Source organism: Eptesicus fuscus, chromosome 4 (assembly GCF_027574615.1).
Source record: "Eptesicus fuscus isolate TK198812 chromosome 4, DD_ASM_mEF_20220401, whole genome shotgun sequence".
Taxonomy (NCBI): domain Eukaryota; kingdom Metazoa; phylum Chordata; class Mammalia; order Chiroptera; family Vespertilionidae; genus Eptesicus; species Eptesicus fuscus.
This window is the reverse complement of record NC_072476.1, coordinates 112465095-112586556: the sequence shown is the minus strand read 5'-3', so window position 1 is coordinate 112586556 and position 121462 is coordinate 112465095. Positions and strand designations below refer to the sequence as shown.

General features: G+C 54.4%; 3 protein-coding genes across 11 annotated transcripts; 1 reads left to right on the top strand and 2 right to left on the bottom strand.

Moving 5' to 3' along the window:
• Window positions 1-3129: 3129 nt before the first annotated feature.
• IL31RA (interleukin 31 receptor A) lies at window positions 3130-23840 on the bottom strand. The gene is made up of 15 exons (XM_008160143.3): window positions 23786-23840; window positions 23300-23417; window positions 20945-21114; window positions 18540-18691; window positions 16537-16705; window positions 14200-14279; window positions 12732-12945; window positions 10966-11148; window positions 10121-10222; window positions 9340-9486; window positions 7712-7852; window positions 6105-6198; window positions 5202-5280; window positions 3772-4005; window positions 3130-3366 (listed from the first exon to the last, which is right to left on the bottom strand). Exons 1-15 carry the CDS (start codon window positions 23838-23840, stop codon window positions 3130-3132), a joined length of 2175 nt encoding a protein of 724 aa, XP_008158365.2.
• An 11900-nt stretch (window positions 23841-35740) lies between these two features.
• DDX4 (DEAD-box helicase 4) lies at window positions 35741-75744 on the bottom strand. 5 transcript variants are annotated; one of them, XM_054715361.1, is made up of 22 exons: window positions 75095-75744; window positions 74084-74166; window positions 68607-68667; window positions 67274-67351; window positions 63996-64073; window positions 62143-62193; window positions 61278-61337; window positions 54729-54830; window positions 53790-53870; window positions 50675-50716; window positions 48688-48735; window positions 48545-48592; window positions 48181-48323; window positions 47442-47594; window positions 46936-47090; window positions 44723-44852; window positions 42503-42669; window positions 39053-39198; window positions 37970-38069; window positions 36907-37177; window positions 36652-36762; window positions 35741-36053 (listed from the first exon to the last, which is right to left on the bottom strand). In XM_054715361.1, the coding sequence occupies exons 2-22, from the start codon at window positions 74153-74155 to the stop codon at window positions 35967-35969; spliced, it is 2184 nt and encodes a 727-aa protein (XP_054571336.1). In that variant the 5' UTR covers window positions 74156-74166; window positions 75095-75744; the 3' UTR covers window positions 35741-35966. The 5 variants fall into 5 exon arrangements, with proteins under 5 accessions (XP_054571336.1, XP_054571337.1, XP_054571339.1 ...); XM_054715362.1 differs by lacking the exon at window positions 75095-75744 and adding an exon at window positions 74698-74713; XM_054715364.1 differs by lacking the exon at window positions 53790-53870.
• Window positions 75745-80767: 5023 nt separating this feature from the next.
• SLC38A9 (solute carrier family 38 member 9) lies at window positions 80768-119841 on the top strand. Of its 5 annotated transcripts, XM_054715358.1 has the most exons (16): window positions 80770-80935; window positions 81934-82141; window positions 83624-83769; window positions 95622-95754; window positions 97408-97529; window positions 97627-97690; window positions 97937-98030; window positions 99492-99662; window positions 101215-101274; window positions 102597-102798; window positions 104736-104843; window positions 108360-108466; window positions 112242-112355; window positions 113774-113922; window positions 117489-117578; window positions 119130-119841. In XM_054715358.1, exons 3-16 carry the CDS (start codon window positions 83657-83659, stop codon window positions 119328-119330), a joined length of 1728 nt encoding a protein of 575 aa, XP_054571333.1. In that variant the 5' UTR covers window positions 80770-80935; window positions 81934-82141; window positions 83624-83656; the 3' UTR covers window positions 119331-119841. The 5 variants fall into 5 exon arrangements, with proteins under 5 accessions (XP_054571335.1, XP_054571333.1, XP_027992938.2 ...); XM_028137137.2 differs by lacking the exon at window positions 81934-82141; XM_008160131.3 differs by lacking the exon at window positions 81934-82141 and having other exon boundaries at window positions 80771-80935; window positions 102597-102788.
• Window positions 119842-121462: the final 1621 nt, after the last annotated feature.

Below are 121462 nucleotides of genomic sequence, written 5' to 3'. Positions count from 1 at the left end.
CCCGGAGTCTCCTTTCCGGCGTCTGAGCAGGAACCCGCCCCTCGTTGTGGGGGTCACACCCAAGTGCCTTTCTGAGTGCGTCACAGGCCCCCTCCTGGCCCCGCACCTCACGCGAACGGCCGGGCCGGGTGGGGGCTGAGCCGGGCTCCTGCAATGCAGGCGGGGCAGCCTGCTTCTGAGGAACGCCCTCGGACCCGGGCCCAGCCCGAGTGGCGGGGAGCGAGGACCAGCGACCTTCGTCACCCGCGTCCTCCCCACCCCTCGCGGCACAGCCAACACACACACTCGGTTAGCACTAGCCCCGTCGCTATGGACGTTTCCACAGGACAGTTAACACGCATCGGGGACGCTGCCACTTCACAGGCCGCAAACCACCCTGTAAACGCCGGCCGAGCACGGCGCCCTGCGCCCGGCCCTCGGAGCCCTTCCCCCCGAAACCAGCTATCTCGTTTGAGACAAACTAGCGCACGTTTCTGAGTTTATTAGGGGGCACGGCGGTTCACAGGTGACCACAGGGGCTCCCAGCAAGGTGGGTGTGGGGAGTGGCTACCTGAGCAGGACCCCAGATACGGGGGGAGGCACGGACACGAGAAACCGCCAGCCACGAATGGAATATGCAGCTTCCCCCCCCCCCACCGCACCCGGCAGCAGCTCGGAGGCGGGGGCCAGGAAGGCCCCAGGCAGACATGCAGACCCCCCCTCGCCCCCGCCCTCACTGCCCGCAGCTGCTGCCTCTGAGAAACCCGAGGACGTCCCGTTCCACGCAGATGCCTCCTGCATCCTGACCGCTCCCGGGATTGGGCAAAGCCACCGCAGGGCCCCAGCTGTCTGCAGGCCCAGGCCCGGACGGTGGTCAGTGACCTGCGTCCCCAGTGTCTCCACAGAGGCCGCCTGAGCGCTGGGACGGGCCAGTCTGTGCCCCGTCCAGGACAGGAAGGTTACAGCGGCCTGTGTCCTGGGACTCGGCTCCCAACAGCTGGGCGCAGCCGGGGAGCGAGTTCCTGTGGTTCCTGGGAAAACCGCCCTCTGACCGGTGGTCACGCCGACCCTGACGCTGCCCGGCCAGCCTTCCCGAACCGGACGCCCGTGTCCCAGCCCCCAGGCAGCCAGTGCCTGGGGAAGCTCAGAGGGAGCTGATGGAAGAAGAGGAAGGGGGGAAAGAGACAAGAAGAAAAGGAGGCGTCACAAAGACAGAAGCCACGAGGGGGAGGGGGAGGGGGAGAGGGAGAGGGAGAGGGCCAGGAGGGCCAGGCGGAGGCTGCAGCAGAGATTGGGGAACAGCAGAGGTAACCCACTCACAGGCCCTGGAACCCCTCTCTCTGCCCAGCTGTCAACTTCTTAGATTTCAGCTCTGAGAGCCTCATGGGGTAGACGGACAAGCTGGGAGGACCCCTCCACGCACCCTCCCCCTTCCCTCCAGGCACGCCCTCCCAGCCCCGCACACCGAACGTGAGGCGTCCCCAGCTGGAGGTCCCCAGCAAAGATGCCCAGGAAAGAGAGAAGTGTGGGCACCAGGCTGGACCCCCCCCCCCGAGGTTACAATCGAAAGGCGGGGTGCAAAGGGCACCTGGAACTTGGGGGGGCAGGGGTTCGCAGAAGTGCCCTAGTCACACTGTGGGGGTGGGGGTCAGGGGAGAGCCCACCACAGCCCGGAGTCGGGGTACCCTCTGCTTGGTCCCTTTCTGGCCCCAGAACCGTGGGAGGGTCCCAGTGCCTGCCTGGCCCCTCCCTGCTGACCAGCGCTCTGTCCTGGGAGCCGGGAGGAGACTGCGGGGCGCTCAGACGCTAGCAGGAGTGAGGAGTGCGCTGGGACGGCAGCCCTCCGGCCTGTGCTGCGGGGAGTGGCCGGTGACTCCCAGGGCAGGCGGGGCCCAGCACGGCCGACACCAGCCCTGGGCAGACAGCACCTGGCACACACGCCAGCCTCTCCCTGACCCCTCAGAATCGGCCCAGAACACAGGCCTGCGTCACGGACCGAGTGCCGGGGAGCCCCCCGGCTGTGTCACTGCCAACACCGGGGCCTTGGGCCAGAACTGTCAGTGACAGGAACGTGACGAAGCGTCTGCACAGCCGAGCGGTAGCCGGGCGGTCCCGCCCTCGGCACTGACCCCCTCCTGGGAGGACATGCCGCCGGCCCCTCGGCCGCACCCACCAAGCTCACTGCGCCTCCGGCCACATGGCAGCCACATCTGCTGTCCGGTCGCAGTCCAGCCCAGCGCCAGCCCAGTCCCCGGTCAGGGAGCTGACCCCTGCCGCCCGCACAGAGGCTCAGGGCCCCTCACTGTCAGGGGTTCGAGCTCCGGGCTCCACTGGGCACGGGCCGCTGTGGAGGCAGCAGATGCTAGGCAGCAGCTGTCCTGGGCAGAGGCCCCGAGGGCGTGTCCGGCCGCGTGCCCGGCGCCGTTAGTGGAGGTTCAGGGCAAAGCCTCTGAAGTGTGGGTGTCTTTCTACCGTAGGCTTCGGGGCAAGACGGAGGGGCAGAGGGGTCCCGGAACCATGTCCGCTGGGCGGCGGCCTGGAGACGGGCAGACCTGCTGGCCCCGTCGGGAGCCCGTGCCCAGGAATCGCCGTGATCGGGCAGCCCCGGGCCTGTGGGCCACGGGAGAGGCTGTGGGGTGCTGCGGCCCTGGAGCTTCACGGTGACGGGGAGCCTGGCCACATCGGGGGGACATGCTGCGGGACCGACATCGGTGAGACTCAGGCCGAGGCAGAGGGGCGGCCGGGGCCCCGGGGAGGCTGGGGGATGGAGACCCTCCCTCCCATCCGCCTGCCCAGGTGCCACCGAGACCACTGCCCTGGCCACGGGAAATGTGTCTGGACGCTGAGGAGTGGCCCCCAGGCTGTGGCCCTGACCATTCCCAGGAAAGGCCAGACACGGGAATGCCCTCCAAGCCAGGCTGTCCCGGCCTCAGCAGGAGCTTCTTCTCGGAGCAAAAGGAACGACAGGGCTTCACCTGGGCAAAGTGCTGGGCTTCTGTCACCCCTTCTCCTTCTGGGGTCACCTCTGCGCCGCTCGCACTCAGAGGCAGGGGAAACGTCCTCTAACGCGAGCAGATGGGTGCAAAGACGCCCGGCTGGGATGCCGCCTCTGCAGGTCGCCGCCGACGCAGAGGGACCGGCAGGCGGCCTCTAGGTGGCTCTCTTGGTTTGGTCTGGAAGTTCCTCAGACACGAGAAACTCCCTGGTGGTCACCGAGTTTTTCAGATACGGGTTGGGCGCCCCCTCCTCCTCGCAGGCGCTGGCGGGCCCTGGACGCTGGGCAGAAGGGACAAGTTGCTCCTCAGCCTCTGGGCTGGTGCCCTCCTGGCTGCCAGAGCACAGGCTCTGGGGCTCTCTGGGCGGAGCCTCGGCCACAGTGGGCGGAGCCTTGGATGAAGTGGGAGGAGCCTCAGCTGCCATGGGCGGGACCTCGGCCACAGTGGGAGGAGCCTCAGCTGCCATGGGTGGAACCTCGGCTGCAGTGGGAGAAATCTTAGATGCAGTGGGAGGGGCCTCGGCTGCAGTGGGAGGGGCTTTGGATGAAGTGGGAGGAGCCTCAGCTGCCATGGGCGGGACCTCAGCTGCAGTGGGAGAAATCTTAGATGCAGTGGGAGGGGCCTCGACTGCAGTGGGAGGGGCCTCGGCTGCAGTGGGTGGGGCCTCGGCTACAGTGGGTGGGGCCTCGGCTGCAGTGGGTGGGGCCTCGGCTGCAGTGGGAGGGGCCTCGGCTGCAGTGGGAGGGGCCTCGGCTGCAGTGGATGGGGCCTCGGTTGCAGTGGGCAGAGCCTCAGCTTCAGTGAGTGGCTCCAGCAAACAGTAAGGCCTGAAGGGGGAGGTCACGTACTCATTCTTGTCCCCTCCCAGAATGTTTTCCTGGCCCTTTCCCGCTTCCTCTGCGGAAACCTCTTCCTGGAAATTCCCGAAGTTCACTGCCAACTTGTCAATGAGGTCACTGGGGGCAGCATGGGGCTTGAGAATGCCGTCCTCTGTGCTCACATCATCACCCTCCTTCAGGTTCGGCTTATCCTGGAAAAGAGAGGGGGCACCCCCAGGGGTCATTTGGGGGCTAAAGATGAGTCACCCAAAGCTCAATGGGCCTGGGACACCCCATGCCCATGTCTCCACGTTCCTCCCAGAGACCAGCGCGGAGCCCCTCACCTCCACGTGCCCGTCCATAACAGCCTGGCCCCTTTCCTGAGAAGAACACACTGCCTTCCAACAACTCCCCCTTCCAGACACTTCCAGGCTATTTCCCACAATCCTGTGCACACCCACAGCTTCAAGGAGAGCACCACCGAACGCTCTCACATGAAAAACCATGATTACAAACCAATGGCTGGTCCCACATCACCTGAAACGCAAGGTGGCCCCTGCAGGGACGAGGTCATCCGTCACCTGTGCATGGCCAGGGCCCAGCCCCCAGCCCCCGGCCTGGCACCTGCCATGCAGCCAAAGACAGGTGTTTGCCGTAGAGGCCGGACCTACAGATTCTTAGAGAAGCATTTAGGTACCAGGCAGCATTGCCTATGAACTCTCCTGGTAACTTTTAATAAGTAGGGAAATAAACAGGGTCATGCTAAAGGAGGGGAAGACAGAAATCAAAACAAGAACTAAAATAACTCAGTAAAAATAATGTGTCCAATGCCCACAGTAGATGCCCATGGTAAACGGACACGTCTGCGTTGGCCACAGAGGCTGATATTAAACTCCTGCACAACAACTGCTGGAGACAAGCGTTCGATGGTGAGGATGTGAAGGTTGTATCTGATTTGGCTTATTTTTACTGAAGAAATTCAGCCTTAACACTTTCAGAACCGTTTTCCAGTGAAAACGTACGAGAAAGGCGGTTTCTATGTGTGAGCCATTCACGGGGAAGCCCCTGCCAGTTCCAAAGCGATTACACCTTCCCCGCCCAGGAGGACGGCCTCCCGCGGGCCTCCGGGGCCCGCGCTGTCTCCCCCACGCCCCAACAGCGGCTCCTGCTCCCCACTTAGCGGCGGGCCCAGCACTCTGGGTCCCCGAGACCCCGCCGACGCCCTGTTCTTCATCCAAAGAATGATGTCAGAGGGTTCTGGGAAGGCTGGCTGCCACCCCAGCCGCCCTGGGAGCTCCTGGGAGTCCCTGCCCTTGGTCGCTGCGGGAACCCCATGAAGCTCGGCCAGCCCGGCTCCCCGCCTGCTGCTGGCTGCTCCGTGGCGGCTTCCGGACAGACACGCGCTCACCTTGAGGCCCCTGCCTCGCCATGCGGCCAAGCTGCTCTCGGCAGGGTTGGGGACTTCCGGCCAACACAGGTGCTTCAACCTGGGAGAAGGGATTTCCACATGGGCTGAGTTCGGGAAGCCTCAGGTGAGGCGCGGGGGTGGGGGGGGGTGGGGGATCCTGGGAGCTGCGTGGCTCCTGGGACAGAAGGGCAGCCCCGATCCGGCTCAGACTGGGGAAGCGAAGCCGCATGGGGGTGAAATGCAAGTCACGCGGGGACCTGGGGGAAGAGACCTGCCCCTCACAGCGCGTCGCCCCACCCCCACTCCCCCAGGGCCTTCTCTGAGGTGATGTCTGGGGAGAGCAGTGCTAAGGCCCAGGGAGTCTCAGGGCGGGTCCGAGGCCACAGCAGGGCCGGGACTTGTCAGACAGGAGTCTGCACTGGAGCCCTGGTTACGACCTGCCCCGGGGGAGGGGGGGGACGGGGGGGGAGGGGGGAAGGGGCTGCGGCTGACGTTGGTGGGACCGTGACTGCCAGCTGCTGGGAGATAGGAGGCTCTCTGGGGGCAGCAGCACCGCCCTGAAGACAGCTTCCTTCCCTGTTGGTGCCAGCCCTCAGCTCCACCCGCCAGCCAGGAGCCCTCTGTGCCCAGCACACGGCTGGCCAGCGCCCTAACTCTGGGGTGCAGGGGTTCCCCGCTCCTGGCTCTGCCTGGGAGAGCAGCTGTGCCTTGTCAGACGAGGCCTGTGGCTGCTCACACTGGGGGCCGGCCTCGGAAGGGCCTGGGCACGGGGCCGTGGGGGACGGTCCGCTTGTGGGCTCAGAGCCCTGCTGAGCCCGGGGCGGGGCGTGAGGGCGCAGCGGGCGTGTGCCAGGGGAACGCGTGGCGCCGCCTCGGGGCCGGCAGCCTGGCTCCCACACTCACTTGGGCTTCTGGAGGCCACAGGCCGCGGCCAGGACGCTGAGGATGAGCATCCCGCCCCCGCCCAGCGCGGCCACGAGGCAGATCTCCAGGACACCTGCGGGAGGACAGAGTCAGCCCGGCGCGCTCCCCCTTTCTCGGTAAAAATCAGAGTAACTCTCTCCCAGAAGCTCAGCGACACACTCCTTCCTGCTTCCTGTCCGTTCCCGCGATGGGAAAAGAAACCTTGACCGTTGCGGCTCCCCGTCGGCTCTCCCTGAGCAGTGTGGACGGCACTGCGGTCAGGGCCCCGCCTCCAGCTTCGTTCCGGTGGCTGCTGGTGGAGCAAACACTGCTCCGGGAAGAAAACCAAGGCAACGAGAACCCCACGCCCTGCCCGCGGGCACGTCCCGGGGCGAGTCCGACAGTCACAGGACTCCTGAGAGGTGAGGTGGGCTCCGGCTGGAGCAGCAGCGGGAAGCAGAGGGGGAGGCGGGGCAGGTGCGGACGACCGCCAGGGCAGGAGTCTGGATTTCACTGGAAACAACAGAAGCCGCGGGTGGGCAGCAGGCAGGGCCTGGGGTCTGCACTCTGGCGGCCACCTGGGACCCACCTGGGGCTCGGGGACAGAAGCCGGGCGCCCGTCCTCTGCAGACCAAGCCCCAGAAGCGCCCAGGCTGAGGCGGGCTCCTGCCCCCGTGAGACCCTGCAGACAACGCCATGAGCTAACACAGCCTGAGCTGAAAACACAACACGGTTTTAAAAGATGGCAAAGAGCAATTTGAGGACGAACTCCAAAAAGGCAACGCTGGTCCATAAAAGCAGAACATGTTTTCTCAGCAAAGACACATTCTACACCCACACCTTCCAGATGGGAGGCTGTTCCCAGCCTTTTGGAAGGGGCCGAGCAGGAGGCTTTCGGCCCCGTACAGCAGCCCCAGCAGCTGCGAGCAAACGGCCTTCCTTCCTTCCCTGTCCTAGACAAGCCGCTCGTTCCTTCACACCGTGTCACTGCATCCCTACATCCCACCTCTCGGCCGGGACTTGGCAACGTGAACGGATTTCCATTCTCCCACCCGCCTCTTCCCTCAGCTCCTCCTCGTCCCATCTTCTGTGTCTCGTGACCATTTCTCACAACCAGCTTAGGAAGCCACATTGCATTTGGTATCTTCGTTGTATCCATCAGGTTGTTCTTGCTTCCTCTTTCTAATGGGAAAGCTGATAAGTGGAACATGTGATGTACTTTTCTGCTTAAAAAGCTCCAAAATGATGAGGGCGAGTCCCTTCCTGCTCCACCAAGACCTCCCTGAGGCCCCGCCACGCAGTAACCTCTGACACGGAGGGGATGGCCTTGAGTGACAGCTGGTTCAGGGCTGAGAGTGAAATTGGCATGAACGTGAACCTCCTCCTCAAGGTGATTTGGGGCCACCCACGAGCAAGGAGCCAATGGCCAGTCTCTCTGAATTCAGCTCGGTTTGCCCTCCCTCCCTCCTCTCCTCGCTGCAGGCCCTCCAGGAGCCCCTGTGCCTGAGCAGGTGACTTTTCTCCCTGTGCCCGCCCTCCCAGGGACACCCTGCCTGGGCAAGGCCACCTCCCATGGCTGGGACGTGCGGGTCAGGAGGGCTACTCACTGATTGACAGCGTCTTGAAGTTGATCCTGGTGCCGTTGACCCCCCCGGCGCTGGTGCTGGCCATGACCCGGACGGAGTAAGAGGTCTTTCGCCTCAAGGACTCCAGGCCACACCGCAGGGCGCTGGCGCCGACCGTCTTGGCTGAAGGAAACACACAGCCGGGTCCGACTGAGTAAGAACATTGGAACCAGGCTGGCAGCTCACGCCCCACCCCGCTTCCCCTCAAGGCGAGCTTATCGAGGCGACCAAGGGCCCGATGACGGAACGCCTAGGAGGCCTGGGGAGGCGGTCTGACTCCACGCACACCGGCAGCAGGAGAAAGACTCTGCTGGACTTCACCAACAGTAAAAGCTTCTGTCCGAGCGAAAAGGCAGCCACAGAGCGGGAAGCATATTTGTAAGCAGGTGTGTGATAAGGAACGTGTACCCAGAATATAGTTAAAACCTTTCACAACTCAGTAACAGAAAGACAACGTAAAAATGGGCGAGGGGATTGCAGACTTTCTGCTGGGAAGATACGCAAAAGGCTAAGCACACGCCATGCTGCCCCACATCGTCAGTTCTGAGGACAATGCCGCTCGAAGCCACCTTCAGACGGCGCTTGTCCCGCTAAGGGCGGCCATGGCCTCTAAGCAGCCCACAGCCGGGGGTGAGGTGTGGGGGACGAGTCCTCGTTCGAGGCTGCGCTGTGAGGCCTCGGCGGGAAGCCTGGGGGTTCTGCGCTGAGCTCAGCTAGAGGCACCGCCGGCCCCGGAGCCTCTCCCGGGCTCTGTCCCGGAGTTCAAAGCAGGGGCTCTCACCGGTGTCTGCACACAGACGCCCCCAGCACCCCGTCAGGCCTGTTCACAGCGCACCGTCCCAGCCGCCAGGCCAAGAGGCGGACACAGCCCCGTGCATCCAGGAGGGGTGAGCAAGCGGGGGCTGTCACCCCGAGTGGCCCTCAGCGATAAGGGGACAGGACTAGCGCCTCCCCCAGGGGCCCACTCGGGAGACACGATGGTGAGTGGGAGCAGCGAGACCCAGCAGGCACGCAGTCTGTGACCACTTCCATGCGAGAGACGGAGCGGTGCTGCGGGTGCCGGGACGGGGAAGAGGCGGCAGGAAGGGACTGGTTGATGGACGCAGCTTTCTGCGTGGACGCAGACAGGTAGGACCTCGCCACGTGCCCGGTGCCGTGGTCGTGCACTTCCCAGCGGTGAGGCGGTGCGTTCATCACGACAATCCGCCTCCACAGGGACCCGGGCCGCGCCCGCAGGCAGGGTGTCGGCAGGCAGGTGGGCTCCAGAAGTGCGCCTCAGCGGGGACAGGCGGCGCCGCGTGAAGGATCCGCCTGGGAGCTGAGCACCAGCCCTGGGTCTGCCCGCGCCGCACCCGCAGCCGGCGGGAATGCGGCCTGGAGCTGCCAGGAGTGCCCCTCCGAGCCGGACCAGCAACCGGATTAACCCCGGTTCCCACAGACCTGCAGGGACTGACACCCCTCTCACCGATTCCAAACCCTCCACCGGGGGGGGGGGGGGCACCAGCCCCCGTTTGCAGAGGGCCCAGGGAGCTGAGGGACGTGGGGAGGTTGCAGCCCCCCACCCCAGGGGAGGGGTCCTGGGGTTTTCGACGTGGCTGGAGCCCCCTCACCGAATGCCTCCCCGCCCTCGGCTTGGTAGAAAATGGTGTAGCTGCGGATGAAACCGTTTCTCTGATGTTTGGGAATCTCTTCCCACGTGATGGTGACAGTCTTCACGCCGATGCCCTCCGCCTTGGTCACGGGACCTGCTGACGGGACTTGACGAGAAGGGAGAGACTGTGAGCACCCAGCCAGCCCCACAGCGCCCGCCCTGCGGGGCTCTGCCCAGCCTCAGACCCACGCGGGGGGGGGGGGGGGGGGCGGGTGATGAATCGGCCCCTCTGGGAGGATTGTTCTCTGGACTCATTGTCTGAAATGAGGGAAAGGGACTTTCTCATGGGCCTCACTCCAATCTGACACCCAGCCCTCCGTCTCCCATCGTCCTCGCCTGTACCAGACAGCGACGAGCCCGCTCCATGGCTACTGGGAGGGCCGGGGTAGATTCCCACGTGGGATCTGGGAGATGTTAACTTCCAGAAAGACAAAACAACATCTGAGAGGTTTGCCGGTAAGACCCTTGCTTATTGCTACACAATTAAAGATAATGTCAGCCCGCCCACATGGCTCAGTGGCTGAGCATCGACCTATGAACCAGGAGGTCACGGCTCGATTCCCCGTCAGGGCACAGGCCCAGGTTCAGACTCCATCCCCAGAGAGGGGTGTGCAGGAGGCAGCGGATCCATGATTCTCTCTCATCACTGATGTTTCTCTTTCCCTCTCCTTGCTGCTCTGAAACCGGCTGCGGCTGGACGGGCCCCAGTGCCCCCCCCCCCCAAGGCCCCCCCCACACACCGCCTTCCTTGGCATAGGCCTGGACAGAGTACGGCTTGCCCACACGGTCTTGCCACATTGGATACACGGAGATGTTATAGCACTGGAGGGGGGTTAATTCATCTGTAAAAGGAGAGGAAGAGAGCATTACATGCAGGGCGTGGCGTAGAGAAAGAATGCCAGCCTGGGAGTTACGGCCTAAGACTCACACAAGCTCTCCTAGTCCTCTCGTGTCCACATCTGGAAAATGGGGAAGTTAGGGCGGAGGGCCTAGCATCTATTCCTGTCCTAACATTTTAAAATTAATTCTTAGAACGAAAGCTGCACCCTCTGACGAAACGACGGCACCCCGGAAGGAGAAGTGAGACAGGCCCCCCCACGGCCCAGCTGTGGCTCAGGTGCTGACCCCGCGCCCTGCGCACGCCGACGCCCTGGGCCCGGTTCTCGGCCTGCGTCCCGGCAGGTGGAGGGCTCCCTGCGGGACGGTTAAGTATGAGAAGTTCGGGCTGATGGGATGGGCGGCTCCGGCCTCACTCATGTCCCACACGGCTCAGGGGCCGCCCTGAAGGGCAGGCCTTCCCGGCACCAATCCCCTGGGAAGGGGCCGCTGACAGGGGCCACACCGAAGGGGCCCGGTCGGACAGATGGACCAAGTCTGGGGCCACCACACGGTCGGGGGGTCTGGGAAGAGCTGTCTGATGTGCCCAGGCCTGGTCTGACCCCTGGCGCCCGAGCAGCGGTGCTGGGAAAGCCGAGAAGTGCGGCCCAGCCCGCCAAGTGCTGGCACCACGCTCCCGCCGAGCCTCCGCGAAGGACGCGGACAGTGAGCAGGAGGCCTCTCCGCGAAGGGCGTGCGGCCGGGCTACCTTGCCGGATCGTCCAGTTCCTGGCCCCGGTCACCGCCTCCCAGGACAGGGTGGGGGGCTCGGAGTCCAGATCCGGGAGCCACTCCACCATCCATGAGTCCGCGTGCGGAGCGGAGCTCTGCCACGCCACCACCAGCCGGTCCTGCGAGAGACGGGCCTGCACGGCGTCGATGCCCGGGAACGCTGTGGGCAGAGGGGCAGACCAGCCTCCGAATGCGTTCCCGTAGCCGCTGCCGCCACCCCGCCGCCGCCTCCACGCGCACCCGCTGCCTCAGCGCCGCTCGCACCCGGCCCGTGGGCAGCCGGGGCTCAGGGCCTCCACCGCAGACCCCGTGGTGGTGCCTCACCCCTCACTGTCCCTTTCCTCGCCCACCTCGATGGCCACGTGCCTCTGCTCTTCCCCTTTCTCCCAAACGCCTCTCGCTGCGGCGCTGAGACGAGGACTCGCCTTCACAGGTGCCCGGCCCCTCCAGGCACAGGGACGCCAGCCGCGGCCAGAGCGAGCCTCTGAGGGTGGGTGCCAGGCCCGCCTGGGCTCCAAGCTGGGGGTGGTGACCCGAAATCCCACCAGGGCTTCGGGTGCCCACTGCCCAGGCTGGCCTCACACACCCGCCTCGGACCCGCCTCCCGGGGAGACCTGCGTCTGCCCCAGAAAGACACGCATCCAAAGCACCTGGTGCCGCCCGGGAACTGGCCGCGCTTGCTGCCCGCCACGCGGGACACGCTGCCGGGAACAGGCCACGAGGACCCTCTCACAGAGAAGCTGAGCTCTGGCTTCCAGCCCAGGCCGGAGGGGTCAGAGTTCACTCCAGCCCAGGCCGGAGGGGTCAGAGTTCACTCTGTCTATTGAAAGTGCTGTGAGCACCAGAGGGAGACCGCCCGCAGGTGCGCCTGGCAACCCCGTCCCCGCCTCACCACCCACCACCCACCAGGGCCTTCAAAACCAGAGCCCAGTCCTGAAGGAGCAGGAGAGGGGTACTCCCCGTCACAAACCCCAAAGCTCTGGCGCTGCAGCTGGGGGGAGGGGAGGGGTTTGGTGGGGCCAGGGGTGTGGCTCCTGCTACTTCCCGGCCGCACCGGGGCTGTGAGCCCAGCAGCCTCTGCTCCACCCTCCCACGTGGCGCCGAGGACCCACCCAGCTGCTGGTGGGGGGCAGGGCCGGGTGCTGCCCACCCGACGGGTCCCTCTGAGGAAGAGCCAGTGGAATGAGAAGGACATGGAGCCTGGACGAGGCGGGCGGGGCAGGAGCGCTGAGCCAGAGTCCACCCCCCAATCCGGGGGCTCCCTCCCCTCTCCACCCGGCTCACAGCCCTCAGCCTCCACGGTGAGGCTCTGGCACCCACGCGGTCGTCAATGGAGGCGAAGGGAACACAGGAGCGAGCACAGCGAGGCGGGCGCGCACAAGGTCAGTGCCCAGGACGCGGAGGGTCTCGGGAGAGCACCGGTCACAGCACACACGTGGCGCTGTGCCCACATGCAGGGCTCGGCCAGCGTCCACGCTCGGACACAACAAGTTGCATGTGGAACGCGTGGCCTGGGCCTGTGTGTCACGTGATTGATGAGTCTGACTCTCACCACAGGCTGCGCCCCAAGGACGCGACCTCCAGGGGCTCAATGATCAGCAGACGCCGCTCCTCCCACCAGAACCTCGAGGCCTCTCCTCCGCTGTCATCCTGACGGAGAGGCAGCCTCCAGCGGCAGGCGGCCCCCTGGCCCCCTGGCCCCCTGGCCGGCGGCATCTCGTCAGGAGGTGACGCTGGACTCACCCTCCTCGGCGGCGGCCGGGATCCGCAGGGTGGCGGCCGGACTCTGGCCCAGCGAGTTATAGGCCACCACCGACACCCGATAGGCCTCGGCGCCCAGCGTCAGCTCCAGCTGCGGGTGGGTGGTCACGGTCTCCGTGAGGTTGGTGGTGTTTTCCGGAAAGAACCAGACCCGGTAGCTGAGTGCTCTCTCCAAGGCCTTCTGAGCACGGGAAACCTAGTTTATTGCCAAAAACAACAAAGGAAAGGCCCTGAGCCGGTGACAGATGGTGAGGGGAGCGGGGTGACGTCAGCTCTTGTGTAAACAACACGCAGGCAGGTACCCTCCTGGGGCGAGCAGCACCCACACCGCGACCTCCCACCTTCCGGGGCCAGAGAGGGAGGTGCTGGGCCCTTGGCGTCAGCGTTAACGGGGCCTCGTGCCCAGAGGCTGGAGGGTGCGGAGGCCGAGCAAGCAGCGGCCGTTTCCTGTCGCTGTGTCTCCCGCCATCCCACACGGACAGAACATGCGCTAAACCCAGAGCCACCAGGGCTGTCCTGGCCGTGGGTCACCCCTTGCCTGGAAGGCCCTGCCTCTCTCCACCCCCGGCACCCAGGCACCCAGCTCGAGGGGCTGCCCTCTCAGTCCTGAGTCCTGGGTGACAGGCCCAGCTTCCTTCCAGCCTTAACCTGCTCTGCCTCTGCCTGCAGGTGGCCCACAAGGCCCCACCAGAGACCTGCCTCTGCGCTTGCCCTCTGCACCGTCCCGACGTCCATGTTCCACACGAAGGACAGAGGGCCAGGGCCTGGATGCACACCCAGGACCTGCAAGGTGACGCTAACCCTAGCCCTACCTGTAACACTATCCCTAACCCTAACCCTAGCCCTAGCCCTAGCCCTACCTGTAACACTATCCCTAACCCTAACCCTAACCCTAGCCCTACCTGTAACACTATCCCTATCCCTAACCCTAACCCTAACCCTAGCCCTAGCCCTACCTGTAACACTATCCCTAACCCTAACCCTAGCCCTACCTGTAACACTATCCCTAACCCTAACCCTAACCCTAGCCCTACCTGTAACACTATCCCTAACCCTAACCCTAACCCTAGCCCTACCTGTAACACTATCCCTATCCCTAACCCTAACCCTAACCCTAGCCCTAGCCCTACCTGTAACACTATCCCTAACCCTAACCCTAGCCCTACCTGTAACACTATCCCTAACCCTAACCCTAGCCCTAGCCCTACCTGCAACACTATCCCTAACCCTAACCCTAGCCCTAGCCCTACCTGCAACACTATCCCTAACCCTAACCCTAACCCTATAAGGTGACCTACAGGCTCTGAGCTGGGAAACCACTGGGAGATCTGGGGCATCATAAAGCCTCTTGGGCAGGAAATTCAGGAGGTCAAAGTTCAAGAATCACCGCTTCTGGTGGAAGAGACCCAGGTGATAAACAAACGGAGACTGAAGACCCCAGAGCACTCACCTTCCACAGCAGCCTCACGGGGCGGCTCCCGTTCTCCCGAGCGGGTCCCAGCACTCTCCACAGATCCAGGCCCAGGGGAGCTGCAGGGAACAGACAGGCTCAGCACAGGGGAAGGGAGGGGAGGGGAGGGGAGTAAAGGGGGAGGGGCGGGAAGGGGAGGGTTAGGTTTCGGGGCCATGGAAGCCAGTGCTTGGGGAGACAGCAGGATCAGTGCTGCCAGGACCAGTGAGGTGGGAACGGCGTGGCTGCAGGACTGGAATCAGCCCAAGGAAAACAGGACACGGCGCTCGTTCTGATGACTTCCTGTGAGCTCAGAGAGAAGGTGCAACCAACCCCCTTGGAACAGAACACACGGCTCAGCTCAGTTCAGATGATGTGCCTCACGTCTCAGTGTCTGCTGCCGCCCGCCGGGATGCCTGACTCCACACGGGAACGGAGAGGCTGCCAGTGGGCGACGGAGCCCAGTGCTCCCAGCCGGGGGGGGGGGGGGGGGGGGGCCGGGGGGTCCCGCCCTCACAGCCTGCACAGGGCTGACTCTGGAGGCGCTCGGTCTCCGCGCCTGCAGACCGGCTGGAACCAGCCCACCGCCCTCGCCTGCCAAGACCCGGCCTGGCTGCTCTGTCTTCAGTTCCATCACGACCTCGGGCGTCGGGGATCACCCGGCAGGGCTGGTAGACGCATCGCAGTGGAATGCAGATGAGGTCACACGTGAAGCCGAACAGTTCTAGCTCCTTCCACGGGATCACGGCCCAGCTCCTGGGAGACCGGCCCAGCCGCTGGCTGTGCCCACTCTGTCTCTGTGAGGACAGTGGGAGGAGGAGCACCGCCTGGGCCATGAGCTCATAGCAGTGAAGCCGAGTGGAATATGTCACGTGTCACGCAGGAGATATGCACCTGCTTACACGCGGGTAAATGCCTGAGCACGCATGTTGAAATCCACAAGGAAACAGGTAGTGCTTCCACTTAGATATCCCAAACAATTACAAGAGGTTTGAAATGCACATGGCTTGTGGAGGAGAAGTGGGAGAGTGGGGTTTCGGGGTGGAGGTGCGCGGGAAAACAAAGGCACGGGCTCCCCGTGGCCACGTGGCGGGTGCGTGCCGACTGCATGAGCCAGGGCCAGACCAGGAGCGCCAGCTGGCGGTCCTCACCCACAGCGATGGCTGCAGCCCGACCGGCGGCCAGGCTGAGTCTGGATCCTGGCCGTCAGCCCGCGGCTGAAGCGGACACCAGAGACAGGCCAGACGCGATGCGCTAACGGGAGGCCGAGCCACACAGGCCAGGAGGTCACGGGAGCATGACAGCTATGGGAGGAGGCAGGCTGTGCAGACAAGACCCCGAGGGAACCTGGTCTCCGGACTGCCGGCCCCACAGTGCGGCAAGCGGGGACAAGGAAACCACCCCAAGGACACCCGGACTTCCGTCCTGTCTCCATGGAAACCACCCTGAGGACACCTCCAATCAGTCCTGTCTCCAGGGAAACTGCCCTGACCTGGCTGGGACTCCAGCCCCGTGAAACTCGGGGACTTGTCAGAGCCGCCCCAGGAAACGCCTTCATTCATCACACGCTTGCTGGCTGCTGGCTGGGGTCAGGCCCGCAGGCTCCTGATTTACAGAGAACAGCACACCTCAGGGCCTCTGAGCAGCCTGTCAGCCTCTCTGCAGCTCAGCCCCTCACCTCCAAACGGGGGTCTGCACATTTCCTAGGGCCTCCAGGAGGATCACATGATAACCGGAAGTCTGGCATTGCTGGATGGCATTGTGGGCTAAACACATGATTTCACGTACTCGCTGAACTATCACAGAAAAGTACCTGCCTCGACCAACTCCATCTCACAGTGGCATTCCATGCGGAAAGGGGCGGTCAGGCACTGAGGCTCCGGGACAGGTGTCCTGCCCAGGCCCCTCGAGCCAGGCTGGGGCTCACGGTGAGCCCACGCCTCCAGCGGGTCCCAGGGATCGCACCTCAGCCAGCGGGCCTTTCTCCTCCCTCCTGTCCCGAAGGGCGCCTTTCCCCGCCTTCGTCAGCCCTGCCTTTCCATTGTGAGCAGGAGCTCCGGGGTCCACAGTGTGGCCTTTAAGTTGTCACAGGAGGCTGTGAAGTATTACACCGCTCTCTACGGGGGACCTCCCCAGAGAACCCACTGTGCTGGGTTCCTGCCTTCGGGACAGAAAGCTGCTGCGGTGGCTGACGCCCTGGGGCCCAGCTTAGCCTGTGACGGGGAGACCCTGCAGAGAGGAAAGGCCCAGACACCCTGGCTCCAGGACTGGGGCTCCCTGGTTCCCGACCACCCACCCCGAGCAGGTAGAGGGGGCCGAGGGGGTCGGGGCACTTGCCTTCCTCCTCGGTGGCCCCGCTGCGCACTGGGCTCCAGCCACTCCAGAAGGCGGACTCCCGGGCCGCACAGCGCAGCGCCACCTCGTACTCCGTGAAGGCCTGCAGCCCCGTGAGGTTGTAGGTGTGGTTTCTCTCGATCCCTTTTTCTTTTTCGAAGCTGACTTCCATCTACAAGGCAGAGACGACCTTGAGCTGGTGGAGACCAGTTATCTTTCCATTTCTCTCTTCACTCCGACCCTCTCTTAGCTTACAGAACTAGTGGCGTTAGATCTCGAATCCTACCCTTTACCACATGCGATGTCCACAAATGAACCTCCCCGCAGGCCGGGACCATTCGCGCCCAAACAGGAGGCGCCGTCAGGGTTTGAGCTGAGGCCCGAAAGGAGGCCCAGGTGCCTGGCTCCCAGACTCCACCTGCTGCCCCCGAACGGGGCTGCTCCCCGCCTGCTTAGCCACCGGAACCTCCTCACAAGCTTAGCGATGGCCGTGGGCCAGGGCCAGGAGCCCCCGCCGCCCTGTGATGGGGCCCAGCTGGAGCCAGACTGGCCTTCAGCAGGAGGCCATCTACAAGTAAACCAAACTAAAACAGTAATCTTCCATAAGCTCATGCAGGGAAGTCTAATAAGTTCTGTTTTGCTTTTTAAGCTTTTAAAATCTATAATATTTGTTTTTTAAATCTTTGGAATGTCTCCTCCTGCGCTGCAGGCCCCTGGCCGCGCTCGGCCTGCCTGCGGGTTCCCGGGCGACGTGCTGAGGGCTCTGCCGAAGGCACCCCGGGCACCTGCCCTTCTGAGCCGGGACCGAGGGAAAGGCTGTCGGTGCCGTGTGGTCCGTGCCTCTGCCCTGGTCGGGATCAATCAGCCCCCACATAGGCTTACACCCCAAACTCCCGCAGCTCCACCAGGCAGGACTCCAGCCCAAACATCAGCTTCACCAGGTTTGTTTCCAACAACCTATCCGGCTCCCAGCGGGAGGAAGAGAACGCGTTATAAGGCAGCACAGGCGTCTTAGCAGATCTTGTGGGGGAAAAGTTTTACAGATTTAACTGGTTTAATCGACTGGCAGCTGAGAGCTAATAAAGTAAGGTATTCACAAAGCAGTTGCTCTAATTCCAGACTGCCGGACGGAGATGCGAGGGTATCTCCGGACGCCGAGGCACTGGTCGGAAGGAGAGGCTGCGGGGATCTGGCCTCCCAGAGTCAACAGTTCTGCTCCCAGTCACTGCCCAGAGGGGACAGTCAGGCCGCGCAGCAAGAGATGTTTGTGAAACAGAAATACAAGCCATACGCAGAACACACGCGGTTCAGACAATCAGGCCTCCCAAGAGAAGAAGGTGGCCAAAGGCTTAAAAAATCAATTCGAAGAGAAGGGCTCCACACGGCAATAATCACACGAAAGGCTAAGCAACCTCAGTAAGGTGGGTGTACGAATCCCAGCCCTCAGGCTACTGTGCCCAGAGAGGTGAAAAGTAGGAGCGCCAGCATCACATGACACCGTGAGTCTTAAAGGCACAGTAACGAGAGAGACAAACCAAGTACTAAATGAATGGACTCGTTCAGGAATACAGACTGAAACCATACTGAAAAGCAGAGAAGTTCTGACCACGAACATCATGAGCAGCTCTCGGGAGCTAACGACCATTAAGGAGCTCACGGTGTTAAGCTGACAACGACAGTCTGTTAAATGCTTATGATGTTCCGTTCGCTTTGCGAAATGTGTATTTTATATCAGAGCTTCGTAACATGGAAAAGGAACGAGCCACGCCCAGCCTCTCCGGCAGCCGACACAGCGAGACGCCCCAGGTGGATGCAAAAGGAAGGTCCTCCTCGCGCCCGTGTGCTCAGGACGCAGGCGCCTGCGGTGAAACGCTCCCCCCGGAAAGGCGGGCGGAGGGCGCGCTGCGCTGTCTCCACGTCCAGTGCAGAGGAGAGCACGTCCAGCTTGACGCCAGCGTCAGGCAGCCCCGCTCCGGCCCGGTCGGAACACCCCGCACATGACTCACCCAGGGGGTGCTGTTCGCTGTCCTGAACCGAAGCCGGCATTTTAACTCGGAAGAGGCGGGGGCCAGCTCGGGCTTGGCCCATTGTATCTGAAGCATCCGTTTGATGCCCAAAACTGGTGTCACACTGTAAATCACCGGTGGTTCCATTTTTACTGAAAATAAAAATCACATATTTGCAGATCAGAACGTGCTCATAACATCTACCCCAAACTGAAGAAACTACACCCAGAGGGAAATGCTGGTGCGTATTCTGTGCTGGGCTGGGTGCAGGTGCAATGGGAAATGGGGAGGAAGAAGTGTCCGAGGAGGGAGCACACACCCCTGTGGTCTGTCTGTAAATCAGCCTTTCCTGAGGGGTCAGGCCTGAGGAGCAGAACGGAGAGAAGAGGCCCTGGGGCTGGACAGTGGGCGGGCCCGCCACGGCCACGCCCCTGCCCGCCTCTCCCCAGCGCCAGGATGGAGGAGTGCCTGTAGGAAGCTCCTCCCCTCCCCTCGCCTCTGAGCACCACAAACATTCTCGCCCCAAGTCTTTCTCTTTGAAAATGTGTTATTTTTTTCTGGTTATTAAGTAACATATGCTCATTCAAAAAAATCTAAGTATAGAAACACACAAAGAAAAACATTAAATGATCCATAATGCCATCAACCAGAGATAACCATTATTAACACACAGGTATCTTTTCAGGCTTTTTTCTACACTGAGTGGCCAGATTATGATGATCTCTGAACGCATAATAATCTGGCCACTCAGTGTATATATACAAGGCCTGGTGCATGAATTCGTGCATGGGTGGGGTCCGGCCAGCCTGGCCAGGGGAGGGGACATGGGCGGTTGGCCGGCCTGTCTGCTGGTCGAACTCCTGGTCAAGGGGACAATTTGCATATTAGCCTTTTATTATATAGGATTATATAGGATATACACTGAGTGGCCAGATTATTATGCGTACAGAGATCATAATAATCTGGCCACTCAGTGTATGTAACTCTTTGCATATTTTTCAAACAAAATTAATATTGTGCTAAATAAAGCCTTTCTCTTTCATTTTTAAATCCTCACCTGAGGAGTGAGGATATCTTTTCCACTGATTTTGAGAGAGAGAGGAAGGGTGGGAAGGGGGAAGAGAGAGAGAGAGAAAGACACATTGATTGGTTGCCTCCTGCTTGGGCCTCAACAGGGTCAGGGACTGAATCTGCAAACCAGGTACATGCCCTTGACCAGGAATCGAGCCCGCCGCCTCCTAGTCCGCCGTCCTAACCACTGAGCAACCAGCTAGAGCGAGGCTTCCTCTTTTTAAATAAAATTATGCAATCAGCATATGCGCCCTCTCTCATTACAAAGTCTTCAAAACACCATTATTTCCAAGCTTCAGGATGTTCCCTCTCATGGGTGAGCAGAACTTGTCTGCCCTTGTCTCAATCACTGCATTCAGTGTTCCCGAAGGCTCCCCAGAGCGGAGCTGGGCGGGCACAAAGCCGCATTAACACCTGGCCCAGGAGGCGCGGGTTTTGTTAAGTGAGTGAATGAGGGGGGCCGCTGCATCTCTGTCTGGTCTCGTGGTTTCCTGAGGCCCCTCAGGGCAGAGGGACCAGTAAAAGGTGTGAACATTTGTCCGTGGCTTCCACACCTGCCACTTGCTTTCCAAAAAGCTCCACTAGTTGCAGCTCCATCATCATGGCGTCAACTCCTCTAACCACCTCACACGTGCTAGACTCACTGTTAAGGAGGTAAAACTGGGGTTTGGAAGGTTAACGTTCTCCTGGGAAGCCAAGCTGAAATTCACTTGCACCCACTCCAAAGTCCCCACCCTTCCCATGAAACCAGGCTCCTCCCGTCGGCCTAGACACAACCCTATTGTGCACAATTGTGTCACCCAGGAACCATGTCATTCGTGTCATTAATCTTCACCCTCAGAACTGCTCAGAGAGAACCATGTATATTGAGAGATGTCAGCAAAATGATGGCGAGGAAATTCCCCAAGGTTTTGTTCCCCCATAGAAACCCGAAAAACAAACACACCCCCCACAGAAAGCGCTTCAACTGATCTGGTTGGAGCTCTGGAAACAGCCAGAGGTTTGGTTTGCATTAGCCAAATGCATACCCATCAAGGAAAAGTCCCCTTCGCCCTGGCTGGCTTGGCTCAGTGGATAGAGCGTCAGCCCATGGACCGAAGGGTCCCGGGTACAATTCTGGGTCAAGGGCATGTACCTCAGTTGCAGGCTCTATCCCCAGCCCCATGCGGGAGGCAACCAATAGATGGGTCTCTCCCATATCGATGTTTCTGTGTCTCCCCTTCCCTTCCACTCTCTCTAAAAGTCAGTGGTAAAAAATAGCCCAGGTGAGGACAAACAAAAAAGGGGGAAGTGTATCTGAGAAGAGAGCAGAGAACATATCCAATAACACGTACCTATGGTAACTAAGGGCCAATGTGTCACGTCAGACTCCACGGTCCCGTCCGCATTCTGAGCCTCCACTTGAATGGTGTAACTGTCCGGGATGGTTATTGGAGGAAAGAAGGAGCAGGAAGTGGGAGTCTCGCTTGTAGGATTACAAGTGTCATTTTTATGTCCGGAAGAGCTTTGAAGGAAAAAGCGGTTCAATGTGAGTTTGGTTCAGCAGTGTGGAAACCTAGCCAGACTTAATGTGTTAAGGGCGTATTTCTTAGGTTCAGTCTGGGTTTCTCTTGAGAACTTAGACCAGAGGGTGTTACTCCCTCTCCCCAGTCCTCCCTCCCCTCCACGGAGAGATGCAGCTCTCTGCGCCCTGCTGCCGAGGTGCTGAGGCCACGGAGACCTCTCTGGGCCCGACGAGCCTTTCCTGTGGGTCACAGTGATGAATGGGGCCCCTAGGATCCCAGGTTCCAACCTGGAGAACTGCTTCATAACCGAAAAGACTCAGAGGGTTTGTTAAATAAATGATGGTAGACACATAACTAGAATGTAAAATGATAGCTTTTAATACGCCTACATTTATTCACACGGAAAGCTGCCCATACTCTATTACTGGCGAGAAAGAGCAGGATTCGTATTATCTACCAAATAATCACATTTAGATCAACGTGTGCATTTGCATAACTATTCTCAGAGGTATCTGGAAAGGTCTTCATCAAAATGCTAACATTGTTACCTTTGGTGATGGAATTTGGGGTGATTTTTAAATATTCTTTATGTTTTTAAGATCAATTTTTTACCACAGGTATATATACTGTTTTCAGAAAACTCATTGAAACATTTTCCGAGACAGATCACTGAAATCCTGCCCAGCTATAACCTGACAAGCCCGCACACACATCGGCAGGACCCCCGCCCCGGGGGTGCAGCTCTAGCCACGTGGCTCCGGGGTTCGGCAGGAGACCGAGGAGGCTGAGGCCAGGAGAGGAGGGCCTGGACCGGCGCGCACGGGAGGCGGCACGTCACGGGGACCCTGGTCACCGGGCCTTTCCTGGGGTCGGCGAACCACAGCCAGGAGGTCAGAGGCAGCCCACCCCGGTCCTGCGTGGCCCTCAGGCTAAGCACCGGCTTCCCGTGGTTCAACGGCCAGGGAGAGAGCGCAAGACGACGATTCTGCGGCCTGTGAAGGTGTACGTGGCGTGCACATGCCAGTGTCCAGTGAGCTTTTGTTGGAAACTCGTCCTGGGTTACCACTGTGTGCGAGGCTCTCCTGCTGGGAAGGCGGCTGGTCTGAGGGAGGCGCCTCCCTCGGAGCCTAAGACCTGCTCTCGCCTGTCAGGCCCTGCTGGGCCCGGTGACGCTGCCACCGCCGCCGACACAGGGCCGCCAGGCACTGGCCCCTCTTCTGCACAACACAGTGGGCTCCCCTCGCCGCACGGTGACCAGTTACAAGGAGTGAAGAAAAGGAGGGTACATGAGCTCTTGCATTTAAACACCAAACAGAATAAAGCTGGGACCTCTAGGCTCGCTTTGAAGCGGAAAAAACAGACAGACCACCCGTGACAGGTCCCGCGGGGCCTCCTGGCTCCCGGCAGCATGGAGGACGCACTGGGTCTCATGCGCTATTTTCACAGAAACCCTGTCCACATTCACTAAGCCAGCTGGCTTTGGGCGGGAATTATAACAACACTAGAGGCCCAGTGCAAGAAATTCGTGCATGGGGGTGAAGGGTGGTTCCCTCAGCCTGGCCTGTACCCTCTCGCGATCCGGGACCTCTGGCTCCTAACTGCTCACCTGCCTGTCTGATTGCCCCTAAGTGCTCGCCTGCCTGCCTGCCTGATTGCCCTTAACCACCTCTGCCTCGGCCTCCACTATGGCAGCCTCATCAGGAAGGACGTCTGGAAGGTCGTTCGGCTATCTGGTCTAATTAGCATGTTACGCTTTTCTTATTATATATTTTATAATTTTTTCTAATAGAATTTGAACAAGGGAAGTGTGAGGCAGTGAAAAGCCTGACTTCATCCTGGTGGTTGCTGATGACAGGGTCACACAGCGAGTTGGTGGTGGAAAAGGCGCCCTCCCTCCATCCCTGGGCCGAAGAATGAAAGCTTTATCACACGTTCTAGAAGGAGGAGGAATGCAGCTGAATACAGGAAATAGACAGATCTGTCCTCCGTGTGTGTGAAGGGGACAGCTGTCAGCCAGACCACAGCCCCCCCACCTCTGCCGTGTCTGATCCTGTCAGCTGGGCTCAAGCAGCCACACCGGCACCCTGCGGCTGGATGCCCCAGGGGTCACCCAGAAGCTGTCCCCGAGAACACAGACGTCCCGAGCCCGCTTCCTCCCCTCCCGGCACACAACCGTGCACGTACTAAGTCCTCCTGACCCTGTACCACGTGTCACCGGCTTCCGTGTCTGGGCTCCAGGTGCAGGTGAAATTCTCCCTGTAGTAGTAGATGCAAGAAATGTTCTCGGGCTTGGCCGGCAGAGCTGAAACACACACAGACACACACACCCAGTGCGTCAGTGGGTGGGAAACAGGCCAGCATCGGGCGTTCGGAGGAAAACAGCGGACGCTGGGTTGGGTGGTGAGTGCGTGGTATGGCATTTTCTCCCCACCGGGGCCATGGGAGAATCTCACTCCGTCCCTTGGAAAATATGACAGGCCATCTTACCAGGTCGGCACATGCGTCCACATACATCCACATGCACACGGCCCAGCCCCCCCACGCAGGGCCCACGAACCCCCTGGTGCCCCTCCTGTGCCCGGGCCCAGGGCCCCTCTGCTCTCAATGGGCAGTTCCTGTCCAGAGAAGGAATGAGACCCACGCCCCCAGCACAGCGCACAGCCCACCTACCTGCCCGGCCGCCGGGGCAGAGCAGAGGGAGCGCCCACAGCGCCCAGGCCCACATGGTCCCGCGTCTGCGGCGAGAGCGAGTGTCCTCGGTCAGTCAGCTGGCTCCGTGTCGGTTCAGCAAGCCTCGTTCTAGGCACAAACGCGTCCTGAGCCCTTTGTTTTTTCAATCTTATTTCATTTTACGCTTTGACTGTCATCACACAGGCCCCTTGATACTCACTCCATCCACCCCGTCCACATCTATTCTGTCCACAGTTCATTCCACCTGTGACATGGAGAATACACTCCCGGGAGAAATGGGTGAGCTCTGTGGCGCTGAGCCCATCCCTGCCTCGGCCTCGGTTCCCAGCCAAACGCACGGCTCACCGCTTCCCCAACGCACCAGGGTGTCTCCCACCCCACGTTCCGCCCGGGGGCTCCTTCTGCCTAAATGTCCTTCGCCGAGTCTTGGCAGGTGACCCATCCTCCAGAGCCACCTCAGCTGACCTCCTCTGGACACCTGCCTCCTCCAGCGCCACAGGGAGGTGGCCGCGGCCCCGGGCCCGCCCTGCCTGCCACCCCAGGGCGTGGGGCCGTGTACCTGTCCTCCCGGCGGCTCCTGCAGCATCTCCCACTCCCCTAGGAGCCTGTGTTCAGGGCGGTGCCTGGTCTGTGGGATCCACCAGTACCAAGCCCGCCCTCCGGCCCCAGCTGCGCCGTGAGGAAGCAGTACTAGAAAATGGAACCGCACCTCAGCTGCCAGGCCCTTGGAGGGAACATGTTCTCCACCCAGGCGGCCGCTGGAGGGACCTCCCACCACGTGCCGTTTCTGGAGAAAACCACAGAGGCAGCCGCCTCCGATACAAACTAATGGAGAGCGCCCGGGCAGCGTGCGGAGCGCGATGGGAACAGTGGCAACGCCCGGGAGCAGGGGGCCGGGGCCTCGCCTGCCTCAGACACAGGCTGTTCTGGCAACAGCCACCTTGCTGATTGAAATGCGTTTGAAACCGACAGGGAACAACGTCCCATTGTCAGTGAGGAAGAAACGCGTCTTTAACGTTCTCTGTGGGAGGACCGGCGTCTCCACTGCCTCATCGCTGTCTCCAGCTTCTCATCTCATCCAGAGACGTGCCCTCACAAGCCGAGGACGGAGCCGGGAGGGAGCCGGGAGGAGGACGGAGCCGGGAGGAGGATGAAGCCAGGATGGAGCCGGGAGGAGGACAGAGCTGGGAGGATGAGGGAAGGAGGACGGAGCCAGGACGGAGCCGGGAGGAGGACGGAGCTGGGAAGAGGATGGAGCCGGGAGGAGGACGGAGCTGGGAGGACGACGGAACGAGGACGGAGCCAGGAGGAGGACGGAGCTGGGAGGACGGAGTTGGGCAGAGGATGGAGCCAGGAGGAGGACGGAGACAGGAGGAGGATGGAGCCAGGAAGAGGACGGAGCCGGGAGGAGGATGGAGCTGGGAGGAGGACAGAGCCGGGAGGAGGACGGAGCTGGGAGGAGGATGAAGCCAGGAGGGAGCTGGGAGGAGGACGGAGCCAGGAGGAGGACGGAGCTGGGAGGACGGAGCTGGGAGGAGGATGAAACCAGGAGGGAGCTGGGAGCGGGATGGAGCCAGGAGGAGGACGGAGCTGGGAGGGAGCCGGGAGGAGGACAGAGCGGGGAGGAGGACGGAGCCGGAGGCCACGGCTATGATTGATGAATGAAAGCTTCCACACTCCAGAGCTACATGGTGATCCTGAGGCAGGTTTTGCATCTTTAAAACTTTATCAATATTATGTGTTAAATAAAATGTTGGTACCTAAAGTATTCTTAATGGGCTGTGATTATTGCTTGCCTCCTTGTCAGTGAGGCTATGCACCTATTATTTATGAAGTTTGAAAAGCTCAGTTTCCCCAAGGGAGGAAGTGGCAACGTGGTGGTGGTTGAGGATGGGCATGCCTGAGGCTGGCACTGCCGCGTGTGGGCCGGACCTCTCCCCACTTAGCCATGGCCTCGGCGTTCTCGTCCCGAAGCCATGGCCTCGGCGTTCAGCGCTGTCGAGCCGCATACCAGTGCGTGGGGTAAAGAAGAGCCCGTCCTGCCCTGGCTGGTTGCTCAGTGGTCAGCGCATAGGCCCTGGCACCGAAGGGTTGCAGGTCCCATTCTGGTCAAGGGCACGGACCTGGGTTGTAGGTTCAATCCCAGCCCTGGTTGGGGTGCATGTGGGAGGCGCCCGATCGATGTGTCTCTCTCTCATCCCTGTTTCTCTCCCCCCTCCTTTCCACTCTCTCTGAAAATCAAGGAAAACAAATACCCTCAGGTGAGGATTAACCGGAGAAAGGGGCCTGTCCTTCATTCTGGTCCAGTTTGTTTTGTGTTGTTTTCAACTGTATTTTTATTGACTTCAGAGAGGAAGGGAGAGGGAGAGAGGAATCAACGTGACCTCATGGTTCCTAGGTCCGCGCTCAGCCCGAGCCACCGGCTGGTCCGTGGTTTCTAACAAAGAGAAGGGTCGGAGGGTGGAGGGGATGGCAGCTGCACAGTGAGTCCCTGTGCTGGTGGCTGTGCTCCCCCCGGAGAGGGCTGAGGGGAAGGAGGGGGAGGAGGCGGGCGGCACCACAACGTCACCTGGTGAGCGCTGAGCCTGTGAGCCAAGCACAGGCATGCGGGGGGGGGGGGGGGGTACGGGGAAGCCAGCAGCACTGCGGCAATGCCCTTCACTGACGCTCCTGTGGCCCCCGACCCTCACATGCCCCGACCCTCACACGCCCCCTGACCCTCACATGCCCCCTGACCCTCACATGCCCGCTGACCCTCTCATGCCCCCTGACCCTCTCATGCCCCCTGACCCTCACATGCCCGCTGACCCTCACTCGCCAGAGGCAGCGCTGCCTGGAGGTGTAAATGCGGACCAGTGGGGTCCCCCAGGAACTCGCCAGAAGCTGCGCGTCCAGCAGAGCCGTGCACAGGCGATCGAGGCATCTGTGGGCTGAGCCTGCGCGTTACGCGCAGCACGGATGCTGGGAAGCGCGGCGGTCACTGTGAGGACAGAGCCATCTGCGGAGAGGCAGGCTCGGGAAGTGCCGCCGGGAGTGTCGGAGCAGCGAGAGGAGCTGCATTGAACCCTCAGACTCCCCCAGCCTTGATGACCAAGTCTCCTGACCCCTGGTCTGCGAGGCCTCCTCTGAACCCTAATTTAGCAGCAGGAGGAGCCTGGGGGCCAGGAGCCGTCTCTGTGGCAGACAGAGGCCCTTTGTCTAAGCACATCCGTGTCTCCACGTGCAGAGGTGACTCAGCCCCCCCCTCCGCCCCCCACGTCTGGCCGCTCCGGGCAGCACGCAGGCGGGGAATTCACGAGAGTGGGCGGTACCAGCAGTCATCGCTGAGACATCCCCGCTTTCAGCACGGGCTCTGAGTAACTCCTCCTCAGGGAGAGGCCTTTCCTAGAAGCACGCCCTTTCCCTCCGAGGGGCCTCCTGGCCGTGCCACCTCCGGGGAGCTGGGTCTGGGCCAGGAGCGGCCGGCTGGACGGGGACCCTCCGAGCCCACGGCGCCCCAAGATGGTGACCATCCTTCCAGGTGCAAGCCCAGCAGCGGCCACACGAGGAGGAGGAGGACTGGAAAGAGACCCAGCGATCCCGCCAGCTGTGGCGGCGGTGGGACAGGACAGGGAGGAAGCGGCAGGTTAGAGCCGGTCTCAGGCGCCCACAGCAACAGAGCAGAATGGCTGTGGTCCCTCCAGCCGGCCTCCCTCCCTCGCCCTCCACACTATCCCTGCGCGGCTCCAGGGCTCCCGCCCAGGCCGTGCCCTGGGCGCTGGCTCGCTGATGTCACCGGCAGGAAACGCACTCGGGGCGGCCACCTGCACGCAACGGCCTCGCTGACGGCGGCGGCAAGGCTGGCGCAAACGCAACCACGAGGCTACGAAATGCTAATCACAACACAGATCACACCTCGAGGGCTGAATCCCGAGGAGGTGGTGTCCATGCCACGCTACAGGCATGGAACAGGCCCGTGGCTCAGGTGTGCCCAGCCCAGAGGTCATCGAGTGTGTAAGCAGCAGAGCTGGGATTCCAACCACAACGCTCTCACTCTGAAACCACGGGTGACTTCCTGCCCTCGGCCGCCCGACGCCAGGCACGGACACAGCGCTCCTCCCGCACCTCCTGGATCTCGTCTTCTCCAGCCCTGCATGCCAGCAGGTGAATGCATCGTCTATATTTCCCCAGCCCTGACCTCTGACCCCGTGGTCCCCCGACTCCACCCCAGCATTTTAAAATATTAGCGGCCCAAGGATTAGGTGCCCTGTACCTACCACCAACCAGTCTCTCCCACGAATCCTTCAGGAGTCTGGGTGTGACCTCATTTCACTGAAAGATGCAGAAGACCCATAACACAGAAAGAGGCCTAACGTGCACGGGTTCGAGTCATCAGACGCGTGTAGATGAGCGTGGCACCCACCTGCCTGTGCCGGCGGTGGCCCGGCGTCCTGCAGGTCAAAGGATCAGCATCGAAGGAGCCCTGGGTCCTCCAGCGCCGCCGGACCTGGAGTCACCACGGGGAGAGACGCTGCCTCTCCGTGGGCTGGTCGGCCGGCCGGGACGTCCTCTGCTTTTAAGCCCAGCCCAGTCCCGCGAGGGTGCGCTCAGCGCTGCTGCTGGGAAGAGAAGCGCATTATCATCAGCGCAGACCCATCTGCTGGGAGAGGCCCACGCACGGGAAGCGCCGCTGGGAGTGGCAGAGCCACGAGGGGGACGGCTGCCTGGTCCCTCCTCGGGAGCCCTGGCGAGGGGGTCCTGAGAGCAGGCCTCAGCTGGAAGCAATATGTGGTCACGTCATCAGCTTCCAGCCGCGGCGAGGAGGGGAGACACAGGCGCTCACGCAGAGCCCGGCTGTCATGCTGACTGTGCCTACGGGCGCTCACGGAAAGGGGGGCGTCACGCAGAGCCCGGCTGTCATGCTGACTGTGCCTACGGGCGCTCACGGAAAGGGGGGCGTCACGCAGAGCCCGGCTGTCATGCTGACTGTGCCTACGGGCGCTCACGGAAAGGGGGGTGTCACGCAGAGCCCGGCTGTCATGCTGACTGTGCCTACGGGCGCTCACGGAAAGGGGGGCGTCACGCAGAGCCCGGCTGTCATGCTGACTGTGCCTACGGGCGCTCACGGAAAGGGGGGCGTCACGCAGAGCCTGGCTGTCATGCTGACTGTGCCTACGGGCGCTCACGGAAAGGGGGGCGTCACGCAGAGCCTGGCTGTCATGCTGACTGTGCCTACGGGCGCTCACGGAAAGGGGGGCGTCACGCAGAGCCCGGCTGTCATGCTGACTGTGCCTACGGGCGCTCACGGAAAGGGGGGCGTCACGCAGAGCCCGGCTGTCATGCTGACTGTGCCTACGGGCGCTCACGGAAAGGGGGGCGCTGAGCCACGCCTCAGGCCTGGGATGGCCATTTCCCATCACTGACATGTGGCGGCCTTCCAGGTGCAGGCGGGGCAATTAATGACCTTTCCATTAACGATCTCGTTCCCGCTCCACCACAGTCCCCCGGCACAGGTGATGGTTTTACTCCCACTTTGCAGATGAGGAAACTGAGGCCAAACCATGGAGGAACTTGTCCAAAGCAAGCAGTGGAGCCGGGAGTAGAACCAAGGCAGCCTGACCTTGTGCCCGTTTCCTGTAAGCGAACGGGTGAAAGGGGATTTCTGGGACCCCTCTGAGCACTCCCAGTTCACATCCTTCTGTTACTGACAAAATCAGAGGGAAAAGCAGGTTAAGGAAGGGCTTCGGATGGAACAGGAAGCCCAACCTCACTGAGACAAGGTATGCGTCCAGCCTCAGCACGTGTGCCTGAGCAGGGGACGGAGGCGGGGAGGGCAGAGACGGACGACGTCAGACACGGAGAGACGCCAAGCCCCTGGGTGGCAGGCGCGGCACAGCAGCAGCTCCTCAGCAGCAGGCCGGTCACGGCCAGAGCGACAGTGTGCGCTGTTGAAGGACACGGCCGGACCGATGATGGTGTTGACGCATTGCTGGCTCCGGGTGATGGAAACGTTGTTCATCCCGTAGCGTGAAGCGCGTGGGGAGCCTGCGCGTGCTGATGTGGCCGCTGAGGAATGTTGGAGATTCCCGCCTGGCTGCTGTGGAGGGCGAGCAGCTGCCAGAGCAAATATCCAGCCAGGGTGACCCGCCCCCGGGAGACAGAAGTCTGGAAGGACGTGCGTCCGCAGGGAGGCCCCGCCGGTGCCAGGGGTCAGGGGGGTAAGGACGGGATGGCAGACTATCTTGGGGCCACACCGCAGGTTGCACATGGAACCCCTGTGACCTGGCGCGGGGAGCGCCCGGGCCCTCGGGGCTGTCAGCATGCACTCCAGTGACCCCAGGAGCAGCGAGAGGTCACGGTGACCCCCAGCGCCTCATCCAAGAGGCCCCTGAGCTGAGCTGCTGCGTCAGCAAATCGGAGCAGCACTGTCTGGAGAAACAGAGCTTCCAGAGTTCGCTTCATGCTGGCAATGCCCCAGTGTCCTCTGTGGGCATCGTTATGGTGTGGCCCTGGCCGGGGCTCCATGGTGAGAGAGCTGGCCTGCAGGCCAAAGGGTCACGGTTTTGATTCCCGATCAAGGGCACGTACCTCGGCTGCAGGTTCGATCCCCGGCCCCGGTCGGGGCGGGAGGCAACCAATTGATGTGTCTCTCATCAATGTCTCTCTCTCTCCCCCTCCTCTCTCCCTCTCACTCTCTCTAGAATCAATGGAAAAAACACCCTCCCTCTTCGGGTGAGGGTTTTGAAAAGCGGTGTTTCTCCCCTCACACACTCCGTCTTTGGGTCAGCCAGGGGGCCGGGGTTACAGCAGCTTCAGAGGCCCGCTTCCCACCTAAGGGGGACCCTGCCCAGGCTGCCGCTGCCCCTGGCCAGACGCGGGCGCAGCTCTGAGAGGACCTCGGCGCCTGGGACTGCACTGGCACCTGAGCGAGCTGGGCAATGCCACCAAGCCGTGTATGAATGACCCCTGGGAAAAGGCATCAGAGGGCCGTCCGTGACCTCAAAGGCTTTGCCAAGGATGAGGAGGGGCAAGACACGGATGAGGCTGCGGCTGAGGGGACGCAGGGAGCCCGGGGGTGGTCCCTGAGGAAGGAGGTGATGTGTCTCTCAGATGGATGTCTCTCCCTCTCCCTCCCACTCTCCCTAAAAATCAAGGGTACATACCCTCGGGTGAGGATTAACAAAAACAACACAAGAATAGTTCACAAAGTAAAAGGTGCGAGAAAGCTAAGGTTAACTTATCGTTGAAGAAAGAAAACTGTTTTTTTAAGTTTCGTGTTGTCTAAGGGGACAACGTGCCTCACGTCCTGGCTTCCCTCACACGCCCGACCCCAGGACTGCTCAGCCCGCGGCCCCGCCCCCACCACACGCCCCGCCCCTTCTCTGTGCTCGGGCACAACTACCTTCCGCTGTGGTACCCTTGCCCGCGGCGCTCAGCGCAGTGACGAGCTGTCAGGGCTGCAGCCCCGGTGGCAGCGGCTCGCCGTCCGGCGTGAGGGCCTCTGGGATGTTCGCTCAGCGGCCACGCTGTCCAGCGCCCGTTTCTCAGATGGCAGCCCCGCTGGTCAGCCACACACGACTGCAGCCTGAACAAGGCACCACAGGCTGGAGGGGAGGCTCAACCCACACACCCGCTCAGCGCCCGGCCCTGTGCTCGGCTCGGGGGGCAGAGGGGAGGCGGAGGCCCCCAGGGGCGTCCACCAGGTGCCACAGCCCTGCCGGCCAGGGCTCACGCAGGTGTGTGCCCCGAGCTTCGGGAAAGCAGGGAGCCAGGGACTCCGCCCAGGGAACGGCGGCCCCAGGGAGCAGCTGAGAGGCAGGGACATCCCAGCGGAACCTGGCGCTGGAAACAAATGCACGAGACAGTGTGAGGGGACAGCGTTCCTGGAAGAGGTGTGAGAGCCACACGGTTACGGGCACTGGGCCGGGCCTGGCCGCACCCTGACCACCTCCTGTTGGAGTCTAGAGGCGGGTCCCTGAATGGTCACCTCCGCCCAGAACCTCAGAACACGGCTCGTTTGGAGAAGCGGTTCTCAGATGTGGCGGCGGGAGGGCCCTAGGGTGCTCCTCGGGTTGGGCTGGGCCCTAAAGCCAGTGGCTGGGTCCTGGTAAGAGAAAAGGAGACACAGACGCCTGAGGTCGGAGGGTGGCAAGGGCAAGCCCGCCTGCCCCAGGCCTCTCACCTGGATGCCGCCAGCGGAGCTCCGGTGGGCAGAGTCCCAGTCCGTCCCAGCGGCCAACCTCCCGCCGGGTCCTGGCAGCGGTCACTGGGTGCCCGGAGCCGCTCCCCAGCTCTGGCAGCTTCCCGGGCCTGCTCGGCTCTCCCCAGGCCGATGCAGGAAGACGGGCGCCCGCTCACCATCAGGGCCTCAGACAGAGGGAGGCGGTCCCAGCTGAGGACGGGGCGCTGGGTGGGGCCGTAGGCCCAGAGCGGACACCGCGGCTGCCCAGGGCAGCATCACACACGGCCGGGCTGGCCCTTCCCGGGGCCGCAGGAAGATGCTTTAACACATGGGCTACCATGCGCAGCACACACACCCTCCCAAGTGCAAAGCTGTCTTCTCCCACGTTAGGGGCGACGACACGGGCACTGCCAACCTGTGTGAGCTGGGGCGCAGGGAAGCCTCTTCCTCCGCTGCTGCCAGGCGGCCACCCCTCCGCCCCAGACCCTGGCGACAGCGGGAGGTCGTGTGCCCCGTGACGTCAGGTCGCGTCCCACTCTGACCTCCACACCAGGAGCCTCCCTCCAGCTCCACCTCGGCCTCATGCACACGCGAGGACTCACAGGAAGTGAGGCTGCGCTGCCTCAGTCCCGTCCCAGCCTGCAGCCTCCGGAGCCCAGGCCTTGAACTCAGAGGGAGGAGAGCAACTGGGGGAAGGGGCCACAGGGGGCGGAGGGCTGAATTTGACGAATGCTGGCATATCCGGTCTATGTAAACCTCTCCACAAAACCTGAATGCAAGGGAGGCTTAAGGTTTCTGAGGCTAAACAGCAGAAAAACACATGCTGGATATAAAAAACTTCTTATTAAATCCCAGGGTGAAAGGTTAGTGGAACTGAAGTGCACTACGAAGCAACATTTGGAAAAACAAGAGGAAGTAAGGGAGCTCTTGGAAATAAAAAATAACTAAAAATAATAAGAGGGTTGGAAGATAGTAAAAGTTCTACCAGAACATAAGCAAACAGATGAAAAACCATAAAACACGAGATACAGAAGACTAATTGTACAATCTACCATAAGAGAGAGCAAACTCCGGGGGAAATTAGCCAAGAAATAACACAACACCCCCCTCCAGAAAAGGGGGTGCGATGAGGCGCAGCAGGCACTCGCTGGAGTAAGGCGCCTCAGGGTGAAGCCCAGCACACCCGCCCTCGCCATCAGCCTCCAGAGGACACGGGCGGGACTGGACCCCAGAAGGCACCCTGGGGAAGGGGCACGTTCCTCCTCCCGCAAGGAGAGGACGGCAAGCCACAGGGTAGACAAACGGTCCAGGTGTAAAGCAAGTGGGTGTGTGAAGGGTTTTGATCACTTTTCACTTGATCTTGACCTAATAATTCCCCCTGGAAACGCAGAGAGGCCCCAAGGTTGGAAACACCATGGAGGCAAGGGTATCAGACTGTGATGCTGGCCCAGCGGAGAGCCATCATTACCAACGTGACCCTGCCTGTGGGCTCCCGTGCCAGGACAACGGCTGTGGCACGGGCCAGCCTCCTGGGTACGGAGCAGGAGGCGGATGCTAACTCTGGAAAGGTAAGCGGCCAGGCTGCACGTCCCAGGGAGGAAAGAGAACCGGGGGGGGGGGGGGGGGGGGGAGGCGGCTATCCTCCTCTCACCACGGACCCTCCTAACCACAGTCTTTACAGCGACCGTGTTCTCTCTTTTGCCTTTGCTTTTTCTTTTTACTCCTCACCAGAGGGTATGTTTTCCTTTATTTTTAGAGAGGAAGGAAGGGTGAGAGAGGGAAACACCTATCAGCTGCCTTCCTGAATGCGCCCTACCGGCTCCACCTGCAACCAGGTATGTGCCCTGACTGGGAATGGAACCTGCTGCCTTCTGGTGTGTGGGAACGCTCCCACCCACCGAGCTGCCGGCCAGGGCTGTTACCTTTTGTGTGTCTGTAGGAGGAGGATGAATGCTACCTAAACTTCAGTAATCATTTCCAACGTTTATGCTACATGCCTTAAATTTACACTGTGCTGCATGTCAATTACATCTCAATACAGCTGGAGAAAATAGGAAATGACTAAGGAGAGGCGCGTTAAATATTTACATCTCATACAGGAAGTCAACACAAGTCTAAGCTTGGTGAGGCCGAGTAAAACATGATGGTGACCAGACACGGTGAAGGCAGGTGAAGGGGACGGGGGCCAATTTAGAAAAGGCGGGGGGGGGGGGGGGGGCAGGAGCCCACGGCTTCCTTTAAACCCATCACATTTCACTTTCTAATTGTATGTGTGTCTGCTACTCTGATATTCTTTTAAAGATAGCAAACCATTACTTAGAAATGAGGCATGAGACCCGGGGCCATTTGCCATCGGGCTGCAATGATGATGGATCGCTCGTGCCTTTCTTCCCATGTTTACCTGTGGCTCAGTAATGCAGTTACGTGTGGTAATTTGACACATCGAGGTAGTCAAAAGCCTTTTAAAGCAATCAGACCAAGAAGCTCTCTGAGGAAATGGAAAAGACAGAAATGGCTTGTAAATAACCTCTTTGAACCAAACAAACTGAGAAAATTAAGAGACATTACAATAACAACGCAAACATCCCCTCCTTCCGCCTTTTCCAGAAGTGAGATCACGAAGTGTATTTCCCGTATTTTTATGGTGGAACCTCCCTCGGAGCCATTCGTGTCTGTGCATCTGTCTCCCGGTTCCTACCAGCCACCGAGACTCACACTGACAACCCGCTGGAGGCGCGGTATTATTTTTACTTGCCCGTTTACTCTTTTTATATAAGTAAATAATCCTTTTGTTATCAAATCTGTTGTTTCCTTCATTTCTGTCCTTTGAGCTTACAATCAACTCTCACCTTCAATTCAAAGGTTTAATATTTAACTGTATTTTTGTAGGTTTTTTGTAATTCACATGAAATTTATTTTGAATATGGCATGTGGCAGGCATCTAGGAATCCTAACATCTTGTTGAACATCCCTCTTTTCATATGTGATCTCATTTATTAACCAAATTCCTACAAGAAGATGTATGTTGAGGACATGTTGCTTTGGATTTAGGTGAACAATACGATACATTCAAAACAGATCATTTCTGTCTCCCTACTATTTACACCTCACTGCTTTATGTCTTGATGTTTTGGTTCATTCACTCAATGATCTGAGAACTTCTTACATTCTAGACACAGTAAGTTTAAGATATATAATGGCAAGTGAAAAGGGGGCTGTTTTAAAATATCAGAAGGTTAATTCTGGCAGGAAGGAACAACATTGTTTTTTGTTGATCTAGTCTGTATTCAAAGAATGATTTTCATCATTACATCAGTGTATTCGTGTATATTATGTATTAATATTTAATTTATGTAAGATGACTGTATTCACTTCATTGGTTTCATAACACCAAATTTCAAAAGAGAGGAGTCGAAACTATGCTATGCAACAAAGGAAAAGCGCAGTGGCAAGGCTTAGAGGACAGTCTGCACAGGACAGAAACCACATTTGGCCACCGCGTACAGAGCTCATGTGCACACGGTGCATTCAGGGCCTCTGACCACTAGACGCTGCCGGCAGAGGCTCCTGCTGTCCCCTCTGCCTCACGTTCCAGGGACACACCTTGGTGTCAAAGCCTCTTTGCAAGGAAAACTGAGCCCAATCATTTCTAACCAAGCGCACCACCCACACTGCTGCTTATCATAGGGTCATAAACCCTAGCCTAAGACTCAGCTAGCATTTGGACAGGAAGCATGTCTACGATCCCTGAAGAATACACTAGAAGGAAGCAAGATGTTTAGAATGCTTTAATCTTTCCAGGCAACACCGTCTGTATCAGCAGCTGCAAAGCTGTAACGTCAGCCTCTCACGTAACTGGTTGGTGAGGGGTTTCAAGGGCAGGAGTAAGAACAGAATGACAGGAGGTACGAGTATTGGGTTTCACACTTCCATTAAAAACTCAAAATCAAAACTGCTTCTCTGCATCAAAACGATCAGAGCTTGAAGGCTGCCGTGGCTTTAATCCCACGACTCGTCGTCTGCTGGGTTAGGGACTGGTGACGAGGAAAAGCCTGCTGCGCTGAGAGTGCTCTTGCCACGGTAGTTCTTTAAGAGAAAGAGAAAGAGAGTTAGTGTGTTGACCGCTCAGGCTCCACAGCCCAGACTGAGAGCGGGCAGCACGAGTCTCAGGACCAGCTCTCTGGGGACAAGGCCCAGCTCCACCTGGGAAGTCAAGGAAAACACTTCAAGCCACTAGTTCTGGCAAATGGAGAAACCAAAAGCTCTGACACCAATGAGTACGCGCAACTACTTCATGATTCCTATGCTCACTGTTTCTGTTGCCTAGAAACTGACACAACAGAAAAGATGTACAACTCATGTCTCTAGGACTGTATCTTAGTAATCATGTGGCAAGAATTCCAAAAATAAAGAATTCCTACAGGAAGTTCAAAAGATACCAAATTAGAATTTAAAATGACAGCACACTTGGGAGAGGGGGACTTATGAGTATAAACCTTGATGTTAGTTCCTCACCTTTAACACCAAAAACACCTATATATATGGAATTTAGAGAAATATTACAGGAAGCTTCAGGTATAAAAATAATGGCTCAGGCATATGCTGGCAGTTCTCAGCAAGTCACAGTAGCAGACATACTTCCACGGAGCGACTAGAAGCCCCGTCTGAACCGCGCCCCACCAACCTTCCTGGTGTCCACCGATGTGAACACGTTCTCTCTGCTGCTCCCGCTGAAGCCGGGCACGTAGGTACTGAAGGCGACCTCTTCCAGCCACGCGGGAACGTCCTGCTGGGCCTTTAAAACAATTGAACTTCATGAACCACATGCGCAGATGCAGCTTCAAAGACCGCCATCCACCTTCCTGAATGCCCTGCGTGCAGTGCCGACCTCCCCGCTGAGGTGAGGACACTCCGTGCAGCTCGACGATGGGACACTTACATCCGACAGCACCTTCACGAGCGGCTGCGCTAAGTGCCGGTCTGACTCGGGATCAAAGAAGGAGACGGCTCTGCCCGTGTTCCCACAGCGGCCGGTGCGCCCGATGCGGTGCACGTACTCGTCGATGGTGGAGGGAAGGTCAAAATTGATCACATGCTGGACGTTTTCAATGTCCAGCCCCCGGGCGGCTACTGAAGTGGCCACCAGCACTGGGCACTTCCCGCAGCGGAAGTCTCCCAGGGCCTGCTCCCGCTCTCTCTGCTCCCGGTCACTTGAAAGAAAGGAAAGCACGTATTTTAGGACAGCTCTGAAGGAAATTATAAGGAGAGCCTTTAAAGTTTGACGTATGAATTTATTTTTAATACCAGTAAAAGCATTTGACATTAAATTTCTTTTTAATACTAGCAACATATGACATTAATGTTATCTCTCACATACCAGGTATTACACAGTTCCTGCAATACTCTGAGGTTGGAACACCATCCCCAGCAGCAGATGGGATAACAGCTAATAACATACAGCCAAACCGTAAACTCCAGGATGACAAATGTCAAGTCTCACCTATTAATAATCTCTACTAATAATCTTTCTAGTCTCGGAAGAAACACTATTTGATTAGAATACGTTCTTAAAAAATACAGGTTTTTGACAAAGTATAACCTCAGCACTCAGTGACTACGTACAGTCACTGATTGATTACTTTACATGTGCCGGTGAAGAACCAACACTGCCGGGTTAACACGTTGTAAGCACGCAGTGTGCCAAGAAGGTTCGATTCGGCAGAGGAAGCCCTGGGCTCCGAGGACCGGGCCCTGCAGGGGCACCTTAGAGGAGTCCCCACTTCTCGGGAGGAGGAGCCCTAAGACAGGCCTTCACCTCCCTCGTCCCTGACACTTAGTTCTAACAAAACCTTGAAATGAAGATGAAGAATAATAGTTTCGGTTTTGAGAATTCTGAACACGAATCCTAGGTTTCTATCATATTCGTTACATACACTCACGTTTCTGAACAAACGGCAAGTAGATACCACCTCCCTCCTAGGAAGTGGTATTAATCTACTCACCCATGAATGCTTGTTGTTGATATTTTTTCTTGACAAAGGAAAGTGGCAATAAAATCTGCTTTTTTCTTAGTTTCAACAAAGACCATCGTTCTTTCATCACCTACAATGAAGACAATGAAACTAACATGCAAACTAAAAACTCAGGAGAAGGAAAGGGAGGTGAGGAGGAAACCTCATCCACCACTGCCCTCTCAGCTCCTCCACCAACTGCCCGGTTAGATCTGGATCGGGATGCAAATATCCCCTCAAGGGTTGGGCTCGGGGGAGAGAGAGAAATCCAGTTTGAATCAGCTGTTCAAGTGTGTACTATATGTATTTCTGAGGGACACCCTGTATATGAATACCAGACACCTTTTAAAAATGCTTTCTTTCTTTTGCTCATTTTTGGAAATCAGATGGTTTCTTGCCTTCTTCTGCCTCTTTCCCTTCAAACTGAGAGAGAGCAGCTACGGGGAGGAGGGAGGGCGGGATGTGCAGCCTGTAACGCACTCCAATTCCTCCCCCTGCAAGGCGGAGGCCTTAGAGGGCCCTCCTGGAAGTTGTGTTTCCAGTACAGCCTCCAGCTATTCACTCACAGACACAGGGGATGGCTTTCCCTAAGAATGCTTGGGGGAAGGGGAACTGGATTTCTCCTCGGTATTTTGAAGAAGGAGAGTTGGGTCTTTTAGAGCCCCTTCCAGCACTAAAACGCTTCCAATCCGTGAACACAGAGGCCTTCGGAAGCAAACACGGGAAGCCAGAAATACAGCACAGCTCACTTTTGGTGGAGAAGAGCTGGATGTAAAAATACACTACTAAGCCTTTCTATTTTCTAAAACAAACAAAAAAACCCTATTTTTCTGCTGGAATAGTTTTTAGTCAAATACTGTTAAGCAAAGTCTCAAATCCTTCCTACTTTTAACCTTTATGGAGGAGAAAGGACTACACTACTATATAATTTACACAAAAAACTGAATCATAAAAACAGCTTTAGAAAAAGAAGCAATAATGAAAGTAAACTTACTAAAACTCATACCAAACAACACTTAAGAGCAGCTTTTAAAAAGCAGACTCATGTCCCGAGGCACCGCACGGATGCCGCACCTGTGTTCCGCAGGGTCTCGACCAGCTTCTCGCGCTTGGAGTACTGGCCCACCTGGAGGACCGTCTGCTGGACATCTGTGCATGCTCCACCCACTTGTCCAACAGCAACAAACAAGTAGTTCGGCTTTAAAAACTCCCCAGCCATCCTTGAAAGACAAAAGGTTAGTCCTCCACTTTACCTCTTCCATCAATACACAAAACATCTGCTGAAATCCTGAAAGACAGATCATAACAGCTACAACATAAGGTGAATACTTATGTCATCCAAATACTCCTCTCAAAGATCAATACAAAATACGAATCTCTGCAAAATACATAACTGCTAGTGGAAAAGTTTGTGTCAAATAATGGACATAGTAATTACAACTGCATGTGCTGACCACGCAAAACTACAAAATGTGTGTATAACAATGAAAAGTATGCTCCACTGAAATGTAAGTTTATGCAAAAATTCTGTTCTTTGCTCATTGCTTTTACCATGTAAAATACTGTTTATCAAATCACTAAACTTCAAATGAACTGTTATGAGCAAACCAGACCTCAGGTCAGTGCTTTTCACGTCGTGACGCACATAGAAAATCTTGTTGAACAAACTGGGCAAAAAAATGAGATAAGGGCCCAGAGGCCAGGCCAGGCCAGGCTGTGGATGCTCGCCCAAAGCTGGCACCAGCATCTTGACAGGCACAAGGTCACCCAGAGACCTGGGAGATGGAGACGGGGAACTGGCAGTCGCACAGCTGAGTCTGGGGATAAAAATACAGGTTTTTGACAAAGTATCCAAATCTATCTTCAGTCTCCGCTCTCCCTTGTTTCCTAGCTGCCTCCTAGAACGTCGTGAAAACAGTTCGAACTCAGTGCATCCAGAATCTTCATCCATCACTGTTGCTTCTTCCTCCTCACGTGCTCCCGCCGCCCCACAAAGAGGGAAGAGCTTCCTTCTGATCTGCCTCCCAGCAAGCACCCGCTCGTCCATCAACCTTGACAGCATCTGCAGGTCCTTCCTGGCCTCCCTCCTCCTCACTCCCTACCTCTGTGCAAGCGCCTGCGCCCGGCACGCCGGGGCCTGCGACTGGGAGCACCAAGATGAGGAGGACGGTCTCTGCCGCTGAAGTGCTCACACCCATTTAGATAAAAATAATTACTATACTTTTAAGACGTGCAGTTTAATGTTTACACATTTTAATGTATTTATTGTAACAATCTAGTGTTACAAAAGCACCTACTGAACACTTCTTACATTCCAATAAATGTGCAATGTGTTGTGAACAGTTTAAAATGATGTCTACTTAGAAGAGTCTTCGAGTTTGAAGCCTGACTGAGGACGCGGCAGGAAGAGTGTGGCAGAGGAACGGGCGGGCGAGGCATTCCACGCCCAAGGAGAGGAGAGATGAGAAGGAAGGAGAGGAGGAGAGAGCGCGGCCCGCCCAGCCACAGGACACTTTCACAGACCAGAAAGGACCATTCCAGGAAGCAAGTGGCAGGTGAGGCCGACGGTCACGCGGGAGCGTTTGAAAGCTGTTAGTCTGTGGGGATGGGAGACATGCAAGGGTTTATTCTGAATCAATGTCCAAGAGGGTCAGACTTCATTTTAGAGTTATTTCTAACCCTTTGCACTCGCTTGCTTTTTTCTCAATTCCTTTATTCTACTCGGGATTTAATTTTTTAAATACCCCAGATTTTACAAAGCGCGGCAGTAGAATAAAAAACTGGAGTTTCTTTTCATACAAACTTATTTATTTGGATTTTTTTATATTTCAAATTATTGATACATTCAAAGAGTATAAAAAGAGCTGCTACCCGATGCTAACCGTGTCGAGTCACACTCGACATCTGAGTGCAAAAGGCTAATGCAAAAGTGGGGCTGAGGGAGGGAGGCGGGTTAGAAAGCTACTGCCCACAAGCAGAGGGAAACTGAAAAGGCTCTAAATTACGGCCAGAAACAGAGAAGAAACTAAAAGATTCGAAACATTTTAGGGATAACTGCCAAGTTGAATATTTTTCAAGGGCAGAGACGTAAAGGGATGTGAGGGAGGATTCAACATAATTCAAAGGACTTGGGCTTAAAACGACCGTGATCCCAATAAGGAAAACTGGGAAGAGGGAGCGGAAGAGGCTCAGCTGTGGACGTGAGGAGCAGGAGTTGCTGGTAATCCATCCCAGAGGAAAATGCCACCAAGAGGTTAGAGCTGAGCGCCTGGAGCTCAGGAGAGACCAGGGGTACGCGCAATAGGCGGGGCACTGCCGGCAGGTGCCAGCCAGCGAAACGGAATCTGCAAGGCCTCAGTGAGCTGGAGGGAGCACGGACTCAGGCAGAAGACAGGGACGCGACCGAGGAGTCAGGGACCGAATGGTACACCGGACCCACAAGCAGGGACTCCACCCGACTCCCTGTATGTCCCAGGCTCAGAATCCAACACGGCTCCTGAAGGGCCGCAGCAGACACTGCTGCCCGATGGGGCACACATGGTCATCTGGCCTGGCTGACACCCAAGGACTTTCCTATTTCAGGGTAGACACGCAGACACTGGCTGAAGGAACTGCCAGCCAGCCCCGCCTGAGGGCCCTGGGCGTGTGGCCCCATGAGACTTCTACCAGACCAGGGCCCTCTGTGGAGCACAGGCGGCCCACAGGCCACATCACACTGGACCTCTGGAGCTGCCACCGGACAGGAGCTGGCACCGCCCTCCCTGTCCCTGGAAAGACAGCCAGCGCCCGGCCTGAAGAGCCCTCGCTGAGGCGGGCATCACGCCACAGGCACAGGGACTCGGAACCAGGGTCTTTCTGTGGGGCAGGGGCCTGGGCACCAAGGGGCGCGAGCAAGAGAGGCCCCCATCCCATCACTCCAGAGACCCGCCAAGGAACCGGTGCTTCCTGGCCCTACGAGAGGCCTGCAGGTCTGGAGGTCTTGGTTCCCAAAAGAGAACAGTCCCGCCTCTGAGAACAGCCGAACTGGGAGCTAACGCTGCTGTCTGGGCACTGCAGGCTCGCATGGCTAAGGGACCGCAGCCCAAAGAAGTCAGCACCCCCCCAGGGGTTCTCCCGGCCTCTCACTCCCCAGACCACATCTGTCAGCAGCTGCTGTGCCCATCTCCTCCCAAGACCACTCCCCCAGCTCTGTGACTGATGGAAAGAAAAGGGACAATTACATAGACAACTTCACTGAGTAAGAACTGATTAAATCCTAGCTACGTGCTGTGCTATAACACACATACACACACACACACACACACACACACATTTTAATAAAATGTGATGTTAATGCAAAGCCAAGAACAAAGATAAGAAACAATGAAAACTATGGTCAACTTTTTAGGAATACATCTACTTTTTAAACTATTTTAAAATCTTAAAAAAATCAAATGTTTCTCAAAAATAGGATGTGCATATTGTTCTGTTTCTATAAAAGCATTTATGTACGTTACAGTTATCTTTAAGAAGAAAAAAACTAACCTTTGAATTTCTTCTGGGAAAGTTGCACTAAACATAAGTGTCTGGCGCTGTTCCTTTGAAGGCATTCCTGGGCAGGAAATTAATTTCTTCATTTCTGGTCCGAAACCCATATCCAGCATGCGGTCAGCTTCGTCCAGAACGAGGTATCTGACTTGTCTAAGACCAATCTTTACGGGTATTTTCCAAGGTTAGAGCAGAGAATGAACACTAGTTAATGCATTACACTAACATAGTCTCCACATTCCAACTATTAGTATTTTCTTACAGATGAAGATTAGAAATCAATGCAATGAGAATGGTTACGCTTATATAATACTTTACTGATTATTTCAGTTCTCAATGATCTCTAATGTTTTAAACATTTTATAAGTTATGACTAGAACATCTATATCAATACTGCACAGCAGACCTTACGGTACTCACGTGACCATTCTGCATCTTCGCTGCCTGACACACCAGCCGCGGCCACTGCAGCTATATACGCACTTGACCTGTGGCTAGTGTGCCTGAGAAACTGGATTTTAAATTTTGTATCATCTTTGAAGTTAAATAGCCACATGAATGATGAATTGGACAGCACAGATCTAGACTGCATTATCTGATAAAGTCAGATTCCTTGAGAAATAAACATTTCTAACAGGATGACAAATACAAATGTCTTTTAAATGGCAAATTTTTTCTAACTCCTTCAAACCCCGAATAAATTCTCCGTTCTCTAATCACTCAAGAACAACTGGGAAACGCCTCTGACCTTGAACCTTTATTGCTATAAAGAGCAGCACACATTTGTAAACAGGAAACAAATGACTTTGGTACCAACATGGGACATGTTTAGTGACAGATCAAGATGGACCTCTCTGGATACTCTCTTTTTAACTTTATTTTTATTGTTGACACTACTGCAGATGTCCCCATTTCCAACCCCCCCTTGGCCCACCTTCCCCGGCCCCTCTCCCCTTCCCGCTGGCCGCCATCACACAGCTGTGTGTGTCCACGGGCTGTGCAGACAGCATGTTCTCTGGCTAATCCTCTCATCTTCTTTCATCCGTCCCCCTTCCTTCCTCCCCTCTCTGGGTACTCTTAGTAAGTATTCTAAGAGAAGTGCCTTGATGCAAAAAAAGCATGTTTTGAGTAACCTCTTTAGAGAAGAGCTAAAAAAATAGCAAATCATGTTCATGAAAGTGAACTTAAAGTACTGTTCAGGGATGTAACCGTGTGGGATGTGAAACCTAAAATAACTACATGGCCCTAAAATCTCCTTAAAGTCTTAGAAAATTAACAAGTCTGGTTACTATCGCTCCCACACTTAAATGGCAGACAAAATTATTGTTGTCAAAGGCTTCCTCTAGGGCCGTGGTCGGCAAACTGTGGCTCGCGAGCCATATGCGGCTCTTGGGCCCCTTGAGTGTGGCTCTTCCACAAAATACCACGGCCTGGGCGAGTCTATTTTGAAGAAGTGGCGTTAGAAGAAGTTTAAGTTTAAAAAATTTGGCTCTCCAAAGAAATTTCAATCGTTGTGCTGTTGATATTTGGCTCTGTTGACTAATGAGTTTGCCAACCACTGTCCTAGGGGGAAAAAAGATTTCATCAAGACACACACTGAGTGGCCAGATTATTATGATCTCTGAATACATAATAATTTGGCCACTCAAGTGTGTGTGTGTGTGTGTGTGTGTGTGTATTAGAGGCCCAGTGCATGAATTCGTGCATGGGTGGGGTCTGGCCAGCCTGGCCAGGGGGAGGGGACATGGGCGGTTGGCCAGCCTGCCTGCTGGTCGAGCTCCTGGTCAAGGGGACAATTTGCATATTAGCCTTTTATTATAGAGGAAACACTGAGTGGCCAGATTATTATGCATTCAGAGATAATAATCTGGCCACTCAGTGTATATGAAACTAGAGAAAAGCGTTTATCACATTTTTCTCCTAGTGTGGCTGGATATAGGATACGGATTCTGAAATCAGATCCAAACTTTCTAGAGCTAACTAGGGGGTTTTAAATAAATAACATGATCACGCTGAGTTTGTTTTCCCAAGTATGAAATGAAAAATACTATTTATCTCCTGCTGAAATTATTTCAATAACACATTCAAAAAATGTGATGGGGGCCTAACATACAAGTGGTTATAAATGGTGCTCTAATAAATACCTCCATCTTTATAGCACTGTCTCCATTTCCCATACCCAAACTTAATTCATCCGCACAGCCCCCCCGGGCGTACCTTTTCTTTACTGATGACATCCATCAGTCTCCCAGGAGTAGCACATAACACGTTACAGCCTTGGGCTATCTGTCGAACTGAATGCCCAAACTGGGTGCCCCCATATATGACCACAGCTCTTACACAAGTTCTAGTGACAAGAAAAAAAGTGTTATTTTCTAGTTACTTGAAAATTAGACACTTACATCTAACAAAATGTAAAGCAAAACCCATAAAGACAAAACCTAATACATTCAATAACCTTTAAAAAATTAAATTCTTCCCAGGAAGAAGTTGATAAATGAAAAACCATGAAAAAATATTTTATTACGTATCTGATAAAGAGCTCTTCAAAAACAAGGATAAACACCACCACCGCCCACACAAAAATAGAAAAACATGAAAAAATGATTCATTAAAAGCACAAATGACCTTTAAACCTTTTTTTAAGTTACACGTTATTTTAAAAAGGAAAACAAATGAAGATTAATACAACATTTCTCCTCCAATGTGATAACACCAGTCAGGCAGACGGTAAGGAAACTGGCACTCGAGGGGGTAAACTGATGCCACCCATTTCACAACTGTAGTCACTATTAAAATTTAAAAACATATGTTTATTCCAATAAGTTCACACATACGAATTTATCCTTCAGATATGTCCCCATAATGGGCAAAGATGACTGTATAATAATAAGATTCAGTGCCAACATTATTTTTAGTATTGAAAGATTGAAAACTACCTAAGCATCTAACAATAGAAAACTCAAAATTACAGTCTATCCATCCAAAGGAATACTATGCTTTCATAAAGAGAAAGGGTCAGTTCTAGAATAAGCAATACCACAGCAACACCATTTACAATCACAGGCGACACAGCTGAATAGGCTACCATTCGTCACGAGGACTGAAATGCACGTGTGGAGGAAGGTGCAAGACGCAGAGCAGGTGGACACTCACTTCCTCCCATGACCACATCCACCTTACAACTGAACTACAAACCCACCCACCTGAGCATCAAGCTGCGGACAGCTGAGGAAGCTCAACAGAAGCCTGACAACCCAGGGTACAGAAGATGCCACCCGAGACTGGTAGTGAGGGGGGTGGTGCGAGAAGGGCTGGGCCCCTCCCACGAGCGGCTGGAACCAGGAAGGATGTCTCATGGCAAAGGCTCCCCTTAGGAGCAAGGGTCCCAACCCCACACCGGGCTCCCCAGCCAAGAGTGCCAGCGCCAGGAAGAGGGGCCATATAACATCTGGCCGTGAAAATCAGCAGGGATTCGACCTGTCCAGGTGAGACAGAGGACCCAGGGGTCCTCTTAAAGGGACAACGCACAAATGCTCCTTTGTGGGCACTCACTCTGGGCTCCAGTGAAGGGGTGGAGGCTGGAAGGCTGCCAGAGACACAGGGGGACAGACCACATCGTGTGGCTCTGGATGAGGGCTGGAGGAACAGCCGCCCATGCCCGAGTCGAGTCCTCTTACTGCACACCCACAGGCACCGTATTTCCATCAAGGCTCAACTCCCACAGGAGGCCCACAGAGCCTACACCAGACTCCTGGAGAGCTGGCCCAGGGGGTCAAGGAGACTGTGTCACTGGGCCCCATAGGACCTACCACTAAGGCCATCCTACCAAGACTGAGAAACTCACCAGTTCTACCCAGTGCACAGAAACAAACACAGAGAGAAGCCAAAAATAAGGAGACAAAGAAATATGCCCCAAATGAAAGAACTGCAGAAATCTAGAAAAAGAACTAAATGAAATGGAGGCAAGTAATGTACCAGATACAGTTCAAAACAATGGTTATAAGAACGCTTTATTCACAGTAGCCCCAAATTAGAAACAACTCCAATACCCCCAAATAGGGAAATAAAATATATACACATAATTTTAAAGTCTTTAAGAATTAGGTCTAATTATGAAATAAGCAGTTTTCCATATTTATGTGTAAAAGGACAGAAAATTAGGAACACCTGAAGTTCATTTTTTAAATTAAAAACTACCAGAACATACACCAATATGTTCACTACTTCCTTATCGTTCTATTATCATCTAATTTTTCATGAGCATGTTTCTTTTTACAGATAAGAACAAGCAGGGATTCCATAAACAAGATTAGGAGAAAGAACACTTCAGTTACGTTACGTGACTGTGTTGTGACTGAGCTCTCCCCAAGCAGAGCAGAAAGCCTTCTTACAAAACGCTTGCTATGAGTGGCCTCGGCCGCACTCACCCGAACGAAAACTTCCTGGCTTCCAGGTAGATCTGGTTGATGAGCTCCCGCGTGGGGGCCACGATGATGCACTCGGGCTCCTGCAGCTCTCGGAAACGGCTGGCGGTGATGCCGTCACGCATCATGTACGCCAAGATCGGCAAGAGAAAAGCTGCCTGCAAGTTAAATGGCATAATTTACAAATTACCAAGCATCCTCTTTCACCCTCCATCATTTTGGTTTAGATACTACCATGTTCCAGAAGGAGCTGAACACACTTAGAAAAATTAAACATGTTAACTGCAAAACTAGTCTAAGATCACTTCAAAATTCTTTCTTCAGAACTACGCACACCCCAATAAAAGCAGGAACCAGAAGCAAACACTTCAGTACAGTATTTACGACAGCTCACTGACATCATCTTCAGACTTCAATCCAACAAGAGATTCAAGCTCTTTGGGCAAGAACCCAAGTTCAAAAAACGTGACCGTGAGTGCGGGCAGAACACACGCGGGAAAGGGGCTCACCGTTTTTCCCGATCCCGTCTGAGCACAAGCCATCAGGTCTCGCCCTGCGAGTATAATAGGGATGCTGTACTTCTGCACAGGAGTGAGCTTCGTATAACCAGCCTTAGCAATGTTGTTATTCAGCGTCTGACAGAGATTAGCTTCTTCAAACGTCTACAAGCAAAGGGGAGTGATTCATTTCCATTTATCAACTGCTGATCATTCCATAAACATATTCCATTTGAACTAGTTTTCAGTTTTTTTAATTCCACTCTACAGACTAAAGTTACTTTACTAATACGGCCCACTCCACGTACTATCCAACCCGAACCACTGCTCAATCGCGTAAGGAACAGTTCCAGGAGATAGTGGTTCTAAAGCAGCTTCTCTGCCCCCCTGAAGCCTGTGAGACACAAATAACTGGTCAGTAACAAGAGCTCGTTGTCAACAAGGCCCCCCCACCTTAGGAAGTCACTCCCTAACCCACTTTCTCACATACTGAGGAAGCACAACTCCTGCCTCTACAAGAAGTGTCCTTCTTAGTAAATGTAAGTAAAATGTGCATCCTGGTTTAGAGCAGCCTGTCCTTCAGCGTAGGCATGAACGCTATGTAGATGTTAGACATGGTTTTAAATTTCCTAACATTTATTTACTAAGATGAAATTCCTGTATTCTTTAGGATCAACTTAAAGGGATGTACCATATATTTTGAAACCACAGTTTGAGACACAGTCAATACAGGGATAGTGATTACACTGACCAAAATCGCTGGTGGAACATCGTGTCCAGACACTTCCACGAGAATGCTGTCGTACTTGTCAAAGTTGATGCCTGTCTGATAGTGTGCAAAGATGGCGTCCTCATCCTCGGGCGGGGCAGGTGGGACGTATGTCACTTTGGGTCCTTGGAATTCAATAATAGACAGAATCTACATTACAGGACTAAAGAAAAGTAAAAGGGAAACAGACAAAACTGGCAAAATCAAACTTTAAATACTATAGAATTCCTCAATATTTAGCATTAAAGTTTTCATTTCTAAGTTTAAAAAGTTAACTTCACTTTTAAATATTCTACGTTTTTATTAAAAGCAATACACATTCTGTGAATCACACAAACTAATGTACCTTGAGTGTCATCACTTTCTGCTCCTTCAGTTCCTGACTTCCAAGAATCTTAAAGGGAACAAACCCAAAGAGATCAATGTGTTTAGAGCTGGGGGAAGAGCTCTCCCTCCAAGAATCAGACCCTCATCCACAGGAGCACTTACTCTTCCCAGAGCCTGTGCTGACTTCTTCATTTAGCCCTTTGTAACCACCTGGCAAGGAAACCCAAGTGACAATCAGTCAAGACCACGGCTGTGCCCAGCTTTATCCCAGTACTTGTCTTCAAAGAGAACACGTCTCAAACCGACAGGCGTCTCGGAAGTCCTTTCGCACAAACAATACTTGAGACAATTAAGATACGTAGAATCCTGAGCATTTTAACCTTTTGCACTCAGATGTCGAGATTAAAATTACTCTTTGAATGTATCAATAATTTGAAATATAAAAAAACCCAAATAAATAAGTTTGTATGAAAAGAAACTCCAGTTTTTTATTCTACCGCCGCGCTTCATAAAATCTGGGGTATTTAAAAAATTAAATCCCGAGTAGAATAAAGGAATCGAGAAAAAAGCAAGCGAGTGCAAAGGGTTAAGTTTCCTTAGTATTCAAAATGCTGGTTTTATGCAGATGACCCTGTTAAATATTACTATTTTTTTTTTGTTTAAGCTGTTATGTCTCCTAATTCCTATATCCCTCAAGCAAAGGGATTTTCTAAAAGGAACTAAGCATTCACCTGTGTTGGGGTGTCCCCCCAGCACCTCCAGGTCCCACCATTTCCTTATTACAGGGAAAGGCCAGAGAGCAGAACCGCCAAGGGGCAGTCAGACACCCAGGCCAAGTGCCATGTCCTCTCCCCTGCTGACACCCAGGACGCGCTTCACTCCCCAGCAAGGAGCTGGGACTGCTGCCCGCAGGGAAAGCTCAGAAGACTCGAGACCCAGGCTTTTTCGAGGGGCCGACAATGCCGCCACCTCCGGCCTGGAAGTGCAGGCCCCAGAAGAAACGCAGGTGTCAGCAGGAACCACGCTGTTGCACAAACAGGTGAAGCACAGGGAGCCACTCTGAGCATCCCAAACCCAACTTCCAGACCCCACGGTGCGGGCAGGACTGAGGAGCAGCGGGCCTGCTATGCTAACTCCTCCCTGTGCACCTGTGACCTTCCTCCTTCAGGCACCGCTCCCCTCTGGGCCGCTGGGGGACCATCACAACCCAGAAGAGACTGCACTCCATGTGGAAAGCTAACAAGATGGAGCCTTTTCCTGGGAGCCCTGTGCTTTCCTTGTCCACAGAAAGGTCTTGAAATGTTTCTTTTCAAACCGCATGGGAGCATCTGGAGAAGAATCTTTCTAGAATCGGGACTCCAGGACCTGGGCGGGAGTGCTGCTCTGAATGCTCTCAGACTCATCATGTCACTGAGGGGTTTCCAGACGGCCCACCAGCTTCACTGGCTTAGCAGCCGGGAAAGCGTGACCCCTCTTACAGGACAGGAAGGACGTGTAACTGGAAACACCCCTCGGAGCACCCCGTCAGATGTACTGAACTTTACCCGCCCCCCCCACCAAATCAAACATGTACACAGATGTTCCTCAATCTTCAATATTTACCTGATATTTCACTTCATGGTTATATTATTTATTGAAGTTACTTGCTGATAAATATTAGGCGACTTTCAGTCTTTACTTACTGTAAATGAAGCTTCAGTAAACAACCCTATACACATATTAAGCAAATACATCTACAGCATTAAGTAACTCTACAACAGACGGTACAAATGTATGATCCTCCAAGTGTATAAATGCAGTAAAGCTACATTTAACTTCAAAAAATTAAACTTGTATTACAATCACTTTAACACCTTATAGGTAAACAAACAAAAACTCACCTTGACCCTCACCAGTGTGCTCAGTGGTTAGAGCAATGGTCTGCCCACCAAAGGGCCACGGGTTTAATTCCTGGGCAAGGGCATTGGGTTGGGGTTTTGATCCCCAGCCCTGGTCAGGCGTGTGTGGGAGGCAACCAATCGATGTATATCTCTCACTTCCTCCCCCCAATCCCTTCTCCCTCTATTCACTCTAAAAATCAATGGAAAAATTATCCTTGGGTGAAGATTAAAAATAAATTAATTAATTATTAATAAAAACAAACACTCACCTCGCCCACTCCCGCTTCTGCTTTGGTAAATGTCACCATTGCCTGGAAGACATGGTTTTGCAGACTCTTGAGAGAAAGCACTCCCCCTCCAGCACACACACCACAGAGCTGTTTCTGATCAGACCCTGAGCGCGTGCTCAGGACTCCTAGTCCCTCGACATCCATCTCTGCAGTGTACATTTCATCTAAACCTTTTTCTCATCTGAATGTTTTCTTTGAAAACTTCCAATTTTTAGATCCCACTTCTAGGAATATATCCTGGGCAAGGGCATCTAGAAACACCCATCAGAAAGAATGTATGCACTCCTATGTTCATAGCAGCACAATTTACCATAGCTAAGTGCCCATCACCAGATGAGTGGATTAAAACCTATGGTACATCTATGTAATGGCATATTATTCAGCTGTAAAAAAGAAAGAACTCTTACCATTTGCAGCAGCATGGATGGACCTAGAGAGCATTATATGCTAAGCGAAATAAGCCAGTCGGAGAAAGATAAATATCACATGATCTCACTCATTTGTGGAATCTAATGACCAACATAAACTGATGAACAAAAATACACCCAGAGACAGAGAAGCATCAAACAGACTGTCAAACCTCAGAGGGAAGGTAGGGGAGGGTGGGGGTAAGGGGGAGAGATCAACCAATGAACTCATATGCGTAGATGCATAACCCAAGGACACAGCCAGTGGGTGGTGAAGGCTTGGGAAAAGGCAATGGGGCGGGGGACAAATGTACTACTTTCAACAATAAAGACTTATTAACAAACAAACCTTCAATTTTTAAAGCAGTTTTAGATTCACAACAAAATTGAAGGAAGATACAGGGATTTCCCATTTCCTCCTGTCTCCACACATGCACGGCTGCCCCCCAACTATCAACACCCCCCACCCCTGGGGTGCACCTGTCACAACTGAGACTCTTCCCTGACACGTCCTCACCCCCAGAGGCCAGGGCGGACATCAAGCTCACTCCGTGCTGACCATTCTGTGGGTTTGACAAACATGGAAGGATGCGTATCCACCACTACAGCGTCCCACAGAGCAAGCAGTCCCACTGCCCTGAGCACCTCCATGCCCTGCCTGCTCAACCCTCCCACTGCCCTGAGCACCTCCATGCCCTGCTCAACCCTCCCACTGCCCTGAGCACCTCCATGCCCTGCTCAACCCTCCCCACTGCCCTGAGCACCTCCATGCCCTGCTCAACCCTCCCACTGCCCTGAGCACCTCCATGCCCTGCTCAACCCTCCCACTGCCCTGAGCACCTCCATGCCCTGCTCAACCCTCCCACTGCCCTGAGCACCCTCCATGCCCTGCTCAACCCTCCCACTGCGCTGAGCACCTCCATGCCCTGCTCAACCCTCCCACTGCCCTGAGCACCTCCATGCCCTGCCTGCTCAACCCTCCCACTGCCCTGAGCACCTCCAAGCCTGCTCAACCCTCCCACTGCCCTGAGCACCTCCATGCCCTGCCTGCTCAACCCTCCCACTGCCCTGAGCACCGCCATGCCCTGCTCAACCCTCCCACTGCCCTGAGCACCTCCATGCCCTGCTCAACCCTCCCACTGCCCTGAGCACCTCCATGCCCTGCCTGCTCAACCCTCCCACTGCCCTGAGCACCTCCATGCCCTGCCTGCTCAACCCTCCCACTGCCCTGAGCACCCTTCATGCCTGCTCAACCCTCCCACTGCCCTGAGCACCCTTCATGCCTGCTCAACCCTCCCACTGCCCTGAGCACCTCCATGCCCTGCTCAACCCTCCCACTGCCCTGAGCACCCTTCATGCCTGCTCAACCCTCCCACTTCCCTGAGCACCCTCCATGCCCTGCTCAACCCTCCCACTGCCCTGAGCACCTCCATGCCCTGCCTGCTCAACCCTCCCACTGCCCTGAGCACCTCCATGCCCTGCCTGCTCAACCCTCCCACTGCCCTGAGCACCTCCATGCCCTGCCTGCTCAACCCTCCCACTGCCCTGAGCACCTCCATGCCCTGCCTGCTCAACCCTCCCACTGTCCTGAGCACCCTCCATGCCCTGCCTGCTCAACCCTCCCACTGCCCTGAGCACCCTTCATGCCTGCTCAACCCTCCCACTTCCCTGAGCACCCTCCATGCCCTGCCTGCTCAATCCTCCCCACTGCCCTGAGCACCCTCCATGCCCTGCCTGCTCAATCCTCCCCACTGCCCTGAGCACCCTCCATGCCCTGCCTGCTCAATCCTCCCCACTGCCCTGAGCACCCTCCATGCCCTGCCTGCTCAATCCTCCCCACTGCCCTGAGCACCCTCCATGCCCTGCCTGCTCAATCCTCCCCACTGCCCTGAGCACCCTCCATGCCCTGCCTGCTCAACCCTCCCACTGCCCTGAGCACCCTCCATGCCCTGCCTGCTCAACCCTCCCACTGCCCTGAGCACCCTCCATGCCCTGCCTGCTCAACCCTCCCCACTGCCCTGAGCACCCTCCATGCCTGCTCAACCCTCCCACTGCCCTGAGCACCCTCCATGCCCTGCCTGCTCAACCCTCCCACTGCCCTGAGCACCCTCCATGCCCTGCCTGCTCAACCGTCCCCACTGCCCCTGAAACGCCACTGTGCTCCTTCTCCAGGAGGCCATGGAGTTGGGATCAGAGGCACGCAGCCTTTCCAGGTGACTTCTGTCACTTAGCGATAGACATTCAAGGTCCCTCCACATTTCCTCATAGCCTGGTAGCTCATTTCTTTTGAGTGCTGAGTAATAGTCCATTGTCTGGATGTACCACAGTTTATGTACTCACATTTGAACGTTATTCATCAACAATTGTATTCTTATTTCATTTTCTCCTACAATCTCGGAACTCAGAATCACTTCTTTGAAACTAATGCAAAATTTATTTTCCTTTCTCTAATTAAAAGCACAATTTATAACTCAAATTAACTGGTAGATAAGAGAGAAGAAGTAATTCACAGTGTATAAGTTTTATGAGAGGCAAAACTGTCCATGTATTTTTGCCCACAGATCTAGAAAGCAGAAAAAAATCATGAGCCAACCTAGCATACTTGAACATATATGCTAGGTTTACTAATCCTAGAACTGAAAGCGTATGTAAATGATTACTATTCAATAGTGAATTCTATTTCTCACCCGGGCCACTAAACGCTGGTCTCCTAGATCCAAAGAGGCCGCCAGTGCGTGGCGTCCCCTCGTCTTGCTCGCACTCGCTGTCTAGATTTATAGATGATAAAGTTAGATTACTTGTTACTTCTAAGACGTTTTAAAATCATGGGTAAAAAGAAAAAATGAAGTTATAGTGCCAAGAGTTAAAAGATGTGGGTAAAATAGTTTACATTTAATGGGAATCACCTGAGTGTTAAGTACTGCACACAGGATTGCTCCACAAATTACTTTGTTCAGGTACAAATTACTTCCTCAAAATTTTTATTTTCATACAATTATTTTATAAAAGCATTTAGGGTCAATGATTTGTCAAAATATGATACTGGCAAATGTTAAATCACCGGCACAGAGCAGCGCTGTGTCTGCCTGAGCCCCCTTTTCTCCAGAATGGCCCCTGGGCTCCCTCCAGGCCCCACTTTAGAAAGTGCCGAGTCACTGATGTGTCGCACATCTAGTGCATCATCACAAACTCCGCTCTTGGCTTCCAAAGCACTCGTCTGTCCTCCTCCCTAGGAGAGACACACGCAAGCCAACAGAGCTTCTGAAGGCCATACCTCAGCTCCCAGGAATGACTGGAGGAGAGGCAGGAGCCACGCTGTGAAAGGCACACTGGGAGAGGCCATAAGAAGGCCACCTACTGATAAGGTCGGCCACGTTAGCACGGCTCTGAAACAATAACAGGCGTAACACTGAAGAGCTGAGTCACACAAACGCCTAAAAAGATGCATGCTCTCCGACGTAAGCAGGATGCGTTCCTGTGTCTAAATAACACATGTGCAATGTAGGTGGCTGTGCCCCCGCCCCTGTGCGGGGCTATCCTAGCATCCTCCCAGCAACCTCATGGGACAGGCCTTGTCTGTACTGTGTCCTCTTCGCTGAACTGCACCATTTGCACCCACTACTCACTTGGACTTCCCAGGCCAAACCCTCCACGGCAACCTCGGAAGCCACCTCGTCCACCTCTTCTGGGCGACGCTGAAGCTTCTGAGTCATTTCCATCCTGAAAGCCTAAAACAGCAACACGCACATGAACAGCACAGAACAAAGACACTGGGAGACACAGTTTAACGTGAGCCTCGCATCATTCAATGACTTTAAATATTTTAAGGCATGAACAAGTAGTCACTGAGAAGAAACACCATATCCTATATAATAAAAGCCTAATATGCTAAGTGTCCAGTCATCCATTCAACCAATCAAAGAGTAATATGCTAATGATATGCTAAGGCCGCTCAACCGCTCACTATGATGTGCACTGACTACCAGGGGGCAGAGAGTTGACCAGTCGCTATGACGTGCACTGACCACCAGGGGGCAGATGCTCCAACCAATAGGTTAGCTTGCTGCTGGGGTGTGGCTGATCGGGACTGAGCAAGATGGGCTGGACATGCCCTGGAGCCCTCCCACGGTTCCTCCCTGGCTGGCTAACCTCTGGCGTCCCTACCCGACCCCGAATGTGCACCGGTGGGGTCCCTTGGCCTGGCCTGCACCCTCTCTTGCAATCCAGGCTGAGGTCCCCCTCCCCCCGAGTGCATGAATTTTGTGCACTGGGCCTCTAGTTTGACTATAAATGTTTAACCCTCTTACTATGAATAGATCTGGCTACAATTTTTTTAAAGCCCCCAGTAGGCTTTGGGAATCAAAACTAAAGGTGACCATAAGGAAACAGGGTTGCCCTTAAAATCCTGAAAGTTGCCACAATTGCATCACTAACAGGATGTATACAGTCCGCAGAGATTAAATAAATCTGTGTCTCTATTTGCTCCTATAGGAAATAGCAAACATGATACTCAAAGCACAGACATGTAGGCACACACACAGTGTGACTTCCGGTTATAAACAACACGTATTTAACTCAACTGAATAAAAAAAAAATCAGTACAAACAGTTCAAGTAAAATGAGATCCCACCTATGACAGATCAAGAGCAATTCAAAACCAAGATGCCAACTGGGTATGAATGTTTAAATTATGTAGTTTATAAACTTGGAACTATTTATAGTTAAGGAAACTAATCAATAAGAATTCTACAGGTACTATTTCTTGATACTGGGTGCTATGTATGCTTAGAGCCTATTTATAAAATGGGCAGACAGCTCTGCATCTATCACCTCCCTCCCCTCACAGAGACTCCTCAATCCAGCCACACGTTATTGATCAATAATGACACCCACCTTATTCTTGTAAGTGCTTATTTGTACCTCTTTTGTCTTTTAAGAAACCCTGTCAGAATTTCTCTTCAAGAAAGTCCTTCTGATCTGCTTTTCTACTTTTAGGCATAACTTATTTCCTTGCTTGTGTGTATAAATGAAAGGACATATAAAATATATGCACGTTTAAAATAAATAAAATAAAATGAAAACCCATGCACCCATCACCCAGTTTAAGACTAAACAGTCCCAGGTACCTTTGCCCTATAATGCATCACTTCTTCCTGGAAACCTCTCCCCGCCCCCCAATACTAAGTGGGTTTTCATTTCCTTGCTCTTGTTTTAATTTTACCAATTATGTACTTCTCTTTACTCAAGACATGGTTTAGTTTTGTTTTTGAGCTTTATATAATGGGAACATACTTAAACACATTCGTCATGCCTCTTTTATTCACCTGTTTTGGCTGCTGTGTGGAACTGCACTTTACTGCTGAACAGCACTCCATTTTATGTTCCTATTTCATTCGTGTCTAATCTTTACTTCCTCGGCTGAACTTTCCTCCTCCTTTTCTTAAGTTGAACACCCATCTAATTTCTTTTCTAATGGATTCATTTAAGATTACATTTCCTCTAAAAAGCCAGCTGTGTTAGCTATATCCCGTAAGTTCTGACATGTTGTTTTTACTGTCACTCTGTTCTAAATACTTCATTATTTCCATATGAATTGTTATGCATAAACTGAGAAATTCAATTCCCAAACCACAAGGGTTAGGCTTTTTGTTCTACTTTTATTGTTCTTTAACTTTCTACTTTTATTGTTCTTTAACAAGAAGACATGGCCTTGATATAAATCCTATGCTACACTTTCAAACTTCCCTTTGGCCTTAATAGTCAAATTCTACATATTTTTCCATATACTGGAAAAGAGTATGTAATTTGTCCTTTGGGGGTATATTATTCCACACAGAAATATTAAATCAAGCCTAGTAACTGGTGCTCAAATCTTCTATTGTCTTATTCCTTCCCATTCTGCTCAGTCTACCAGTTTCTGAAGAAAAAACGGTTTAAATCTAGAATTAAGGGTTTAACTAGGATTTTCAAAATTTTCTAATAGTTACTTGTATTTTTGCTTTATATACAGAATGTTGTTAGATTCAAACCATGCTCAGAACTGTAATGTCTTCAGAGTGAGCATGCCTTGTATCATTAATTATTTGTCACTAATATGCAAGTCTTTTATCTCCTGCTAGAGGCCCGGTGCACGAAATTCGTGCACAGGGGGATAGGGGAGGGGGGTGTTCCTTAGCCCAGCCTGTACCCTCTCCAATCTGGGACCCCTCGGGGGATGTCCGACTGCCCGTTTATCTGCCGGCAGTCAGATATCCCTCTTGCAATCCAGGACCACTGGCTCCTAACCACTCACCTGCCTGCCTAATGCCCCCAACTGCCCTCCCCTGCCAGCCTGGTCACCCCCAACTGCCCTCCTCTGCTGACCTGATCTCACCCCCAACTGCCCGCCCCTACTGGCCTGGTCACCCCTAATTCCCTGCCAGCCTGATCTTGCCCTAACTGCTCTCCCCTGCCAGCCTGATCTCGCCTCTAACTGCCTCTGCCTCGACCCCCACCACCATGGCTTTGTCCGAAAGGAAGTCAGGCGTCCGGAAGATGGCTGGTTGACCCAGTCTAATTATCATATTACCCTTTTATTAGTATAGATTTCTATATCAGCTTCTTTTAATACTGACACTTTTTCTCTTTATTTTTGGTTCTGCAATAAAATATATTCATGTAATATTGTGATTATCGACATACGGATTTTTATTTCTACATCTTACTTTGTGTTTTTAACTGAGTTTCAATGCTTCTTGTGCTCCTTTTTGTCCTATTAGATTTCCCCAGTTGCTGTATTTTATGCTTTTACTGATATCCTTTCATTTCACCACTAATACTTAAATATTTAAGTATTATAAACCTAGACTCCTTCCTCCAAAGCTCTGTCCTTCTATTGGATTTCCTCCACCAGGAAGTTGTATGTTTTATTTATCCTTTTTCTGATCACAATTTATAACTCAAATTAACTGGTAGATAAGAGAGAAGAAGAAATATTTAAATTATTTTCAATCAATTCTCCTTCCTACCGAGCGGGCAAAAAAAACCCCACACCCACATACACAAAAAAACAAGTCTTTGCTAGTATTTTGGTTTTCTTGTTTCTAAAACTGCCTAACTTAATCTCAGCAGCAGCAGCTTATATTAGGTTTACCCATTTTAAAATGTTTATTTACTTACTAAAGGCCTGGTACATGAAATTCATGCCCTGGTGGGGGGAGGGGGCGGTTGTTCTCCCTCAGCCCGGCCTGCGCCCTCTTGCAATATGAGACCGCTCAGGCGATGTCCAACTGCCAGCTTAGGCCTGCTCCCCATGGGCTGCTCCTTTAGGCTCATGGGAAGAAGGCCTAAGCTGGCAGTTGGACATCCTTAGTGCTGCTGCAGAGGCGGGAGAGGCTTCCACCACTGCCACTGCACTCCCCAGCCGTGAGCCCAGCTTCTGGCTGAGCGGTGCTCCCCCTGTGGGAGCGCACTGACCACCAGGGGGCAGCTCCTGTGTTGAGCGTCTGGCCCCTGGTGGTCAGTGTGTGTCATAGGGACTGGTCATTCCATATGTTTGGTCTATTTGCATATTAGGATTTTATTATATAGGATGTTGGCTCATCATTGCTTTCTACTCCTTTCTTCCTGCTCAGTCCCTTCTTACTTGGACAACTTAGTACTTCTTTCCTCAATGGCCTGAGTACTAAACGCAGTCTTTGTCTGCATAGTACTGTTTCTCTCCGGCACCTGAACTGCATGAGCTCACCCACCTGGGCTCGGAGCTCCTCTCCTGCGGCACTCCTCTCCTGCGGCACCTACTATCCTCTCACCTGCCTTCACCATGAAAACACTTCTGCTCCAACCTACTGATCTTCTTCAGGTGCATCTTTTCACCCTGATAGTTCTAGTTATTTTTTTAATCTTTGTAATATTGTAATTTCAACACATGTGTAGGGTGTGAGTTTGTTTTTATTTAATTTGCTCGGGACTCAACGTGCCTCATTAATCTGGAAAAGTCTCATCTGTTCTCTCCCTCCCTCCCCGCCTCCCACCTTTTGTGCTCTCTCCTCAGCTGTGCAGGCACATGTTGGAATAAGAGGACTTCTCAGTCTATCTTCCAAAGCTGCTAACGGCTTTCAGGTTTTTCAAATTTAGAGAATTTCCTCCTCCGATCTACCTTTGGGTTCATTGGTTCTATCATCTGTGTTTAATATGATTAATCCAGCCATCATTTCCCCCACTCTGTTCTTTTCTATAAATTTAATTTGGTGCCTTTTCAAATACACCTCTCTGTGGAGCCCGAGACCCTATGATGCCCCAGCATCTCTGGTGTCCACAGCTTAATGCCCATCCAGCAGAGGCTCCTACTCGTAAGTGAATATGCATGAATAATGCCAGTTCCAGGTTATATACGGAGCCTAGGAACTCGAGGTGAAAAGCGCACAGGTGTTCTGCAGAATTAAACATCTGCACAATCTTCTTTTTTCAAAGGCAGGGGCAGAAACACCACATATCCTACATGGTCTTAAAATTATCATCTTTGCCTGGCTGGTGTGGCTCAGTGGTTGAATGTAGACCTAATGAACCAGGAGATCATGGTTCAATTCCAGGTCAGGGCACATGCTCGGGTTTGCAGGCTTGATTCCCAGTGTGGGGTGTGGAGGAGGCAGCCGATCAATGATTCTCTCTCATCACTGATGTTTCTCTCTCTCTCTCTCTCTCCTCCCTCCCTCTCTGAAATCAATAAAAATATATTTTTTAAAATAATCATCTTTGTTAAAATAAATGTTAAAAGGCAAGAGTGAAATATTATGGAAGTCAAATATATATAAACTTAGAGCTATACTTTCAATACATAAATCTTTAAAAATGTTGAAGAAAAAAGTCATTAAAAGGTATGTTGGCCAAAACCGGTTTGGCTCAGTGGATAGAGCGTCGGCCTGCGGACTCAAGGGTCCCAGGTTCGATTCCGGTCAAGGGCATGTACCTTGGTTGCGGGCACATCCCCAGTGGGGGGTGTGCAAGAGGCAGCTGATTGATGTTTCTCTCACATCGATGTTTCTAACTCTCTCTTCCTCTCTGTAAAAAATCAATAAAATATATTTTTTTAAAAAAAAGGTATGTTAATCCTTTCTAAAAATACAGATAGTATGCATACCAATCTATCTATATAAAAGCCAAAGCGACTGTTTGACCAGTAGTTATGACGTGCACTGACCACCACGGGGCAGACGCTCAACACACAGGCATGGAAATATGGAACAGACTGATGAATCTCAGAGGGAAGGAGGGAGGGGGGAGGGCGGGAAGAGATTAATCAAAGATCTTATATGCATACTAGAAGCCTGGTGCACAGATTCGTGCCCTGATGGAGTCCCTCAGCCTGGCCTGTGGGGATCGGGCTGAAACTGGCAGTCCAACATTCCCTGAGAGGTCCCAGATTGTGAGAGGGCACAGGCCAGGCCGAGGGACCCCACCAGTGCATGAATCCGTGCACTGGGCCTCTAATGTCAAAGTAAGTCCCCACATCCCATCCCTAATAAGGCTACACTGAAACACAGCCAGTCGTAGGCTGCCATGCACCCAGCTGACCACCTAGTGACCAGGGAAAGAATGTCCCTGAGCTGCAGCGAGAGCACCGGCACACGGGGGCCCCATGGAGTTCCTTCCACATTGGAAACTCTGATCCTAAGGAGCTTTGCACACCTGGAACAATTTTGTACGTTCACGAGTCTTTCTGTGGCTTTGTTGTAGCTGTTTTAACATGTCTGCCTACAGATCATCAAGAATTAAGCATCACAACTGGTATGCCATCTCACGTCTGCTTCGTTAAAGGCAGGATTAGTGGAGTCTGGTGCAGCCCCATTAGACCAGAACAAAAGTAATTTACATGTCTTCCGCCCCCACGTCTCCGGTGATTCTATGCAGGACAAAGACCTCCCAGCTCATCTGCACCGTGACTGACCAGGATCCCCTCAGCCCGCCTGCTCTGCACTTCACAGCACGTCCCGGGGAACTGGGGGAACCCAGCGACAGAAGCGGAAAGAGGAGCCCCTTCTCAAGATTCACCCACGTATTCACAGCACAGGCCATTTCAACGTAGTGTTCTTCAAAGGTTTGCACCACCAGAACTTCCCTTTCTTTCATCTCTTCCAAAGTCAGTCTGTCAGCTGAGTACCGGTCACCAGACAAACTGTTCCAAACCTGGTCCTTACCTCCTCTCCTGGAGAACCCCCTGCTCCGCGCCGGAGTGTCTTCCCCGAAGTTATTAGACTCTTGAATAAAAGTTTAACATGTAAATAGCATCTCAATAATTAACTTCAAAGATGGAATATCAAAATTTAACACTGTCATCACCTGAAATTACTATAAAACTGTATGTCAATTATGACTAAAAAATAAATTATTTTAAAATTGTTTTAAATAAAAATAGCACCATCACAAGCTAAATTAGTAAGGAAAATATTTTCTTAAGTTAAATTACAAACAATTCTTAAAATATTTTAACAACAGAAATATAAAGACATTATTCAATCAATCCCCATACAAATCACCTTCCCAGCCAAATACTGGATGGGAAGTGTGTAAGTGAGCACCCTGTGCCAAGCGCAGGGCACCAGCCAGACATAAGCATTTCATGGTTGTCCACTTGACTAAAATGGTTTCAGAAACATCTCAACCATTATCGTCTCAAACGTGGTCGGCAGACACTAGCAGCACAGGACTGTTCTTTCATGTGTCATCCTTATGCCTGCAATCTGCCTGGTTAACAAACCTGAGACATCAGTGTTTTTTAAAAGACATGCACGTTTCCCCATTCTTGCTAATGAAAAAACGAGGGGCTATCCTGGCTTTTCTGGGTTTAATGACATTAACCAGCGTTTCTAAATGCTTAAGAATTATCTGGAAAGTTTATTAAAAATAAGTTCCCAGGGCCCACCTCCAGAGATGTTGACTTTGAAAGTATAAAGTGACAGTGCTCCAGAACTGGAACAGACTAAAATGCTTAATCTTCCTTTCTCTTTAGCATGTACTCCAGACACTAAATCTTAACAGTCACTACAAAAACGCCTAACTCACCTCTCCAGAAGCCAGAGCTATCGCCTTCTTCAAGCTTGTTACTGGGAAAACCTGTAAAAATTTAAACTTGCAAATTTCTGAAAACAGTCATTACCTGTACCTGTGATAAAATACAAAACACCTTCCAGGGACTACTTGTTATGATGTCCCTTTAGAGCAGGACAAACCACAGACAACTGATATAAATACTGAAGAACTTACAGACATTGTATTACAATTTCTCCCTTGCGTCAATTTATTTTTTAATATATTTTTAAGTCCTCACCCGAGGAAATATTTTTATTGATTTTAGAGAGAGACAGGGGGAAAAGGGAGAGGGAGGGTGGGAGGGAGACACTGATGTGAGAAAGCCTCCCAGGCATGCCTGACCGGGACTCGAACCCACAACCTCCTGGTGTGCTGGGCGACACTGCAGGGAACCACGCGGCCCGGACAGGCTGCCTGTGTCAGTTTGTGAGGTGAAAATGTCAGCCAGTGTTCCATGCCTCAGATGTCACAGACCCTCTAGATGTACATGGGCCATACAGGGGTGGATGTCAGTATTACTATTATATACTTTCAAGTCCAAGTACCAAAATTTTAAAAATTTTATAAATTAACTCATAATTTATGTGTCAGAGGACAGTACAACTAAATTGTAATCCAATATTCAGTAATTTTTCCCTTCTCAGTAACAAGAAAATTCTGCCAAACTCTTGTTTATAAAAAATATTTTTAACCTTTCACCACCAACCTCTGCTTTCAATTTTCTCATTCAATAAAAACCTATGTCTAGACTTATGCATCTCTGGAGCATATAGACATGTCTCTAAAATCAATTCTAAATATTTTACAGCATTTTTAAATGTTGAGTCTTAATAGACTAATCTTTAGGGGAAAAATATTCAAGAAATGATATACACTTTAAAATTAGTTGTAAAATAGGATGTCTGTCAATTAGTATTTAACTAATTGACAGACATCCTATTAAATTATAGTTTATGTAATTCAGAGACTAACCAATTACTGTTTGACAGATGTTAAATTTATATGAAAAATGTATACATATCAAGTCACTTAACATCTCAGGTTCAACCTAACCTCACATCGCTTCCAGCATAAAACTCCCTGCAGCTTTAATACACCATTACAGCACTACAGTGCCCTAGAGCCTCGATATTTGATCAGGGGACAAAGATGGTTTTCTTTGAGCAGATGTCGTTTCAAAATAAAGATAACCCTACATAAAGCATGGACCGTCACAGATCTAAGTCTTCAGTTCCTTTATTCATTGAAATGTTGGCAATCTTTGAAGCTGACTCAGGAAAGGACTGGGCCCCACTGCCCTCTGCAATGGCCCCGTTCCCGCTGTCCTCGCCTCCCCAAAAGCCAAGTGCTGGTTTCCAAACGTGCAGGAGAGTCTCCCAGTTACACCTACTGGCCTTCAAGTTAAACTCTACTCTTGATCTAGTTTTTAAAGGTTTTTAGGAAGAAAGTTTAATTTTCAAAGCTCCCTTTGCTCAACTGAAAATGGAGGCTCCAAATCACCATGGAAGTATGGCCTGGCCTCTTGTCTGGGAGGGGCGGGGGAGTCTTGAAGAAGCAGAGAACTGGGGTTCACCTGTGGTGTGAATCAGCATGAAGAGATGCTGCAGCAAGGAGCTTGGCCAGTAAAAAAGCTACACGGAAGAGCAGACACCCCAAAGCAGCACAGACTGCTGCTCTAACCAGAAAGTGGTGGCACCCCCACGAGCCGCAGAGATTCCTGGGAAAGGCACACACTTCCCGTGTGCATCACAGGGAGATACGAACTCAAAGACGGAAAGACTCGTGGTCCCTCGAATTTTGACTGCAAGACATCACAAGCAGGTTACCTCTGTTTCCAAAACCCTTTCCGACTCCAAAGCCACCCATCGTGGACGCGCTCTCCCTTTTATTAGACTCGCCGGCATCTGAAAGAGTTCAGGGGACAAGGCTTTAGCAGGGGACTGTGAGCATGTCATCAGAGTAGAGGCCGGAAGAACCTGGGAGACTCTCAGGGATAGGGAGAGAGAAGTACAGAAACTCATGAGATGTAATTAACATACTCCAACTTCTCTTAAGAACTCTTAAATTGTGATACCAAGGTAGAAACATAAACATACCATGAAATACAGCGTTAGACTAGTTATTTTACTAGTAACCTTTGTTCAGAAAATTCAACTCTTCCTTTCTTAAAAAAAATATTTTTACTGATTTCAGAGAGGAAGGGAGCGGGAGAGACAGACAGAAGCATCCATGATGGGAAAGAATCATGGATCAGCTGCCTCCTGCATGCCCCCTACTGGGGACCGAGCTCGCAATCCAGGCATGTGCCCTTGACCGGAATCAAACTTCAGTCTGCAGGCTGACGCTCTATCCACTGAGCCAAATCGGCTAGGGCAACTCTGACTTTCTGTATAGAAACCTCACCTGAGAGAGAGCTACTGACACTCTGCCCCAGGGGGAAGTCACTGCTACTGAAACTGTTACACTTGGTCCTGTTTCTAAACTGATCGACTGGAAATGCATTTTCTCCTGTGAGTCCCTCTCACCCCTCTACCCTAACTGAACTTAGGAGGGGGCCACAGATACAGAAAACAAGCCGAGTGCCACTGCCCTTTGCGTCCCCTCCCTGCCACAGATGTCCCTGTATTAGCCTCCTGTCAATCGCCACCACCACAGCAGTGCACGCAAGCCACTCCCCACATGAACCCCCCCCCCCCCCCCCCCCCGTAAGCTTCTGCGTGCTGCTCCTGCAGTGCAGTGGGCCTGCTTCTGCTTCTCTACTCTCCCTATCAAAACTCTCTTCACTCGCCGAAACCGGTTTGGCTCAGTGGATAGAGCATCGGCCTGCGGACTCAAGGGTCCCAGGTTCGATTCCGGTCAAGGGCATGTACCTTGGTTGCGGGCACATCCCCAGTGGGGGGTGTGCAAGAGGCAGCTGATGGATGTTTCTCTCTCATCGATGTTTCTAACTCTCTATCCCTCTCTCTTCCTCTCTGTAAAAAAAAATCAATAAAATATAATTTAAAAAAAAACCTCTTCACTCTACAAAATCCTCTTCCAAAGGCCACCTCTTGGTGAAGTCTCCCTTTAGCGCTCCAGTCAGAACCAACCCCTCCCCCGCATCCCCAGCAACACTTCATTCCGTGTGTTTCTCTCTCATTGTATTAAGAATATCAAGGGCAGAGTTGCTATGGCAAGTAGCAGGGTTATTTAAAACAAAACATTGTAACAGACACCCAAGGCAGCTAAACCGCCCTGCACTCCATCCCTGGGGAAGCTGATCACTGGGGGAAGCGGAAGCACCGTCTCCTGATCCTCGTCCACGGCCTAGCCATCTCTGTAACATCCAACACAGGGGAGTCGGGGGTCAATGAAACTCCTAAAGCCACATGCAAAACTGTGTCTGAGCCACCGTCACACTTTCACCAGACTCTCAAGGTGTGTGTGATTCGAGAAGTTGAGGCTCTTTAGGCCCTACTTCACAGAACAGGAAAAGCTAACCAGTGTTATATTTTAAGTGGTTAAGAGTCATTTTCAAAAACACATTACCAGCTATACAAGTTCTGAGGGGAAATAACACGGACACTGAAACTAGCTAAAAAGTCAGATGAATCATAAGGGAAAGAAGTTATACTCATGGGTCTGTGTATTTTCAGGATTATATGGAGTATAAAGTTAACTTTCTAAAGTATTAACACTCAACAAAGAGTTTTGGTCAGAAATTTAATGTGTATTTCAACCTAAAACATATGGAATTAAAAATCTGTTTTAGCCCGGCTGGCGTAGCTCGCTGGTTAGGCATTGACCTATGAACTAGGAGGTCACAGTTTGATTTCCCGTCAGGGCACATGCCCAGGTTGCTGGATTCCCAGTAGGAGGCATGCAGGAGGCAGCCGATCAACGATTCTCTCTCATCATTGATATTTCTCTCTCATCACTGATATTTCTCTCTCTCCCTCTCCTTTCTTCTCTGAAATCAGTAAAAATATAATTTAAAAAATTGTAGTAAAATGTCTGTTATGATTTTTTCATTAAAATGGCTTTATTCAACAGTGTTTACGAGTCTGCATGAAAAATATCACATAACCTATTCTAAAATAGGGCTGTAAACTAGATCTAAGTATTAAACATTCCTTTGAGTATAATATGAAGACATTTATTACTTCTATTGTTAGTAACAGCAAACAAAACCCACACTTGAACCTCTTGGCAGAATTACATGGTCCAAATCATCAGTGCCTCTTACTTAACACACAGGCTTAAAAAACAGAATATATATGCATCTTTAAAGAATAAATTATATCCATTAGTAGCAGGAACATGTCAAAATATAAAATTCACATTTGTGTTAACTGTATCTAAACAAGAAATTAAGTTTTCCAAATATCAAATGAAATACCACACACATCAATCTCTAGTTTCCAATGAATAAAAATATCTAGAAATATCCATAGTTTTTCAAAGAATATCTAATAAATTCAATAAGTGTTATGTGTATTTAAAACTACTAATTAGCCCTAGCTTATGACAGTTCATAAAAAAATAGTCACGTGTATTTTTAAATATATTTGAGATCCTAATATTTTATTTCACTATAAAAAACCAAAGTGCAGAATATTTTCAGCATTTTATTATTAATCTAAAGATGGACTGTGGGAAGGTTGTGTCATTATCTGTCAGATCAAGTTCTAAAAGTAAAAAAATAAAAAATAATTCAAACTTTGAAAAATAGCCTCTTACTACTGAGATGATAGAAATGCTCCCCATGCTGCCTTCCATGAGAAACATCAATGAAGAAGGAGGTCCTTCTCGCCCTGCCTCTGAAGCCTTCCTCTCCACGCCATTGGTGGGAATCAATCATCATAAACGCATTAAGTGGCCGCTGTGAAGCAACTATCTTTAACCCATCTGTCTAAGCAATTAATCTATTTCCTACTAAGCCAAAAAAGTAAAAACAGGAAAAGGAACAATGGCATTTGAGAAAATGGTGACTGCATTATCCACGAGAATCCACTGTCCACCAAGGCATAACAGACTTGGCTTTGCACTCAGCAGCCACACGAGCCTCGAGTCAGCCCACTGCTCACCGCTGACGGGTGGGTTAAGGGGAGACAAAGCCACTTACCTCTGCTTCCCAAGCTCCTCCCAGAGGCAAACCCACTTCTCATGAAAGGATCTCTTCGAGAGGGTCCATCATCCATTTCTAAAGCAAGTACCATCATGAAGCGCGTCAAAATAACAAGTACCTTGGTGGTATGCAAACTTCACACCTTTCCAATTACCCACTCACATGGCGGAGGAGGAGTTTTCATTAGGAATGAAAAAGATGGATGGCCTAGTGCAGTTGTCAGCAAACTCCTGAGTCAACAGAGCCAAATATCTACAGTACAACCATTGACATTTCTTTTGAGAGCCAATTTTTTTTAACTTAAACTATATAGGTAGGTACGTTGTTATTAACTTAATTAGGGTCCTCCTAAGCTGGCCTTTGCTAAAAACTCAAGGGGCCAAAGAGCTGCATGTGCTCTCGAGCCGCAGTTTGCCGACCACTGGCCTAGTGGAAAAGGGGCTATGAATAAGAACAGGCAGGTCTCCAAAACAGAAATCAGTGGTGACCACCATTGCAACCGGCTCTACCTCCACCGTCCCAAGTCTGCTCCCTCGTGGCAGGGACCCTGGCAAGCCCCCAGCAGCCTGAAAGCCAAACATGCAGCATCCGGTGGGGCAAAGGCTTCAGTGGGCTCCCCTTTATTGGGGAGAGTATGGGAGACGTCCTCCTTCCCCCATTGCTCCCCCATTCAGTTCCTGCCCCACCCCAGGCCTTCACCGCCCACTGTCTGTGTCCATGGGCTATGCATGTATGATATAAATTCTTCCCTCTGAGATTCCTCAGTCTGTTCCATGCCTCTATGCCTCTGGTTCTATTTTAATCACCAGTTTATTGTGTTCATTAGGTTCCACATATAAGTGAGATGGTGTGATATTTGTCTTTCTCTGACTGGCTTATTTTGCTTAGCAAAACACTCTCCAGGTCCCTCCCTGCTGTCTCAAAGGGTAATAAATCCTTCTTTTTACAGCTGCATGGTATTTCATAGCGTAGATGTACCACAGATTTTTTGTCCACTCGTCTACTGATGAGCACTTGGGCTGTTTCCAGACCTCAGCTGTGGCAAAAGGCACGGTTACGAACACAGGGGTGCACATGTTCTTTCGGGCTGGTGTTTTGAGATTCTTAGGCTATTCCTAGAAGTGGGCAGCAAACCTCTCTATCAAATAAAGCTGTCATAGCACCATACTCTGTCCTCTCCCTTCTCTAACGGGAAGCGGCCCCATCCCAATAAGACAGTTCTCACTGGGAACCTTTAAAGCGTCCCCAGGAGCTGTCTACCAGGCAGCTCCTCATTCCCGAGATGAAGCCCTTCACCGGACAGGACTCCTCCTTTCGGCCTAACTCATACCTGACGATGGAACTGGAGTCCTGCTGAAAGTGTCTCCATTTGCTCCAGAAGAATACCTATCCTGTAAGAACAAAGAAAAGACTAGTTTTCTACCTTGAATAATAAGAATGTGTAATCTATTTCACAAATCCTAGAACATTTTAATAACTGGCTTTGTTCAGAACCAAAGAATGCAGACTGTTAAAATTTCCTGGGTCACTGATGCTCCTTTGTCAATTATTCCAAAGTCTTCACAGTAACATTGTATGCATAGCACATTAACCAATCACGTAGGCCCTAGCCAGGCAGCTTAGTTGGTTAGACCAGTGGTCGGCAAACTCATTAGTCCACAGAGCCAAATACCAACAGCACAACGACTGAAATTTCTTTTGAGAGCCAAATTGTTTAAACTTAAACTTCTTCTAACGCCACTTCTTCAAAATAGACTCACCCAGGCCGTGGTATTTTGTGGAAGAGCCACACTCAAGGGGCCAAAGAGCCGCATGTGGCTCGTGAGCCGTAGTTTGCCAACCACGGGGTTAGACCATCATCCCCATACGTTGGGGTTGTGGGTTCCATCCATGGTCAGGACACATACAAGAGTCAACTACTGAATGCATAGAAGAGTGGAACAATAAACGGATGTGTCCCTCTCTAGCAGCCAAAGTATTACTAGGTGACTAGAGCACCAAAAAAGGGCTGGTTTTAGCTGGTAAAAAAATAATGAACACTCTGGCACTAGAGAACTGAAAAGCTATTACTAGATGATCTTCAGACTGTGGATGTAATGTCCTATATACATTGAACTTATAAATTTCGAGGAAAATTTTGAAACAAGACATCAAAAAATTTTTTCAGCGTAATCATTTCATCATAAAATTCTTAACCTTTTTCATTACCTTCAAAAGAGCCAACTTCCTTCCTCTCCCCCTCCAGCCATTGCACCTCTTCTCCGACCCTCCTAAACACTGCCGCCTGCACCTTCTCGTTCTTCCTTTCTTTTTCAGATTCATATTTTATCTTTTTACTTATTAGTTGTATTTTGTTTTGGTTTTATTTTTCATTCTTTCTTTAAGCCCCAAGCCTAGCCTCCAGCTTAACTCCGCAGGGACGATGCCTCCAATGAGGAAGCCGTGCAGTGCGATTGGCACACTGTGCGTCCTCCAGAGGGCGCCCTCGGCAGCACCTGAAATGATAGTGTCTTCCTCCCGGCTGGAGGGGCACACAGGCCCTGGTTACTGCCTGCCCTCCGGCCAGCTCCTCCCCTCTCAGCTTCTCAAGTTGGAGCTCAGAGCTCACAGCAGATCCCTCTCAGTTTTACTCTATTGAACTCTACCCAATCCCATACCTTTAAATCCCATTAACGTGCAGATAACTCCCAATTTTATATCTGTAGTCTGATCCCTCTCGTAAGCAACAAATTCATATAGTGACTGGCATCCTTACTAAAGTGTTTCACAGGCATCTCAAGTTGAACACAACAAATAGAGAGTTCTTAAAACATTTTTCCTCCCAAACTTGTCCATCTTCCATAGATTGCTTCTCAGTAAATGACATCACCCATCTGGTGGCTTAAGTCAAAAAACCAAGCCAGCACCTTGGATTCCTTTCACTCCCGTGTCCACAGCTACGGCCAGGCCCCTCCCCCTCCTCCGTTCTCCTGTCCTTCTCTCACTTCATTTCCTACCCCTCCTGTCTGATCTCGCTGTGTTTTAACCAGACTACGAGGCTGAATAATGCCTACCCAAAGATATCAATTCCTAATCCCGGAAACTTGTCAATGTTACCTTACTTGGAAAAAGTTCTTGCAAGTATGATTCAAGATTGAGAAATGAGGAGGTGAGTGTGGGTTTCCTGGGGGGGCCTCAATGTCATCACACGTGTACTTACAGGGGAAAGGCAAAGGGCGCTAACAGGACACAGAGGAGACCCCACGAAGACGGAGCAGACAGAGATGCGGCCACCAGAGCTGGAGGGGCCGTGGGTTCTCTCCTGCAGCTTCCCGAGCACACCCTGCTGACCCGCCTGCTCACGTCCAGCCTCAGGGCTGGAGAGAACCCATGTCTGCTGCCTGAAGCACCCAGCTGGGCCCTTGGCTTCAGCAGCCCTAGAACTAAGACACTGTACTGCCTCTGTGGCCCCGATGGCCAGCCCTGCTCCCCCTCAGGACCTCTGCACAGGGCGTGCTGTGGGGCTCCTCGGGGCCCAGGCTGAGTCACTGTCGCAGGGACGCTTGTCCTCTCCACTTGATCTTAATCCGTCCGTCTGTCTGTCTGTCTGTCTCTCTCACACACACCCCCCGCTCTCTATCCACCACACACTTTCCTCGGAACTTCTCAGAGCACTTCTCACTATTGATAATTAGGTTCTCGTGTGCTTATTCTGTCCCCCTGTAAAATGTAACATCCATGACAGCAAGTACCTTACACGTTCACCACTACCTCCAGCACCTAGTAGGGCTCCATAAAACTTACTGGATGAATCACAGGTCTTGTCTTAAGCTTGCTTAGAAGACTTCACTGTAAACCATTTATAACCTTTAAACCATCCACATGAACCGATTTAGAAATTTCAAAATGTTTCCCATAAGAGCATATGCAACTACAAATACCCCTCAAGTGCAGCTGCAAATAACGTTTGCGTGTTGATAAACACATTTCTTTCCCCTTGTTAGTGCTCTTATTTTCAATCTGGAATACCATAGCTTTTTAAAGTCTTGTATCTTTTCCAAGCAAATGAGTATTTCCCTCACATGGTAAGTAGTTTTTCTTCTTAAACATGGTAAGGTTTGGACCTCAAATGCTTGTCAGGTGTGCTACTCAAATAAGCGTGTAGCTGGACAACGTATGAACCGTGAAGATGCTGCCTCCCAGCCCAGGTTAGTGTCCATCAGGCAGCTCCACGTTTTCCTCGCCAGCCCCTCGAGGGCCTTGGCAAACATCGCTTTCATCTGATGCCCAGAATTCCCTGAAATGCATCAGAGCATCACATGGACTTGTCCCGAACACCAGGATCTCATCTCCTAGTCTAGGTTCCACGTCAGACTGACCAGGCCAGTTACACAGGTCGTTTGCCACATAAATTTAAATTCTGAACAAAATACATCTCCTCCTCCTTTGGTCTCACACAAATTAGCGTCCCAACATACAGACAATGCCATCCTCCACCCCTTCTTCTGAGTCAGCAGTCCCGGCCAGATCAGCCCCACCCAGGCACCAGGGGAAGCCTGGCACCCCCGTCAGCACCTTCGCAGCTGCTGTGGGGAAGGGATGCCTCCCTCAGCCCCTTCTGAGCTGCAGACGCCTGCCTGCCTGCGTCCCGTGTCCCACACAGACCCACAGTGCAGCGGGCTCCCAGGGCTCCCAAGAAAGAGCAAAGCACCTCAAATTTAGAAACCACCACCAAAGCCCGGAAACAAATGGGACTGCTGCGGAGCTTATAATGTGGACCCTAGTTTCTGTGTGAAACCCTTTTTCAAGTAAAAGTAATTTCCCCAAACGCATTTAACAATCCAAATTCAGAGTGAGGTGCAACGACAGGCTGCAGCAGAACCACCGTAGATGAGGACAGAAGAACGGACAGAAGACTCTGGGCGCAGCTCCTCCCAGGTCAGCCCGGCCCCCAGCTGACTGGATCCCACTGTCTAAACTGCGGGCCCTCCTCCAAGAGGACGCTTTTCTCCATCTGGACCAGCTCAGCCGTCGCGGCCAGCTCTTTAGCCTTCTCCCTGCCTGCTCACACCCGTCACTCTGCCCTGCACTCCAGCCTGTAGGGTGTGAGGAGGAGACACTGTCCATCTCCCACAATGTGCCCTATTCGGCATAAATGGGCTTCCATGCTCTCGGTTAAGAAACACTCTTTCCTCCCACATCTCCCTGATGACTAGACGCAGAACTCTCCCTCGGCCTCCAGCACGCCAGCTTCCTTAGGTCTGCCAACTACACGATGTCCAAGGACCACATTTGTTTCTGCTACTTCAGAGCCTCAGCATGGGAGTGAACAGAGAAGATGCGGACTTTATTTTCTTACCTAAGTCATTTTACAAACTTTGCTGCTCCAGCTTTATAACATTATATTTGTGGATGGACTATTTCAAGCTGTTTCCATTTTAATCGTAGGAGTATTTGCTTTCTGAAATGTCCCAACCAGCTCGCACGCAGGACCATGCCCGAGCACTGAGATTTCTGCCTACATGTGTACTTGTTAGTGATCGACTCTTCACCTCCCATCTCTCACTGTTCCATCCTGAGGCGGTACACTCACTTCAAAATCTAGAATCTCGAAATTCTAAGAGCTGCCAGAACAGTGGCCAATTATTCAAATTTATATAAGCATGTGTCAACACTAAATCTCCAAATAGAATCCTGAGAAGCATTCAGAAAGGGCTGAGCACAGACATTAAGATGACACCAATTCAAGACGGTCTCAGAGCCACTATCAACTCAACAAAAGGGAAACCAGCTGTCTCTGCCAATGGAAACTGGGTCTGAAAAACCAATCAAAACGGTGCCTTTAAGAGGAACTGGGCTGAATAAGACCTCAAGAGTCCTCCTACATTAAAAAATGTTATTTAAAAAGTCCCATGTTCATCCTTAGTTTCTGCACTTTTTATTCAACCAAGGCAGGCAAAAAAGCTGTTAACGACACCACGTCCCTTCAAGTCAAATAAGCCATTGAACTACCGCAAAAGCCAGCACCAGGTGTTAAGTTTGCAGAGAAACGCAAAAATTTGACTACAAATTGGACCCACACAAATATGTATAAAGAATCATAAGGTAGATTTGTTAGCAAAAATTATATTCAAGTTAGTATTCCCAAATCACGAAACAAGGTATGTTACTGAATAGCACGAAAATTCTAAAAGGGTACATTGGCAAGACACAAGTCAGCCATACTTAACGTCAAACATGTATGCCATAAACACTCATGCCATAAACACGCACAGGACGCTACAGGGCCCTGTACTGTCTGAAGAAACTTAATAAGGGCAAAATCTTAGATGAAGGGAAAATAAAAATTAGACAGGTGACTTAAAGTCCAATGGAGAAAGTGTATCTGTGAATAAAACTTTATATTCTAACAACTCTATTGAGAACTTGGGGTAGGGGAGAAAAAAAAACCATAAAATATCCTTTGACCAAGTAATTCCATTTTTGAAAAAAAACAACAAAAAAACCAAAACCTCCCAAATTAAAACAAAGAATAAGCTTGTAGATATTCGTGACACAATTACAGGGAAAAGCTCACAGCACCGTAACTTCACGCCAACAGGAAGTCAATAAGATTAGGGCTGATCCTTTCCAGGAAGTGACAGGCAACCAAGAGACGTTCCTTCTAGGGAATCAGGAACGCGGTTTACTGTCCTCAGTCTCGTCCAGGACCCGCGGGGGGACGGAGAAGAGGCGCTGGAAGCTGGACCGGAGCTCCCGGCCGCCCGCCCCCGCCCCCGCGGCAGCGCCCCCCGGGCCGCCCCGCAGCGAGAGCCGGCGCAGGGCTACCTTCTCGAACACCGGCACGTAGGAGGACAGGTGCGGGGTGATGATTTCCGCTTCCCAGTCTTCATCGCCCATGGTGGTCCAGCCTGTCTTGGTAAAAACACACACACGTTTGGCCTCCAGGAGCCCAGGGGCATCCACCACGGCCTCGCGCCGGCCCTGCACCTTCTCCGCGGGCGCCCACCTCCCCGCTAACGTGGCGTCCAAGGGGCCCAAGCCCTGTTTCTCAGGCGGCGGCATTCACATCCCTCCTTTCCGTCGTCAGACTCGGGTGGGACACTTCCGTGGGGACTTGAAAGCCCACGCGGTCCCCCCAGGCCTGACCCCCGCCAAGGGGCGCCGGGCTTTGGGGGTGCTGACTGGTTTCCCCGGGGAGCGGGCCAGAGACCGACGCCCTGGAGGCGGCGGGCAAGGGGACGAGGGTCCCGAAGGAAGGCCGAGGCCCCCACAGAGGTCAACGGGCTCCCGAGGGGCGTCCGTGCACGACCCCCCGCTGCCCTCAGACCGGACTCGCCCCGCGACGACGGGACCCGGGGCGGGAGGCGAGGCCCGCGGCAGCCACCCCGTCCCCCCGCCGGGGTCCACCCGGCCCAGCCGCCCGCGTCCCCGCCGCTCACCCCTTGCCGCCCGCCTGCCGCCCAGAGCCCAGAGCCCAGGTCCTCGCGGGCGCCGCCGCCGCCTAAACGGCCGCACGTGCCCACGCCCCGCCCACGCTGGGTGCGTGCGGCTGCGGCAAAAGGCACCCTGCGGCGCGCGCCGCCAGCCAATCAGCGCCGGGAGCGCGCGCGGCCCCGCCCCGGCCCCGCCCCCCGCGGCCGGTCCGCCGCCTGCCGCTCACCCTCGACGCCCGGCCCGTTGGGCCTAAGGGGGCTCGGCCGGCCGCGGCCCCTCGTCCCCGCCTCCCGTCTTGGGGCGTCCTCCGCGTGCGGAGGCCCCGGCCCCCCTGTGCTAGCGCGCCCGACAGCCATGCCCGCCTTTTCCTAACACGGAACACGGGGCTGCGCTCGCGCCTACCCTGCCCCGCCCCTGCGCTGCCCCGAAGCCCGCAGCCCGGCAGTTGGCCCCTCGGGTGGTGTCTGCGGTTCCCGCTTCACATCCGGGGACTCCGCTCAGCCCTGGGGTGGCGGTGGCGCTGCCCACGCGTGTCCCAGGAGGCCGAGTGGTCCGGAGGTGGGGTCCACGCCTTTGCAGAAGAGCCGCCCTCTGACCCTAAGGAAGAGGAAGCTGTGCTTGGACCTGTGACCCCCTCGACCCCAGGGGCACAGGTCAAACTGGAGTGACGGGGTCACAGCGGAACTTGGTGCCCCCATCAGTCACGTGGTCTGTAGGCGCAGCCTCTCGGCATTTCCCGTCCCTCCGAAAAGGATGCCCGCCGCTCACGAACCGTCTTCGTTATTTTGGGTTTTATTTCCATCATCGTCCGCGCTCTGGATCTGTGAGCACACTCCTCGGCATCTCATGCGGGAATGTGAAGCCCAGCGTGGTCCGGTCCGGCGCCTTCCATCTCCGGAGCCACCTGTGGGCTCGGTCCCTTCCACCAGGAGTATGTCAGGGTGTATCCAGTGAGCAGGAAACTTGAAGATTATTTTCAAGGTGAATTGTTTCTGAAAGGTCATATTTAAGAAAGGTCAAACCAGAATGTATGTTAACATGACCGTCATTTTTAATAACTTCTGGGTCGTTGTTTTTTTATATATTTTCATTGAGCCCGGCCGGCGTGGCGCAGGGGTTGAACGTCCATCTGTGAGCCAGAGGTCACGGTTCGATTCCCGGTCCGATACCCGGTCAGGGCACTTGCCCGGGTTGTGGGTCAGATCCCTGGGGTGGGGCGTCCAAGAGGCAGCTGATCAATGATTCTCTCTCATCCTTGATGTTACTATCTCTATCTCTCTCCCTCTCTGAAATCAATAAAAATATTTTTTGTTTTTATTTTTCAATATATTTTTATTGATTTCAGAGTGGGAGAGATAGAAACATCAATGATAAGAGAATTATCAATCAGATGCCGCCTGCACACCCCACACTGGGGATCCAGCCTGAAACGCTGGCATGTGCCCTGACCGGGAATCGAACCACGACCTCCTGGTTCATAGGTGGAGGCTCGACCACTGAGCCACGCAGGTCAGGCTTAATAACTTTTTACACCAAATTTTCACATCACGTCCTCAAGGTGGCTCTGTGTGGGCACAGCCACGGGCACCCCTGGTGCTCTGGATTCCTATGCAGGCTCCCCCGAAGTGTCTTAACCAACTTTGCATTGAATGTGGTTCTTTCAAAATGTCTCATGTTAAATGAAAATAGTAAGATATGAAATTGTGTAGATAGAATGATAACCAACTAGATTTTTTTTAAAGTATGGACAACTTGGAGACACTTTCTGACATGAACATATTTTTTTAAACACTTAACAAACATTCTCTGCTATTCACCTCTTGTAAAGAATAGATTTTTGTTGCCTTCAGATATTACAATAAAATGGTTCTTTATGGAACATGCAATTTATATAACTTTTGAGAGCTAGCTCTGGTTAAAAAAGTGAATTCTGATGAGAACTGAAGTTCAATATTGAGGAAAGGAAGTGGTTGGAAATGACATAACTAAAAAATGTGAACATCAAGTGAAGAGGACAAACACAGACCAGTCAGCACGTGCTCCTTGCTGTGTGTCCCAAGGAGCTGAAGCCAGTACCTGCTATTGTCTGGTTCTCCCTGGTGGGAGGTCTTAACTTGGTGGTAATACGTGGCAACATAGGAAAAGACAGAAGAAACTCATTGAGCTGTTAAATAGGCTTTAAGTGAGCACCTACTGTATGCCAGGTGCTATGCCAAGTGCTACAAGTGAAATTAGCCCGTCTCTCAAGGAGCCGTCTAGTGAAAAGCGTGGCCGTGGCTAAAACCTTAGGATTCCTGTCTCAAAAGACTCGCTGGAAAGCTTACATACAGTTTCTCCAAATCCCATGTAATAAGGAAGAACAAAAGTTTCCTCAAAAGTGTCTCACAGTTTGGAAGCAAACTTTACAGGTCAGACCCTTCCCACTTTAGAAAGAGGTGCTAAAGCCTCCAAAGTAATGCAGATTAAGAGAACGGATATATTAGACGTTTCCAGCAGTATCTCCACATTATCCCAATAGTGGGTCACCTTTGCAAGATGCTAGCCAACCACCTCATTTTGAAAACTGGTGAAAAGAAAAACAAGTTTGATAACGTGTTCGGGGGTGATGAAACTGTTGAGGAACAATTCTCCCCCTTAGACGAATTCCAGCTGGTAAACAAAAACCTCCCCTTTGTGTCCTCTAGGCCAAGACTCAGGAAACTAGGGTCCAGGGACAAACCCAGCCCAGCCCGCTGCTGTTGCTACGAATTGGAAGGCAGCCATGCATTTGTTTACATGTGCTCTGTAGCGTGCATTCGCACCGTATGTTCAGTGTTAATTGTTCACAGACGCTATATGGCCACAAGGCCTAAAATATTTGCTACTGCGCCTTTTACAGACAACGCTTGCCAATTTTTGCTGTAGGCCAGGAAAATCATGGCTAGTGACCCGCCTCTCCCAAACTGTGAGCGCACCATGGAAACTCGCAGGAACACCGGAGCATTTTAAATTTTTGAGAAAAACACAGCAACCTCTGCCAGACACCTTGTGAACTCCCAGCCTGAGGTAACGCCCAGTTTCAACATTAGATCACGTTCATTCGTTTGGAGAACATCCTACTTTGCAAAGCTGTTTTTTCAGCAAATTCACTGTGGGCCAGGAAATGGGAGAGTGGTGTCCCATCTGATTTGAGGAAGTTGTGCAGGGCCCACATGTGTATGCAATTGTGGATAAGAAGAAAATGTTTTTCTTTCCATTTATATATGTTTTTAAACGGCTACTAAGTTGTTAGGACCGAAGCACATACTAATTTGTTTGGACTTAACTACTTAAGAGAAACTAAGGACACTGAGAAAAAGTTACTCAGACACTGAGGTGGCAGGAACCTGGCTAGCAGGTGATCATCAATGACTGGTGAAAAGCTGGCGAGAGGAAGTTAGGAAGAAGCAGTATCTGAGCCCACCGAACAGCCTTGGTATCACCAGCGGGCCCTCCTGTGCTTCCTGGTGTGGTGGGAAGTACACCACCTGTGAAGGCTTGATGTGAAACACCAAGTGTGCCCAGCCAGCGTGGCTCAGTGGTTGAGTGTAGACCTGTGAACCAGGAGATCACAAATCGATTCCCGATCAGGGCACATGCCCGGGGTTGTGGGCTCAATCCCCATTGTAGGGCGTGCAGGAGGAAGCCAATCAATGATTCTCTCATCATTAATGTTTCTATCTCTCTCTCCCTTTTCCTTCCTCTCTGAAATCAATAAAAATATATTTTAAAAAAACAACAAAACACCACGTTTGAGTACGATCCAGGTTTTAAAGTTGACTACCCGTCTACTCATTTACAAAGTCTGCATTCTTTGTGGTGTGGCACTGAAGTCTCTGCCCCAGGAGCTTAGTGGTCAGCTGGTGATTTAACAGGGATGTCTTTATTAAATCCTGGAAGCAAAACATTAAAAATTTTAAAAAGAAGCCAAAACGCAAACAAATTCTCCCAGTCTTTGCCAATTAGCCATGTATTGGGGCACTCCTTCAGCGCTTAGTCAGTGTGCAACTTGCCTTGGCCTTCACTTCCTGCTTGCAGAGCCTGAAGGTCAGCCAGAGGTGAGAGCTTAGGGTCTTCTCAGGTGTGTTCCAAGCAGGTGTCCAGAACAATGCATGCGTGAGGCCTTGATTTCCCAGGATCAGAGGGAGCATTTCCAAACCCTCTTCCTCCAAGTGCCTGCTTCCCCAGTCTCTCCCTTCCTAGGTGTCCTGGTCTGTGTCTTGCTTTCCGGCTGTTAAACGTGGCCCCAGTGGCAGTGCTGACACATTTTCTGTAGTACTTTCCACAAACGCTGCCTGGGAAGCTACGCCGGGCGGCGCTGAGGCCGGCCAAGCAAAGGCAGGCCCTTCAGCCACACCTTCAGATAGGTCAACGCACGGAATTACAGTTTCTTGAGAATTAGGCCCATATTGCTCCCTTTAGTATCAGCAACCCACACCAAGAATATGGGTTGCTGTCTTCAAGGCCATTTCCAAGATGGGAATGTAGATGATCACAGATCTCTCATAAAGCTTCACCAGTCTTTCCTAGATTCCAGTGTTTTTTTAAAAAAAAATTGACTCCAGCAGTTTCTCCAGTTCATTTGCTGCTTTTACAGAGGAACAGTTCTCAAGTTCCTTACTCTGCCATTTTTGCTGATGTCATTCCATACCACTTACTTGGTGCTTCTCAGCCTTGCCTAAGATTATTATCCCAGCATGGAATGCAGAGAAAGAGGAAAATTTTGCTATCGCTGAAGTCATCCAAAAAAATGTACTGCTGATTTGAAGGCAGGTCAAAGAGCTGTTGCAAGAGTTTTTGAGCAAGGATATCGTCAGCAGAATAACTTTTATCTGTCTTAAAGTAATTACAGGTGCTCAACTTACAGTGGGGCTCCGCCCCAATAAACCCAGGGTTTAAGTTGAAACGTCATGTTCATGAAAAATGCATTTAACACACCTGCCGAACATCATAGTTAAGCCTGGCCCTCCTCCTTCGGAGTGCTCAGGTCGCTGACATTAACCTGCAGCTGGGCAAAGCCACCTCACAGGATGAGTTCGCTGTGGAGCATTGGTGACTTACCCACTGACCACACTGCTGCCCGGACCTGCAGCGGGAGAGGGTATGATCACAATTCAAAAGACAGTTTGTACGGAATGCGCAGCACTTCCACACCGTCCTGAAGTCCAAAATCGTATCTCAGTCCTTGTAAGTAGAGACGGTCAATATCCACCATATCAGGTCCCTTGCAGTTCCCACGCCTGCAATGGTGGGGCAACGTCAGCTGTTTGAGCACACGCTCTGGAATGAGGCCTCGGTTTGAATTCCAGCTTATCTGCCACTTCAGTTTCTGGCCTCGGGTAAGTCAGATTCTCCAGGCTGTTTCCTTATCTGTAACCCGGGGACAGTAGACCTTTCTGGAGCCCAGCTCACATTAGCTGTTGTTACCCGTGGGCTCATCCATTTGGGGTATCACATGACAGTGCAGTGCTGCCACGCGCTCTTCCAGGACTCGCCCGGAGCGGACTTTCCTAACAGGCGCGCTAACTCACTCGGGGTGCACGTGGATGCGGGGCGGCTTTGGAGAAACGGTAGGGGTGGGAGGAGGGCGCTACAACCCTCCCAAAGCTCCTCTGTTCGCCGAGACCAAGCTGTCCACACACTTAAAAGAGGGGGGAAGAAAGCTCAGTGTCTAGACACGGGAGGAAGAGTGCCAACCCGACAATTCTCTCCCAGCCAGCTTCCCGGGGCGCCCAGGGTTCAAGCCCTGCCCAGCGCAGGGCACACCGCCAGGAAAGCCCGAGGGACAGCGCACGGGGGTCACCCCTCGACGAAGATGCCACAGCAGCCCTTTCCCCCGAGGCCTCCGGGCTGTGAGGACTGCCGGCGACGTGCCCCTCCTTCTGGCCGCCTTGGAGCCGAGGCAGGCGTGGGGCCCTGGCGGGAAGGCCCCAGGCAGAAGCCGGCCAGCAGCCGCGCGCTCCCGCGCACCCCGCGCTCCGCAAGACCAGGGCGGGGCTCTGCGGCCAGGGGCGAGTGGCTGTCGCACGGGCTTCTGGGAGTTGTAGTCCACAGCTTCGGCCCAGCGCTCTCGGAACTCCATTCCCCGCCGGCCTCCGCGGTCAGGCTGTGGCCCCTTCCTGCTCCGGCTACGGGAAACCGGGCTGCCCCGAGTTCCGAGGCCTTGGGAAGGTTCCCCCCTTCCCTCCCCCCTGAGCTCTGGAGGCTGAGGACTGGCCTGCTCAGGTAGAGCATCTTCCCTCATCTTGCAACTCGCCTGTCGGGAGGGAGCGGAGGGGAAGCGGCGGCACGGCCGAGCTGGCGGCGGCGGCACAGCTGTCAGTCGGGGAAGTTCTGGGTCTCTCGGCGGGACAGTGGCTTCTGGGGGGAGCGGTGAGGCCGAGCCCGGCCGGAGATCGCTCCGGAGGGGGGCGCGCGCGGCTCGCGGAAAGTGGGTGCGAGCAAGTCGGGGAGAGGCTGAGTGGGTGCCCGCTGGAGCCGTGGGGACGGCGGGGTCACCGGAGGTGCCCACGGGCCGAGCCGAGGGGCTGCAGGGGACCCGGCTGCGGGCCTCGGAGCGTCCTCTCTGCCCCGGCGGCGAAGAGCCCGGCGGGACCGGAGGACGCTCCGGGGCCCTGCGCTCGGACCACAGGTGGGGCCGGGCCGGGCAGGTACGGCCCACCAGCTTTGCCGGGCTCCGTGGGGAGGTGCGTGTCCTGGCAGGGAGGTGGCGTGGCCTCTTCCGCCCAGAATCCAGGCGGACCCTGGAGCCCCCGCGGGTCAGATGGAGCCCCCGCGGGAAGGCAAGTGGCACGAAGTTGTTTGGTTTCCCAGCGCCGGTGAGAGCCATGTTTACTCTCCACTGCAGCCTATCCATGGGCCACAGCGTGTGTCCAAGAAACGTACACAGCGCAATAGAAGCGCTTTATCGCTGAACACTGCCGACCGCCCGCTGGGCCGCCCACCGGGCTTAGGCTTTTTGCCTCCGCGGTGAGGGCCGCCGACTGAGAGGCGGAGGTTGCTCAGGGCCCGGCGGCTGGGACAGTTGGTTAACACAGCGAATGGGCCACACTGATCAGCTGTTCCCAGTGATGTCTCTGCCCACGGGATGCGTCCCTTTAGCATTTTGCCCACAATAGAACTCTGAACATTGAAGCCAGCCCTCTCACACCCTGCCACTGCTTTACCAGCTCAGTTTGTGGACTCTTCTAAACCCTGAGTTGTCGTTTCAACCATCTTCACAGCATCCTCCCCAGGAGTGGACTTCTCCAAATCTGAGATGCTGATTCATCGCAAGAAGCCACTTTCCCTGCTCATCCATAGTCCCCAAGCGGCACTCCTCCTCTGTCAGAGTTCTGTGCGAGATTGCAGCGCTCAGGCCCCTGGTCAGGCTCCACTCCGGTTCTCCTTCTCTTGGGGTTTCCACCACATCTGCAGTCACTTCCTCATCAGGTCTTGAACCCCTCGTCCTGCGTGGGGGTTAAATTAACTTCTTCCAAACGCCTGTTGGTGTTGGCATTTTGCCCTCTTCCCGTGAGTGTTCTTAATGGCATCTAGAAAGGTGAACCCTTTCCGGAGGTTTTTCATTTACTTTGCCCGATCCATCAGAGGAATCGCTCTCTATGGCAGCTAGAGCCTTGCGAAACGTTATTTCTTAAGTAATAAGACTTGAAAGTCAAGGTTACTCCTTGATCCATGGGCTGCAGAATGTATGCAGTGTTTGCAGGCACGAAAACTACGTTCATCTTATCGTCCATCTCCATCTGAGCTTTTGGGTGACCAGGTGCATTGTCAGTGAGCAGGAATATTTTAAAAGGAATCTCTTTCTGAGCAGTAGGTCTCAACCCTGTAATATATTGTTTATTCTGCTTGGATTCATTAAGCTTCTTGAGTCTGCAGATTATCTTTTATGAACTCTAGAAATTTTCCAGCCATTATCTCTTCCAATAGTGCCTCTGCTATCTCCTCTCTGATTCTCCAGTTACATGCATGTTAGACCTTCTCACTCTATCCCCCGTGTCTCTTAATCTGTTCAACATTTTCTGTCTTTCCCCGCACCCCTCTGTCACTTCTGGATAGTTTCTTCTGATTTAATCTTTTTTTTTTTAATATATTTTATTGATTTTTTACAGAGAGGAAGAGAGAGGGATAGAGAGTTAGAAACATTGATGAGAGAGAAACATCGATCAGCTGCCTCTTGCACGCCCCCTACTGGGGATGTGCCCGCAACCAAGGTACATGCCCTTGACCGGAATCAAACCTGGGACCCTTGAGTCCGCAGGCCGATGCTCTATCCACTGAGCCAAACCGGTTTGGGCTGATTTAATCTTTGACTTTATTCATTTTCTCATCAACTTTTAAACCTATTCATTGAGTTTTCAATTTTGGTTATTGTATGGGCCCTTTCTTTTTTTAATGTATCCTCAAGAATATGTTTATTGATTTTTAGGGAGAGAGAAACATGGTTCTGTTGCTTCCCTTAGGTATGTGCCCTGACCAGGAATCAAACCCACAACTTTTGGTGCCTGGGACCACACTCCATCCAGCTGAGCCACCCAGCCCAGCTGGCCTTGCAAACTTCAGCCCAGTACCCCTGGCACAGCAAACACCCTCAGGGCAGGAACAACTCCCTTAACTTTACCCACACTAGGCCTGATTTTTAGTTGTTTTTCTGCAGAAAAATGGGTCCAAATAGCCGAATCTATTTTATTCCTGGAAAGGAATCGGTCCACTTATTTTTTAGCAAGCTGAAAAAGAAGCAGTAACTTCAAGTTTCTGATAAAATAAATGTCTTTTAGGCATAGACTGCATTAAGATATCTGCAGCAGATTCCTGTATTTTTCCAGTTTCTTATGCATGCAAACGTATTATTTCTCAATAGTGGAATAAATTTTAATTAAACTTTAAATGATCCATCTTTTCTGACTTATCTAGGACTGACCGCTGCATTGCTCGGAGCCGGAGGAAATGGCGGATCTGGACAGTGATTCCAGGCAGCTTCTCATCCCTGAGGCGGACCATGAAGTTCATCCTGGGCCCATGAATATCCAGTTTGAGTCATCAGATCTAAGATCCAACAGGTGAGTGTTCAAAGTAAAACACTTGTTTCATAATTAGGTTTTTTTTAGTTATTAAAATAGAATTAATTATAACCAAACATGTAGAGCTTTAGTTATAAAATGCCCAGTTTCTGACGGGATCTGTAAGATCCTGAATACTGTTTCCTCATTTGTATTTGACTTTTTCAGCTAAACTCCACATCTCTGTGGGGAGGGGTTAGTTTGATGAAGAAGCATTGATATACTTTAGTAATATGCTAGGTGCTGAGCATAGAACACTGAAAGTAACACACAATCCTGACCTTCATGGGGCTTAAATTCCAGCACATTAGTTTAAGATTTCAGTTTAAACTTATTTCATTGCATTCTTGGGAAACCCAAAAGAATGCCCTGAAAATTTGTTATAAATAGTAAGAGAATTCAGTCAGGTGGCTATTTATTAAATAGGAAAAAATAAATAGCATTCTGATGAAAAAATGTAATGGAAGAAGAGATAACGTACATAGGAATAGCCTTAAGAACATGCAAAATCAATACGAGAGAAACTTTGAAATACTACTGAGGGACCTAAAGATTTGAGGATTTCTTCAAATCTGAGATGCTGATTCTAAGTTGCACTGTGTGTGTGTATACATATATATACACTGTGTGTGTGTATATGTGATAGCATGATGGCTACGATGCTATACACACACACAGTGCAACTTAGAATCTGTGATAAGCTGTGGCCAGTACTTTTGATGCAATATTCTCTTAGGCTTAGTTTTGTGTTGTTTTGTTTTTTATTTACTGAAGGAACTCTTGGACTTATTTGGCACTTTATCCTGTTCATATCTTTTGTGTAACTATAAAAAGGAAAATCTAAAGAGTATATCAGCTAAGATATTACTATTCTGATTCTCCTCATTTGGAACGATTCTTCCAAATCACTTTTTGGAGTCATCGAAATCGGTGTCCTCCCCACCCCACCCGCTCCATACAAAATGGTTCTTTGTACCATTAAGAGCGTTGATAATGTAGCATTTCTTGCAAGAATTTTCTCCCAAATCACTGACACCTGTGGTTTTGAAGCTTGCACTTTCCTGATCTTCCCAGGAGGTGTCACCAAAGGTTATCTAACAACACCAGGGCTCATACTTCTTCCTTAAATGGTCCTCACGTATATTGGTGACTGACGTGACCGGGGTTGACACTTGTCTGTCATGCCACCAGCAGTAATTACTGGCTCCCAGAGGCCGACAGAAGTCCTGGATCGTGCGCTGCAGCCATGGCTGAGAAATGTTTACGTGTGTGCGAGAGTGAGGAAACTGTGACGTGGAACGGAAGGCCTTTTCGGCTGTCAGTGGGAAGACTGAAATGGGACGTCCCGCTCTTCACGTTTAACCCGTAACTTTAATGTGATTCCCCCCAAATGGCCAGCAGCCAATTCGAACGTTTAAAGTGCTCGGCCCGGTAACGTGCTGGTCAGGCTTCGTCCAGGAGCCGCAGGCTGCCCCCGACGGCCGGGGGTGCGGCTGTCACTGCGCTGGGTGCCAGGCAGTTTCCTTCCCAGCACTCGTGCTCAGTGCCAACTCACGCATGCGCACGGCTGTTCAGCGGGTATTGGTATAAGAGCCAAAGACTGAAAACGACCAGAAGGGCCTTGTGTGTCGGGCTGACACAGTGGAATCCTGTTACCCACTAGAAAGAAGGAAGTGGCTTTATTACGTATCAAAGTAGAACGAGTCCTCAACTTCTTCTGTTAGGTGACCGAAGGGGAGTGCAGGGCGGTGTGTGCAGACCACCGCCGTTTGGTGAGAAGGAAGTGGATAAAGTACACGTAGCCCCGTGTGTACGGGACTCTGCAGGGTCAGGCGGGAGCGGAAGCGTGGCGGCCTAGAGAGGCTGAGAGCCGAGGGGGGGTCGGCAGACGCATCAGATGAGCTCAGCAAGCTCACCTGGTCCCTGCCCGCAGAGCCTGATTTTGTTAAGGGTCGCAGTCGTTACAGTCCCGGAGGGGGGGAGGGGGTGAGCCAGTCTCCATATCCCCTTCCTGTGTTCCAGAGACAGGCACGCGTCGCTTAACGACCGGGATGGCTCCTGAGAAGTGCGTCGTGCACACGTCACAGAGGCCCTTGCGCACGCCTGGACGGTCCAGCCCCGGCATGCCCAGGCTGTCTGGTGCAGCCTGGCCAGCGTGTCCCGGGCCGAGCACTGCGGGCGATGCTAACGTGTTGTGCTATGATCACATGCTGGCTACGATGCCACTAGGCGAGCGGAACCTTTCAGCTCCGTCATAACCTTTGGGGACCATCGTCACCTACGCCATCCGTCGCTGTCCACAGCGTCGTTATATGGCACGTGATGGTGCTTAAGTGTTTGTCTTCCTTGCAGCTAGAGATGGCAGTGTGCAGGTTATCGCATGAGGCATTTACCAGCGGCATGTAAGGCGGCCGTGATGGGAGATCGCGGATCTTGTCACTGTCATTGGTATATTCCCACGGCAGGGAGGACAATAAGGAGGGACGCTGAGGCGATGCTGGGGATTTCTCTGAAGCCTCTAAACCAGTGGTTCTCAACCTTCCTAATGCCTCGACCCTCATGTTGGGTAACCCCCAACCATAAAACTATTTTCGTTGCTACTTCAACGCGGTCACCCTGAGTCGCAACCCACAGGTTGAGAACCACTAGCAGGGTCGCCTAAGACCATCGGGAAACACAGATATTTACATAACGATTCATAACAGTAGCAAAACTACAGTTATGAAGTAGCAACGACAATGATGTTATGGCCGGGGGTCACCACAGCATGAGGAGCTGTGTTAAGGGCCGCGGTGTGAGGAAGGCGGAGAACCCGGCTCTGAGTTCCATGGTGAGTGATGGACTCTGTGACACTAGAATGCAGGGCGTCACCCCACATTCCACGGCAGGGCGTGGCGGGAGGCGAGAGGATGGGTTGGACCCTGGAGATGACACGGAAATCTGTTTTCTGTAATGAACCTTGACAGAAGGAGAGGGCGGCGGCTGACCATCACGGCATAGCCACCTGGGTAAGCGTGGGTTCAGGAAGGCAAATATCCGTACGGACGTAGCAGCATTGAATGCTAATTTGCCTATGAAACGATTTATGTTGAAAACGCTGTCTGACGAAAAAAATGCGCGAGTACCTTAAAACGTCGTTATTTCTATGGAAACATGAGCGACTTCACTTTACGTACGTAAATAAGTCAGACACCCCAGGGGATGTATCTCCCGTTAGAAGAACCAGCTCAGGCAGCTGTTTCGAGAACTCGCGTCATTTCTGAGTGACCCTCTGCCTGGGGCCCTCCCACGGCCGCCCGGACCATAGTAGAATTTCTTGTATTTGTTAGTTACTGACCTTTAAAAGTTAGGGTCACTTTAGCCTCATCTTCACGTATCTGTGAAATGATGAATTTGAAGTAGCGCGTTGCCATCGTACCAAACAGTTAAAACAACACGCCCTCCCCCTCCCCTGCCCTCCTGCTCCTGGAATCGCCTGACCAGCACTGCATTTGGGAAGCTGTCGAGCTGCTAAAGGACAGCGTCCCGCCGAGTGGAATGCGGCGCTAACTGACTGGCTTTACCAGAGCCCCGTGGCCGCAGCCTCCGGCGCCCCTGGAAGGGCCTCGAGGAGCTGTGCCCAACGGGAGGGTTTGTCCTCAGGAGGGACACGTGAGGGGGTCGTTGTCAGGACCCAAATGACTGCAGCCAGGAGGGCGCCCTCAGGGAAGGCCGGGCTCTGGCAGGCGGGGGCCTCCCCGGGGCCGGCGATTCCAGGCTGACGGGCAGGGCGGCCTCCTGGGCGGGGAAACGCCGCCACAGGCCGTCCTGTGGGGCCTGCTTGTTGTTTTAACCGAAGAATGTCGAATGTCGGGAACAGCACCTGCTGCTGAGCTGGTGGCTGGTGGCCACCCCCTCCCTCCCTTTGTGGCGGAGCGGGTCCTGCCGCCCTGCCGCCCGCCACGCACATCACTGAGGCGCTTGCACACCTGGGCGGGAGCCCGCCACACACCTCTGAGGGGCCGGTCCCTGCGGGAGGCGCCGCAGCATCGCCTGGGCCCTGGGGGCGTCTGCAAACCCAGTCCCTCTCGCTCTGCGGGCGCCGCCTGCCCAGCGCCTCCCTGGTTTGGGCGAGTGAGGAGTGGGGCGGGGAGGCTCGCAGGAAGGTCAGACAGCGCTGCCGGGTGGCGGAGCCCCGGGAGAGGGCTCAGGCTGTCCGGTCTCCAGGCCTTTGGTGGCCGCCGAGCTGGTGTTGGGACCGCCTCGTGCCTTCCCGGCTCTGGGCGGCCCTGCTGCGGGCAACACCGCTGGGACGGGCCTGCTGGGTGGTTTGCGAGCTTCCCTTTTCCGTTTTCTCCAACTCCTTCTCCCATTCCCCAGGCCCCCACCCCCCACCCCCGGAGCCTCGGCTTTGGGGCTCCTGCCCTGCCCTGTGGACGCCTCTCTGCAGCTGCTCCTCCCACTCTCGTCTCCCCGTTTCCCGTTACCTTCCCGTGTCACTCCTTTTGCTAAAGGCTCCAGGGGACAGCCTGGCCCGGGTTCGAGAGGCTTTAATACGGAGATGTGACAACCGAGTGGGATCTGAGCTCTGCTCCGAAGAACCTGTCCTCTCGGATCCTCCCATACCTCCCTCCTCTCCCCAGATGTCTGCTCCCTGCCCCTCGCACCCCATCTGCCCGCCGGCTGCCTGTGTTGTCTGATTCTGTTTGTTTCTGTTTTGCCCACAAAGCAGCTGTGGTTTATTTTCTTCCCCCTCCGCTTCCTCATTCGCAGTATTTGGAGAAGCCTGAGTTCGGAGGGATCCTGGCCGCGCTGGCCTGGTGCTCGTCGGCCCGGGAGCAGTGTGTGTGGTTGGGAGGAAGAGGGTGGAGAGCTGGCTGTGGGGAGGGAGACCCTCCCTCTCCCCTCTGGTGTCTGCCTGCTGGCCCGGTAATTAGATCTTCCTGAGAGATGAACACGAGAAAGTGACCCCATTTCATGACAGACGCATGTGTGGGAGCCTCACCCACATGAGAGGCAGACCCCACATCCAGGAGAGGCCGGAGACAGGAAGTCACCTTGAGGCACAGCTGACCGGAGCTGGGGACAGGTCCCGCGCCTGGGGCCTGGGAGGGGGGCCTGGGAGGGGAGCCAGGTGCTCCCTGATGAGATACCTGCTCTGCCAGGAAAGTCATCCCTGGGGCTGACCCGGTGGGAGCGAGGCCCCTCCCTCAGAGCCCTCCGGGCGCCGGGGGCTCGGATGCCTTTAGCGCCTTTAGCTCAGAACAGTCGCCTGCTCACCTGGCCGGGCCTGTTCTGAGCCGGCTCAGAGCCACGGGGCTGGTAAGACCGAGAGGGACAGTGAGCCCGGGGTCGGAGAGGGGCCCGCACTTCCGCAGGGACCTGCAGCCCCTTTACGCCTTTACCCCGCGAGGCTGGGAACCTGAGCTCCGACAGCCTGCAGGCCAGCGGGAGACAGGCCCCAGACAAGCCCTGTGAGCTCAGGACGCGCGAACTGGCAGTGGAATGGCCGGGACCCAGCTCAGCGTTACTCGCCTCGTCCCCAAAACCGGGCGAAGGGAATCTAGACTCGCCCAGTACCTCAGGTTGGCTCCCAAAGCAAATGTGAACGCTCCCTGTGAAAACAGGATCGCCCTCGGCGGGCAGCTCCTCATACTCCTTTCCACGAGCTAACGTTCCAGGAGCAAACCTGCCGGCAGGCAGGAGGGGGACCCGTGCTTAGGAAGGGGGGGCGGGGGAATGGGGGGACGGTGCGCAATCGAGACCGGCAGGGAACCCAGAGCGCGGAGTGACCGGAAATAGACGTTATAGCATAAGGTGAGCACTGGGCACTGGCGAGAAATAGACTCAAGAACCAAATTCATGGAAAATGGTTGTTGGATAAAAAAAGAAGCAAATGGAATTCTGGAACTAAAAGAAAATTTAAAAAATCACAGGGATCGAAGGTGAGAAACCAGGCACATGACCAGTACTGGTCGCTGGTGACCATGAGCTGCAGGGACCCCGCTGTCGGGCAGGTGGCCGCTGCGCTCCGGCCTCCTTGTCTGGTCTGTGAACCTGGGACGGGGCTGCCCGTCACCGGAGTCCTGCCAACAGGGACGCCGCTCCGCCGCTGCAGTGTCGGCCCTGGCTGCAGGGCGAGCTCACCCAGGGCCCTTTGGTGACCTGTGTCGCTGTGTCCCAGGGGCAAAGCAGACTTCTCCCGCTCCCGCTCCCGCTCCCGCTCCCGCTCCCGCTCCCGCTCCCGGCCGGAGAGCTGCCGGAAGGTTCCTAAGGCAGCCTTATGGTGGAAGACGTAGGAAAGGGCTCTTTCTCTTTGGGGTCCGTTTAAAGAGCAGATAAGTTTTATTTTTTGTGTCTTCCATGTCTGTGTAACTGGGGTCAGATCGTGAAGAAAGCAGTTTTCGTGTTCATTGGAAGAATCATATATGTATTACAAGTAACTTTGATCTCTAGTCTACACAGACTTACTGAATTCTTTACCTTTTTCATTGCCTCTCCAGTTTTTTTTAGGAAAGGAAGTTTTAGTTAAAACGCTGGCCAGGCTTTGTTCTTCTCCCTGGCAATTTTTAAAAAAATGGGGAATAGTTAGGTTACGAAACTTGAAATGCTACTTTTTCCCAGAAATTCTTCAGTAGATTTGCGTAGGAGAGTAATACTTGGCACGATACTGCAGGCGGAAGCCGACCTTTCTTAGAATTAAGACAAGCTCTTTATTTCAAAACATTGAGCTGGTCATCTTAACTGACTGTGTTTAATTAAGATAAGACGGCCTGCGATCTATTTGACGATCCTGTCCACTGGCTAAAAGGAGGAGCCTCCTGGAGAACGTGCCCTCGGGGGAGTTTTCCCACATCCCGACCTCTCTTTGTTGAGTGTCACTTCCCGTGCGGGGCTGCCTCCCGGATGGGCCGGCGTCCGTGGTGCAGGGCCGCTGCCTCCCGGATGGGCCGACGTCCACGGTGCGGGGCCGCTGCCTCCCGGATGGGCCGATGTCCGCGGTGCGGGGCCGCTGCCTCCCGGATGGGCCGACGTCCACGGTGTGGGGCCGCTGCCTCCCGGATGGGCCGACGTCCACGGTGCGGGGCCGCTGCCTCCCGGATGGGCCGACGTCCACGGTGTGGGGCCGCTGCCTCCCGGATGGGCCGATGTCCATGGTGTGGGGCCGCTGCCTCCCGGATGGGCCGGCGTCCGCGGTGCAGGGCCGCTGCCTCCCGGATGGGCCGATGTCCGCGGTGCAGGCCGCTGCCTCCCGGATGGGCCGACGTCCACGGTGTGGGGCCGCTGCCTCCCGGATGGGCCGATGTCCACGGTGCGGGGCCGCTGCCTCCCGGATGGGCCGACGTCCACGGTGCGGGGCCGCTGCCTCCCGGATGGGCCGATGTCCACGGTGCGGGGCCGCTGCCTCCCGGATGGGCCGATGTCCACGGTGCGGGGCCGCTGCCTCCCGGATGGGCCGATGTCCACGGTGTGGGGCCGCTGCCTCCCGGATGGGCCGATGTCCACGGTGCGGGGCCGCTGCCTCCCGGATGGGCCGACGTCCACGGTGCGGGGCCGCTGCCTCCCGGATGGGCCGACGTCCACGGTGTGGGGCCGCCTCCCGGATGGGCCGACGTCCACGGTGCGGGGCCGCTGCCTCCCGGATGGGCCGATGTCCACGGTGTGGGGCCGCTGCCTCCCGGATGGGCCGATGTCCACGGTGTGGGGCCGCTGCCTCCCGGATGGGCCGGCGTCCGTGGTGCGGGGCCGCTGCCTCCCGGATGGGCCGATGTCCACGGTGTGGGGCCGCTGCCTCCCGGATGGGCCGACGTCCACGGTGTGGGGCCGCTGCCTCCCGGATGGGCCGACGTCCGCGGTGCTGACCTGTCGGGTGGGTGTTACCTACAAGTGCTTCTGAACTGGACCCACGTGTTCCTGGCGTTTCCATTATCCTTTCAGCCTCATGCTAGGCCAGTGATGGCGAACCTATGACACGCGTGTCAGCACTGACACGCGTAGCCATTTCTGATGACACGCGGCCGCTGAGGCGGCCGCATGCCAAGGATGAAACATTTGCTGCTCCTGAGGATGAAACATTTGCGAAATAATGTTTTTTCCTCAAAGTGACACACTACCCGAGTTCTGCTCCGTTTTTTGGCGAAGTTTGACACACCAGCTCCAAAGGTTGCCCATCACTGTGCTAGGCTGAGAGCAAGAACAGAACACAAAACCCTCGCCTTTCTCTTGCCCGTCACTTTGTAGCCGTCAGAGAAGAGTGTTTGTTTTCACGACAGTAGAATTAACACAACTTACACATATTTTTAAAACCAAAATTTGAAGGCATGGCTTGATTAAAAGAATTTGAAATTCATTCTTAGCAGAAGTCTACTTAGTGCAGAGTCCTGGCCGGAGATTCCCCATCAGGGAGTTCTTGTCCACGCGCTGTGACGGACGAAGGTGCGGACTCAGCGAAGCAGCCGCCGGCTTCTGAGGTCAGGAACCGGCGTCGGCGTTCGCTGTGCGTCAGGCCACCCTCCCAGCGACGGGCGAGAGGGTGCAGTGCCTGTGCACTTGAGATCATGTATGTGTCCTTGTGTACATCGTGAACCGTGAAAATGCGCATTTAAAATTGTAAGATGTCATAATTGACCTTGATAAATTACCTTTTACTTATTAACAGTGCGTTAAAACTTTTGACTTTATAATGTCATCGGTAATAATTGAATATGCCTTTATTTTTGAAAAGCGTTTAACTGCCACACAGTAGTTCAGACTCATGTGAATTCCGCGTCTGTCTCACTCAGCAATCTCCTCCAGTGTCTGCTGAAATCGCTGGTCAATTCCCACCCCCCGTGGGGCCGCCCCGTTCCCACGCACAGTGGCTGCGGGCAGGTCTGTGCACGCGAGGACTGGTGTGAACCTGCAGGAAGGAGATGGATTTGAGAACCCGTCGTGGAAACAGGAGCCGAGGGCAGTGGGCCTCTGGGGACAGCGTGGGCTGAGGTGCGGGGCCGTGCTCCGTGCCAGGATGTCCTGTGGGCACCAGCGGAGGCCCGGGTCCCAGGGCGCCCCGCAGCGGGGACTGGTACTACACTTGCTCAGCTCTCTCCTGCCGCCTGAGAGCCGCTGGCAGACCCGCCGGCCCCCCACAGGAGCAGCGAGCACGTGGGCCGTTTTGTGCGTGGTTATTGGCCTGATATTTTTTGAATCCTTGATCCCCTTCTCGGTTTTTTTCTTTACCGCCCGGCCCCGTCGGCAGGTGCTTGGGTGCCTGGGCGTCGGCCGTGTGCGAGAAGGGCGGTTTTAGCCCAGGGCCTTGCTCCCGAGGGGACCCGTCCCGGGTCGTGCTTCCTCCTAAACTTCAGAGGGGCAGCCTGGTGGGCGGGAGGCTGGAGGCAGAGGTAAGAGCCACAATGTCTAAGGAATTTCAGCAGTGGGACCCGGGAAAGGCGTTGGGTGGAAATAAGGCTTCTTTGTTTACAAGGATATTAAATGAAAATGTGGGATTTTGAGTCATAAGTTAAACTATTTTGTAAATCTTGCTGAAGGTTAAACGCATTTTTTCTGCAGCGCAGCCATACATAGAATGCGAGACGAATGTGACTTGTACGCGAAATTCCGTAACTTGTTTGCGGTGGGACAGCCGGGCTCGGTGCAGGTGGGGAGGAACGTGGGGAGGAAGCCGTCGTGTGAAACGGGGCAAATGAAGGCCCGCGTCTCAAGTCCTTTCTTCCGAACAGTGTTCTCCCGACAGAACGATTCATTTTAAAAGTGTGTTCAGATCCAGCGAGAGTTCAGTTTAGACATACAAGTTCTGTATTTGCTCTGTGAGATGAAGCTCTAAGCATCTGTTTCTAATAATTCCGTTAAAATATGCTAAGTTGTATATTTTTGAGAATCTGTTTTGAAAAGATGCCCAAATATTTGTTTGAACAGGCACAGAGCGTCTCGATGAAAACTGTTGGAAAAGGAAAACTTTCCGAGTCGTTTTGCTCAGATACCGGAGCCCACTGAGCGGGTACAGGCAGCAGCTCGGTGGGTGCCGGGCAGCCAGCGAGGCAGCGCCCCCAGCATCTGCCCGCCTGCCGGCCGGCTGGCCACGAGCAGCCCAGGGCGGACCTGACACCGCGGCTCAGAGCAGCGGCTGCAGGAGGACGTCCCTGTCCCTCTGTCAGTGCCGCGCTCCTTGGTCCCGTTGGTGCGCCAGGGCTGGTCCCAGGCCCCGCTCTAAGGCGACACCGAAGCTGTAATCCTCTTGAACTTTGGGGTGTCGTTGCTGCAGAACCAGGGAGCCCTGTAGGGCGTGAGCTCCCAGGGATGGTCACACGTCTCCCGGACATAGGTCTTTTAAATGTTTCTTTTGACTTTTAGAGAGAGAGGAAGCGAGTGAGAGAGAGAAACATCCCTGAGAGGGAAACATCACTGATCGGCTGTCTCCTGCACGCCCCCTACCAGGGATCGAGCCCCCAATCCGGGCGTGTGCCCTGACCAGGAATTGAACCAACGACCTCTTGGTTCATGGGTAGACGCTCAACCACTGAGCCACACCAGCCGGGCAGACATAATGTTTTTACATTGCTGCTTAGTCCTGCGAGTGTCACAGTCCTGGTCTGAATTACGCAGACAGCGTGACGCTGTGAGGGGGGTGGCTTTCTCAGGCTACTGCTGTGTAAGCAGGCCGGTGTGTTCCACCTCTGACCCTCATTCCCCTCCTGTCCACGTGAGGTTTATGGAAACCACTCGCCTCGTTTCGCTTCTCTGCCAGTTTAGAGAGTAGGTCCCGCGGTCTCGTATCCACGCGTTGGCGCTGGTGAGGGCTCTTCCTAGGTGTGAGTTGGGTTAAAGTAGAACGTACCCTCCGTATCCGAGTGCTCTGGTGGGGGATGAACAATAGAGATTCGGAGATTCTGTGCTAACCAGAGAGACAAGACTGCGTCTCACATCTCTCCCGCCGTTTCTCTCAAGCAGCAGAAATTAGACTTTAGTCACTAGGTCTCCAAGTGTCCCCCACAAGGCCAGCTCGGCGGTGTCTTCAGAAATGACGGCCCTTCTTCTGTACATGTCAGCGTCCTTCCGAGCCGAGCGTGCAGGGAAGTCGCACGGAACCAGTGACAAAGCCCTGGTGTTCCCTCCTGAAATGGCACATTCCCGACAGCGTGGGGTGCAGGCCGTGGGGCCACGGGGGCCTGGGCATCCGCAGAGGAGGGCTCCTTCCATGCCTCTGCCTGGCCTCCTTGGGGAAAGGGGACCCCTGGACGCATAGAGCGCGGGCGGGGGTTTCAGGGAGGCCCCGGAGGGTTAGTGACGGAAGTGATGATTGACACGCAGAGTCTGAGCTCTGGGGACAGGGCCTGAGCAGGAGCTCGCCGAGTCGGGTGTGTCACCGCATTCCAGGCAAAGCAGAGCTCGGCACTCGTGAGAGCTGGCGTCTGGACGTCCCCCCGGGGTCCCCGGGGTCGGCCTCGCAAGGCACGGTGGGTCACGCAGCCTGGGCACACGGGCCACGTGGCAGGAGCTGCCGGTCCCGGGGTGACCCAGCACAGAGGAGGAGGGGCGTTCCTGTCCACCGTTCCTCTGACTCAGGGCCGGCAGCTCTGAGAGAGAATGCCGGGCTCTGTCTGAGTCCGATGGTTGGAAACCGACAGCTGCTCTGTTCTCTCTAACGACGGCGTGGAGCCCCTTGTTCTGTCTCCTCAGCCGCTGACTGTCTTCAGTTTAAAAGGCAGCTCGGCGGCCGGGCGTCGTGGGCAGAGCTGGGCTGGAAAGGGCTCCCTTTGTGCGCGTCCTGCCCGCGTGGGAGGGAGCCTGGCCCGGCGCCTCCGTCCCCCACGCGGGCAGGACGCCCTCGTCTTCTGCCTCCAGGATGTTCTCTGTCAGGCGTCTTCCCTCCGCAGGCCTTTCCACGTGGAGCCCACCAACATCGTCGGCGCGAGCGACGTGGTGCAGAGGGTCAGCGACCGCGCCTCGGCCATGAGCAAGCGGATCCACTACTACGGCCGGCTCGCGGCTCCCGCAGACCAGGCGCTGGTAAGGCCGCCACCGCCTGGGGCCGAGTCGGGTGAACGCGAGCAGCAGCCGGGCGGCTCCCGGGCTTGGGCTCCGCTGGTCACGTTCCAAGGGTGGCGTCATGGGAAGTCAGCCCGTGGCTCACTGGTACACGTCTTCCCTCCCGCGGGCTCATTCCTGCGGGGCCTGGCACGCGAAACCGTCTCCGTGTTGACAACAGCGGGCGGTTTGTTGTGGGAGAGGCTGCTCACCCCTGTGCTGGGGGCGCCAGGGGGAGGCCACGGGGCCCACGGGCCAGGGGTGGCTGACTCTTAACCTCCTAAGATCTGTATTGCTAGTTTAGGATCAAAAATATTTGTTTTAAGTAACTGGTTGCCTATAAGCAGTCGCACATTTGAGATATTCAGAAACTTCAAAACTTAAAGAACCACGGAGGCGTTCTGGGAGAAGAGACAGTGCTTTTTCTCAGTAATCACAAACGTGGGAAGGGAGCAGCATGCCGCAGCCCGCTGAGGGGCAGGGATGGGCGGTCACTCGGTGGAGAGCTCACGCTCAGCACTGGGAGGCATTACGACCTTGTGCGGAGCCGAAGGAGGGGCTTCCAGAACATTCTGGAGGAGATGATTTCCCCCCAGTTTTTCACTTGTTCCTCCCGAGGCCTTTCCATTCGTGGTGGTGATGAGTCCTGGTTTCATGCCCGGACTATGTCAGCCTCTGGGAGCAGAAGGAGCCCAGCATCTCGGATCTGGTCAGACGCCTGCAGGCTCTGCCTGTGGAGGCAGCCGTGGCGGGCCGGGCCGGGCCGGGCTGGCTGTGTGTCGTTTGCCGGGACACTCGGTGAGCATGCATCCCCGGGGGAAGCCCTTCTGTGACCGGGCTGTGAGGTGACTGGTGTATCCAAGCACATACACAGTTGATCTAAAATTAGCAATTGATACGACCGTTTTTAATGAAGGTGTTCATCCATCATCGTTTTCGGAGAATCCCGGTTTCCAAAGGACTGTTCTCGGGGGGACGGGCGGAACCTGTCAGGAAGCTACTTTTCCTGCGAAAGAGGGAGGCAGAGTGGGGAGGACGTGGACGGAGGGGGCGGGCTCTGTGGTGAGAGCCCCCGTCCATCCTCTCTGCCTCCTCCTCTGCAGGCTCCTCCCTCTGGTCTCCATCCTCAAGGATCCTTGCAGTTGCCTTTTCCTTAAGCTGCACTGGCCCCCCTTCCCTTCAGCCACCACGGGTCTGAGTGGCCTACACGCAGTGTTCCTTCTCCCCTGGCGACTCCTGCGTCCCTAACAGTGGGAGCTCCTCCCCGCCCCCCCCCCCCTTGCCCCCGGGTCGACCACCTCACTAAGAGTCCGGGCCCACCTCGTTCTGGAAGTCCCCCAGCGCAGGCCAGGCTCCACCGGAGCCTCCTGACCTCGGACTCCCCGGCCCCTCTCCGCTCCCCGAAACGGAGGAGAGGAGCGTGGGGGCCGCGTAGCCAGGGCCTCCCCTCCTTTCGGATGAAGAGTTCGTGGTGGCCGGTCCTCAGGTGCTCGCTCCTGCAGATGTTCAGTGTGTGTGGAGAGAACTTGTGTGTGTTAATTGGGATGTGTCTGTCGTCGGCTCATGACGCTCGGACGTGCAGGAGACACGCTGCGTGGCGTTTGCCGGCCCTGAGTTTGCGTGTCCGTTTCACAGGTTGCCCCAGACCACGTGGTCCCGGCGCCGGAGGAGCGCTACGTGTACAGCCCGCTGGGCTCCGCCTACAAACTCCAGAGCTGCTCCGAGGGGTCCGGGAAGAACAGCAGCCTCGTGACCATGTGAGTGGGCCTGCCGTCGGCGGGGGTGCTGCTGGCTCTCCGTCCCAGGGAAGCGTCTGCGGAGTAACGCCCCCTCCCCGCTGCCGCTCTGTTTCAGCTTCATGATCTGGAATACCATGATGGGGACCTCGATACTCAGTATTCCTTGGGGCATCAAGCAGGTAATGTCATTTTTCAGCATAATTTTAGCCTGCATTCTTGTTCTTTTGTGTAGTGAGTCTTGCGGTAGCGGTTTTAATAAATCTACATCAATTTTTTAAAACAGAGCAGATGATAATACTTAATTTACATGAAGTGGGATGTTTTTATGGTAATTGCTTACCAGGTTTTTATCATGATCACTTAGGGCGGCGTCAGTGTTTGCTCTGACGTGACGTGTGTGCCGTTCTGCGTTTTATCTCGAACAGGCGGGATTCACGACCGGGGTGTGCGTCATCCTGCTGATGGGCCTGCTGACCCTTTACTGCTGCTACCGGGTGGTGAGGTCACGAGCCACGATACGTAAGCGCTGCTCAGTGAGGACCGGCGGGCGTGCACGGCGCGTCCCGCGCAGGGAGCCGCCAGCCTGTGCGTCCTGTTTGGTGCCTAAATCCTGGCCCTGGGCTGACAGCGGCCGCCCGTGGCAGTCAGGAGGCCGCGGGTTCTCTGCGGAACACTCTCACCGTGGAGTCAGAGTCCTTAGCAGGGGAAGGCCTGTTGCTAACTGAGGCCTCTGCAGGAGCTAACCTTAGAAATCTGTGATCTTCTCCAGTTAACGGCGACTTGCTTTGACCTATCCCGACCGAAAGACCTACATGTTGGGCTCTCCTAAAAGTAGACATTATAACTAGAGAAACATAAAAATGGGAGCAATGTGTCCTTATAGCGAACTCTAAAAATTGTACCACACATTTCCTCCACTCATCTCCATAAATTCTGGATCAGGGCGATGCCTTCTTGGATTGTGTTCGAGTAACGTCGGGCCTAAACAGGCGCTCATTATTAAATCCTAGCAAGTATGAGTCAGCAGACGGCATTGCCCAATTGTTTTCCGTCTCTCCTAAGCAGTGGTGTGTTTTCCCTTCATTGTGTTACTTATTCGTAGCCCTTCCCCTGTACCCACAAGTCCCTTGGTGCTCTTGTAGATCTGCCAAGTTCTTCATATGATGTAGCCACTAGCCCTTTATCTATTATTTCTGGTCAATTTTTCCCCATTCCGTATTTGAATGGCTTTTTTATTATACGGGTTTGTTTATATCTGCCCATCTTTTCCATTGTAATTCAGTTGGTAGGAAAAGGATAAACTTTCATGTTCTGTTTCTACACTGTTTTCTAACTTTTCTATAATTTAATTTTAAAATTTTTTAATGGTTTTTTTTTATTGATTTCAAAGAGAGGGAGAGGGAGAGAGGGATACAAACATCAATGATGAGAGAGAATCATTGGTCGCTGCCTCCTGCACATCCCCTACTGGAGGTCAAGCCCGCAACCCAGGCCTGTGCCCTGACCAGGAATCGAACCGTGACCTCCTGGTTCATGGGTCACGCTCTACCACGGAGCCACGCCGGCTGGGCTGATTTTTTTCAATTCTTAACTCAGTTGTGTGAAGCTTAAGTTGGCATGTGTGGTATAAAGTATGACTCAAGAAAACGGTTTCCCTTGTTATTATCTGAGCATGATGCCTTCTGTTCCTTTACTAATGATTTTGTCCCGCCTGGGCTTACCACGTGCTTTTCCTCACGACAAACTGTTACTACACTGTTACCTGTTTCTCAGAGTATCTGTGCCATTCCGTTGACCTACATTTATTTTTATGCATTTGCTCTGTTCTCACTTCTGTTATTTCTCACTATGATCTACTGTGGGCTGCTGTAACACCATCGTCTTTTACTAACTATTCTGAGTTAATCTGGGGAAAGAAAGGGTGAATGTGGAATGTGGAACTGACCCCTGATTTTACTCTCCTCCTCTTCTTCCTCGCAGCATCGGTGGACACCTCGGCCTGGGAGTTCCCTGACGTCTGCAGGCACTACTTCGGCGCCTTCGGGCAGTGGTCGAGCCTCCTGTTCTCCCTGGTGTCGCTCGTCGGAGCCATGGTCGTGTACTGGGTGCTCATGTCTAACTTCCTGTTTAATACCGGGAAGTTCGTGTTCAGTAAGTCTCCACGTCACGTGCGTTCACAGTTACTCCAGGTGCCATAACTACTGTCATGGTTTAGTTTCGCCTTAAATTCTGGACTTGGGACAAATAAAGAATAAGGTACTATTTGTAATTCTAGGAAATATATTTGATTCCATTTGTTTTCTGTGGGTGTGATCTCATATATAATGTGTATGCTCATTTGCAAAGAGTAATTTTTGAATCAGTTATGTCCCTTCAGATTCTCTAATTAATATAAAATGTATTAAGCTCCAGCAGATGTTAGCATAACACAGCTTACGGAGTTAGTTCACAGGTGTTGGTTACGAAGGAAGTTGTGTAGAGTCTCGGGGAAGCAAACTCCAGCCACTCGTCTTCGGAGTGTGAGGATCGCAGTCAGGAACCCGCTGCGCACGGGCCCGCGGGCGCGGGCTGGGAGACGCTGCCGGCCAGGCCACTCGTCAGGGCTCTCCTGGCTCCTGGCCGGCGTGAGCGTGGGCGTCAGGACCGCCGTGAACATCCTCAGCTCCTCATCTCAGACCACGAACCGCCCCTGGGGGTGCTGTAAAACCCGGAGCACGAAACTCCCTCCTTCTGCCCGACGCCCACGCAGTGGAGTCCCGTGTTTAACCTACTTTACGACCTTGAGATCGCCTCTCACTCCTTACCGTCCCCTTTAAGTTTTAATCAAGCACGCTTATTAATGCTTCCTGGGTTAAACAAGGTCAGCGCCACGCAGCACAGAGCGAGCCTCTCAGGCCCAGGCGGCAGGAAACGCGCCCCTGACCGCCCGGCCCGGCCCTCCCGGGGGTGATGGGCGCCAGGTGTCTGCCCGCGCTCCTCACCTGCCGGCTCAGGTGCACGGGGCGCTGGGGGCGTGGCCTGGTCTGTGAAAGCACCGGCCGTGCTTTGTGAGCTGCAAGTGATTTCCAGATCAGTAGGCCCTTGTGTGGCCTTTCCCTCCTGCAGACGTTACCCTTCTGTGAGGTGTGACCAGCTCACACTCAGCGAGCAGAGGGGATGTACACGCGTGGTCTTCACCAGGGCCCTTACCTAGACCAGCCTCTGGGCGGCTAGTGTGAGGTGTGACCAGCTCACACTCAGCGAGCAGAGGGGGTGTACACGCGTGGTCTTCACCAGGGCCCTTACCTAGACCAGCCTCTGGGCGGCTAGTGTGAGGTGTGACCAGCTCACACTCAGCGAGCAGAGGGGGTGTACACACGTGGTCTTCACCAGGGCCCTTACCTAGACCAGCCTCTGGGCGGCTAGTGTGAGGTGTGACCAGCTCACACTCAGCGAGCAGAGGGGATGTACATGCGTGGTCTTCACCAGGGCCCTTACCTAGACCAGCCTCTGGGCGGGTGTTTAAGAACCTCGGTCAGTGACACCAGGGCCCCCCCCCCCCCCCCGGGGGGAGGAGGCTGAGCCGCCGAGCTGCGTGTGGCTGCAGTGGTCTGGTTCCGGGGTCGGCAGTGCCGCCCAGACGACCCTCACGCTGGGTACGGATCAAGGGCTTCGGCGGTGATCGGTTCAGCCTCTCATTCAGCATTATCGAACTCTGTTTCAGATTTTATTCATCACGTTAACGACACAGATGCTGCACTGAGGACCAACGACAGCAACCCTGGTGAGTCGTGTGGAACGCACCGTTCGGCTTGTTTTTTACTCCCCACTTGGCTTCAAAGTAGGTTTAAGGTAGAAATGATGACTCTGTTTTAGGTAAATCTACCACAAAACCGTTCCCACTGTTACCTGGGCCACTACTGAATTGTTGGCCGTCAGTGTGTGAAAAAAGCACAGGAAACCAGCTGCACCCCAGTTAGCGCTAATGTGAGGCGCGCGACGCCAGGTCCTGCGCCCCCTCACGGCTGTGGCCACGTCGGCAGGGCCCGTGTTTGCCGTGAAGGCTCAGCACACAGTTCACGCGCCTGGACCCCTGCCCGTGTTGGGCCCAGGGCGCAGGGCCAGTTGCTGACTGAGTTTTAGGCCCTTGGTGCTCAGTCACCAATGTTAAGGCACACGCCTGTATCCTGTGGAGTCGCTGCCTTCCCGACGGTGAGCAGCAGTGAACACGCATGGCCTGGCGGTGCGTCTGCGCTTCCTGCGGGTGGCGCTGAGGACGCTGCCGTGTGCGTCTCACCGCCGAGCTGTCCCGGAGCGGCATTCACGGGGCTGCTGAGCCTGGGAGCGGGGCAGGCCGTGTTCCATCCACGGCAGACGTTGCCACGGGCCATAGTGCTGGAAACGGCTTCACTTCCCCACTCCTGGGTCACATCTGGGCTCCCGGCTGCCGACTCCGGATCCCTGGAGTGCAGGGTTCCCACGCGCTGACCAGTGATGGGGTGTTGGCGGTGCCGTGACGGCCACTTCAACCATGTCCGCTTTTTATTCCAGAACCAGGGATCAGTTTTTTCGTTTTGGCAAAAGCCTGTCCTCTGGCCGTGGGGGCTGATCACAGCCGCCGCCCGCGTGGCGTCTCATGTTACCGTTACGTACATGAGATCAATGCTGGGGCCTCTCAGATGACCCCCCCAGACTCCTGTGGTCCGATATCTGCTCTCTGGCCGTGGGGGGCTGATCACAGCACGCCGCCTGCATGGCATCTCTCATGTTACCGTTACGTACATGAGATCAATGCTGGGGCCTCTCAGATGACCCCCCCAGACTCCTGTGGTCCGATATCTGCTCTCTGGCCGTGGAGCCACAGGGGTTTGTGGGAGCGCCTCACAGTTCCCAGGAGGAATGAGGGATGTGCCTGCCCATTTTCTACCATCCCTCCCCCTTTCATCGTGTCTAGGTAGGAGGTTTCTAATATATCTGAGTATAAGCCGTCGTCTTTCCCGAGAGGAGAGACTGGGTGATGGGGTGCAGGCTGAGCCTGGGGCCCATGTGCGCCTCCGGGGTCCCGTCTGCTCCCTGCGCGCTCCTGACCGACGCCTTCCCGTGCAGTGACCTGTCCGAGCGCAGGCAGCGGCCGTCCCGACAACGGCTCTGCCGTCCTCTCCGCCAACGCCACGGGCCGGCAGCAGTTCGAGGAGTGGTGGGACAAGTCCCGGACGGTGCCCTTCTACCTCGTGGGGCCGCTCCTGCCGCTGCTCAGCTTCCGGTCGCCGTCCTTCTTCTCCAGGTTCAACGTCCTAGGTGCGCTGAGGTGCGAGGCGGGTGCAGGGAGCCTCCTGGCCCCGTGGGAATGCCTGGTGTGGCGGGGGCGGGGGGGGGCTGCCCGGCTGTTCCTCTGTGTTAATTATTGAGGCGCACATTTCCCTGCTCGGGGCTTGCTTTTTTGTTGTTTTTTGTTGTTGTTTTGTTGTTGTTGTTGTTGATCCTCACCCAGGACATTTTCCCATTGATTTTAGAGGGAGGGGAAGAGAGAGGGGAAGACAGAGAGAGAAACATTGATGTGAGAGAGACGCATCAATTGGTTGCCTCCTGCACACACCTCCCACTGGGGCTGGGGATCAAGCCCACAACCAAGGGACGTGCCCTTGAGTGGAATCGAACCCAGGACCCTTCAGTCCGAGGGCCGACCTATCCACTGAGCCACACCAGCGAGGCTTGGGGCTGTCGTTAGGGCTGGCACAGGGAACGGTGATGACGGTTTCAAACCCAGGTCCCTCCCAGGGCGAGCAGTGCTTCCCGCTCCCTCTGAGTGTGGAGGGAGGAGGAAGTAGACGAGTTCCGGGCCCTCGGTTCCGAAGGCTGGCAGGTTAGCCCTCGCTGAGGGAGGACATGGAGCGGCTCTCCCGTCCCAGTTAGAGTGGAGCACAGGAGCGTCCCCTGACTGTCCGCCTGGGGGTCGTCTCTGCTCGCTCCTCGGTCTGCCGGCCTGAGCTCCTCCGGCGCCTTTTCTTCCTGGAACACGTGTGCCTTCTGGAGGAGCAGACTTCTTCCTGGGAGCCTGTCTCGCACACGCTTCCGAAATCACGGAATGAAATCTGCCCGTGTCTCCTCTTACAGCCTTAAGGTGACCAAAGGCACCCGGTGCCAGCTCCGAGCCGGTTAGCTAGAGACCAGGGCGCCATCCTGAGGAGCTGATGCCCAGCGAGGGCGTAGCGTCTCCCTCCCTGTAGATCTGATCCCGCTGGCAGCCCGGAGTATAGACCCCCGAGACTCCATCACGCTGAGCAGGTGGCCTTCGCGTGTCCAGCAAACGACGAGGGAGGGTTGTCCCTCTTACCCGGCCTCAGCAGGATGCACGCCCAGACCCAGAAAATGAAGTCTGTCCTGCCGGCGGGGCCTCGTGTCTGCAGCCTCGGGCAGCCCCCCTCCAAGCCCACAGTGGCCTGGCGGCTCGTCTGTGGTTTCCTGACTTGCCCACCGACTCCCGAGGGTCAGGTCTTTGACAGTGAGCCGTGAACGGAGAGAAGGATGCGCCCAGCTGGGCAGAGCGTCGCCAGCCTTCTCACCAGGCTGACTCCTTCCCGCCCCTTAAGGACGGTGCCTCTGCCGTTTTCTTGTAAAGCTGTAGCTTCCTGAGAGAAATTAGCACCCGATCCCTAGAAACCTCCTGGCTCAACTCCATTGTGACGACCTAACTCCTTAACGGGAGCAGCCCTCCGACTCCCGTCCCTGGGCCTTCCCGTCCCTGGGCCTGAGGCTGTGGATGGACCGTCTTCTCTCCCCGCCCCTCCCCCCCCCCAAGCAGCTGCCCATCACAACCTCCCCCAGGCCCAGGCAGCGCCCCGGGCTCCAGGCCCCTCGCCTTGCCCTGGATGTCGGACTGACATTCCCAGCCTGTCGACGCCCGAACCTTCCAGCACGAAGACCGAGTCCCTCTTCTCGTGTCGCCCGGCGGCTTTGTGGTGGACTCTGCGGCCTCCGCTAAGCTCAGCTCAGGCGTGCGCCGGCCGCGGCCTTCAGCCATGGCTGAGGCCCTTCCTCGGTCCTCCCGGCCTCCTGCACCGCTTTCTGCTCTGTGTGCTGCTAACCACGCCCGCTCCTGCCTTGGCCTCCCCCCGCCCCCCCCCCGCCCCCGTGTGGTGGGGAGCGCAGTGAGGGCGAGTGTCCTGTCTTTGCTGAGAACCCGGAACAGGCAGGGTGACAGCGATGTGCACACTGAACAGGCCTGATGGTTCTGGTCTCTCACAGGCACGGTGTCCGTCGTCTACTTGACCTTCCTCGTCACCTTGAAGGCTGCTCGCTCGGGATTTCACCTGGAGTTTCACTGGTTTACGCCAACAGAGTTTTTTGTGCCAGGTGAGCTGCTGCGATAGCGGGATTTTACGTTCACCACGTGGACTGTTGCTCTTCTGAGACAGGAATTCTTGCTCACGCAGAGCGTCGTCAGGGATGCTGTTAAGCTGAAACCAGTCCCGCGGGGCCCTGGCTGGAGGCTCCGTTGCTTGGAGCATCGTCCTGCCCCCGGAGGGGCGGGTGGGGCTCCCGCCAGGGTGCCTGCCTGGGCCGCAGGTTTGATCCCAGGTCAGGGCCCGGGGGAGGCAGCGGTTCGTGTCTCTCCCCTCCCCTCCCTGAAGCCAGTTCGCACGCCCTCGGGTGGGCCAGGTGAAGCCGCTCTGCTCGTCCTCGTTAGGGAGCACGCGGGCCCTTGGTCACCTCAGCCTCCGAGTGACCACGCAGTCAGAGCCACGACCCAGACGAGGCCCAGGAAACGGAGCCGGGATTTCAGGGACGTCAGACGCGGTCCGGACGGACACGCGGGGATCGGGCTGCTCGTCGGCATCGTTGCCCGTGGGCTCTCCTATCGCTGCCTTCCAGGCCGAGGGCACTGCTGTGTGTCCCCTCCCTCCCTCCCTCCTTCCTTCCTCATGGTTACAACTTGGCATTTTCTAAAGTTTCACCCTAATGCGCGGGTTTGGACAGGATAGAGCACCGTGAGGCCAGGTGGGTCGTGCTGTGAGGAGACAGCCCGGGAAGGAAGTGACTATTGGACGAGGTGGGCGGGGGAACACCGGCCGGGGCCACAGGCGGCCGGAGAAATGTGTGGTCTGGCCCTGCCCTCACATTAGGTGAGGGAGCAGGATGGCCCAGCAGAGCAGCTGATTGTTGAGCGGGTGGGGTTGCCGCGAGTGATGTCATCAGTACCCGATGGCCTGGCGGAAAGCAGGTCCCCACCCTGGGCTAGAGTATCCTAAAGACGAAGAAGGAGACGTGGTCCGCGACGGCTCCTTCCCTTCTCAGCGCTGACCCACAGCACGTCCCGTCTCCGCTCTGTCTGGGGGCTCCACAGGCTGCGACCTGCCCCCACCCCCCCGCCTGCCCCCCCCACGCCTGCCCCCATTCCCGCTGTGCAGCCGCCCTGGTCCCGGGCTGAGCTGGAGGTCATGGAGGTGGTGGTTGGCGCTGCCTGGTTCCTGGTTTTCCCACGTCTGACTAGTCTCACTAGGCAAGAGGACAAGGAAACGCCCCAAATTACACCCTCAACGTGTTACCCATGAAACACATTCGATGTTGAGGAAGGAAGGAGGGAAGGAGGGAGTTTTGTCTTGGAAATAAAAACTAGAACAGCGGGAGCGTAGAGAGCCGGCAGATCTCAGGGCTCGCCCAGCAGACACGGCGAAGCTCACCCTCCGCGGGGAAGCCCTACGGCAGGAGTTGTCGCTGAGACTGAAGGGCGGCTGACATGTCCACGGGGCGTGACCCCTATGAACTGTGTGCAGACCATGCACAGCGATGGCAGCTAGAGGCACAGACCCCGTTGGAGCTGGGGGGGGGGGGGGCGGGGACAGAGGGACTGGTATTGTTGTGTGGAAGCCTGGGACGAGGACGAGGACGAGGAGCGCCGTGTCCCCCGTCCCCGGCACCCGCTTTGCTCTGCCTTAAAGAGCGTCCGCACATTTTCCCAGGAACTGTCATCAGATAAACTCCCGTGCTGGGCAGAAATAAGGACTCAAAGGAAATGTGTGAGGTACAGCAACTCCCAAAAGTGGACTAGAAATCATGGATGCCGGATGGACAGAATACGGGGAGAGGGCGGGCGGGGAAGGAAGGACAGGGAGGGGGCGGAGGTAGGAGAATAAGGATGAGAACAGAGCACTACTTCGGCGCCCAGCACCACTGAAACTAGTCCATGGAAGAGGGCATGAGGGGATGAACTTGCCAGAGAAGTAGCTGAAGACGTTCCCAGAACTGAGCGCAGGACTTCTGTGCGAAGGGCTCCCCGTGCCCAGCTGTGGCTGAGGCCCCACCAGCCCCCGTCAAATCCAGGGCCCGGCGAAGGGGTGGGCGGAGCGTCCACGCGCAGGCCCGGGAGGGCGCGGTCTGAGAGCGAGAAGACACCCGCAGGGTCACCAAGGCTCAGAATAGGTTATTTTCACCTAAAATGCTAAGCCCCGTCATACTGTCTGTGCCTCTTCAAGTCTTTTGCCCAACTTTCTGTTTTTTAATGGATTTATAAGCATTCTTCATACATTCTACCTGTGCCTCCTGTGTCAGATGGAAGTATTACAGCTATGCCCCCCCCCCCCCCCCCCTTTCTCAATGTGTCTTCTCCAACGAATAAAGCAGCAGCTTGAAAATGGTGGCCAGGCCGGGGCTCCTCGGAGACCGCGTTGTCCAGGAGTCTGTGTTCCTTAACTCACTGAGCAGTGGTCCTGGGCTCCCTCGGAGTATTTTCCGTCCATCCGTCCGTCCGTCCGTCTGTCCGTCCGTGTGTGGGGGGGTCAGGCTGCAGCAAGTCCCTGCAGGCATGTGGGTCTTGTTTTTTAATCCGCTCAGCCACTCCGTGTCCTGTGTTTGGAGAGCTCAGTCTGTCCACACTGAGACTAACTATTGGTAGCTATGGGCTTCCTATTGCCGTGCTGTTCACTGATTTCTTGTCATTCCTTTCTTCCTTCATGCTGGGGTGACTTGGATTCTTACTGAAGAGTTTTCCCATTGTTCCTCTAGAATGAGTATCTGCAAATAAGGTCATATGTAATAACAATCTTACCCTCTTTCCCACCTTGGTGCCGCGGTTATAGTTACGTGAGCATAGCGCTGCCATTGCGATGGTGTCATCTTTACTGCTCCTGTCAAAGTCACTGTGTTTATTGCAGAAAGTTTAGAGCAGAGGTAAGGGTTCCTCTAAACTAAATCCCGCTCGCAGAGGCAACCCAGCTGCACTTTGGGATGGTCCTCCCATCTTCCTTTGCACGCACACGCGCACACACACGTGCACATGCACACACACCCGCACACACACGCACACACACACGCACACACACGCGCACTGTTTTCAGTAAAAGTAAGATCCTGCCAACGTGCTGCTTGGATCCTGAGCACTTGCCGTAACATGCAATCCTCCTCTAGAGCATGATCCTCACACCTGCGCGTCACTGACAGCTCATCTTCGAGTAGCCATTCCCCGCCATGCAGACGGCTAAGTTAGTTCGGTATTTTTGAGCAATGCTATGTCGATTAGCCATTAAGAAATGTTAAGTGACCAATCCTCCCTCCCACGATTCCTTTTCTCAAGTCATTTTTTTCTGGCAAATACAAGTATTAGGAGGGGGGCTTGAGGGTCCCTCAGAACCCTGGATTTGAGTCTGCTCTCCACACGGCTCAGGTGCCTCAGACGGACCCTGTGTGAGGTTCCCTCCCGAGGAGTCACTCCCAAGCACTTGCTCAAGTAGAGCGTGAGCCGTGAGGAGCGGTGTTTGTATTCTTCTCCCCTTGACAGACGCGGACAACTGGTGGTTAGTGATCAGCGTTTGGCAACTTATGTCCGTCTTCTGGTTGTCGGTGTTAACATGGTTCCCCCTCTTTTTCTCCTAGAGATAGGAGCTCGGTTCCCGCAGCTGACGGGCGTGCTGACCCTGGCTTTCTTTATCCACAACTGTGTTATCACACTCCTCAAGAGCAACAAGAACCAGGAAAACAACGTGAGTGGTCACCTGAGGAGGGCTGCTTCCTTCTGGGCTTAGCTTTTAGGTTTAGACCATCGATAATGGTCAGCAAACGTTTTCTGCAAAGATGCAGGTGGTAAGTATTTCAGGCCTTGGGGGCCATGCGATCCCTGTCAGCACTGCCCCAGGCCTGTTGTGGCCGCCAGTAGCCATGGGCAATATCTAAACAAGTGGTGATGGCTGTGTTTCAAGGAAACTTTATTTACCAAAACGAACAGCTGCCGGATTTCACTGGATTTCACCGGGGCCACAGTTTGCCAGCTCCTGCTTGAGCAAGCACTGAAAAAACAGAGGCCAGGCTAATAGCCATCAGAGGTCATGACAGCTTTAAAAATACCCAGTGACCTGGAGGACAGGAAAAGGGACCGATAGAAAACACAGAGCAAGGTGAGAGCTTTAACCCCAACAACGCTGATAATCACATGAAGTAAAAATAGTCTAACTATTGCAGTTAAAAGATAGGGATTGTCAGAATGATTTAAAAACCTAGCTCTATGCTATCGATGAGAAACTTCCTTCCAATACAAAGACATACCGTAAAGACGCTACACAGAAGGAAGGTGGCATGGCTGTTTTAATGCCAAGATGAACTTCAGGACGAGGAGTATCACCAAAATACAGAGGAACATTGTATAATGACCTTTAGGGATCGATTCATCGAGAAGACATAATAATCCTAAATATGTGTACACCCTATGACAGAACTTCCTGGAGATTTCCTGACCCCTCCCTTAGTAACTGAGAAAACAAACAGGAAATAAATCAGGTATAGAAAACACGAAAAGCACTAGTAGCCTTGCTGGTCTCACTGCATTTATAAAAGTCTCCTCTCAAACAGCAACAGGATGGACATTCCTTTCAAACGCACGGGAACATTTACCAAGATGGACCATGTACTGGGCAAGTCCCAATAAATGTGAAAGGACTGAAATCGTACCAAGTATTTCTTTGACCATAGCAAAGTTAGACATCAATAACAGAAAGAAATTTGGGAAGTTGACAGACACTAAACAACATATTCTTCAATAACCAACAAGAAAAAATAGAAAATGCTTTGAGGTTACTGAAATGGAGACAAAACACACCAGAATGTATAGGATGCAGCTAAAGCAGTGCTTAGGGGGAGATTTATAGCTGTGAACGCCTATCTCAGAAGAGAAGAAAGATCTCAAGTCAGTAACCTACCTTAAGACTCTGGAAGAAGAAAGCAAACCGGACCCAGAGCAAGCAGGAGGAACCAGGTGCTTGTGGCCTTTCTGCGGATTTTGAACTCAGGTGATGGCTTCTAACCACGTGAACAGAAGTCGAGACGCAGCTCTCAGAGGTCCGCGCGTCGCTGAACCACACAGGAAGGAAGCGCTCCTGGGCCTCGGGGCTCTGAGGAGGCTCCAGGCCGCGTTTGGCAGCGGCAGCGAGAAGGCAAACATCTTTCTACGTGGAAGGAAGTTAGCTGTCAACCTCGGGCAAGAATGTACGTCAAGCTCCTCGGCTTTCACCTGTTCCGCCACCTGGGAACATACACCTGGCAGATGACCTGGGAGCGGAGTTGGGATTGAGTGAATCTGGATTTTCCAAGTCTCCTAACTTGGTGACCTTCCAACGTCATTGTCTTCCTAGGAAGTAACAGTGCGGTTTGATGCTGACCCTCAGGGTCTGCATCGTCGTTAACTCTTACACAGTAGGAGAGGCGATTCACGTGGCCTGAACCCCCTCCCTTTCTCTCCTGACGCGGACAGACGGGATCTGGTTAACAGCAGAGCGTCTCCCGCAGGTTCGTCTGGTGCCGTTAAGTTGTGTAACGAGAACACATTCGCTTTCGCCAGGACTCCCTCCTGCGGTTGAATGAGTTAGATCCCAGGAAACACCTGCCTGGGCCCTCGATCCTGCCCCCTCGCTCCCTCCTCCCTGCCTGGTTTCCCTCTAAAGCTGCTTTCACAAGGTCTAACACTCCAGAGGGAGCGGCAGACAGAGGTGAGCGCAGCGAGGAAATAGAAGTGCGCGCACCGGAGCGAGATCGGGCGGACACAGATGGGGCAGCAGCAGCGGGGGGGAGCGGGGGGGGGGGGAGCAGGGGGTAGGGGAGCACAGCTGTGTCCAGCTGCCAGGTGGCAGCGGGGGGGCAGGGACTGTGCCGAGCCGTGCCAGGCTGCGGCAGGAAGAGGAGGAGGGCCCTGATGGGAAGAATGAAGGCGCCAGAGCGTGATGGGCGCTCCGGCAGGTCACCGGGGCGGGGTCTCGGACTGCACACACCGAGGTGAGGCGGGAAACGTTGGGAACGACGCCGACTTAGAAAGAACGAACATGACGGCTCAGCAAGACGCGGGGAGGTGATGACTGTGCCGTGGGGAGGGGTCCCGGCTCCCTCGGGGTCCCCGCCCTCAGCCCCGCACCCAGCCTGCCGCCAACGTCTTCTCCCTGAAACAGGTGGACGTGCTTTCCTGGGGGACAGTAGTCTGGTCCCCCCGAGTCGGACGCCTGTCTGCTTTGCTGACTTGGTTAGGGTGCACCCGCTCGGTGCTGTGAAAACAGGTGGAGAGTCTTCGTAGATTATTTACTTTCTGCCTCCTGGTGGGAGCCGGGTGTACGTGCACACCAGCACGCGTGTCTGCGACTGCGGGGTCGGTCTGTGCTGTTTCCCTCGTGTGAGTAAAGGCCCCGGGAGGGTTTTCATCTGCACGGGGGCGGGGCGGGGGGCGGGGAGAGACACGGCACACGGGAACCGTGTGTGAGCAGCGGACCGCGTGCAGGCCCTGAGCCCTTGGTGCTGCGCCGTGGCCCGTTTCAGGAGGAAAGGTGTCCGCTATCAGAGACGGTCCCAGTCCCAAGGGGCGGTCTTCTCCTTGGGTTCACGTTTCCTTACCTGTTTCCTTAGCGTTCACAGCAGTTTGTGTTTAAAATGAAAAGGGAGCAGGCCTGTCCCTCACCGAGGTGCTGAGTGTCCGGCCCGGCCGTGGGGGAACAGAGGCCCGGCCGTGGGGGAACGGAGGCCAGGCCGTGGGGGAACGGAGGCCAGGCCCGTGCACTGCGGGTCGCTCTGCGGGTCCGACAGCTGTGCGTGGAGGGGCACGGCCCACTCTGCGCGGCGCCCGCATCTGCTGACGGGCCCAGCGTGACGTGGCACAGCTGTTGGAACGGCTGCCGGTTAACTTCCTGCTGCTCGCTGTTGATGAGGCTTGTCTTCGGGGCCTGCTCGCCGTCTGCTCCTTCGCAGCTTTCCTCCCTTCTGTGACGTCTTTTCTTCCGGCCCAGGCTCCGGGGTCTGCACAGGCTTTGGCGATGTGAGCTCCTTACTAAGAGGAGAAGTTGTTAATTCTGAGTGTCACAGGTGTGAGAGTCACGGTCATCCTGAAAGGGGTTTCTCTTGCTCCCTGGTAGTCCCTTAGCTTTATTATTTTAGTTAAAACTTAATCATTTGGTAAACTATTAGCTTTTTGAACTTAAGCCAGAATTTCTATTATCTTCAACCACCATGTATGTTAACTTCCTACGCCTGCCCTCGTGGCTCTGTGTGCATCCCCCCGAAGAGTGACCACACGTCAGACTAACTGTCCGGCATGTGAATTCTGTTTCACTTCCTTTCTGTGAACAGACGGGACCCTAGAAGGGATATGCACACATGCACATGTACATGCACACACGTGCACACGCACACAGCCAGAGGTTGACCTCGTGTTTGCCAGGCGGCTTTGTCCTGTTGGGACGCACTCCCGCAGGCAGAGCCGCGCTGTGAGCTGCCGTCCCCGCTCCACAGGTGAGGGACCTGGCCATCGCCTACCTGCTGGTCACGCTCACCTACCTGTACATCGGGGTGCTGGTCTTCGCCGCCTTCCCTTCGCCGCCGCTGTCCAAGGACTGCATCGAGCAGGTGAGCGGCACCTCCGTGGGACCGGACCCGCCCTTCGGAGCGTGAGCGACACTAACCACTGAGCCCCCGCGGGCCAGCGTTTCCCGGATGGGTGCAGTGGGAGGTGAGGTGTGAGAGCCACGGGTGTGAGAGCCACGGGTGTGAGAGCCACGGGTGTGAGTGTCACAGGTGTGAGAGCCACGGGTGTGAGTCACGGGTGTGTGAGTCACGGGTGTGAGAGCCACGGGTGTGAGTCACGGGTATGAGAGCCACGGGTGTGAGTGTCACGGGTGTGAGAGCCACGCGTGTGAGTGTCATGGGTGTGAGGGCCACGGTTGTGAGTGTCACGGGTGTGAGTCACGGGTGTGTGAGCCACGGGTATGAGGGCCACGGGTGTGAGGGCCACGGGTGTGAGTGTCATGGGTGTGTGTCACGGGTGTGAGAGCCACGCGTGTGAGTGTCATGGGTGTGAGTGTCACGGGTGTGAGAGCCACGGGTGTGAGAGCCACGGGTGTGAGAGCCACAGGGGAGTGATAAAGGTGGCTTCAGCATGGTCGTGCTGATCGTGTCTCATCTCGGTAAGAGAAACAGGTTGCGTGGCTGCCATGATGTGAGCTTGGGACGTCCCTCCCCAAGGCCTCTGGCTGCCAGGCGTTTGCCGCAAACTCCCCGAAGCAACAGCCCCGTAAAGCCAGGCGCCGGGAACAGCAGTGTCCGTGGTGTTTTGCTTGAGGGGCCGGGGCGTGATTAGCTGCTTTAAGATGCCGAGCTCACACGGAGGAGTCGTGAGAGGAAACGGGAGAAGCCCTATTCTACTTGGTGATGGTCTGTGAAGAGCAGGGGCCTGGGACAGACCTGCCCCTCCTGGGCGCCTGGCGGAAAGGGCGGCGTGCCTCCGGCGGCGGCACGGCCTCGGTTCGGCTGCCATTACACACACTCGCTGGTTAGGCGGGGCCTTGGGAGCCGCTCCTCCGCGGCGAGGACAAGGCTTTCTTTGTCGTTCCGATGCCATCAGCTGCAGGCTGATATTTTTTAAAATAGATTTCAAAGAGGAAGGGAGAGGGAGAGAGAGAAACATCAGCGATGAGAGAGAACGATTGACTGGCTGGCCCTGCACACCCCTCATTGGGAATCGAGCCCGCAACCCGGGCCTGTGCCCTGACCGGGAATCGAACCGTGACCTCCTGGTTCACAGGTCGACGCTCAGCCCCTGAGCCACCCGGCCGGGCCAGCCTGATACTTTGATGCAGTAGGATAAAAATGTGGCCGTGTCATATTTTTGTAAAAGTCCCCAAACCCTTTCCCTCCCGGACTGGCTCACGGAGGGGAACAGGCAGGCCCCGCCCACCCCGGGGCCCCGGCGCTCACGGGGCGTGGGCACCCACCTCACAGACGGGGCCTGGGACGTGGTTTTCACGACTTTCTCTCGCTTGGACCAGAACTTCTTGGACAACTTCCCGAGCGGCGACGTCCTGTCCTCCGTGGCGCGCGTGTTCCTGCTGTTCCAGATGGTGACCGTGTACCCGCTCCTGGGCTACCTGGCCCGGGTCCAGCTGCTGGGCCACGTGTTCGGGGACCCGTACCCCAGGTGAGGAGGGCTCCCGGCCAGCAGGCGCCGAGGGCAGGGCGGCAGCCGGGCCGCAGGACCCGTGGCCGCCGCTGCAGGCGTTTGCCGCTGTAATGTCTCGGGACAGGTCGCGGGTCGCGGGTCGCGGCCACTCTCCCTGCAGAGCTTCAGAAACAGGAGCCGCTCCTTGGGCACTTAGTCACGGTGGCTCCTCCCGCGGTCACGTGAGGGCTGGTCACGTGAGGGCTGGTCACGTGAGGGCCGAGCGGGGACAGGGACCCCTGACTCGGCTGCTGCTGCCCGCATGCCGCCCAGGAAGCTGGTGGCAGAGACCCTGGGCCGGCCCTCCTTCTCGTGATGGCGATTGATGTCCACTTATCACTAACGGGCGTGTGCCTTTCCACGCGCGTGCCTTTCCACGTGTGTGCCTTTCCACGCGTGTGCCTTTCCACGCATGTGCCTTTCCACGCGTGTGCCTTTCCACGCATGTGCCTTTCCACGCGTGTGCCTTTCCACGCGGCGGCTGGCCATCGAAGGCGAGGCAGCGTCAGTTAGCGCCTTTGCCTGCGTAGCCGTTGCTCCGTCTCGCCGCGAGGAGCTGTGAGTCGCTGTGGCATCGCACACGGCTCGGCGCCTCTCCCAGGCTCCCGCGCCGCTCGGGCTCCCGGACGCCCTGGGCCTGGCTCACCTGCTCTCTCGCTCGGTCTCACCACAGCCCCCACCGAGCAGCACCGAGGCCTGCCCTGTTTCGTTGGGAATACGTTATCTCAGACGAAGAAAACCTTTGGATAAAATTTGACCAGAAGGTCATGTTCACAGAACCAGCACACATGGTCTGAAGCAGTTCTCCTTTGAAGGAGCGGCTGCGTTGCCTCCAGGAAACAAGGAACCGCTGCGAGTGTGTTGGTGACGAACCGTAAACTTCTGAAGCAGGAGGCCGGCGTTCCCAGGCCGGCAGTGCGGGCGCGGCAGCGGGTGCTCGCGGTGCCGTCGGGAGGGGGTCGGGAAATGGGGCTCAGGCCGCGGTGTGCGGGCGCAGTCCCAGGCACCGGAACGCGGCGGGAAGGCGCCGGTCCTGCGTGCTGCCCGGGCCTGCCTGTGCGGGCCGCCAGAATGGGCTTCCTTCTCGGGGAAGGTCTGGAACGCCCCGTGCTCACAGGCCGTTCTGCCCCCACCGCCGACGCCGCACGGGCGTCTGCCCAGCGACAGCCCCGCGCACGGCGCCTGCAGAGCCAGCCCTGGCGGCCCCAAGCATGTCACACTCACGGCCGGCGGGCCGCATGCCTTGTTTATTTCGGCGCGAGTGTGACATGCTTGCACACGCTTAGAGTTTACTGAGGACCCAGGAACTCCAGTGCGTATCCGTCAGCATTTAACACACAAGGAAGTAAGACCAAGTGTTTTAAAAATATTAACTTCTTTAAAAAGCACTCATAAAACCATTACTTGTTAACATCAACAACATGTCTATGAATAATAACTATTTCCAAAATAACTTGTTTTATCTTTTCAAAACTCTTTAATGTTTGATTTACGATCATTGGATTCTTTTACCTTCTGAATCCAGACTGTTGTGCCGTGTTGTTCTCATGTAACTGTATGAAGACAGTGCGCCTGCACACAGACCCGCAGCGGGACAGAGTCCGTCCCGTGGCCTTTTCAGGGGATCGGCAGCCTCTGCCTTGCGGCTGGTAGTTGGATCGGGAGACGTGTTACCGCCGCCAGCCTGGCGGTGGCCGTTCCTCAGACGTCAGCTGCATCCGACCCTCCGTCACCGGGCACCACTGTCTGTCCTGTGGACGCTTCGCCACGTCCCCCAGGGGTCTGTGACCTCGTGTCTAGTCGTGTGCGCGGACGGCTCACTGGGTTCCCGGGACCCTCCAGGTGTTGGCACACTTCACTGGACGCGTCAGGACACACTGCTGGTGTCCCCGTCGGGTCACCAGCGAAGGCTCAGGCGGTCCCCGGCTCGGCCCAGTCCTCACTGGCCCTGGAAACTCCATTTGACCATTGGCAACACGGACCACCATTGTGTTCCTTGACGTGACAAGTGCCATTCATTTCCAAGAGAGCGCCTGGCACAGCCCGGTCGGGAGACTCGCCCGTGGCCCCTCAGCGACAGGGTTCCCGGGGGAAGGCGAGGCATCCCCGGCCGGGCTCCCGGCTCCTTCCCCAGGACACGCTGGTCTCCGGTCCGCGGCAGGGGCTCCGCGGCCGGGGCCTCGGACGTGCTTCCTGTGGGACGCTCAGAGAGAAGGTGTGTGCCCAGCCCGGTGTGGCACAGCTGGTAACCTCGGCTCCTTGCCCGGGCGCTGCCACAGCCTCTGAGGGGCTGGCACCGGGGAGCAGCGTGGGACCCGCCCAGCCCGGCCCGGCTGCGGCGCATTGGCCTCCGCTGCTTTGCAAAGCCGTGAGGTGTGTGTGACTATAAAAACGGTCCCACCTCGGGGACCTCCGCACGGGCTGGGACTCCCGGGTTGTGGTTGCGCTTGGAGAATCACCGCTTTGGAAAAGACACACGTGAGTTTCCTTTCGCGGCACAAACACAGAAAGAGCCACGGTTTTCACCGAGCGGTGCTGAGGCGGCGGTTCTGGGCAAGAGGAAGAGCGGAGGCCGGGGACCTTGGCAGCTCCTCGGTGTGTGACGCACCCCGCGGTGGAGGAATGACTTCCCTGCTTTTACGTCTTTGTGGTCGTCATCGGGATGAACGAGCCTCTGGCAACTTGGGCTCCAGAGCTGGGCTCGCGCCTCAGCTTGGCTTTTGAGAACGAACGTTCTGGGGAAACGGAGCTTTTCCCGAGCATCAGATTTCATCCACATGACTTTTATTTGTGTCCATATTGGTTCCCAGACCTGGACTTAGTAGGCATTCTATTCATGGTAAGTGCTGAATAGCCTGAAGTGGCTGAATCTGAAAAATAAAATCCTGCCCATTTCCCTTTTCCACAGCTTAATGTATCGAATTATAAAAGTAAAATAAACACCTTAAACACATTGCAAAATGTAGAAAACAGAAAAAATGACCCCAGATCCCAAATCTTGCAGAACCACCATTGCCCTGCCGAGTCCTCCCTCTGATGGCTCCCCGCGGTCTCAGGGGTTCCCGCCAGTAACAGCCCAGCCAGCTCTCCCCGCGGGGGGACGGATGCTGGCCATCTGGGTGCCAACGATACGTGTTCTTAGTAACTTTTAACCCTTTGCACTCGCTTTTTTTCTCGATTCCTTTATTCTAATGCTAACCATGTCGAGTCACACTCGACATCCGAGTGCAAAAGGTTAATAGATCCGTCTGTCTCGGGCACTTCTGTTCTTCCTGATCTCTCGATGGTAAAGCTTTTGTCATGATTTGACTGAGCGGGGCTGTGGGTGGGAGACGGCCTCGGACACGTCACCGTGCGCTCCCGTGGCGGCCGTTCACACGCGCACAGAGGGCGGCCCCGCGCCTGCGTCCGCCTCCGCGGGACGTCCTTGTCATGTGTGAGGCTTTCTGACTGTAGACGTGTTGATAGTGAACTGTATTCTCACATCAGTGGTGATAATGTGCCTGTTTTGTTTTTATTTCTTTCCCTCCAAACGCATCGCCTAGCGTTTTCCACGTGCTGGTCCTGAACCTGATTATTGTGGGAGCTGGCGTGAGCATGGCCTGTCTGTACCCCAACATAGGAGGGATCATCAGGTACTGTGGGGGCCGCGCCCGGGGGTGCTCTCTGCTGGTGTGCTGTCCCGTGTCGCTGCCGTCTCCTTCAATTGAGGGAGACTTCGGGGTTTAGAACTGTAACGTGCACGGTGTTCTGCTGTCGCTTACGTCTCGTCCTCCATTCTGCTCCTTTCTGACTAGAAGCCCCCGGGCCCTGAGCGGCGGGCACCTGCTCGCGCGCGCTCTCTCTCTCTCTCTCTCTCTCTCTCTCTCTCTCTCATTATTGTCTACCGTGTTCCTTTCTTCTCCCCAATAGAAGTGATGTTTAGTAAATAGCATATCATGGCTTGGGCACCGGGAAGGTCTCTTACGTGTCACAGCTGTGCCCTAACTTTCTGCTCAGGAACCGTCTCGGGAGAGAGGTCCTCATATGAGGTGACGGGGAGATCTGACTGTGGGGGGCGGGCCATGGTGTGGTATACAGACCTGTAACATGGAAACCCACCCCTGACACCGATGTGTTCCTGCTGACCAGTGTCACCCCAATAATTTAGTAAAATAAAAAGAACATAGTCCAGTGTCAACTGTCAGAAAGGAAGAGTTCAGGTCCCGAGGGCGCTTTCCTTAATATTCTTTCCCAGAGACACTGATGTTTGGGGACAACATCGAGTGGGTTGGGAATCATGGTGCCTCGAGTTCTCACGGACACTGGGGCTTAGAACACTGTGTCCTCGAACCTACAGAGAGCAGGGCCGAGTCACTTCCGAAGGCCCTTCCCTAAGAGAGCGGCGAGCAGCACGATGCCCGTTGGACACACGGACAGGTTCCGAGTGAACTGTTCCTAGTGAACCAGGAGGCAGTGCAGCTCCGCAGGCTCGTGTGGGTGTTTTGTTAGGACCTTTGATATCGATGCTGAGTGCTGCGAGGTGCTCATCTGCTCATCCTCAGGAGATGCACGCAGCCCTTCACACACGCAGATGCCTAATCCTGTATAATAAAAGGCTAATATGCAAATCGACCAAACGGCAGAACAACCGGTCGCTATGACGCGCACTGACCACCAGGGGGCAGACACAACGCAGGAGCTGCCCCCTGGGGGTCAGTGTGCTCCCACTGGGGAGCGCTGCTCAGCCAGAAGCCGGGCTCATGGCTGGCAAGCAGTAGTGGTGGCGGGAGCTGCCTCCAGGGCAGTCGGACATCCCCCAAGGACTCCTGGACTGTGAGAGGGTGCAGGGTGGGCTTAGGGACCCCCCCCCCCCGTGCACTAATTTCGTGCACCGGGCCTCTAGTTAGTTTATAAAAGATCAAAGCGAGAGAGCCAGTCTCCAGATGTTCCTGAGGAAATGGCCCGGATTCGAGGGACGAGTGAAACCCTTTGTCAAGCAGATGCCGTAAAGACGAACAGGAAATAATGGTTTATGGTAACTTAGCAAGTAACATGACTGGAACCCCAGTGCGTTGTGTCAGCAACAGCTGGATCCAGGAGGCCTGCTGCAGCGGCCGAGGGTGGAATGACGCTGCCGTCGCCTTCCCTGTGAGTCAGAAAGGCCTCTGCAGGTGGCTCTTCACCCGCAGGCGCTGCTTTTCCAGGTACTCGGGAGCAGCCTGCGGCCTGGCCTTCGTGTTCGTCTACCCGTCCCTCATCCACATCCTCTCCCTCCGCCACGAGGACCGCCTGACGTGGCCCACGCTGGTCTTCCACGTCCTCATCATCGTCCTGGGCCTGGCCAACCTGGTGGCTCAGTTCTTCATGTGACGCCCCGTCGCGCCAGGCCTCGCCCTGTGCGCTAGTCTACGCCGCGGCTCTGAACGTTCTGCCGAGAAAACCTGGAAACAAGAGCGACAGCCGCCCATTCACTCCTGAGCCGCATGGCTCGTGCGGGGAAGGGGCCGTAAGAACCGTCTTTGTCTCCACCTGCCTCCTGTCCCTCGCCTCCTTCCTCACCGTGTCCTGAGTGGAAGGTGTGCCCTTAGGAAGAGTCACGCTGTGTTTTGCTTTTAGCCATGAGGTAGGCGGTGCATTTGGCGACAATGAAGACTCAGGGTGTCCCCGCCGGGATTCCGTTCCAGGCTCACTGCACTCCCTTCCGTTCTGTCACGCGCCAGACCATGGTTGCAGTTTGCCTAAACCTTTACCGTTGGGGACAGTAAACCAAATACCTCATTTTCTAAAGAGAAATCTCCATGACATCAGTGTAAATAGACTGAATTTTTAACCATGAAAGAAAGGAAGAAAAAGAGAAGGTCGCTAGAGGCCCCATGGCCATGAGCTTTATACAGAATAAATGCACTCATGGCGTTGGTTGCTGTCTGACTTCTCTTTTGTTTCTAATCTGGTGACTTGGGTCAAAATCCTAGTTCCCCAAAGTCGAGTGTGATTGCCCCATCGATCAGGGGGGTGGGGGGTGTCTTCTGCCCTTGGGAAGAGGGGTCACGGCAGGGCCAGTGGGAGAAGGGGGTGGAGGAGGGAGGCCGAGTGGGGTCTGCCGCCCAGTGTGCTTCATTCCTACAGGGAAGGGTTGGCTCTGGGTGAGGGGTGCCCTGCAGAAGGACACCCCCCACCCCACTGAGTAACTGGCGGTGTATCTCAGCGAAGCCCTCAGCCTCGTCCGCAGACGCAGACGTGCACCGAGGACCGTTCCCTAAAGCTCTTCTTAAAAGGCCGCGTCGGGACCACTCAGGCTCACAAAGCAGAGGAAGTCACAGGCTGACACCCCCGAATGCCGACTCCTGATTTAGTAACGATGAGAGGGCCGAGCCTGCTCTACACACCCCGTGTTCCTTTCCCCCCAAATACTTACAGCCACTCTCGGTCGGTTTGTCGTCTCATCTCTAACCACCTTACGAGGCGCTCCCGAGCCTCTGGACTCGGCTACACCTGGTGGCGGAGGCAGCCTGGGGAGAGGTGGTGGCGGGACCTGCGGGGGAAGCCGGTGGGTTAGAGACGCCCGCCCCGTTCGTGTCTGGCTCTGTTGACCTGTCTCAGCACAGGTGATGGGGAGCACGCGTGTCTGTGCTGGGCAGTCCTCTGCTCTGTGCTTCCGTCTTGTCCGTCAGAGCCCTGGGAATCGGAAGCCAGGGGCTCCTTGAGGTCTTGCAGGCTCGATCCCTGCTCCCCCCCAGTGCCTCTCTCATCTCTGAAAAGGAGTTTTCAGCTCTGGCTGGTTTTGCTCGATGATTAGAGCATCGGTCCGAGGACCGAAGGGTCCAGGTTCGATTCCCAGTCAAGGGCATGTACCTGGGTTGCTGGCCCAGGTTCCGGCGTGTGCAGGAGGCAACCGATTGATGTGTCTCTCTCACTTCAGTCTTTCTCTCTCCCCATTTCCCTTCCTATTTAAAAACCAATGAAAATACTTTTTTAAATAAACGTATAATAATAAAAGCGTAATATGCTAATTAGACCGGACGACCTTCCGGGCGAAGTCGGGGCTGCGAGGGAAGCCGGCGGGTGCAGAGGGAAGCCGGTGCCGGCAGCCGGGGGAAGGAAGGCCTAACCTGCACGGATTTCGTGTTCGGGCCTCTAGTGATTACATAATAAAAACCTGAGTTTGCATGGCCTCTTGTCAACATGCTTGACGGAGTTCACACACGGAAACAGGATTTGGTCTGTTTTTGCCCTTTGAGCGATCAAAGTGAACAGGACAATGAATGTATTCTTCACTGAACTGAAAAGCACAGTGGGCATTTGCTTTTTGTTTTCTCTGAGAGACTTCGAAACCCGACTCAGGCTGCTGCTGAGTGGCGCTGCCTTCTTTAGTTTCTTGTCCTGAACGCCGCCCCGGGCCTGGGACTCGGCCTGGCCGGGCCTCTGTGCGGTGGGCGTGCCCGGGCCCACGTGAGGCTGACACGGCTCAGTCAGACCCCGTGATGAACTGTGCACTTTCTCTGCCATCATCCCTCCGCATTTTCTAACTCAGTCTCTT

Coding starts and splice junctions, on each gene's coding strand:
- IL31RA (XM_008160143.3), bottom strand. CDS start 23,840: ATGTGGGCCTGGGCGCTGTGGGCGCTCCCTCTGCTCTGCCCCGGCGGC. Junction 6,199..7,711: donor CTTCAAGACGCTGTCAATCA/GTGAGTAGCCCT, acceptor GTCCTCCCGCAG/GTGTCCTGGAGATCTGCCTC. Junction 3,367..3,771: donor TGCTGGAGCCACTCACTGAA/GCTGAGGCTCTG, acceptor ACTTCATCCAAG/GCTCCGCCCACTGTGGCCGA.
- DDX4 (XM_054715361.1), bottom strand. CDS start 74,155: ATGGGCGATGAAGACTGGGAAGCGGAAATCATCACCCCGCACCTGTCC. Junction 68,668..74,083: donor ACGTGCCGGTGTTCGAGAAG/GTAGCCCTGCGC, acceptor TTGTTCTTACAG/GATAGGTATTCTTCTGGAGC. Junction 61,338..62,142: donor TAGCTCTGGCTTCTGGAGAG/GTGAGTTAGGCG, acceptor CTTTTATTCAAG/AGTCTAATAACTTCGGGGAA.
- SLC38A9 (XM_028137137.2), top strand. CDS start 83,657: ATGGCGGATCTGGACAGTGATTCCAGGCAGCTTCTCATCCCTGAGGCG. Junction 97,691..97,936: donor TTCCTTGGGGCATCAAGCAG/GTAATGTCATTT, acceptor TATCTCGAACAG/GCGGGATTCACGACCGGGGT. Junction 112,356..113,773: donor CCAAGGACTGCATCGAGCAG/GTGAGCGGCACC, acceptor CGCTTGGACCAG/AACTTCTTGGACAACTTCCC.